The sequence below is a fragment of the Parambassis ranga genome, chromosome 19, assembly GCF_900634625.1.
Source record: "Parambassis ranga chromosome 19, fParRan2.1, whole genome shotgun sequence".
Lineage (NCBI taxonomy): Eukaryota > Metazoa > Chordata > Actinopteri > Ambassidae > Parambassis > Parambassis ranga.
The window spans coordinates 22,678,506-22,816,005 of NC_041039.1; the positions used below are offsets into that span (position 1 = coordinate 22,678,506).

Consider the following 137,500-nt stretch of genomic DNA (forward strand, 5'->3'; position numbering starts at 1 on the left):
TACCACTGGTCTCTGTGCCCTCATGTTTCAATAAGTGTATAAAGTTATGGCTGTGACCACTTTGAGTGACAGGTGGAGGTCTGAGCTTCCACTCAAGCTCCACCCCTTTGACCATATTTGGATGAACTGGGAGTCAGGCACAGTCAGGTGCTACCAACACGGTGATGGCTAGAGATGGAGGCTGGGCGGGTTCTACCGACATCCTGTAGAGTCAGCGGCTTTGAACAGCAGGCCGTCAAATACAAAATGCTAGTTAGCCGGCTGTGGCTACAAATGGGTTAAAAAAAAATGTCCTTAAACAGCCAGACAGTGCTGTTTTCTGCCACCATTAGCACCAGTCTCTGTGAAACTTCTGCTCACACTGCAGAGCAGACTCCACACTGGAGTCAGAAACTGAAGGATTTCAGACCCAAAGCTTTGAGCGTTAATCTCACAGAGTCGATGCTCAGAGTCCAAAGCTCTCAGTGCTGCGTCTGTTTATCCCAGAGAAGCAGGAGGAGGATCGGGACCCTCCCAGATGTGCCATTTAGGATTAACTGACGCTGATCCAGCCTGGTCATCCAGAATGAGGTTATTAAGGCTCTATTTGGGTCAAATGATGCACGATCCACATTCACTGGTTCACACTGAGGGAGTAAGTGTTCCGTTTTATGTGAGGGGACACACAGAATAACCAGCTGGTCAGTGTTTCATGACACGTTTATGATGATGAAATCAAATCACGGCTAGAATATTAAAAAAACATTCTTTCACCCCACAGAGTGCTGCTTTGATCACACACACACACACCTGTCATTCAGTTTCCTGTGATCCACGGGTCAGGTGTGAACGCCTACCTGTGTGTTACTTCACTCCGTCTCGTCATGTGTCAAATCCCAAACTCATGTCTAAATCTGAGGCAGATCAGTGCGGTGGTCGTGTGGAGATAATCCCTCCCCCTTTAAAGGGGAAGCTCGTCATTAGCCAGCAATTATTGGGGGGAGGGGGGGTTGCCCCACTTCCTCACTTCCTCCTCCTCCTCCTCCTCCTCCTCCTCCTCACTTGAATCTGTCGGACTTTTTTATTCTAGTTCATTGTGGCACAGACCCAGCTGAGGAAGAAGTCACTGAACGTCTTCTTCTCCTTCTCCTGCTGCAGTACATGTTTTGTAATTGCGCGGCTGTTGTTGATGTTTGTGCAACATAATAGGTTTCTTGGCAGCCGAGCATGAAACATAAATGAGCCGTTGGACCAGAAACACAAGCAGGTGCACCAGGTGTCGAGTCATGCTGCCGCACAACCTGAGACGAACTGGTGTGAAGGTCCAAGCTAGTAAGACATTTCAGACCCTGTTTCTTTGTGTTTCCATGGCAACACCTAGAAGAAGGACAACATGGCTCCTGATAGGGAAACATTTGAGAAATGAGACAGCAGTTTTAGACTAACAGGGCTCTCTGTCAGCCCTGACACACACCATCAGGACATCCATACCCACTGTCTCTGTTTCGAAGCAATCAATCAATTTGATTTGACATCTATACTGAGCACAGGGCAAGGTCCAAGCTGCAGTTGCTCCAGTCACCACTAGAGGCTGCTTCAAAGGTGGGGAGCTGTCAAGTCATCCATCTTTGTTTACAGTCTATGAAATCAATCTGAGAGTAATGTGGAATAAAGGTTCTTCTAAAAGTGAGCTCTTTGATGCAGGTGCTTGAAATAACTTAAAATAAAGTCTGGGCCTTCAGGTCAGAGTTTATGGTGTCTGCAGTCATTCAGGTGTCGTCACCATCGTGCAGAGACATGATCCTGTTTCAGCTGCACACACTTTTCTCTGTACAGTAAATGAACTGCAGTAACCCTGAGCTGATCCGCTCTCCACAGAAGGCTCTGACGACGCTGTGATTGACACTTTTGGTTTTCCCTACCTGCCTGATCCTGTTCTCAAAGCCTGCGGGCTGGAACCAGCTGTGACAGTCAGGACTCGCAGCTCAGACTGCAGCTGATAGTTGATATTAGCATTTAAAGGTCTACTGTTTGGCCAGCGGGATTTATTGGGCCACCAAGTATCCACCTAATTCATCCTCTGTTACCGGGGAAACAAAGGAGCCTTTAAAATGGGACACCCTTATTTTATTGTGTGTAGAAAATCACATTTGTCACATTTGCTTCACGCTTTAACCCTTTGTGTCACAGAGCAGTGGAGGTTCTTCTCGGCTGACCCCAGCAGCTCACCATGATGAGCCTTCTACAAGCATCACTCTGACCTGAACGCTGGCTCTGATGTGACTAATTAGGTTTGCAGTAATTGACTCTGACTGGACTGTACAGCGTGGGTGGGGGTGGGGGTGGGGGGTAATGCTCCGTCACAGGGGAAGCTATTGATAGGAGTTTATGGATAACCCGCCTCGGCTGTAACGACGTTAGGAGCCGAGGAACATCTGCGGCGTATGACAGCATGTGAAGGCTGATTCTCGTGGTCTCATGATGAAGCAGCACAGTGTGAGTTATCCTGTTATTTCAGGAGCCTACAGATGGTTCATGGAGTGGAAAGAACTTCACACAAACAGACATGAAGGCTGTGGGACAAAATAATATGATAATAATATGATAGAATGACCAGCAGAGGAGAAAACCAGCAACCAGGCACTGATGGATGGAGCTGGCGGAGTCGGGGGAGCCCCACCGCCTCACTGCTGTGGGAACACTTGGCTCATATTAACTCGCTCATTGTCGGGGCATGCAGCAGGCACAATGACCCCCTTTTTGTGTAGCCGGGCTGCCATCACTGGGGCCCTGTGTGCAGCGGCTCTGCAGAGCCAAAGATCCAGCAGGCAGACAGGAAGGAGCACAAAGAGGGCGAGACAGCGAGCCCCGGATCCCATATCCTGGACACGGCTTCAAATAGGAGGACATGATAGTGACTCTACTGACAGAGAGGAAGTGGAGGGAAGGAGGCGGAGGAGGAGGAGGAGGAGGAGCAGAGCCCGGATCTGGGCCACATCTCCGTCCCTGAGGGGCAGCTGAACCAGACCTCTGTTCAGACTTCTTCTCTCTGTTTCACCACTAACTCAGGACTGAGCAGGTGCTTGTGCTAAATAGTGAAAGGCTGCTTCTTTCAATGAAACCAACCAGAGAGGAAAAGTACAAACACCGAGGGTTAATGCAGCAAAACCTAAAGGGCAATTCTACTCAAAAAATCTGGAGGATTTCAGGAATGAGCAGCACAAAGACAGCACGATGACTCACTGTGTACACACAGGAACACACACTGAGGTAACTGAGCACTGGACAGAAGGAAGCAGCAGCAAGCAGGGATGACAGGAGACACAAAGATTAGAAGATGTCTGTCATGAGGCCGGGTCACAGCCCTCATACTCACACAATGACACTCCTGTTCAGACCATGAGCCGTGTGAGTCACTGAGAAAACCTCCCCTCAGGTAGGAACGTCTACACGTCCTGATCACAGAGCACGCTGTAAGGATTAGGTCATCAAAAAGAAAATACATGACATAAGGAAGAGTTAATGTGAAAACACAACAATGAAATGCACTTCATAGCTGTTATTATTAGTAGTAGCAGAAGAATAGAGTACATTTAAATGAAGGCCGAGCACTTCTGTACTTTAATTTCCCTACTGTTTTACCTCATGTTATTTGTAAGATGTTTTTCATTTTGCAGTGAAAAAGTAAACAGCAACAACAACAAAAAGAAACTATCGTAGGTGCCGGAAAAAAGTAAACAACAGAAAAACTACAGAAAAAAACGATACAGTAAAATATGACAACATTCTCTCGCTAAGATTTAAGTACATTAATTAAGTACAGTTTCTCTTCTCTTTGGAAATATTCGAATCCATACGCCACATGTTTCTGTAAGTGATCACCTCTCATTTCTTATTTACATCAGACTGGACAAACAGCAGCTGATGGACGACCTGCTGGTGCTGTGAGCGTGTGCCGCCTCCTAGTGGATAATAATAAGAAGTCACTGTTCAAGTTTTAAACAAGTTTGAAACAAAGATCATCTGTAGAAACAGAGCCGATCAATAAACAAAAAAAAGAAGCTTCAAAAACAGAAACTACTGCAACGTGATAAGATAAAAGTCGACCGGCTCACCACTTGTTTATTCCCACACTTAGGTTAACCATGAGCAGAAAATAATCCATGACCAAAATAACGTACATTTAATTCACTGAAACTTTGATATTTTTTTTGTTTTTGTAACTTAAAGAACAGTTTTGTCAGCGACTCCATCTTTAACTGAGGACAATAACAGACACCAGAAAGCCAGTGAGAGCAAGGGTTAAATTAAAGTGACACTCTGAAGAGATGGACGTCTGACAAAAAGCTGAACTTGGTGCTTTAATACACAAAAACAGAGAAAAATATTTAAAAGAAGAGAACATTTATTTTCCAGTATATATTTAATATTTAGACACTCAGATGTAAAACATAACAAACTCAGAGTTTATGTTTAATTTATTGAAGAAGATGACAGCAATCATTATTCACTATTGATTCAACAACTGTGATGATCACTGCTCACCTGTTAAAGACAAAATAAACACTTTTTAGACTCTTATGCTATTATGCTAAGAAGGTCTATATATAGATATAAATCAACATATGTTTCAGGACATGGATCCAGACCCTGCTCAGCACTTGTAGAGCCTGTTGAGTCGGAGGATGTCCTTCTGGCTCATCTCAGTGGCCTTGCCGAACTCAACACTGGAGTCGGGGATGGCCACCATGGTGGGCTGGTTGTTCTTGGAGAAGGCGTACCTGGAACCACAGAGTGACGTCATTACCATGCCTGCTTCATAGCATGTTAGCTTAGCATCAAGGAGGGTGCCTAAACTCCACCTGCCAGGACCTTTAAAGCACAATGTGCACAGAAATATTATACCATAATACTGTTTGACCTACTTGCTGTAGTGCATAACAGAGCCGTAGTCGTAGGTGGTTCCCTGGTTCAGCGTGTTGACTTTGTCAAAGTTGTGCTCCTTTCCTGGAGGAAAAAAGAAAGCACAAATCATCGGGGAAATGTCAGACTGCTCCTTTAAGATGCACTTTTATCTTGGTGCTTCCTCTCTGTGCGAACCGGAGATGACGTTCTGCAGCTGCACGCGGATGAACTGGTCACGGTCGGAACGCTTCTGCTCGTGGTGGAAGCCCAGAGCGTGGAGCACCTCATGTTGCACGGTGTCGTGATAAACGCAGCCGGAGCGCTGCAGGGACAGATCCTGGCCATTGCTACGGCGTCCAATGTAGGAGTAGCATCTGTGAAGGGAGTGAGTGAATCATTATGCAAAAAAAGGGAAATACTGTCCCCTACAGGCCAGCCTGTATCTGAAATCTATAAGTTGTAAAATAAGTCTCAGCATCTTAGGATTGCTTTTTAACACAATCTACACTTCTCACGCTTACCCTTTGAGGGACTGGATTTTCAGGTAGTCTCTCTGGTTGGTACGTTTGACAAAACGGATACAGGAGAAACCATGGAAGGACTGCAGACCACGCTCGATGACGGACACCTCCCGAGAGGCTGGACAAAAACAGGATGCTCATAACACAATATCATTACGATGCAGAGATTTCTGCACAGGTTAGCATGCTAACCAGATTGCAGCTGCACTTCCATGTTGAACCACTGGATGGAGCAGTGTGTCAGTCCAACCAGAGAGGAAGGAGTTTTGGTGTTTCGTTTCTAGCACAGAAATCCTTTTATTCCTCCTTCCTGATGTTGGAGGAAGGTGGAGGCTGGACAGGCCATCCTGGTGAATCACTAAAGCCAACCCTAACAGCTGCCATCTTTGTTTTCACAGAGACCTGAGAAAGACTGAGTTCTGGAGGTTTCCCTTAAGGTAGACCGGCTGACCCCATTTTATGCTACGCTAAAACTGCAGCTCTACAGCTCATGGCGATGGCTGCTTTGTCACATAATAATGAGTTTTTATCACAGACACAACAGCGCCCCCTTCAGGAGAAAGCAAGTTAACATCAAATGGAACTCACAGTACACGCTGGAGATGGTGTAAGGCACGTAGACCTTCCCATCGGTGGATTTGGGCCACATGCAGGCCTTGGACGTGCAGGGGTCAGCGTTCCTCTCTGCCTCGGAGGCATAGGCTACATCATCTTCCACGTAGGGCTCACCAGGAGAACGCACTGCACAGACAGGGACCAGAAGAAGACTTTCAGGTTCCTCCTCCAGTGAGGTCTGATGGAAGCGTCATGGCTACCACCTGCTACAGGATGTTTTTCTCACCGATGTCTCTGTTGACTTTGTCAATACGCTCTGTCGTTGATAAAGCCTGAGCGACCTGGAAGGAACAGGAATGTTAAGACTTATTGATCCATCACACAGGCAAACATGACTTTATCTACAGAGACTGAACATGTTTATTTCTGCTGTAAACATGGAGGTCTGTGAGGGAAGACTTGCTTCTGGAGATGCCCCTAGAGGCGACTAGAGGAACTGCAGTTTTGGGCATCAGCTGCTGCTTTATTAGGAGACATTTAACACTCCAAATGTAAATATTTTTTGGTGCACTTCAGGATTAAGGCTCAAAATGAGCTTTTATTTTGAGATTAGCTCAGTGCATATGGTGAATTTTACCAGTTAGTATAAAATTAGTAAACTTACCAAAAGCAGAAATCATTTGTGAAGACAAAAGAAAGACAAAAACAAGTTTAGAGAGAATCAGAACAGGCTTTTATACGCGTATGTATTCATAATCTGGATGTGATGTCACACATAAATTATATATCCCTCACCTCCTCCTCAGCCCAAGCTGAGACAGCCAGCAGGACCACAAGGCCCAGAATGCACCTCAGCGACACCATGTCAACAAATAACCTGCCGCAAACACACAACTTGTGAATAAAATGCGTCCTCAGAGGCTGACCCCACCTTGTACTAACTCATTAGACCTTCCACTGACAGTGTCGGTGTATTAATGGTACTTACTGCTTTCTGTAGGAGACTGAAGCACAGTGAGCGGCTGGAGCAGTGGCGACTTATAAAGCAGCATCTAGCTCCAGGAAAGCGACCTGTTAAGATCTGGGGGGGGGGGCGGGTCTGGAGAAAAAAACTGAATTTAGCTGCTGATAAGAGGCGCTCACCTTGATGCCATATTGCAGATTCCCATAATGAGAGCAGCTGTAATCTTGTTTGAGTTAGACCAGATGTTTCCAGTCAGCACCGAGCTTTCACAGGGGGGGGGCTGAAATCTGACTTATCAGCTATATTAAAGAATTACCATGATGTGAACATGATGAAACCAACAACTGAGATTTAAGTTCTGTTTTACACAGACACAAATATAATATGTTTTATTTATGTCCGATTCAAACGCTGCACATTATGGAGACATGGGCTACATGTCGTTTAGATTCCATGTGTTCTGTGTCAGAGCTCTGCTATAAGATTATATGCAGATTGTCTTTTTTGTGCATCCATGGCATCAAAGGCTAACAGAGCAGATGTGATTGGCCGATCACGATGCAGCCCCCAAATGAGATAAAACTGGGCCTGTAGTCACAGTAATGCTCTTCACAGTAGTGATGGGAGTTTCAGCTCTTCCGGCTCTCTTTAGTGAGCTGATCATCATATTGTAACATTATTTGTGAAATTAACTGTGTATAAATCATAGATGATATCAAATGTGTATTATTTGTATGGGTGTATTTGTGTGTGTGTTGTTTCCATACCCCCACGTGTCCCCCTCCTGCTCGGTGTGGACACCCAGACGTGACCACACACACACACACACACATTTACCACACACAAAAAAAAATAGAAAAAAAGCAGGAAACAACCAGCTCCAGCTCCCAGGTAGGAGCCGGTTCTTAGAGCCACTTCGTTCACAGCCGACACATCACTACTTCACAGCACAAAGAAGACGATTCCCACGTCCAGATTATTTAACCATGAAGTCTGTCCTGTTAGTTTTGTTTCTTTAGTTTACTTTTTACCAAATCTAGAGAAAATACATCTTCATTTATTGTTTACAGTGTTAAAATCATGACTACATAAAGTGTCCAGATTGACATCATAATAAATAATAATGTATAATAACAAGCTGCTGAAGGCTCAAAGCACATTTTATCATCATGCATCACATGCTCGCCATTTTTAGGATGATTCCCCGCCCCCATGAACATGTAGAGATACAGCTGGAAACATACACACACACTCAGGACAAGGACCGAAGTATGGACCCCATGCTATGATGTGTTGTAGGGTGTAATACTCAGATCCAGTGGTGGAAGTACTGAAGCTTGGTACTTAAGTAAAAGTACAGTTACTTAGCAAAATATATACTTAAGTAAAAGTAGAAGTGCTACATCAACAATCCTACTTAAGTAAAAGTCTTAAGTACTTTTAAATGTACTTAAAGTATTAAAAGTAAAAGTACTCACACACCGAATATATATGATTGATTTCCACTGCAAAGGATCTGAACAGGTTAAAATAATCACAGAAATCATCTTAAATTAAAATGGAGCATGTGTAGTTAATGTACATGTTCAGTCCAGAAGCAGCTGTGGACAGGTCTGTGTGTCATGAGGCAGGCTGTGGGCATCAAGTGAACAGAGAGGCTGCTGATAACAAACAGGCATTCAGCATGTTTACTGTGTCAGTGTTCCTGCTGTAGATTCATGTTATGATTCATGTTCATCAGACATTAATGGATGGACCTGTGTTAGCAGACAGCAGCTAACTAGTTAGCTAACTGAGCCAGAGCACCGGCATCATGACTGAGGCTCATTATAGAAACACAGCTGGCAGCGTGACACCAGCTCCATGCAGAGTCTGACCTCACATCAGTCCACACTGTGTTCATCACATGTAACAAGGAACTACAGACACTGTAGAAATCAGTGTTAATTTTGTTGACGAATCATTTTCGTCAGTTTTCGTTAACGACCTTTTTTTGCTGATAAAAGTGAGACGATAAATAAATAAAAACTAACGCACGGTGCCAAAAACGAAGACGAAATGTACTGACACTTTCGTCAACGAATAAAAACGAGACGAAATTATTGATGGAGACGAGATCCAAATTTTGTTTGTGGAAGGGAGGGACGAATAAGGAGACGGCGGAACTATCAGCGGTAAAAACACAACAAACCTGAAGCGACATTTGCAGACGAGTCATCTTAACTTCGGTTCAAAGATACACGTGACAAAATCTATAAATGAAGACACCGCTGCTGATGGTTTTGCAGCATGCGCACTGTTTCTAAGTTGTCACTGAATTATTTTGCTGTAGTTATGGAGGATTCATGAAGAAGGTCATGACTGAACAGTGTGTTCAGGGAGAGCAGCTCACTGTTCACTGGTTCTTAGGTAATAGCAATTAAATAAAGAGGTGTTTGTTTCAAATTACACAAGTTAAAGCTGTGCCTGTTTTTATTGCACTTCAAACCTTAATTATTTCATGAAAACATATATATCATAGAATTTTAGTCGACTAAATCTGCCGTGGATTTAGTCGACTAAAATTCTATGATATATATGTATATACTAAAATTCTTTGATATTTAGTCGACTAAAACTAGACTAAAAGTTAAAAAATGTTGATGACTAAAACGTGACTAAAATCAAATGACATTTTAGTCACAAGACTAAAATAAAAACTAAATCAGAAATTGCTGCCAAAAATAACACTGGTAGAAATGTAGTGGAATAGTAAGTACAGATAACAGCTGCAAAATGTAATGGAGTAAAAGTATAAAGTATGCACTGTTAGTTTTACTTAAGTGAAATATAAATACATAAAAAATTATTTAAGTACTTTCCACCTCTGCTCAGATCTTATGCAGGCTAAACTTGTAGCAAATCCAACCACATTCAGAGTGGATTTGAATTAACCTGTTTACCATAAAAATGGGTTGAAAAGTGTCAAACATACACATAATTTACATAAAAAACTGTATCTTTGATAGATAAAACATTACAAAGGAAAGTATATGATCTGTCACCATCTGCCACACTATAGGAGCTTTGGATACCAGTTTAAAAAACGATGATGTGTGTGAAAATTCTGCTTTTTTGGCAGTAGATAAATGGGATTTTTGACCAAAAGTATGTCACTTATTTCACTATAAGACATAGTGACAGACATCTCTTTGATTAGAGGGCCAGACATAGGGCCAGACATACTTGTCTACATTAAATAGCTAGAAAGCTAAAGTGTTGTATTTAAGTGGGAAGCTGCAGATTTAAAATGTGCACATTTGTTTAGGTACAAAAAACCAGACTCCAGTGAAGACAAAGTAAAGTTTATTATCAGTGTATTGAACAGGTAAACAGACACACTGCTTTCATGTCAGAAGCTGCAACTTGTTGCCGGGCTGCATCCTCCAATCCAAACAAGGTCCGTCAGCGCCCCCTGCTGGCTGCCAGCAAAGACAAAAGAGAACACCTGTGGTGAAAACAGCATGCAGGAGGTGGAGGAGGCCGGAGGAGAGGACTGAACATGAGACTTCAGTAGACAGAAGGTGTGTGTGTGTGTGTGTCTCTTACTGTTCAACATTTGTACAGTGTGTTCAGTCTGGTGATGTCGGTCTTGCTCATCTGAGTAGCTGTGCCAAATGAAACGTTGGGGTTGGGGATGGGCTCCATGGTGGGCTTGTTGTTCCCGGAGAAGGCATACCTGGTTAGAAGAAAGAAAAGGACGTGGCTGACAAATAAATATGCTGCTCTGCACTAAGAGGTGCCGGCTGAGAAGAAGAACCCTGAACACCAACTCAGCCAGAGTCAACCCAAGACCTGCTGAAGGCAGCTGAACCCAGTCAGTAGTGGCAGGGGCCAAAGTGCTCAGAGACTGACGTCCGAGCTAGCAGCTAACTGCTAGCCACTAAAAAAACCACAACTAAACAAACACAGCGCCCCGAAATGGCAGACTGTGGTACAGAAGGTGAGGCATCCCATCCAAACCTGTGGTACTGCATGACAGAGTTGTAGTCGTAGGGGGTGTTCAGGTTCAGAGTGTTGAGCTTGTCGAAGGCGTACTCCCAACCTGAGAGGAAAAAAACAACACAGAGGCTCAGAAGACATGAAGAAGAGGTCTGATTTATCAATGGGTTCGCTTCAGTTCAGGGTGAGGCCGTGAGGTTCTGACCGGACTGGATGTTCTGCCACAGGATGCGGATGTGCTGGTCCCTGTCGGAGCGGCACTGCTCGTGGTTGAAGCCGAGAGCGTGGAGCAGCTCGTGCTGGACGGTTTGGTGGTACAGGCAGCCCTGACGGTCCAGAGACACCGTCTGGGCGTTACCACGGCGACCAACGAATGAGTAACAGCTGCATACGTACAGAGAAATACGTAATTTGTTTAATGGTAAAAAAAAAATCATTTATAATTCTCCAGGTAGAAGGTAGGGTTCTTGTCGGTACCCGCTGTTGGACTGGATGTTGATGTAATCCCTCTGGTTGGTTCTTGGGACGAAGCGAATGCAGGAGACATCGGTGAAAGACACAAGGCCACGCTCAATGATGGAGCGCTCACGAGAGGCTGAGAGACACACACAGAGGACACAGGACACACACACGTGTCATCAAAAACACAACATGTGATAAAATAAGGATTTTAGGACTCATGTTCCATGTTATTTTGTTCCAAACTGTTCAAATATCTGGTGTGAGAAGCCTGGGCTCCTTACAGTAGTGTGAGGCGATGGTGTAGGGGACGTAGACCTTTCGGAGGATTTGCCCCACATGCAGCCACGAGACGTGCACTGGTCAGCGTTCCTCTCATTTTCATTGTCATAAGCGATGTCATCCATGACGAAGGGCTCGTCCGCTGTGCGCACTGTGACAGCACAACAACAACAACAACATCAAATATCAGAATCCTCCACAGGAACAGTGGGACCTCAGCGGGCGGATCGTCTTACCAACATCCTTGTTGGCTCTCCACAGGAGCTCAGAGACAGACAGGTCCTACAGCAGGGACAGAAGGTCACTCAGGTAACTTACTGTGCAGCAGTATATAATGTTACATATAAAGTATCTACAGCAGACGTCCTCACCTCTTCAGCCCAGCAACTGTTGGACGCCACGAGGAGGACCAGCACACCCAGAGAGAACTTCAGGAGAGCCATGTTAGAGCCTGCAGGTCTTCAGTGTCAGCACCTGCCTGCTGCTGCAGCTCCTCTTTATAACACACCTCTGTCCTCGATACGACAACAGGCTGCTCCTTTCCCACAGTCACCTGAGGAGAAACCGCTGACACAGCCACAGTGTGAGAGAGGTCAGCCTGCAGACAGCTGCAACCCTGGCGGTCTTTAAAACATCCACAGTCATCAGATAATAAACCATCAAACAATCAGCAACAAGTGACATTAATAAACACTGAAACACTACAGGCCATTTTTCAAGATTGAAAACAACAAAGAAAAAAAATGTAACTCAGAACAGTTGTTTTTGAGAAATTGATTCGATATTTATGAGACTTTGTAAAGATTTTTTAAAAACCTTGATGTTAAATTGTCAATAATTTTGTTTACTTCACAAAAAAATCACACATTTATGACAATATCCAAGTTTTAACATACATTTATGATTACTGAACAAGACAAACAACAAAAATGAACAGTTGATATCCTTAGACAATATTTAAAAAAGTGTAAAATATGGATCTGCTCCTACACATTTAAAGTTTATTACTGAGAGGGCAACACCACAGAAGGTCTTACGGGTTTTTGCTGTATGTTATCATTCCTGTCCTGAGTTAAACATTACATATGCACTGCCTGCATACGACCACAGCTTGGCGCTACATACCTGGTTTTTAACTAGTGTGGAACACTGACCTGCTCAAAAATGAGCAGTCCTGCTACAAGAAAATGTTCCACAAACCAAACTCTGACAAACAATATAATAAGACAAGACCAATAAGACATTCAGACTGTGTATAGTGAAAGTGAAAGTGAAGGGCCGTTTTTTTCTGGGTCTCAGTTCATGGAGTTCAGGGTGGAGATGAAGCTCAGCCATCTGCTGGGATCATGTTACACAGACGTGTTATTACACAGCCTGCAGCCTGTCAGAGTGAAGAGGGCGGCTCCACTGCTGCAGTGTGGGGTAAATCTCAGCATGGCTGTTTTAAAGAAACTGCCAATAAATAACTTTCAGGTGACACAACAAGGTCAATGAAACATCAAATCAAATTCCATTTTTAAATATTTTATTTTGATGTGATCATAAATTAAAACATATTTTGGGTCAGGGTTAGAGGATGACATTTGTCGGGATTTCCCGCGGCTCTCGTGATTCCCATGGGATTCCTGTGGGATGGGATTCAAAATTTTATTAATCTTGTGATTGGGACGGGACGGGAATAAAAATCAACGGGAGCGGGCAGGAGCGGGAACGCCATTAATAGATTATGATTTTCTGTCAAAACAATTTCTCAATGGTGCAATCTGAGGTCGCACCGGCGACCAGCTGTTAGAGGGACAGACATTCTCCGTGGATGCGTACCTTCATGATAACAACAGGTCTGACAGTACTGTTTGACCTGTGTGATTTGAAGGCTGGTAGATTTAAGAGTTAAAATACATGGTTACTGACGAACCCTCATTTAAAACCTATTGTTATCATCCGCTATAGTGGAGCATGGTCTGCCAGTATGATATCTGCATACAGTATATCTACAAGTGTCTTTCCTCCTGTCTTTCCTGTACGATTTTTTTAATACACAGGGCAGATGAGCCAAGTGAGGAGCGACAGCCAGAAAATACAGAGAGAGAAAGGAAGTAGGGAAATAAAGAATGCAGTATTCACTGGAATCTTCAGTATGGATTTATGAACTGCAGACTGAGCCGGGCCACTAACAGAAGTTAAATGCAGCGCTAATACAGATAATTAGCAGCTGGCAGGAGTGGGATGGGAGTGGGAGTAATTTTGAGTGGGAGCGGGATGGGATCAGAAGTCAGTTCTACAGGAGTGGGACAGGACAGGATTTATTTTTTCACTCCGGCCCAGGAGTGGGATGGGATGGGTCATGCTCAGGGTTAGATATCAAAAGAAAAAATGAGTGTGACCACTGATCTGTGAAGGAAAGACAGACTCACAAACATCCAGCTGGTAAAACTTTTCAATAAGTTGCAATACAAAAAGATGTGGTATGACTGCTGGTGCTCCTGTCTGTCAGACCTCTTTCAGCAGGAGGCCGTAGGGACGGATGGCCTGCTGCACCTTCTGCTGCACCTTCTGCTCTGCTCGTCAGGTGTTGTTCCAATCTCAATGGGCACCAGCCAGTAAATGTGGTCGTAGTGGCGTTTCTCTCTGTGCGCCGGGTTGATGCGATTCTGCAGCACCACTTTGTACATCTTTTCTTTGTCTTCGAGGTGAAGCGTTTGGCGTATCTTTCAGCCTCAGAGAGGATGGGGGTGGAATAGATACCTCTGCCGTACACTTGACGTTGGCCTGCCTGTTAGACACAGAGGAGGATTAAGTCTTTATTACATTTATTCATTAGCTGCTGTGATACTGAATATAAAAAATGTAGGCTGTGTAGACTGTGGCTGAAGTCCCATGGTAGGACACAGGCCACTCTCCTGGCACTGACTCAGTGGTACGGTGCTGGTTTCCCAGCCATGTGTTGTCCTCATACTTGTCCAAGACCTGAAATAAGACAAATGTTTTTATTATTATTTACAAACACAACCACTAAAAAGTTTGAGAAGTTTTATAGACAGTAAAAGCAGACAAAAGTACAGTCAGAAGACAAAGAGTGTTTGTGGTAACGCAGCTCCTAAAGTAAGAAACAGTGGTGTCAAAAATGCACACATTTATTAACAAAGTGGAAGTTTAGATACAGGGGTTTAAAAATACTTTAGTAAAATTTGATGCACTGACACATTTCTACTTGTTGAATTACAGAAATATGGGGTTCAAAAAAAACTTTAAAGTACACTTCTCAATCTCAATAAGTGAAAATATTCCAGTTGAAAATCTTAATTCATTACATAGAGGAATGTGCTGAAAAGATGAGGGGAAAGATGATAGACAAACATGAAAACATTTTTTGAATGGCACGTGATCGACCCGAGACAGTCACAGAAAGTACGGGTATTTTATGACAATGTAACAAAGCAAAAAAGTAGCCAGAAATATAATAGTGGAGTAAAGTAATAATAACCAAAAATTCTATTTAAGTAAGGTAATAATTTGTTACTTGACACACTTGTTGAGACATGAAGCCACAGCTGTGGCTATATTCACCTTGATGGCAAAGCGGTACCAACCAGTTGGGCGGGTGTACTCCTCTCCACCTCTGTAATAGGTCACTACGTCTGTCTGATCTCTGTAGTCATGGCCGGGATCAAAGAATTCGTCCTCATCAATGACAAATTTCCTTGATGGTGGTGCACAACTGAACATCAACTTTGAGGGGTCTGCCGAATCTGTACCTACCTAATGTTGATAATCCTAAAGATGGAAGTGCTAAAGAACTCTTTAACATCCTGGATAACTTTGGGCTTTCACAGATGGTAACTGTGACTCAACTCAACACATAACAAGGGACATATACTGGATATAGTCATTTCCAAAGGTCTGAATATCTCTGAGTTGGTGGTGACAGATGTTGCTCTTTTTGATCATTACTGATCACTGCACTGGCTTCCTACAAACACGCACACAAGCACGTGTGCATGTATGTGTGCGTGTCTGTAGGAAGCCAGTGCATATACCATCCTTTGCTTCAACAAATTTTCAGTTTTTTTTTATTACTGTTGGTTATTTTATTTCACAAGAGGAACTGTACTGATGCTAACTTAGATACAGAGTGCTGAGAAATGTAAAGTACAGGTGGTGGTATGTGATTGACACATGAATATCAACCTAGCTGTAAAAAGCATCTTTATTTTTCCAAACTCCTTGTGTTCCACACACAGATGTGAATAAAAGTCAGATCAGTTATTAACTTACCAGGATTGTTCTCCATCCAAGACAGTGGAGATGAAGTTGTTGATGGTCAGATGCGGGATCGCTTTGATCGCAGCACCAAGACTGAGCAGACCGAACAGCCGGGCTAGGCCTGCAGCCGCTGCTTGAATCTCAGAAGTTATGCTGGCATTACAGGTCACGCTCAAAGCTTCAAGTGCCACTGACCATCTTGCTGCTTCAGAGTCTGAGCACTTTTCTTCTTCTTCCTGTAAAAGGAAGTGAAAGTGAAACTAACCCATGTGTCAGAAGTATCAGAGAAACTCTGCAGAACCTTCAACAACCATGACATCCTGGTCCATTTCAAACCGATTACAACACTGAGACACACACTGGTCCACCTGAAAAACAAAACTCCCAGGGACAAACACCGCAATGTGATATATGCAGTCCAGAGCAGTGAGAAATGCTCTGATCTGTGGTGGAGAAACGACCATAGCTGGGCAGCAGATACCTGGCTTTTTTTTAATTACTTAATTTTTATTATGAATGCTTTCATACAGAAAAAAGAACAAACAAGAGGATCATGACCAGGCACTTGAAACCATCAGACATTGGATAAGGGATTTTTACATATGGTGTATAATAATAGAATACATATCACATGGAAATATAATGGAAATCAAAATGGCCAAAAGAAAAGAAGGGGAGACAAAAATCAAATACAAACTAAATCTGGGATATTGAAGGGCCGTGGAGGGGTTCAGCAAAAGACTCATTCAGCACAGAAGTATCCACTTTACCCATGTTGCACAACACAAGTCTTTTATCAGTAAAAAGGTCAGCCTTTCCATCTGATGAATCTCTTTTATGATTTCAAGACAATCTTTAACTACTAGAGGGTCAGACTGTAACCATTTACGGGTTATTGCTTTTTTTTGCTGCCACTATCAGTATTTTTAGAAGGTATCTAGCACCAGTTTGATCAAATTCAAGACCTGACATTCACAACGTATGTAGCGTGTTTCAGTCCCTCCGTGTTTCTCTCTTACTTTTTCCTACTTTGTTTCTCCTAAGTTATTTTTGATTTACCTTTTGTACAGCTAGCATTTATTTTCATTTTTTTATTCTTGCTATTTTAACTATTTTAATTTCTAACCTGTTTCTGAGTATGCATGGAGCGAAGATGATTAACTTCACCACACAGAAATTCCTATAAAAAAGTGAAAGGCAGAAATACTGCGCTTGTGCAGCAATCTGGAATTATCGACCTATCGACCAATCAGAAAATAGAATTTATTGTTGCCAGCATGCGCAGCGTACGTAAACTATGCTGGATGAGCTGGAGGTGGAGGAGAACCACCGTCAGGAGAGGGACAGACCAGGCGTGATGGGACACTTTAAGAGGCTTGTTTATGCTGATGGCACAATGGGAGGGGCCACACACAACCGAATAGATGTTCCGCTCATTCGGACCTCTTATACAAAAATACAAAACACCGATTAGAAAATCGACACATTGTTTAAATATTTCCAAAGAAAATAAAAAAATGTTTATTTGATCTGTGCTAGCCTGTTTTTAAGACCTCTGAACTCAATTTAAGGATTACCTGTTGTTTTTAAAGAGATTTAAGGCCTGAACATTGAAACATCTAAGTTAAGGTGTGGTACTCAGTTTCACATTCAAATCAGTGTGGCATGACCAGTGGTGGAAAGTAACTAAGTATTTGTACTTCGTTACTGTACTTAAGTAATTTTTTTATGTATTTATACTTTACTTAAGTAAAAATAAGTTACATACTTTATACTTTGACTCATTACATGTTGCAGCTGTTACCTGTACTTTCTACTCCACTACATTTCTACAGTGTTTGTAGTCACTTGTTCCATGTGATGAACACAGTGCTGGACTGATGTGAGGTCAGACTCTGCATGGAGGTGGTGTCACGCTGCCAGCTGTGTTTCTATAATGAGCCTCAGTCATGATGCCGGTGCTCTGGCTCAGTGAGCTAACTAGTTAGCTGCTGTCTGCTAACACAGGTCCATCCATGAATGTCTGATGAACATGAATCATAACATGAATCTACAGCAGGAACACTGACACAGTAAACATGCTGAATGCCTGTTTTTTTATCAGCAGCCTCTCTGTTCACGTGATGCCCACAGCCTGCCTCATGACACACAGACCTGTCCATAGCTGCTTCTGGACTGAACATGGACATTAACTACACATGGTCCATTTTAATTTGAAGATGATTTCTTTGAATATTTTAACCTGTTCAGATCCTTTGCAATGGAAATCAATCATATATATTCAGTGAGTGAGTACTTTTACTTTGAATACTTTAAGTACATTTAAAAGTACTTAAGACTTTTACTTAAGTAGGATTGTTGATGTAGCACTTCTATTTTTACTTGAGAATATATTTTGGTATTTGTACTTTTACTTGAGTTCCAAGCTTCAGTACTTCCTCCAGCACTGGGAATGACCTCTGGTGCTCCTGTCTGTCAGACTTCTTTCAGCAGGAGGCCGTAGGGACGGATGGTCTGCTGCACCTTCTGCTTCTCGTCTTCAGGTGTCATTCCGTCCTCAATGGGCACCAGCCAGTAAATGTCGTTGTTGTGTTTCTCTCTGTGCGCCGGGTTGATGCGATTCTGCAGCACCACTTTGTAGGTCTTTCCGTTTGTCTTCGAGGTGAACTGTTTGGCGTATCCTTCAGCCTCAGAGAGGACGGGGGTGGAATAGACACCTCTGCCAAATTTTTCACGTGGGCCTGCCTGTTGGACACAGAGGAGGATTAAGAGTTTATTACATTTATTCATTGGCTGCTGTGATACTGAATATACAAATGTACCTGGTAGTTGGTTTTGATGATTCCTTTAGCATTCTTGGCTGAAGTCCCATGGTAGGACACAGGCCACTCTCCTGGCACTGACTCAGTGGTACGGCCCTGGTTTCCCAGCCATGTGTTGTCCTCATACTTGTTCAAGACCTCAAATAAGACAAATGTTTTTATTATTATTTACAAATAGTTAACACAACCACTGAAAGGTTTGAGGTTTCAACCCTCCGTGATCTTCTAAAGTGAGAAATGAATCGTTATATTCACCTTGAGGGCAAAGCGGAACCAACCACATGGGCGGGTGTACTTCTCTCCACCTCTGTAATAGATCTCTGTGTCTGTCTCACCTCTGAAGTCGTAGTCAAAGTCGGGATCAAAGAATTTGCTCTCATTAATGACAAAATTCCTGAATGTTGACGCACCACTGAACATCAACCTGGAGGGGTTTGCTGCAGAAGCTACACCTCGGAGGACATCTTGGATCCTGGTTGAGTTGTACTGTGACACCGAACTGCAAATTAGAAGAGGATATATCAAGCGTGTTAGACATCTTTCTATCTTGTGATGCAAACTAGCTAGCTGCAGTCCCTCGTGTAATACCACTTTGAACCATTAGATGGTGTAGTGAGTCAGTGTACCATCTAGTTAATCCAAGCACAGATATGTTCATCCAGGATATTTTCATTAAAGAGTAGGAGGTCTTAGTGACACTCACACGATTAACCCTGTTAGCATAAGTTTATTATTTCAAATCAAACATAAAATGTATGTATTTATATAAGAGGAACTGTACTGATGATAACTTATAAGAGAAATGCATTATATGTGGCAGAGAGTTCAATACATTTAAAATAAAATAAGAGATTTTTACTTTTGCAAACTCCTTGTGTTCCACACACAACTGTGAATAAAAGTCAGATCAGTTATTAACTTACCAGGTTTGTTCTCCATCCAAGACTGTGGAGATGAAGTTGTTGATGCTCAGAAGTGGGATCCCTCCGAGCGCAGAACCAAAACCGAGCAGACCGCCCCCACAAACCAGACCGACAGTGGCTCCCAACACGGCGTCTGCGGCCACTCCATAACTCTCCGAAGTTATGGTGGCATTACAGGTCGCACCCAAAGCTTCAAGTGCCACTGCTCGATCGACCATCTTGCCATTTCAGGGTCAGAGCACTTCTTCTTCTTCCTCCTCCTGTAAAAGGGTGGAGGCTCAGACACTTATACCACGTCCTGTTTACTCTGTGTGCTATTCATAGCTGTGGTATTTCCCCTGTGAAAGTGAAACTAACCCATGAAGATGAACTGGTACCAGAATTCAAAGACAGATGCACAAGAATTTCTCAAAGCAAAGAACCAGAAGCTTCTTCACTGGACAGTCAGCTGATCTCAGCCCATCAGAGCTGCTGTTCACTGACTGAAGACACAAACAAGCAGTGGCTGCAAGCTGTAAAGGCCTGAACAGCATCTGCAAGGGAGGAAGCTCAGCACTTGGTTCCAGGATTTTTATCTAAGTATTAAAGGCAGGCCTTATGTTTGTAATCATGAAAGTTTGTTCATGAATGGTTAATACCAACACCTCTGTCAAAACAACCCAGTTACACCAAACATGAAGCACAATCCAAGTCTGAACAGGAACAAAATGGCAGCAGGGTGTACCTTCAGGCCAAAGGCCTAGGTGGGTTTAATGTACACCAGTGAATATTTAAAGAATCTTGAGGATGTTCAGGCATGGAGGCGAGGCACGGATGACTGGCTGGAGGAACACAGAGCCCTCTACAGGAGGAAAGATCAAAGCACCACAACCACAACACCCCAAACCATCCCAAATACGCAACATAGGTGACACAAAAAGGTCAATGAAATATCAAACCAAATTCCATTTTAGAAGAGCTCGCAGTCCTTCATGAAAATCAAAGTGATGGCTTACAGCCCTGAAATGGATACGATACGCTGTGCAGTAAAGTTTAAAAGCTAAAACTCACATGAACCCGGTGAAAGAAATAATTAAACTAGAAAAGCATTTCCTGAAGAAAATGCAAGTTTGATTGCTGCAGCTGAAGCATTGCTTTGAATGCTCATATGAAGGATTGCTCTGAATTGCTGTTATTCTGAAAAGACATGTTTTTATATCGGACCCCGAACTAACCCTGTGTTTCATACTCAGGTTGACTACTGTAGCCTACGACATGGAAGAAAATTAATGAAGGCACACTGAAATCAAAATAACATATAAACTGGCATTTTCTGTTCAAGTAAACTATATGTTTAATGTTTTCTTCAATTTAGTGTACTAAATTATCAGTGGTGGAGGAAGCACTGAAGCTTGGTACTCGAGTAAAAATACAAATAACCAGCAAAATATATACTCAAGTAAAAGTAGAAGTGCTACATCAACAATCCTACTTAAGTAAAAGTCTTAAGTACTTTTAAATGTACTTAAAGTATTAAAAGTAAAAGTACTCACACACCGAATATATATTATTGATTTCCATTGCAAAGGATCTGAACAGGTTAAAATAATCACAGAAATCATCTTCAAATTAATATGGACCATGTGTAGTTAATGTCCATGTTCAGTCCAGAAGCAGCTGTGGACAGGTCTGTGTGTCATGAGGCAGGCTGTGGGCATCAAGTGAACAGAGAGGCTGCTGATAAACAATTCAGTAGGAAATGGGCCCAAATGGCTTTTCATGCTGAAGGTTGCAGATCCTGGTATAGTCACTGCACAATGATGACTATCTGCACCGTTTACTTCCATCTTGCACTACCTGCACACCAGTACCAACTCACCGATCCATGTGGTACCTGTTACGCTCTTTCATATCAGGGTCTATGTTTGCAATTACAACCACCACTCATGTTCTGTCCTGTTCATTGTATGTAATGTCATGTCAATCTAAAGCCTCACTTTTAGATCACATTATTTACCTTGTTTTACTTGACCTTATTTTATCTTATTTTTTAACCCATGCATGCCTCTTATTTCATATTAATTGTTATGCATATATGGACTAATTATGTATGTATGTATGTAATTAAGTATGGACTAATTAGTGAGGCAAATTTCTAGTAACGTGAAACCTCTTCACTTACATGGCAATAAACACGATTCTGATTTCACTTTATGCAACAGGTGGCTACTCAACTAGACCCTGTCTATCGTGACAACCGCATCATTGTATGGCAGGAAGTAGGTGGATTAAAAGTGTGTGTGATGACAACAGAAGAGTAAGAGGAGCATCTTCATACATCAGAAGAACAAGGTGCGGCAAGAGGCCGAGGAGCAGCCTGTGCAGCAGTGAATTAACAGTGGCAGGTGGACGACACAATACAGCTAGTAACTCGCTTTTCTGACTGTCAGTTTTGGTGAGAAGAGCTGAGAGCAGTGTGTCGTCCACCTGCTGCTGCTTATTCAGAGTTCCTGCTCCATTCAGCATTTGGTCATGTTCATGGGTTCCAGTTACACCAAACATAAAGCATAATCTAAGCCTGAACAGGAACATGCCAACATGAGGCTGATTTAAAGCCAACTTCAATTTCTTCTGTTGCCTTGCTGAGTACGAAATTGATGTTGAGTGTTTATATTTCTGGCTGCATCAATGGTCAGGTCTTGTGTGCTGTGACGATGGGTGAGGGCATGAAAAATTTCTCTTTAAGATTGACTCACAGGGAGATCAACACCACGCAAATAAGAACACAAAGCAGCATGAAGGCTTATAGTAATGACAATAACAACATTTATTAATAAGATGATGGAACACACTAACACACAACAATCAATCGGTGGTTTTAACATACTTTAAAAAACAGACCAGCAGTCCGTCTCCCCGTCAAGGAAGAGCAGGGACCCTGAAGGCAAACAGGACACCTGGACACCTGTCCAGGAAAGTCGCAACCAAACTACAGTGTCCCGTGGGGCCAGGTAAGCCTCTATCAATTGTGATAAGGCTGCCACCTAGTGCCCAAAATATATACCTGGCTTACATTTATTAAAAGACATTCAGACTGATGTGATTCATAATGAAAGTGAAAGTGAAGGGCCGGTTATTTTTCTGGGTCTCAGTTCATGGGGTTCAGGGTGGAAAAAGCTCAGTGTTCTATTACCTGAAACAAAAGAACTCAGAACTCACACCAACAGACTGAGACACAGCTTCTTTCCCAGAGCTTTGAAATCCATCACCCCACTTTCCCAAAGACATCCCAACCACCCAAAGACTGAGCAATAAACCTCTGCACACAGACACAGTGCACTTTAAACCACCACTACACTGCAATTTGTACAATATATCATATATATTATAATAATAATACAATTTATTTGTAATGCACTTTACATTTGACAACAAATCTCAAAGTGCTACATAAAATCAACAAGGCAGTAGTATAAAACGAATCAATAAAATCAGCAAGGCAATATTATAACACTAATCATTAAATAGGAGATAAAAGAATAAAAGACAGAAAACAGAAAGAAAACCAGCATAAAATGTCCTAGCCAGAATAGGCTTCATGAAAAAGGGAGGTCTTTGGGCCTTTTTTAAAAGCATCCATTGATTCTTGAAGAGTTTCAGGATTCATAAGGAAAGTTAAGCAACATTGTAAATAAGACATTCAGACTGTGATTCATACTGAAAGTGAAAGTGAAGGCTGCCTCCTAGTGCCCAAAATATATACCTGGCTTACATTTATTAAAAGACATTCAGACTGTGATTCATAGTGAAAGTGAAAGTGAAGGGTCGGTTATTTTTTGGGCTATTTGGGAAACTTTTCAGGTGACACAAAAAGGTCACTGAAATATAAAACTAAATTCTATTTTAAAATACTTTATTTTGGTGTCATCATGAAATCAAACATATTTTAACATCAGATTAACAAACAAGTAATGAAGTGACATCACTTTGATTTTGGGGCAGGGTGAGTTATCAAAGGAACAAATGATACACACTCTGGAACCTGCACTGTGACCACTGGAAAAACCTTTGTGTGGCGTCACAGCTAGTCTTCCTGTGGGACCTCTCTTATCAGGAGGCTGTAGGGAAAGCCCATCAGAGCTGCTGTCCACTGACTGAAGACACAAACAAGCAGTGGCTGCAGGCAGTAAAGGCCTGAACAGCATCTGCAAGGGAGGAAGCTCAGCACTTGGATCCAGGATTTTTATCTAAGTATTAAAGGCAGGCCTTCTGTTTGTAATCATGATAGTCTGTTCATGAATGGTTAATGCCACACCTCTTTTAACCCAGTTACACCAAACATGAAGCACAATCCAAGTCTGAACAGGAACAACGTGGCAGCAGGATGTACCTTCAGGCCAAAGGCTTTCATGCACCTCTGCTCCTCTGTAGAAAGTCTCTGTGTCCGTCAGGGGGGTGAAAGAACTCCTCTTCGTCGATGATGTGACACTTTCCTGAAGCTTTTTCTGACGTCTGCAGGTTCCAGCTGTCATTTCCCTGCAGAGTCACTCTCAGGTGGAGGCTGGACCTCCACAGCTGGCTGTAACACAGGAGAAAGCTGTAACATCAAAGGAGGCCTGGACCGCTCCTACAAATGTCTTAGAGTATCAGAAACAATCACCTGGCTTCATCTGCAGCCAGGACTGTTGGGACGAAGCCCTTGATGGACAGCTGCAGCCATGTTGCTGCTCTGAAGGAACGAGCCAGTGATCTTTGTTTCTGAACAGAAGTGTGCACAACGGCTCGAGTGCAGCGTCTGTGTCCATGATTCTAACGTCAAGTATTTCAAAAAATGCAGGAAAATCTTTTCTCCGAGTGACCCGAGCGCTCCTGGGTCGTCACTGGGAGAGAAGTTTCACGTATTTCTGGCTGCATCAGGTCAGTTGTGTGTTTTTGATGCTTAAACACGAAACTAGTAGATCGCTGAATGTTGGTAGCAAATTCAAAAATATAAATTGGAAAAAAAGTGTATTAATTAACTATTATACATGATACGGCAACAAAGCGACTCCTTCTACAGTTTCCAGGCAACCTCAGACATACTAGCATGGCAGCTAACACAGGGTATCTAATCACTACAAGTTACACTCAAGCATCATCAATAACAATATATATAGAAAAAAAAATCCAAAAACACAATACAACCGATAAAACATCAAATCATGCCTGCCTGCATCACTTTCATGGACAGCCTGCTAGCAGACCCGCCAAGGCTTTGTTAGCAACATGCTAACAGTGGCAACGATAAAATAAACATAACAGACCCGCACGATAACACTGCCAATCCGATTAGTGAACAGTGATGGAACACACAACAGTCAATCAGTGGTTTTAACATACTTAATCTACAACAGACCAGCAGTCCGTCTCACCGTCAAGGAAGAGCAGGGACCCTGAAGGCAAACAGGCACCTGTCCGTGCAGCCAATTAAGCCTCCATTAATTATGATAAGGCTGCCACCTAGTGGCCAAAATATATACCTGGCTTAAATTTATTAAAAGACATTCAGACTGATGTGATTCATAGTGAAAGTGAAAGTGAAGGGCCTGTTATTTTTCTGGCTCTCAGTTCATGGGGTTCAGGGTGGAGATGAAGCTCAGCCTCTGCTGGGATCATGTTACACAGACGTGTTATTACACAGCCTGCAGCCTGTCAGAGTGAAGAGGGCGGCTTCACTGCTGCAGCGTGGGGTAAATGTCAGCATGGCTGTTTTAAAGAAATACATATGTGATGATAAACTCCAGAAAACAACACAAAGTCAATACATAAGTGACACGAAAAAGGTCAATGACAAATCAAACCAAATTCTATTTTAAAATATTTTATTTTGGTGTCATCATGAAATCAAACATATTTTAACATCAGATTAACAAACAAGTAATGAAGTGACATCACTTTGATTTTGGGTCAGGGTGAGTTATCAAAGGAACAAATGATAGACACTCTGAAACCTGCACTGTGACCACTGGTAAAACCTTTGTGTGGCGTCACTGCTAGTCTTCCTGTGGGACCTCTCTTATCAGAAGGCCGTAGGGACGGATGGCCTGCTGCACCTTCTGCTGCTCGTCTTCAGGTGTCGTTCCGCCCTCAATGGGCACCAGCCAGTACATGTCGTCATTGTGTTTCTCTCTGTGCGCCGGGTTGATGCGATTCTGCAGCACCACTTCGTAGGTCTTTTTATCCACCTTTGAGACAAACTGTTTAGCGTATCCTTCAGCCTCAGAGAGGTCGGGGGTGGAATAAACACCTCTGCCGTACACTTGACCTGGGCCTGCCTGTTAGACACAGAGGAGGAATAAGTCATTATTACATTTATTAGCTGCTGTGATACTGAATATAAAAATGTACCTTGTAGTTGGTTTTGATGATTCCTCTAGCACCTGTGTCTGAAGTCCCATGGTAGGACACAGGCCACTCTCCTGGCACTGACTCAGTGGTACGGTGCTGGTTTCCCAGCCATGTGTTGTCCTCATACTTGTCCAAGACCTGAAATAAGACAAATGTTTTTAATATTATTTACAAACACAACCACTAAAAAGTTTGAGAAGTTTTATAGACAGTAAAAGCAGACAAAAGTACAGTCAGAAGACAAAGAGTGTTTGTGGTAACGCAGCTCCTAAAGTAAGAAACAGTGGTGTCAAAAATGCACACATTTATTAACAAAGTGGAAGTTTAGATACAGGGGTTTAAAAATACTTTAGTAAAATTTGATGCACTGACACATTTCTACTTGTTGAATTACAGAACTTTACTTTAAAGTACACTTAAAATCTCAATAAGTGAAAATATTCCAGTTGAAAATCTTAATTCATTACATGGAGGAATGTGCTGAAAAGATGAGGGGAAAGATGATAGACAAACATGAAAACATTTTTTGAATGGCACGTGATCGACCCGAGACAGTTACAGAAAGTACGGGTATTTTATGACAATGTAACAAAGTAAAAAAGTAGCCAGAAATATAATAGTGGAGTAAAGTATAACCAAAAATTCTATTTAAGTAAGGTAATAATTTGTTACTTGACACACTTGTTGAGACATGAAGCCACAGCTGTGGCTATATTCACCTTGATGGCAAAGCGGTACCAACCAGTTGGGCGGGTGTACTCCTCTCCACCTCTGTAATAGGTCACTACGTCTGTCTTATGTCTGAAGTCGTAGTCATAGCAGGGGTCAAAGAATTCGTCCTCATCAATGACAAATTTCCTTGATGGTGGTGCACAACTGAACATCCTCTTTGAGGGGTCTGCTGCCGAATCTGTACCTTGGAGGACATCTTGGATCCTGGTTGAGTTGTACTGTGACACCGAGCTGCAGAATAGAAGAGGATATATCAAGCATATTAGACATCTCTCATGATGCTAACCTGCTAGCTGCAGTCCCTCATGTAATACCACTTTGAACCATTAGATGGTGTAATGAGTCAGTGTACCATATACTTCAGAGGTCATTAACAGGTGGACTGCGGTCCGGACCCAGAAGCCTCTGCCTCCTCACACACTCACCACTTTGTTATACTCTGTCATACCTGTGCATGCAAATAAAGAACGGTACATCAGTGCATACAACATTTAGAACCGGGCTCAATAAACATCACTGGATGGAGGAGGATGAGGGAAGAGAGGACCCAAACAGGATTACAGATTATTTTTTAAGCATACAGAATGGAAGCAGGAGTTTGGTTCGCATTGCCGGCAGTAAGTCAGACCTTTTCCCAGTGCATGTTGGACTCCGGCAGGGCTGCCCTTTGTCACTGGTTCTGTTCATAATCTTTATGGACAGAATTTCTAGGTGCAGGGAGGGGCCGGAGGGGGTCTGGTTCAGGAACCACAGGATTTCATCTCTGCTTTTTGCAGATGATGTTGTCCTGTTGGCTTCATCGAGTCAGGACCTCCAGTGTGCACTGGGGCGGTTTGCACCCTAGTGTGAAGCGGCTGGGATGCGAATAAGCACCTCCAAGTCTGAGGCCATGGTTCTCCACCGGAAAAAGGTGGCTTGTCCTCTCTGGGTGGGAGGAAAGCTCCTGCCCCAAGTGGAGGAGTTTAACTACAGGCATTGGCCTGTAGTTAATTATTGCTGAAACCGTGTGGAGCGACTATCAGCGGTAAAAACACAACAAACCTGAAGCGACGTTTGCAGACGAGTCATCTTAACTTCTGCTCATACACGTGACAAAATCTATAAATGAAGACATGGCTGCTGATGGTTTTACAGCATGCGACCTGTTTCTAAGTTGTCACTGAAGTGTTTTGCTGTAGTTATGGAGGATTCATGAAGAAGGTCATGACTGAACAGTGTATTCAGGGAGAGCAGCTCACTGTTCACTGCTGCTTTTGTGAAAAGGTCATAGCAATTAAATAAATGGTTTGTTTCAAATAACACAAGTTAAAGCTGTGCCTGTTTTTATTGCACAATCAAACCTTAAATATTTCATAAAAAAATATATATCATAGAATTTTAGTCGACTAAATCCACGGCAGATTTAGTCGACTAAAATTCTTTGATATTTAGTCGACTAAAACTAGACTAAAACTTTAAAAATGTTGATGACTAAAACGTGACTAAAATCAAATGACATTATAGTCACAAGACTAAAATAAAAACTAAATCAGAAATTGCTGCCAAAATTAACACTGGTACCATCCTTTGGTATGTGATTGACACATGAATATCAACCTAGCTGTAAAAAGCATCTTTACTTTTCCAAACTCCTTGTGTTCCACACACAGATGTGAATAAAAGTCAGATCAGTTATTAACTTACCAGGATTGTTCTCCATCCAAGACAGTGGAGATGAAGTTGTTGATGGTCAGATGTGGGATCGCTTTGATCGCAGCACCAAGACTGAGCAGCCCGAACAGCTGGGCTAGGCCTGCAGCCGCTGCTTGAATCTCAGAAGTTATGGTGGCATTACAGGTCACGCTCAAAGCTTCAAGTGCCACTGCTCGATCGACCATCTTGCTGCTTCAGAGTCTGAGCACTTTTCTTCTTCTTTTTCCTGTAAAAGGGTGGAGGCTCAGACAATTATACCACATCCTGTTTACTCTGTGTGTTATTCATAGCTGTGGCATTTCCCCTATAAAAGTGAAACTAAACCACCATGTGTCAGGAGTATCAGAGAAACTCTGCAGGATCTTCAACAACCTGGACATCCTGGTCCATCTCAAACCGATGACAACACTGAGACACACACTGGTCCACCTGAAGGATAAAACTCCCAGGGAGAAACACAGCAATGTGATATATGCAGTCCAGTGCAGTGAGGAATGCTCTGATCTGTACATTGGAAAAACTAAACAACCACTCCACAGAAGAATGGCTCAGCACAGGAGAGCCACCTCCTCAGGACAAGACTCAGCTGTTCACCTCCACCTCAAAGACAAAGGACACTCCTTTGAGGACAACAATGTTCACATCCTAGACAGAGAGGACAGATGGCTTGAAAGGAAGGAAGCCCTCTACAGTGGCTTGCAATAGTATTCATACCCCTTGAACTTTTCCACATTTTCTCACATTATGACCACAAACATAAATATATTTTATTAGAATGTTATGTGAAAGACCAACACAAAGTGGCACACAATTATGAAGCAGAAAGAAAATTAAACATGAGTTCATTTTTTTTTTTACAATTAAAAAACTGAATTCAGCCCCCCTGAGGCAATACATTGTGGAACCCCCTTTTGCTGCAATTATAGCTGCAAGTCTTTTGGGGTATGTCTCTACCAGCTCTAGCACCTTCTTCCACATGATTGCTAGGTCACTCACATGGCTTCTTATGGTTTACTTTAACAATGGCTTTCTTAATGCCACTCTTCAATTAAGTCCAGATTTGTGCAGTGCATGACTGATAGTTGTCCCATGGACAGATTCCCCCACCTTGGCTGTAGATCTCTGCAGTTCATCCACAGTCACTATGGGCCTCTTGGCTGTGTCTCTGATCAGTGCTCTCCTTGTTTGGCCTGTTAGTTTAGGTGGATGACCATGTCTCAGTAGGTTTGCAGTTGTGCCATTCGCTGATGATGGACTGAACAGTGGTCTGTGAGATGTTCAAAGCTTGGGAAATCTTTGTATAGCCTAACCCTGCTTTAAATATCACCACAACTTTATTCCTGACCTGTCTGCTGTGTTCCTTGCACTTCATGATGCTGTTTGCGCCCCAATATTCTCTCAACAAACCACAGAGGCCGTCACATAACAGCTGTATTTGGACTGAGATTAAATTACACATAGGTTGACTGTATCTAGTCATTAGGTCAACATTCGATCAGTCAGAAATCATCAGGCAACTTCTGAAGGCAATTGGATGCACTCAGAGAAAAGGGGGCTGAATACTTTTGCACACTGCACCTTTCAGTTTTTTATTTGTAAAAAAAAAAATTAACTCATGTTTAACTTTCTTTCTACGTCACAACTGTATGCCACTTTGTGTTGGTCTTTCACGTAACATTCCAATAAAATATATTTATTTTTGTGGGAATAATGTGAGAAAATGTGGAAAAGTTCAAGGGGTATGAATACTGTTGCAAGCCACTGTATGTGAAGCTGGAAGAACCTTCCCTTAGCAGAGGTGGTGGCCTCAGACATCATCTTTCTACCACATACAATGCAGCTTCCATCCATCCCAGGAAGCTTCAAAGTCACATGTTCACAGCAAGGACAATGGACTGTCCACCTGCCCCCCCCACCACAGCCCCCTGTAGTCTCATTGTGGTTTCAGTTCATTTATTTAGATCTCCATTAACTGTTAAAAACAGCTAGTCTTCCACGAGTCTATACAACATGCTGCCACAATACATTCACATTTTTTTCCAGTGATCACATAATAGAAAAAAATACACATCTGTGAAAAGGGGGCAAATCAAGATTTAAGATTTAAGTTATCCAAGTTGGTCTTTTCTTTTATTAAACAATTGAAATAACGTCCCTAGTTTGTTTTTTGTGGTAACGTTGACTGTAAAATGAGGGTCGAGTGTTACAAAGATACTGGAACAATGATCCATTTGCTGGTCTCTGTACAGCACCACAGTGAGTAAAGTCCAGACCTTCTGCTTCAAATCAAGTTTTCAGGAACTACAGACAATTTTATACACACATATTTTGGTGGTTCATATATAATGAAACAAGTCTGTCTGCAGCTGCATGTCCAGGTGTGTCCTGTTCCTCTGATACTCCATGACTAATTAATCAGATAAAAACCCATCAGAGAGACACAAAGCACTGAGAGTGGACAATACAGCAGTCTGGAACATTCCTAAAAAGAAGGAATGAACTGACAGCTCAGCAACAGCAGAGACCCGGAAGACCACAGAAGACAGCTGAAGACACACAGGACTCTGTCCATGATGATGAAGAAGAAGAAGAAGAAGAAGCCTTTCACCACATCCAGACCAGTCAGGAGCACTCTGGAGGAGGCAGGCCTGTCAGAGTCTACAGTCATACAGAGGCTTCACAGCAAGGAGCAAACCACTGAACACACTCAAGAACAGAGAGGACAGGTCAGACAGGAAACAGCTGAACAGCTCTGGAGTCAGATTCTCTGGACTGATGAAGATGAACTGGTACCAGAATTCAAAGACAGATGCACAAGAATTTCTCACAGCAAAGAACCAGAAGCTTCTTTACTAAACAGTCAGCTGATCTCAGCCCATCAGAGCTGCTGTTCACTGACTGAAGACACAAACAAGCAGCGGCTGCAGGCAGTAAAGGCCTGAACAGCATCTGCAAGGGAGGAAGCTCAGCACTTGATTCAAGGATTTTTATCTAAGTATTAAAGGCAGGCCTTATGTTTGTAATCATTTTATTTTATTTTTTTTTATTTTAGATACTTTATTAATCCCAGAGGGAAATTCTTTACGGCTGCTGCCAAGCAGTGTCATACAATGCAAGGCACGCCACAGGCTAGGGTGAAGTGTCTTGCCTAAGAACACACAACAGTGACTAGGGAGGAGTTGGGATCAAACCACCAACCTTCCGGTTACTGGACAACCCTGCTATACCACTGCGCCACTGCTGCCCCCCTAATCATGAAAGTCTGTTCATGAATGGTTAATGCCACACCTCTGTCAAAACAACCCAGTTACACCAAACATGAAGCACAATCCAAGTCTGAACAGGAACAACATGGCAGCAGGATGTACCTTCAGGCCAAAGGCTTTCATGCAACTCTACTCCTCTGTAGAAAGTCTCTGTGTCCGTCAGGGGGGTGAAGGAACTCCTCTTCGTCGATGATGTGACACTTTCCTGTAGCTTTTTCTGACGACTGCAGGTTCCAGCTGTCATTTCCCTGCAGAGTCACTCTCAGGTGGAGGCTGGACCTCCACAGCTGGCTGTAACACAGGAGAAAGCTGTAACATCAAAGGAGGCCTGGACCGCTCCTACAAATGTCTTAGAGTATCAAAAATAATCACCTGGCTTCATCTGCAGCCAGGACTGTTGGGACGAAGCCCTTGATGGACAGCTGCGGCATGTTGCTGCTCTGAAGGGACGAGCCAGTGATCTTTGTTTCTGAACAGAAGTGTGCACAACGGCTCGAGTGCAGCGTCTGTGATTCTAACGGCAAGTATTTCAAAAAAAAGGAGGAAAATCTTTTCTGAGTGACCCGAGCGCTCCTGGGCCGTCGCTGGGAGAGAAATTTCACATATATTTCTGGCTGCATCAGGTCAGTTGTGTGTTTTTGATGTTTAATGATGAATGAAGGGAGTGCACTCATAATAAGAACACAAAGCAGCATGAAGGCTTATTGTAACGACAATAACAACATTTATTTAAACAATAAGAGCAGCAACATTCAGACAGTTAAAATTACATTCAGGTGCTGAAAAACTGCAGCAGCCCTTAAAATATTTTCATTATTTAAAACATATTACTTCACCAAAGACTCAGCGACGTGTGAAATGAGATGGATGACTGAGTCCAGCGTACTGCAGACATGTAGGGTCTTCAGGAAGACGGCGATCAGAAGGACAGGTTGATGAGGGGAGCGTTCTCCCTCTTATCCTCCGGACTCCACTTGATGAGTGGAGAGCTCAAGTCGATCAGCTGCTGAACACAGAAACACAAAGATGAAACGAGCTACACCTCATGCTTAGTGCTTGTGAGACTTGTGCGACACCACATGTATAAGTGAACCATTTCTTCTGATGCGGTCAAACGCTGGAACTGTATGAGGTTCAGCCTGCGAGAGATCTAGAGATCTGAGCAAGTGGCAGCCTTCAGGGCTCAGATTTACAGCCCATGTGGAAGTGTCAAAACTTGTAATTTACGCCGCAACCACTGGGGACTGGCTCAGCGGCGAGTAATTTCCCATAGACTCCCATGTTAAAATGGCCGATTTCACAGCAGAAAAGAACATGTTTACGGCCTGGTACAAAAAACCACTCTGGTCTCAGATGATAGGTTCTCTTCTAGTGTCGATTGTACAGGGGGTGAATTTTTTTCAACTCACTCATTTTAATTATATTCTGACTTAAAATTATGCATAATTATGGGCGTTGCTGCTTGAGTGACAGACAGTTGAAGTATCACAGTGTGAGTTTCCTGCTTTCACCATCGCCCACCCCCCTAAACCCCCTCTTTGTCCATGTTTGGAGTTTTGGCGAACGTGACGCTACCAACATGGCGGCCTTCAGCACGTCTCGGAGCCTCCCACCGAGCCTCAAAGCGGCTCTTCAGAAACAAACGGGTGACGTCACGGAAGCTCTGTCCATAGTTTTTACTGTCAATGGACTGGACATAATCTACCCACCTCACCCACACAGACCACACACTGTGTGTTTCCTCTGGAGAACGTGACTTTAATGCAGATATCGTGACATCTTACTGTTCTAAGATGGTAAAATGTTTGGAGAAAGCTGCTGTGTGTAGACATCACATCGCCTCTACCTGAATAATCAGGTTTTTATTACTGGTAAAACGCTCTGATATCACTCCACCAGTGCAGGGGAATGTGTCGACCTTGACTGTTAAACACAAAACTAAAGCTATAAAAACTGCTAGCTTACCTTCCTAGCTAACTAAAAATACAAATGCACAACTGAAAACATGATAACTGCTAAACAATAATAAACATGCTATATGTGGAGAATCATTACCTGAGTGGCGGTGCAGGTATTTGTACAGGTCCGGATCAGGTCGGGGGTGTTGGTCAGGTCGATGAGCAGCTTCTCTTGAGGCTGCAGAATCGGAGGTGGAAGATCCAGCAAAAGAACCTGGAGAGGCAGCAGAAAGGGTGAGGAGGATCAGCAGGACCTCCTGAAGGATGCCACAACCTTTGGACTTTAGTCTGCCGCCTCAGCATGAATATAAAAATGGCAGGTTTGCTTGGAGAGCCCAACACAAATCCAAGACCAACCCTTGGCCTAAGTCTAAACTCTAGTCATGTCCCCACATGTCTGCAGTTTTTGTGTATATGTGTGACCTCTGACCTCCTGCATCTTGACACTGGTCTCCTCTGTGGTCTCCAGTTCCATCAGGTCCTCCTTTGGAGTCACCTCACTTTGACCCAGTGCTTCAGGATCCATGTTCTCTGACTCGGTGGGCTGCTGAGTGTTTAGAACCGGGGCAGTGACTGGCTTCTCCTCGTCCTCCACCTCCAGGCAGAAGGGCTCAATCTGGGGGGCCTCAGAAGGTTCCTCCTCCTCCTCCTGTGCATCTTTGGAGGCGGGGCTACACAAAAATCCCAAAACATTCATACCTCTGCGTGCGACATATGAGACCCAGACTCAGAGTGCTGCTTCTCACCTGCAGCTGAGCTGCTTCTTGGCTGAAGTGGGAGTGTAGCTGTGGTCAGAGATGGATGAAGTCTTGACTGTCCTGAGGGTTTGGCTGGTGGGTGTGGGGGCAGGGATCGCAGACAACCTGTGTTTCACTGGTGTTGGGAGCGCTGAGGGGCGCCTCGCCTTCAGCTGTAATGACTTGCAGCTGCCAGCAGAGGGTGTCAGAGGACCAGCAGACAGCTTGGAAGGAAGACTGTGTGACGGCAACACAGAAGAACAGATTCATCAGTAACCCTGCCACACCGGGCTGTGAGATGCTGGTGTCCAGGTGGAGAGTGACACCACCTACCTGTCTGTGCTGCCTGCTGACATCAGCCTCTTTGGCTTCAGTATCTTTGAGACATCTGAGGGACAGAAAAGGTGACAGACGGATGTGTAAGAACCATTTTCTGAATAAAGTCCAGAAACACCGTTTCACAGCTCTGACATCATCGCTCACCTTCTGCATGGCGGACTGCTTTGCTTCCTTTGCTGGGTGTCGGTAGGACCGAGACCTCGACTTTGGGTTTGCCCTTCAGTCCGCTCTGCAGGCGGCCTGAGGCAGCAGAGGGGACAGAGATGGACCTCTCCAAAACAGTCTTGGTGGGTGTTTGCAGGACGGGCGCGGCGTCGGCTCTCTTCAGGGGTGTCGCCCTGGCGGCCTTGGCATGCTCTGCCTCAGAAAGCTTCCTGGCTTGGCTGGACAGAGAGCGGCGGCTGCTGGCAGAGGGCGCCGGCTCTGCAGCAGTGTAGACAGTGGAGCGGCGCAGTTTGCCGTGACTGGCCGGTCTGCTGGCACTGCTGGGGGCAGGGATGCTGGAGCCGCTCAGACTCCGATTCAGAGAAGAGTTCAGCTTACCTGAAGAAAAGACATCGGCACTTTAACCGAATTTAACTGACAGCTGTCATAGCACATTTCACACTCTTACCGTACCTTTAGCGGGGGACACAGACATACTGGAGTTAAAGCTGGACACAGAGGACGAAGATGAGGATGTGTTCCTCCTGTCCGTCACCCTCCTGCTCTGAAGGGTCGGAGCTTTCACACCTAATGGGTTCCTCATCCCAGTGCTCTGCGAGAATGTCAAATGAATCCTTTTAATTTGCGGCTGCAGTTTGCCTCCAGTGTCACATGTTTGGACAGAGGAGTTACCTTGTTGGGTGGAGCTAGCATGCGTTTTCCCACTAGGCTAGAGTTGAAGGAGGAGTCGCTAATGTCAGAAGCCACACTCGCTGAATCTGATCCCAGATCTTCGTACGACTCTGCCCTGCTGGAGGAACGTGAGGAGGGACTCCGTCGGCAGCCTACCACTGACTGACACACATAAAAAGGTGGTGAGGTGACATCATGATGACATTGACCCAAACAGGTGTAATGTGTAATACGGTGAAATGTTTTGACCCCACAGTTCTGAGATTAGATTAGATGTGTGATGCCAGCAGAAGGCGCCAAATATAATTTAAAGGGTTAAAAATAAAGCTCTGCCTACTTTGCTCGGCGGTTGCAGGCGAGTTTTATCCACTTTGCTCTTGTTGGCTGAAATGGAAGTTGTCGGGGCGGTGGGCTTGTTTGGTAACACGACAGCGACGCCCAGTGTGGCCTTCCCCCGCAGCGCCGTCCTGGGCTGAGCTTTAATCCTCGCCACAGGACTTGAAGTGCTGAGTCTGGTTTTGGCTGCAGGGCGAGTGGATGAAGCTGTAGTGGCAGTGGAACGGGTGGATGAAGCTGCAGCAGTAGCAAGGCGGGTGGATGGCGCTGTAGTGGCGGTGGAGCGGGTGGATGAAGCTGTGCTGGAGCTGCTCCCTCTCAGCAGTTGGCGCTGGATGGTGGGCGGCAGCTGCTTCATGGGACTGTCCTGTACACAGAAGGTCTGCCGTTTGATGGGGCTGAGCGTGCCGACAGTCTTACCCAGCATGCCCAGTTTGGCATCTGGATCCTGGACAAACTCCTCCCTCTCAGTCGTGTCAGAGGTCACGCCGGCAGCGTCAGCGCCCTCGCCGTGCGGCCTGCCACTCTTCAGCTCTTCAGCCACCCTGAGAGCTTCTTGGCACACGGCCTCCTGCTGATCTTCAGTCAGCACGCCCCAGCTCACCCGCGCACCACTGCAGCTGCCGTCCTGAAGCTGAGACGCCACACGGATGGAGACACACCTCTCCTTATGGCTGGTGGGACCCAGAAACACCTCATCCTCATCACCAGTGGAGCTGCAGGGCACAGAGTCAGCATCAGCGACACCACAGGTAAAGAAGAGGAAAATAAACAGCTCTTAACCTGTCCGTGTTTCTTCGAAAATGGAGAAGAGAAGGGAACCATGGCAATCCTGCTCAGGCTACAGCACCATCGGCTGTTTGTGGGGTGAACTTCGTCGACCACAACCCCTTCATTTTTCTATCATTCACCCTCCAAAAGGTGTAAACAAATAGCACCAACCGCTGCTCCTCCCTTGCTGTTATAAAGGCTCAAACATTCCAACTTACAGAAGGAATGGCTTTCCCTAAAAACTGCTCTACTGCCTAGAGTCAGTTATTTGGGATTTAGGGCTTATTTAGGTTTGGTAGTTCATCACTGAACCTTTGCCTTGGACTTGTGGAAATGACAGCAGCTTGTTGACAGTGCCTCCATCTGATGATTCAATGCCAGCTCACAGGTAGATTGTGACAGTGATAGGAGAGAGAGGAGGTGGTGTGAGTTTTTTTAAAGCGTGTCCTACCTGGCAGGTGACATCGAAACGTCGAAGTCAAACTTCTCCTCGTGGATAAAGAACAAATCTGCACAGAAACAGAAGCGGTTAGGGGACACATGGAGACGGTATCCGAGCTGACTTACTGAGTGCTAACTTACCGTTGTTAGCTCGACTGTCCATCGTTCTTCTCTCTGGGGAACAGATGGATTCACGTCAGATCTGCAGCTTTTACAATGACATCACACTGCGACGACAACATTTTCACACAAACACTCACAAAGAGCGAGGAGACGAACATTAAACATCATTTCTGGAGGTCTTGCTAGCTCTCACGTTACCTTAAATCGCCACGCTAGCGCTAACTTGCTAGCTGGATACAAACGTGTATATTTCCGTATCAGAACGTAACATAGTGCTCTTTCAGTGGCTCGTAGGAATTTCAATAAGTTGGTGTTTAAATATATTCGACATACAAACCTCTATTTCCCACCGAAACTCCGCAAAACTTTTCTTCTGTGCATTCAAACCGCAACTCGAAAACACTTCAACTAACAAACAATTCAAATCTACTGCGCCGCTGATCACGTGACTGAAACGCACTCAGCTGTTGGCCGAGAATGTGTGACGAAACATTGTGGGTTAGGTTGTGGGAGTTGTAGTCCACGAATAACAACCTGATTTTTTTCTATTTTAAAAACGTTAAAAATAACCAGAGATAAAAAAAACAACAAAGTTTATTTGCATAGGTACAATAAAGAAAGAAACAAACAAACAGACAAATGTTGAAAAGAATTAAAAATAACATAACCAAGTATAAATATAAATAGTTTCTGTAGTTCCAAATTGATCTGTATTTGTGTGTCTCATATGGATATGGATTGTGAATGAATTGTTGAAAAGACAAAAATAGGTTGTGTCTGTCACCAGAGGTTATTTATCATTCTGGGACTCCCATTACTCACCACAGGGTGGCGCTCTCTCTGTTGGTCTCCATGGTCAGGGAGGTCAAAGCAGCAGCACAGCTGCAGGTGTGTTCATGGTCGCTTCTGCTTTCTCTCTGGTTTTTATGACTATGTGCCTTCTAACAAACAGTGAAAATGGTTTTGTTATCAAAATATGTATTGATATATTTATTTTAAATAAAGTTTTACATCACCAAAAAATATTTAAGTTTTAACTGTTCATTCAAACCTTTAACATTTTCCTAAAATATAACAATATATTGAAAAAAATTGAAATAAATAAACAATTCCAAACAGAATTCTGATTTTTCATGTTTTTTATGTATGTGAGATACATTTAGCTTTTGTCACATTTGTCATATTTTGAAATAGTTTTCTCACATTTCATGTAAAAAAAATACTTTTAAAACTCATATCCATAAAAATTAAATAATAATTTATGAATCAAGTATACATATCTTAAATGTAACATGTTAATGATAATGTTTATAAAATAAAGCTTTTACTTGTCATATTTTATTATATTACGAGGAACTTCACATATCCTCTGATTGTACTCTGTCAGAGTGATCGGCTTCAGAGAGCCTGTCTGCGGCCTGAAGGGGTTAATGTGAGATGGAGGCTCATTAAATATGTATCCTGCTCTGGAAGTCGGTTTTTAACTTTTAATAACATTTTGGTTTTACAAACAACAACAGCCTAATCATGTGCTTAAAAAAATACTAGAATAAAATCCAACATTAGACATTAACTTTGAACCTTTCTGCCTACAAACACACATCTCTGTAAGACGACTGCTGCTAAACACTGCTGTCACAGATCCTCGACACAAATCTACCCTGACCTCGTCACCGCCAGCCCAGCTGCTGACGAACAGAAACAAAACGAGCTCTGACTACATGGACAGGAATATTTACACATCAGAAACGGATTATTGGTCGATCACCTCACAAACACTCTTCTCCTAAACAACAACTGTAGAGTTCAGGTCTATTAAAGAAGGAAACAGCAGTCTGTGCGAGCCGCCGTGTCTCTGAATATGTCCAGCAGGTGGACTCCCGCCGAGGACCAATCAGAAAAGTTTGTTTTTGCCTTCTTTAATTCCACGGTTCCTACAAGAACCAGAACAGTTTCAACAGCAGGCCTGGGGGCGGAGCCTCAGAGGGAGGTCTCCAGACTGTGAAGCGGGCTCCCCGGACAGGGGGGCAACCCTGCTGAGTTGGGCGGGATCAGACCGGACCTGGAGCCGTCCTTATGCAGCGGGACAATGCGGTCCATGGCGTTGTTGTTCTGGTTGGATGAGGGAGGGACAGGCGGCAGGTGAGACAATCCGGTGAGCGGCGGCGGGATGATGGAGTTCCGCTTGGTCGGCGGGTCGTCCTCGCCCTCGTTGTCATCAATCAATGGGATATGAAGTGCCGAGTCCTCGATGCGGAACTCAGGGTGGCTCATGAAGTTGTGGATTGAGCTGCGGGACTCGGGCGTCTCCAGACCTTGGAGGGGAGACACGCTGTCTCGGAAGGCATTCACCACACGGATCTGAGAGATGAGAGGAAGGAAGCGTGAGAGGCAAAGCTTTTGTTTGTCAGTCACTAAAGTAGCACTGAGGTAACAAGACAGGCTGCACACCTGTGTCTGGATGCGGTTGAGGCCGCGGCACCAGAGCACCTGGCCTCTCCTCAGCTCCATCTCAGCGTGGTCGATCTCGTCCAGGTCCTTCATCTCCTCCAGCTCCTCCTCAGGTATCTCCTCCCGCTGCGTGCCATGGCCTGCTGTCTTCAGGAACTTTAGCCAGCTCGTGGGGATGCTGGACACCAGCTGAGAGAGGGAGAGGACACACAGGATACCTCAATCAGACACACTGGCTCCTTCCTTCCTTCCAATAATAATGACTGAGAAGAGCAGCAGGTCGTTAACAGAGGAACTGGGCATCAGTTATTTGACTTTAAGAGTATAACAATAGACCTGGACTTTACTGGAGTTGTACAAAAATATCAAAATGTTTCTCACCTGTCCCCACAGGAGGCTGCCGACACCCAGGAATATACACCACAGCCACTGCTCCACGGTCAGGCTCACACAGCTGAACGGTTTACCTCCGAACTGCACGATTACGAACTACAGGACAACACAGAGACAGCGTCAGTCAAAGATTCCTCCGTCCCTCAGCCACGCCTGTCTGAACAGGTGTTACCTGGACGATTAGCGTTCCCAGCACGATGGAGCAGAAGATGGGGTTGCTGAAGACTCCTTCAAACACGTTCCTCTCTCCGTGGATCTTGCGGGCGTTGAGCTCATTGAAGATCTGCATCAGGACGAACGTGTTGAAGACGATGGTGTAGTGCTCAGAGGGTGGGGCGTGCAGGGGGGCGTCTCTGCCGCTGTCAATGTCAAACATCTTCTCACCTGAAAGAAGGCATTGCAAAGAAAACTGAGGAGGTCATCTGGGTTTTATTTAAAACTCTCAGGATATATGTCCGTATTTATAGCGAAAAATTACATCTTTGAATTCAAACACACACACACAAGTTCCAAAGCGATGTTGTGGTGCGTTCACTGACCGACAAAGAGCAGGACAAAGATGACGGTCAGCTGATAGACGGCGTGTCCCAGAATGTTCTTCATCATGGTGCGGGAGATGAGCGGCTTCTTGCGGCCGTATGGGTTCCTGAGCAGCAGTGACTCGGTGGGCGGCTCGGTGGCGAGAGCCAGCGAGGCGAAGGTGTCCATGATGAGGTTGACCCATAACATCTGCACCGCTTTCAGAGGAGAGTCCTGGAAAACACACACAAACAGACATTTAGTTTTTTTTTTACAGTTTATAATCTCATTTTAACACAGATAGTTCTGACCTGGGTAATACAGGCTCCGGTAAAGGCCACGGTGACAGCTACCACGTTGACGGTGAGCTGGAACTGCAGGAACTTAGAGATGCTGTCGTAGACGTTCCTGCCCCACATGACGGCCTTAACGATGCTGGTGAAGTTATCGTCTGTCAGGATGATGTCAGACGCCTCCTTGGCGACATCAGTCCCTGCGATGCCCTGCAGATCACAGATTATTCTCACCGTCAAACGTCTTAAGCTCTACAAAAGCTGCAACTGATGACATCCACCATGGTCGTTACCATTGCAAAGCCAACATCTGCTTTCTTGAGGGCGGGGCCATCGTTTGTTCCGTCCCCTGTGACGGCGACAACCTGGCTCCGCTCCAGCACCGTGCTGTCGATGATTCCTAAGAAGACAATGGACACACATGTCAGAGACCACGTGAGACTGAGCACCTGACCACCTGAGGGACTCTGAGGACTGAGGCGAGTCTTACCTTTGACTAAAGTGTGTTTGTCTGTCGGAGACGATCTGGCGAGAACTCTCAGCTTAGGCCAAATCTTATCAATACGCTCCTGTTCAATCTGCAGAGAGAAGACAGGAGTCAGTTGTTTGAGCTGCATGAGTCCGTCTCAAAGGCTTCTTCAAAAGCCACATTTTAGAGCTAAAGTGCATCATAATGACCCATATCTAATAAGAAAACCCTCTGATTTAAGGCCCAGCTAGAGTAAGTCGGACCTCGCCCAGCTCGTTGCGGATCCGTCGGTTGAACTCTTTTCCCTCCATACACAGGAAGTCGTCTCCAGGATGCAGGATGCCACATTTAGTGGCGATGGCGCGGGCAGTGTTTATGTTGTCTCCGGTCACCATGCGGACAGTGATCCCAGCCCGCTGGCACTTTCTGATGGCGTCTGGTACCTGATGACATAAAAGCAGTTACACAGGCTCCCTCATCCAACCAGCATAAAAACCTTATCCCATCTGTAAAGCATGGTGGTGGCAGTATCATGGTTGTTGTATATTCTCAGTCATGACTGTGCCTCTATGCATCTTTGTGTTAGAAAATGACACACCTCAAGTCGTACTGGATCCTCAATGCCAACTACAGCAATGCACGTGAGACCAGTGAGGATGTCCGCCTCATTGTCCCAGTCCGGCTCCCCGTCAGCAGCAGGAAAGTCTCTGTAGGCGAGGCAGATGGTCCTCAGTCCCTCCGATGCCATCTGCTCAACCACCTTTGTCACCAGGTCATCTCTGTCCCGAGTTTTGAAGACTTTGGCCTCGCCGCTGGCCACCAGGATCTTACAGCACCTGAAACCACACCACAAAGTCATGTGATCGCCCTCTGACTGTCCTGCAGCATATAAAAACAGGAGGAGTGAACCTACTTTTTGAGCAGGATCTCAGAGGCCCCCTTGCTGAACATTCGATAGCTGCCGTCGTAGTTCTTCAGCACGGTGCTCATAGACTTCCTGACAGAGTTGAAGGTGTAGACCTTGAAGAGTTTCTCCTCCGGTATTTCATTGCGGATTTTCTGGTAGTCTCGGCTCAGGTCCAGGGTGAATCCCAGTAAGGCACATTCAGTCTTGTTTCCCACTTGGCGAGGAAGTCCGCCTTCTCTCTCTGGAGGCTGCAGAAGGCAACAGCAGAGTTTTAGTTGGTCGTGACACAAAAAAAAACAGGTGCAGACAAAAACGATTCACATTTTTTATCTTCTACAATCCAGAAATGATTCAGAAAAGCCAAACATGGGTTCTTGTTTCTGTTATGAAACAGTAAATATACATTGCTTTATATCTGCACAAAGTAAGAAACATTCTAGAAATAGAAATAGATTGCACTCCAAAACGTCATGGTCTCTTATTTGCCGAACTCTCCAGAGTTCCCTGCAGATGGACTTTAGTGATTTTCTGCTGTCAGGCCTTTTCTCTCTTCTTCTGTGTCAGTGTGCAGAGCAGCAAACAATAAAGACAACCTTCACTGTGCATGATGCAACTGTTCCCAGACCCAGCACCAGCACCTCATCTACACAAACACTCCAAGACCACATTAAAGCATCAGACAGGTATCATGGTCCTGCGATCTTGGGATGCCCCCTGGGCGCCTCACTGGTGAGGAGGTGTGAACATGTCCACCCAGGAGGAGGCCCCAGGCCCGAACAAGACTGGCCTGGGATTGCCTTCATATCCTCCTGGATGAGCTGGAGGAGGTGACCACAGAGAACCAGGCGGCCTGAACATTCAAACCTGCCTGGTACTGTGAAACCATGAAATACTACTACAGAGCTGAATGTGTGTTTCTGCTTCCACTGTTGCAAATTCTGCGAATGCAAAGGCAGAGTTTTTATTTTTACCAAGCAAGGATTTAATAACTGGAAAACTGCCACTGTCATTTAATGCAACAAATGGAGGCAGGCGAGGAAACTACAGTAAACCTTTCCAGAGATGGGTCTAATAATAGAAAAGAGCAGCACAGGTGGTCAGTCCTTAATAGACCACTTTCCATGTGCTACATAATAAATAGATTACCACAATTAGGTCAACAATCACACCATTATTCCTTCCAGCAAAAGTTGGAACTACAACAATCCAGTGTTTCCTTAATTCATTTTTGGCAATTTTCAATTGGCCTTAAAATGAAGTAATCATCATCAGGCCATTAGGAGGGAGTAAATGCCAATTTATGTTTTATAATCCAGTGAGGCTGTATAGTGGAAGAATGCTTTCCAGAAAAAGACAAGGCTGAGAATTCAGTGCATCAGTGGTTGTATTTACAGTTGGTCATGCTCTGGTTAAACCTGTTTGTCTTCTCTGCACAGTGGATCCAGGAGGCAGTGATCGGATGAGTCCTGAGCTGATGTGGCAGCTCTCCAAACCAGCCTGCCCTCTCGGCCAAATACTTAGCTCGCAGAGCTTCCTGAATGAAGGGCTATTTTTACAGCTCACCATAATCTTGGTGGTGTAGGCGCAGTTAACCCCGATGCCCAGGACGAGCAGGTCCAGGATCGTGGCAGGGATAAGGTCCGGCTCCGGCACCTTTTTGTAGTAGCGTCCTCCGATGTAAGTCTGTACCACTGTCATGCGGTTCATTGTCAGTGTGCCGGTCTTATCAGAGCAGATGGCCGTGGCATTGCCCATTGTCTCACAGGCGTCCAGGTGGCGGACCAGGTTGTTGTCCTTCATCATTTTCTGACAAAAAAAATGGCAGCAGTGTTACCTGGCTGAGTACTACATTCAGAACTTCTTTAAAATGTAACATCTGGTCCAGGATTGTCTGGGTCTGTTACACTGAACACACACAGCGCTCACTCTGAGTATTCTACAATAATACACAGACAGACCTTGACTGAATAAGCCAGGGAGATGGTGACGGCCAGTGGGAGACCTTCGGGCACCGCCACCACCAGCACCGTCACACCAATGATGAAGAACTTGACCATGAACTGTATGTAGATGGGAACACACTCGGCGGTGAAGGGAACCCCCTGAATGCAGAATGTATCGATCAGGAACCGAACGATGAGGATGATGACGGTGAGAGTCGACATGAAGAGACCTGAGGACACAGAGGCATCAAGTTTACATCAACAGACCCCGACCAGACCCTGGCATCTACTAATCTGTAGTGACTGGACACAAAAGCCAACTTGAGAAAGGACAGGAAGTACAGGCTAAAGAACGCTATTGTAAGAAGCTCTGTTTGACTGACAGCTGAAGTGGTGGGGATGCTCATCCTAAACGTCTCGTCATCTCTGGATGGGATTTTTACTTCAAATGTTTTATACATGCAATAAATATTTATTCTATTTTGAAGGATTTGAGCTCCAGCAGGAATCAGGATGTGAACAGGGTGCAAAATTGTTCCAAATTTAAAGGATCTAATAAAATAATAAAAAAAAAAAAAAAAAAAAAATTTCCCACCACATTTGTGCAAAAAAGAGCAGAAATGCTTAGAATACTTCAAAATATCAGGAAGTTTTGGTATTTTTATGAGAAATTTCATAGTAAACTGTCCTTCAGAAGTTCAGATACCATGACATTGTGTGTTTGCACCTGCTTTGCCGATCTGCACAGCCAGCTTGGTCAGCTTTCCTTGGAGGACAGATTTCTCTTTCTTCGGTAGGTTTTTTTTCTTCTTGTCTACATCTCCATCCTCATTGAGTGGCTGCATCTCCACACTGGCGCCATCTTTGTTTTTTCCTGCAGAGGACAAAGTCAGTAGAATTCATGCTTGGATCAACAAAGCAGTTTCCTGTATTTGTCATCAATAAAAGATGACAATCAATGGAACTCTGCAGCCCTTTAGACGTCTTTATTAGCGTTACATTAATTCAAAACTACCAGAGGGTGAGGTTGCACAAGATCAAGTGCTAATCAAAGAGGAGGAGTTAGAAGGAAAGAGCATGTTAGACAGGAGGCACTCCTGGAAGGTATTTGATAGGAAAGGATGCGATGGCAGCACTTATTAGCTTATTAGCCACCATTGGGTAACAGCAAATAAAAACAGTTTGGATTGCTGTGTGTGTAGCAGCACCAACGACAGCACAACACTCCACAGATTACATTTTGTTGTGGTTTGTTTGGCCCGCAGTTTGGTCTTTAGAGGATTAGTTGTAGGTTCCTCAAACCATGTGGAGTCAATCCAAAGCCACACTGAGACTAGGTGGTCATCGGGGGGGGGGGGGGGGGCGGAATGACAGATAGAGTTAAGTGTCATCTGCATAGAGGTGATACAAGAAACCACCAATCCTTGGGGCACTCCTGTGCAGAGGTAGTGAAATGCAATGTTTGTCCAAACCATATCACATTGAAGACTGTGGAGGTTGGACTTACTTCTATCATACCTATGTCTGAGAGTGTGGATAGCGTGATACAGTGGTGTCAAAAGCTGCTGAAAGGTTGTACAAAATGGCCACTTTTAAAGACCGCTACTGAAAAGTGAACATCCCACTCTCACAGAAATATATCTCCGTCCTAGAAGAAGGATGTGATCAGGTTGTGTTTTTGAACAATGTCATCCATTAGAGTGGTGTAACAAGTCGGTGGACAGGTATACAAGTCAGCAAAAACCTCCAAACTTACTCCTACCACAACTACAGAGTCAACTGACACTGCTCTGTGAGAGAGAGTGGAGGTATCTGCAAGTGTGTGTGTGTGTTTGTGCTGATCCCATCTCAGTAATGAGGTTATTAGTGGACAGGCAGGCAGCAGCAGCAGGCAGGAGAAGAAAGCAGCTGCCGAGCTTAAGGCCGATAATCTGCTTGGTCCTAATCACCATCACCAGAGTCAGGAGCACCTGCTGCTGCTGCTCAGACCACAGGGACACAATACGCACTATATGGGACCACACCGGGGCCAACAAGGAACCAGAAGACCCGCCAGGGACCAGACCAGGATACTTTGTGACCTGTGTCCAGCCCATATAGGCAACCAAGACACTAGACTGCCATGTCAAAGATTATCCACCACCAACAGCAGACCACCAAGACTAATCAGGATCCTTTATATTTTTTGTCTTTAGATTTTGGTCCACATATTAAAAAACAACTAAGAAACTGTCCTGTAACTCCGTCATGATGGTTTAATGTCATGACTAAAACTTGCTCAGTTATGTGGGTCAGTTTGAGTGTTGATGAATCACTACTCATATCCTCTTCTGGATGATGTGGCAGACATGCTGGGACAGTTTTTCAGAAGTCAACACACAAGTCAGCGCACACTAGATTTTACACTGGAACAATGGCGACTGCAGACATTTCATGTTTAACACTTATGAACCACACCCACAACACCACCATCAATAAACAGGAGAAGGCTGCTAATTCTCACAGTCTAACGCAGCATGATGAGGAATCCAGGAGTCTGCACTCAGCAACTTCACCTCCACAACTACTCAGTCATACACAAAAACTCACAGTGACGACATGTGACACTGATGAGCCACCTACCTTTCTTTCCTTTGTCTTCTTTTTTACCTGAAAGAAAAAACGAGCAACAACTGTTACCCCTGCAAATAGAAAGTTTCTGTTAAATAACATAGACTAACAAAAATGTTGTTGACAGGCTGTCTCTCACAATCATATTGATTATGGAACATCTGCTACTTCTACAACAACAGAAGTATCTGCTTGTAAATGCTGACTGCTCGTCCTAGTGGGAAACATTAATGAAATTTAAATATTGTAATATTTATTATTTATTTATTATTTTCAAGGACAAAAAAAGCAAAAGAGTCATCAACAAAAAAAATATATATACAAGCAATATGTGTGTTTATTTTGGACATTGTAAAAACAAAAAAAATTCAAAAAATATAAATGATTCTGAGAAAATATATTTCTAAAAAGAATTATGAGAAAAAAAAGTGTAGAGAGAAAATGGTAATAAATGTAAATTCTGTTTTTAACAGCTCATACAGATGTTTGTGTGTAACCAATGGACAAAAACTTAAAAAGACAGCTGTGTGTATATGCATGCTCTCTAAGTGTCTGACAGTTCTGCAGTGACTCACTTTTCTTGTCCTTCTTCTCTTTGTATTTCTCTTTCTTCTTTTCTTTTTCTTTCTTTTCCTCACCCTCACCGTCACCTTCATCACCAGCACCGAGTAGAGTGAAGATGATTCCAGTCTGAGAGTTCACACCTACAGCAGTGACCAGCATCTTGCCTGAGCCCTCCATCACATGGGTGCCTGAGGAAAAGACATCAAGTCACAGAGGCTGACTGAAACTGTCACTGTGATGACGTCATGTGCTTTTTGCAGGGTTGCTATGGCAATCTGCATCTTTGGCTGTTATTCTGTACATAACAGTCTGTATGTTTGCAAGTGTGAAGGTCAATAACTGCAGACTGCTCATAAGCCAAATACGTGACCATCCTGAAGAGTAGAAAATCTTCAGTGGAAACAGTGTGATATGAGCTGACAGCCACAGCTCAGGTCACGCCGAACTTGGCTGTAATTTGATGTGAATGGAGCAGAGTGATGCACCTGACAACAACATGGGGTCTTTGTCAAGAGTCTTCTTGACATGATCCGACTCCCCGGTCAGGGAGCTCTCGTCAATTTTCAGATCGTTGCCCTGGATCAGGACGCCATCAGCGGGGAGGAGGTCACCTGGAACAACGGCACACAGAGGTAATAACTTACATCATCTTTATATCAGCGGCTGAAGGAGAGAGAGAAATCAGAAAGGGGTACGCTCTCTTCATCATTAGAAAAACTAAACTGTGAACGGTTTATCGCCATGGAAACAACATTAATAATGCTCCTTAGCCTCCTCACCATATTTGACTTGCGCGATGTCTCCGACCACGATCTCAGACACTTTGATCTGGACCACCTGCCCCCCTCGGACCACGGTGAACTTCTGCTCCTGCTCGATGCGACTCTGGAGGCCCCGGAACTGTTTCTCTTTGCTCCAGTCATTGAAGGCCGTAACCAGCACCACACACACCACAGACAGGAGGATGGCAGCGCCTTCAATCCATCCGGCCTCCGCCTCGCTCTCATCCTCCACGCCGCCAGCTGCTCGGCCGCAATCTGAGCGGAGACAAACGCAGACCGAAGTTTAAGGTTTGCGCCCTTTACCATTTACACTCAGTATAATCAGTGCGGCCAGACAGGAGGGACATGTCTCTCTGCTGCGTCAGCTGTCTGCTGTCTCAGAATACTTTTTTATATTTTGTAGAACACGCCAGATTTCCTTTCCTTAGAAAATGTTAGAATTCTGAGAATACAGTCAGACACATTTTTTAAAATTTCCTTTTCTCCTGGAAAAGTTGAGGATTCTGAGAATAAAGGCCGACTTCACTAAGGTCTGGCCTCGGCTGATTATTCAAGATGGTCTCATAAAATTAGACTGTTTTACAATTACAAGTGTAGCAGCATGAAGAGCATCAAACTCATCAGTATATCACAGCTATGTAACAGCTGGAAGCCTAGAGTGAACAGAAACACTGAAGAACAATCATATTCAGTTTCAGCAAGCAGAGATTCTGCCATTAACCCTTCAACAAGGGTTAATGGCAATTTATGTAATGACAAAACCACTTTAAGTTTATGTGGCAGTTCAGAGGAGCTAAATGAACAACAATCTACAAACAGTAGTAACACAAAGAGGAACTCACTCTTCCGCTCTGCCTCTGGTGGGCTGTAGAAAGAGAGTGCTAGAGAAATGATGGCTGCCACCTCCAGGATGATGAGTGTGACATCCTGCAGGGCTTCCCACACTAACTGCAAAAAGGTTTTTGGCTTTTTAGGAGGGATGACATTCTGTCCAAACTCCTGTTTTCTTCTGTTGATGTCGTCCGAGTTCCCGTCTAAACCTATGGGAGGAGACACAAAGACGGCATCACTCAGTGTGTCCTGTGGGCCTGGATTATATGTAATTATGAACATCTGCTAGTGATTTAACATTATCACAAACAGAAGGGGGAAATCGTCATGTGTTGCCTTGTGATAGGAAAACAATCTGGTTATTGAACCAGATTTTATCTATTGATGTCCAGTTTGCTGAAGATGTCTCCACACAGCTCTCATCCAGTTTCCACTGTGGATGTGGATTACAATTTAGAGGTTTTTTTTCTTAATTTAACGCCTTTGGACGAAGCCTGAGTACCTGGAGGAAACCCACACAGACATGGGAAGAACATATGAACCTCTTGGAGGACTACAGGAGGGCCTCAGCCAACCAGCAGGTTCAAAGCAGGAACTTTCTCACTGTAAAACAAATGATTAACTCTTATAAATATGTCTGTTTGATTTTCTTAAGGTTTTGTGAAAATAGTTTAAGCCCATCCTATAGATATTTTGGTATAATCTAATCTAATGAAAGGTTGCATGGTGGTTAACCCTGCCGTCTCACAGCCAGAAGGCTCCCGCTTTGAATCTGGCTGGAACCTTTCTGTGCGGTGTTTGCATGTTCTCCTCGTGCCTGCGTGGGGTTTCTGCAGATACTCCGGCTTCCTCCTGTATGTAGGACTCTAAACTGGCTGTAGGTGAGTGTGACTGTTTTTTGTCTCCCTGTGTTAGCCCTGCAATAGAGTCCAAGGTGTACGCTGCTTTAGTCTTGCTAACTGACAGCTGAAATAGACTCTAGCCCCCCTGTGACCCTGTAGTACAGGACAAAGCAGGTTAAGAAGATGGATGGATAATGGAATTAGGCCTCGGGAAGTCAATTCAGGAAAAAAATGAAGGTATTACCTTGTTTAAATCATGTATGATTTTATGTAAACTTTCCTTTTTCTTGAAATGACAATTGAAAAATATTGAAAAGAGGACTCATGAGGACTGCAGTGCAGTTAAGGATTCAACTGAATCATGTAGGATTAAGTTAGAATGCAGTGTAGGATTAGGCCACATGAAGAACTGACATTATTTCCATTCATTTTCGCTTGCTTGTTCAAAACGTGTGACATGGTTTGTGTCGCCTGCTCTTATGCTGTATAGTGCGGTACAGCGTGTGGGAGCAGACTGATTTCCCCCGAGGAGCAGAACAACAAGTCAGGACGTGCTCAGATCCCGTCGGAGACGCTGCAGCTGCCGCACGACTGCGGTCTGATAGAGGTTTTAACCCGGCGCTTCACTTTGTGTTGTCTGAAAATGAAACTCAGTGAGCTGTGCGTCGCCTGTGCTTCCAGGTGAAAGGGATTACACTGAAAGTTGATGTATCTGTCCCCAGCTGTCACCGCACAGAGAGGCAGAGCAGTGCCATGGATTTTCCACTCATTTCAGGCTGGCGCTGACATTTCACTTCTCTCTGTCAGCAGGAGTTATAACTGAAGGTGTTTACTTAGCGCGTGCAAGACGGACAGACTGAATGAATAAGTGATGAGGAGGAAAATGTCAAAGGGCAGATGCACTGTGTGAGCTTCAGCGTGTCTAAGACACACTGAAGCCACTGCGCGTGTGGGTCAATCTTAGCACTTTGGAACTAAAATGGGTGGATAGTACTGATACTGATCAGCGTCTGGTCACAAAGGGCAGCTGAGAGATCATAATCTATCATTAAATTGACACTGAAGACACACCCAGCACTCATCTCCCTGCTGGAAACAAGAGTTAGTCTCTGAACGTCGTTATCGCCATGCAGTGTCATTAAAAAGCATTTTTTATTCCCGACAAAGGAAACAAAAGGGACTGTGCACCTTACAATATGAATAATCTACAGATTAATCAAGTATCAATATGACTGTTAGCACACAAAAAGTAATTTGTAATATTGACTGATTGTGATTAATCAATGAATTTATTCTGACATATGATGGACAAACAACTAAACATGTCCTGAAAATGCTGCTTCTATTGTTGCAGCTTTAGAGCATATCGCGAGGATTTAGATGATAACTTTGTGTGTGTGTGTCCACACAAAAAAAGATCAACAGTGTTGATGCTGTGGGGAACTTGTCTGGCCTGACGTCAAGGCAACCCAACACCTGACCTCATCACCCTTCATCAGACTTTTCAAATGCTTAATGGGCTGGTTAGGGAATTAAAAACATGGGGCCAGCGGACACATGTGGTGGCTGACTGTCCACATACTTTTGTCCATATTTGTATATATTCCTGACGCCTAGACAAGAAAAGATATTCTCTCCTCGCTGCTGTGAATCCTCCTCTTGAATGTTTTTAATTAACATGCAGTGTGTTGGTCTGAAGCTGACACAGAGGCTGCAGGTCACAGTTAACTTTGACGTTCACCCGGTCCCTGCAGTCCAGGATGAACCTATGATGACCTCTGTTGGTTTAGTGATGCCAAGGGGAGAGGTCAGTGTGAGTCAGTGGTCATGAGTAATTACATCCACTTGTATGCAAACTTTTGGCAAAACATGCACATACAACACTTGATACGTTAAAATTAGCCTTCCAAGCAACTGCATAACTTTGCTCTGCTGCTGCTTGTTGCATGTGTCAAGTTAAAAGGGTGGAGCCTGTGAAGTGACCTGTAGTGCATGATGTCACTAAGAATCATATAACGGTATTTACCTTCGACAGGTGACGTCCTCAGCCTGGCACAAAGTCCGCTAACATCTCCATAAGTCTCCTGGATCCTGGTTATCGCCTCGGCTCCTCGTAGCTCCATGAGTGAGCGCAGCTCCAGCAGAGAGCAGCTGAACTCCGTCTCATGGTTGGCCTCGGCACGTCGGCCATGTTTAGACCCACGAAAAGAGTTGTTGGCCATGTCTCTTTCCTCGGGCGCTTGTCAGAGGCCTTCCCGAAAAACACAGACTCAGTGGTAGGCCTGAGGTGCAGATCTAGCCTGACGGGGACTCTGCAACTGTAGAGGGACAGAAAGAGAGAGAGAGAGAGAGACAGAGAGAGATCAGGTCTTCCAGTGACCCTGAGGGAAATGAGTAGAAACATCACCACATAAAAGGAAGGACAGAAAGGTCAGGTCTATTTCTGGGGAGGTGGTCATTTATAATTACATTTCACATAATGGGCTTTAAAAGTTCAGCTTTCGAATGTAACTTTTTAACACCTATACGTGAGAGAAAATCTGTTCTCTCACTTATAGGTAGATAGGAATGTTCTTTTTTCATATTACAGAATAGATGTAAATTTGATCAATAATCAGCTCGGAGGTAGATTTTAAATGCACCTAGAGGGCTGAAAAAAACAGGGCACATAGACAGGTAGTTAAAAAAAAGGAATCATTACTCGTGTCAACAATTTTTGTGTGTAGATATGATTCACAAATTTGATATTTTCTCCAAAACCTATGAGAGTGTAAAAAGAAAACAGTGGAAAAGCTTGAAATCCTACTTGAAGCAGAGGATATTTTTTTTCTGTTTTGTCAGAGGACAATCATGTATACAGACTGTAATCCTTCATAATGCTGTATTTGTTCCCAACCTTTTTCCACTTGTGTTATATAATGTCAGTGATTTTAGTTTAAGAACAGCTCTGTTTGCTGTTTCTTGTTCTGACAATTTATTCTCTCCCGTAAAAATAAACAAAATAAAACTGATGAAACTCAAATCATCATCTTCACGCATGTCATTAGAAGCCAGAAGCCGTTTATTTAGCTACAGAAAGCTCCGTTCTTCACATAAACTGTTGACTGTTTGTGAACAGGCTGTGAGGTGTAGAGTTCTCGTGTGTGAACAGAAATCCTTTATATTTGTTCCTCACAGGTTGCGACCTCTGTGCCTTGAGCTGTAATCTGTGTCAATCAGTCAGCCCAGGCTTAATCTGAGCGAGAGAGAGAGAGAGAGAGAGAGAAGCAGCCTGTTTAGGGCTGATGGAGGGAAAGAAAAGAGCTACTCAGAGCAGGATGAACAGAAGTCATGGCCGTCAGGTCACTGTACAGAACCAGAGCTGCACTGTGATCGACGGTGGAAGCAAACACGGAAATTCAGTTTCTATGGTCATGAAAGCCAGCTGGAATTTTATTTTAAGATATTCTCATTTGATATGTGACTAATTAACTAATTATTGCTGCACTGCATAACTGAGCTAAAGAGGCAAATTATCTCCGCAGGCAGATCCTCACACTTCAGAAACACATCCATAATAAAAACAACAACACCTTGTGCCTTCATTACTGCAGCACTTAGAAGAAGAAAGGCTGTACTTACAGAAACTTCCCCCATCGCCTCCTGTTAGCAGCAGCAGCAGGTATTAGTGGCAGTCCGATTACTTTGAGCAGCGTCACACTCACAGCTCCAGAAACAGCCCATAACCCAGCCACAGCTCCTCAACCGGTGGTCTGCAGACCTGCTCCAAGACCGCAAATTTACTCCCAAACTAGCGCCGTTGTTCAGAAATTTAATTTGACCTTCAGCGAGCTCACAGCCACAAGCAGCACTCCATCGGAGGAAAAAACAGGAGCTGGCTAAATGATTATCTGAGGAAAGCCTTGCTTAATCTAATTAGACAATCTGTGGCTTCAGTGAGCGCCAGAGAGACGGCTGCTGCTGCTGCTGCTGCTGCTGCTGCACCAGCTCCTCCTGGTGAGAGGGACACACCAGGTCTACAAACAACAACAACATCCACACCGGCTGCTGCTGCAGCTCCTCCTGTGTGTGGATGCACACAGGTTTACACAAAATCAGTGACCAGGAGACAGCTTCAGAAAACCCCTGCAAACATCCTGACAACTAGGGAGCACTAGTCTGGAAGAAAAGCTCCAACCTCACTCTGTGTCTAAGAAAACTCCCCAGAAATCAGCTAAAAGCACCTTCACTGTGTCAGTGTTTAAGTTGTTTTCCTTTGTCACACAACACTCACACTGCCTTCCCTCCCCCTCCTAGTCCACACTGAGTACCGGTGATGTAAACTGACGTTACACACACGTGACACACACACACACACACACACACACACAGGTGGATTACAGCACACAGAGACAAAGCAGGATTAACTGAACACACATCACACACACACACACTCAGACAATGATATCACTCTTTCACATTTGCATTATAGTAATTTTACATTGGGGCTAGCATGACCTTTGACCCAACACTCTAAAGAGGTCGACCCCAGCAGGACAGGAGTGTAAGGACCTGTTGAACAAGCAGGACCTGGTTTCATATTCATATTCAACAGGACAGTCATGATACAAAATAATTACTTCCTACAGTGATTAGGACATTTATACTTTGTTCATCTTCTCTTACTGAATTTCTAACATTCATTTTGACAGTGTGGTCATATCAGCAGGTTGTGTAGCTACAGTGTGTCTGTGTTGCCACCCAGTGGTCACACATAAACGATATATTAGACCTTGTCTGTCACATTTTCTGCAATCTACTTTTGTCTCTGATGGAAGAAAACTCCCATGTTACTGTTAATAATGTGCAGAAGGGACGAAGTATTCACAAGTTAAAGTTAGCATCACTTGTCAAACGATAGTAATGAGATTTTTCCATTGTGTTTCCAATTATAGCTCAGTATAAACAAACAAAACTCCTTTCTAACAAAGTTAGAAAGTTAGAAGCGATTAATAAAACAATGTACAAGGCTTGAATTTGAACCTAAGAGAAATAGTTCTAAATTAAATACAATTAAAAAAACGTATTAAACAGTATTGACGAACTACATATAAAACATATTATAATATTTGTATTTTATAAAAGTTTGCGTTAGCAATACATGGTAGAAGCGTCTAGTCAGCCATAAACCAAAGAAGAAGAAAGCTTGCGTCTACTGATCACGTGTTGTGTCAAACAGCTGATCGTGACGTCAAACACCAACATGGCGGACTGGAATAGAGGTATTGCATTTTGTTGACACGTATTCACTTCCAAATCCTCCGCCGTGGGTCATCTCCAGACGGACACAGTTAGTGTTACGGTCGTGTGAACTCCTTTAACTGAAATACCAGATCACACTAGCGGCGTGTTTGCCGTGTGGAGATGTTTGTACTTAGAACGAAGCTGAAGCTTAGCTAACAGGCTAACTAACTAGCTGTGGAAGCTACAGGTTACACGTCCTAACCTTAAACACGTCTGGACAGCTATAAACGTTAGAGCTGTAAAGAAAATATTACTTTTCAACTTAAATCTATTTCATACTGTGTGTCTGTAAAGCACTTGACCAATGCATAAATTGTGCAAACCATATCAGGCTGCTTTGCTTAACCGATCCTGTTATATCAAATGATTTTCAGGTCATGGCTCTGTGGACGACGTGCTGGATGCTGAAAACAAACGGATAGCCGAGAACCTGGCCTCCAAAGTCTCCAGGCTGAAATCTGTGCGTTACTCCATTTTTACAAGGATTATTGATTAAAATAAACTAAAGTGACAAACAAAAGTTTTAATTCATCAAGATATTTCTCATAAGTAAACTAAGTAATAACTTGATGTGTCTTGTTTCTGTATGTGACAGCTGGCATATGACATTGACAGAGAGGTTGACGATCAGAATGAGTACCTTGACGGCATGGTGAGCTCTTCCTGTCTGTAAAAAATATGATTAACCTTTTAATTTAAAAAAAAAAATCTGGTTTCATTTTATCTTTGTGAAAAAATGTTGATCTTTCCTAAAAGTCTGCAATCTGCCATCCTCTCTCTTTCAGGACTCAAACTTCCTGAGTGCAACTGGCCTGTTGAGCGGCAGCGTGAAGCGCTTCTCCACCATGGTCCGATCTGGGAGAGACAACCGCCGCATCCTCTGCTACGTCTCTGTGGGCCTGGTCTTTGTCTTCTTTGTGCTCTACTACCTCGTCTCCAGGATCCATCGATGATGCTGGTGAAAGCCAGCTAAGCCAGAAACTGGTCCTGATGTGGAGCTGAGACTGTTGTATCTTATCTTATTATGCACCAAAGTGAGAAAACAGACAGGACATGGACAGAAAACATTTTGCTGAATTTTTGGTCTGATCAGCTAGATGTGGCAGCATGCTCACCAGGGGAGACTTTAGCAGGCAACAATATGCCCTGACTGTGGGGTCTTCTTCAGGGTGGTGGCGGCGGCCTTGTCCTATCCTGCAGCATCCAGGAAGTCCTCATCTGGGCTAAGATGGAGCGGGGCATGTGGTACAGCTGTAAGAGATTTTGGAGCAAGGGTTCTGGTATCAGACCACAAACTCATTTTTAGTTGTATCTGTTTACACTGCAGAGCTGAGGATTTTTGTGTGTCGGCTCTTACTGTTTTTGTTTATTATTATTTCATGAAGCAAGAAGGAACATCTGTCAGGACAGCAATAGAACATCTCATCAGCTTATACCAGGCCACCTATTGCATTATTATTTATTTCCTGGACAGTCAAACAAATTATATGATCTGCAAAATGTTTATTTACTTTCCAAGACCCAGGATCTTTTGCATAACATTACATTGGTTATTCAGCTCTATAATTTTAATGTCTCATTTTTATCTTTACTAAACATTAAAATGAAACTATTGATCCATAACAGTCTTAAGTAAGACAACACCCTATAACATCAGTCCTATGATCATACATTATTAAGCTGCATGAATTCACTATGCATTTTTTCATTTGCACCTGTCCCTCCCCTGTTAATACTTGGATGGTTTTAACATTCAGTTTGTGACTGAGACTGTTGGAGAGACGTTCATCCTCTCTTTGTTGACATTCCAGCTTTTTGGGCTCCTGAGCAATGACCGCATGTATATGTGCAATAAATCATTTTACTTGTATTGAGGATAATTGCTATTTTTTACATGGTTATATCTTTGTATTATACAGAGCATATCATAGCTGGTGCTGTTAGTAGTTTTCAATAATAAATCTTTAACAAACAGCTTAAAATTATTATTTGATTTTTAGTCTTCAATGCAGAAAATAACAAAAAGAAGAAGTTAAACGTTCTGATTAATTAAAATTTAATATTTTTATAGTATGAATAAATCGAGAAATTGCATCATGTATTCCAAGCACTTCACTAAAAACAACCCTGTGTATTTGGAGTTGGTGCAGTTCCTTTATTGGCCACCGCGTGTCGCTTCGGGTCGACTCGTGTTCATTCGCCACTTTTCGGCGTCTCAGACTTCATGGAAAAAACAAAACAACGGGCGGCCGCCCCCTCGCCGGATTAGCTCGCTTGATCCCTTTGCGTTAATTTTGCAAAGATTATTATTGATTTTGTACGATTATCGCGTTTCGTCTTCCGGGTTCTTCTCCGGTTCGTTCACAGGCTCCTATGCGCTGCTCGGACCCTGCTCTCCCCCGCGGCTGCTCGGTCACATTCGGCTCTTGTCGTTCGACGGAAGAATGGACGAAGCGGACTCGGCCACGAAGGCGCTCGTGCTGGATGAACCGCCCGTGGAAGAAGAAGTGGGCTCGGATACCGAGTCGGAGGCCGAAGTCCCCACGATGGCTGTGATGGCGGAACCGGAAAACATCGACATGGGATCCGAGTCCCTGCCGAACCCAGACGAGGCCGAGGATGCATTCGCAGGTAAGGCGGGCTCCAGTTAGCAGCAGCAGGCCGCTGCTGCCCGGCTGTGGCGCTAAAACACACTGTTAGCATGAAAACTATATAGTAAAAGATTATGTGCGCGGCCAAACTCCATTTAATTATTGTGTTAATTAAACAAAATCGAGCATATTAATATCTATTATTACATAAAGTAGCACTAACACTGCTCTGTTCTCAACATCCAGGGTACATAACTAGTTCAGTGTAGTGATCACTGGTATTATTGACTGGATGATGCAAAGCAGACAAACTGAAGAGTGTGTTGTAACAAATAAAACCAATACTAAGATATTAATTAGTAATTTATTTCTCAATTGATACAGATAAACTCAGCAGGGGAAGCATCAGGCTCATTCACTGGATATAAAGCAAACATTTTAGTGGTTAGAAATGAGAAATTCCGTAGTCTACTGATCCTGATGATATGTATTATATGATTTTCATCCCTCCTGTTGGATCTTTAGTAATCAGAGAATGTTATATTGGATTATTTGCTGCTGATCAGAGGTGAGAGCGGTGACGGTGAGTGATGTTCAAGCTGCAGAGGACAACGTTTTCACCACAACGGTCGCCACGTCAGGGAGCCTCCCTGAACACGTGCTGGTAGATCAACACACACACACACACACACACACACGTGCACATACATGTGGTTCTGTAGGTAGAATCTTTGCTTTCAAATCAAAGTAAACGAAGACAAAAAACCCCAAAATGATCAATACACATCTGAGGAGCTGAGGAGTCAGGAATCAGTGCACCTGTCTGCCCTCTTACGCTGCACCTCCTCTGTGTGTACACAGAGCGGGAGGACCACCCTCCAGCTGGGTGAGGGTCTCAGTGCTCAGAAGGCGACTCTGATTGTGGTCCACACTGATGGCAGCATTGTGGAAGCTGCTGGCCTCAAGTCTGCGACCACCATCGCATCGGGTACGTAGACGTGTGTAAAAGCACTGATGGCGTCCATTTTTAATAAACTGAATTTAACTGCGTCCCTCAGGTCCACAGACTCCACCCACCCCTCTGTCTCCATCCCAGGACAAGGACTCCTGCTCCAAGTACAACTGGGACCCCTCAGTCTACAACAACGAGCTGCCGGTGCGCTGCAGGAACACCAGCGGGGTCTTATACAAGAACCGACTGGGATCAGGTGATGTTTACATCGCCAGTTAAAAAAAATGACTGATGTGTGTTTCTGTAATTTGTACCGTTGCTGATGGTGTTGTCGTTTTGTTCTTCAGGGGGTAAAGGTCGCTGCGTCAAACACAACCAGCAGTGGTACACTCCCACCGAGTTTGAGGGTCTGGCAGGAAGAGCGAGCAGCAAAGACTGGAAGAGGAGCATCCGATACGCTGGAAGGCCTCTGCTCTGCCTCATACAGGTACCACCTACCTAAAGGACGTAAATATTTATATATTCACTGCCTCTACTCTACTTCATCAGCTGTAGAAAGCCTGCAGAACTGAAGTCATGTCATGTTACTGCTGGTCACATGTGAGTCAATCATTGCCTCCTAGTTGCAGGATGAAGTGCAGAATCTTTTTACAGAACTTTTTTAGTGCAGCCCCTTTATTTTTGGTTATTTATTTCAACAATACATGCGAATAAAGTGGTTTCCACCATCTTTAATTGTATGAAAGGCTCATTTTAGGTGTAAACTTATCTGAGTCGGCCCTCCAGCAGCATTTTATGCAGAGACTCCCAGCCGTGGTGCATTCAGGTGTCTGACGTGAGTCCGGAAAAAGTCTTCACTTCGTCTTCCTCCCTGAGATAGACACAGATTTAAAGAAACACCATGTCATAAAGGAGGATGAGAATTTAGGGACCATCATGGCTGATATGTGGATGAAGTTCCTTATAATGACTTCTGAGGGTGTGTTTTTAGGAGCGCATCCTGAACCCCCACGCTGCCTCCTGCACCTGTGCAGCCTGCTGTGATGACCTGACAGTGGTGAGTGATGTTTCAAAGTATGATTTTGAAAGCAGAGCCTTAGTGTGACTGACTTAATTTCTGTGTTTTTCTCTTTAGTGCTCAAAGGAGGGAGAGTCTCTGGCAGCGGAAAGTGTCACTGTGGTAAATTCAGCTTTTTCTCTCCCACTGATTTTTACCTGTGATCTGTATGATCTTCTCCATGTGACTGTAGTATAAGTCAGACTTCATCTGTCCCCTCTGTGACTGGTTCAGACGGGTCCAGTCCGCCTTTTCGTGCCGTACAAGAGACGGAAGAAGGACGCCGAGCCTCTGGTCATACCGGCAAAAAAGGAGCTTCCTGCCACCAAAAACATCACACTGACTCCAGGGACCACATGTACGTCACGTGACCTCAGGCCGATCTGTTAACAGAAACAGAATTTAGCACGTGCAATGAGATTGAAAATGTTGCAGTTTATAGCTGACAGGTCCGTCTGCTTCCAACAGTCACAGTGTCCCCGACGGGACAGTTCACCACTGCTGGCACCTTGACCTTTGACCGGACTCCAGCAGGCGACGCCACCGCCATCATCTCAGAGGGCTCGGCACAGAGCGAGGTGTTCGCCAGCACCGCAGGTACAGTGTCTGGGATCTTTTTTTCAGCCCTGAAGGTTGCTGCTTGTGTTACTCTGAGGGTGAATTGTGTGTCCTGCTTCCTGCTTGTGTTGCTGCAGCAGATCAGTGGTCATACACTGACTTTGGTTTCTTTTCCCTCTTTAACTTTTTTGTCCATCTGGGACGTTTAATGATCCGTAGAGGGGATTTCCCACAGTCCTCTGCATCCTCCCTGACCGGCTGCCTTATTCATCATCCTATCAGGCATCAGGGAACCCCACAGCTGCACTCTGATTGGCTGATGTGTAGCAATAACGAGCTCGCAGGAGCCGGCAGCTCCGTGGGTGTGTCCAGCACACCGTGACGGATGAGGCGGCATCACCGCCTGCATCCCAAACAATTTTCTCTCCTCCACACCTCACCACCCTCGACTCCGACCACGAGGGCTGTTGATACCTGGAGCAGCAGAGTTATAAACATCTGTAGTCTAAATGCAAGGTGATTTAACCAACACACACAGTGTGTGTGTGGCCCACGGCTGATTTCAGCTGACTGCTGGGCCGCACACACACACACGCACACTCACAGCCAGCACAGTCATCCAGCTGTCAGGACTGTCTCAGTGTCCTTCACCCCGAGGTTAATGAAGCACCCTGGGCCTCTGTGGCTGTGTGCTTCAGATGAGAGGTTACTGTATGTCAATTTAAATCCACAGGCTCAAAATAAATCTGTCAAACTGACCTTAGCATTCAAACAGAGCCCCAGTTCTTCTCATGTTGTTTTGACAGGAAGATAAATGCTGATGGTGTTTATTTTAGTTCTGCAGCAGAACAGTAGGGGGCAGTGAAGTCTATAAACTACTGAATAGTTTACAAGACAGCAGCACAAAGATGTATGAATAATATGTATTGATAGACATCAAAAAGACTAGTATCCATGAGGAAGATACCTGTACATGATTAAGATCTAGTCAGAATCTGGTGGACTCTAGAGCTGCTGCTCATATGCTACATATCCTAGGTCTACATTTTCCACATTGGACGGCTTAATGTGGGGTTTTTGGTGCTTTTTTATAAGAGCAGCAGATGGGTCAGAGGAGTCAGACATCAGTAGGAGGAAGAGGAGGCTCTGTGCAGAGCTGCTGGGGTCTCTGTCTGCAGCGTCCACAAACATCTGACCGGACAGCATTGGTCCAGCTGTAGAGCGGTACTGGGTCGAACAAAAAATGATCAGAACATCCCTCTAAATCATATATTTAAGCCTTACTATTATTAATGTAGCAACCTTACTTAATCTGCTGCACGGGGGCCTAATGCTGTCAGGTAGCTATTGGGTGCATCCTGTGCCCTCACATCCTGGTTATATTACAGGTTCCTGATTTAAACGTCTCATCCAGGTTGTAAAGAAATATGGAGGCTGAGGCTGGGAAATGAAAGTGGCGCCATGAGGCTGCCTATAAAAGTGAGCAATCCCCATAAACCTGAATATGAAAGAGTCAAGAGAAACAAATATGTTTGGACTCTGTAGGTATGTTCTCAGGGCAGCTGTGCAGGGGAGGACTGGCCTGATTGTGTATTTTACCTGAAAGAAGACAGAGCAGTGACGTAAAACAGGGTTAAGTTTTCCTGTGGGAACACCCACGCACCTTTTTCTCAGGACTTGTTAAATCACAGTCAGAGATGGATGTCGGATTATTTTCGGACCGGTCTGGTCTCACCGGAGCTCCGAGCCTTCAGCAGGTTTTAAAACAGTGTCTGGTATCTAGGTCAGCAGGGAATGTATGGAGCACACACAGACACACTGACCTGGATATGCACTGCTTGGTTTGCTGTGCTTCTCCGTAACGTTAAATATGTTTCGCTTCGGGTGGTGAAACAGGAGGTTTGATCTTCATTCATAGCCTGTGGTCCGATTCACTCACTCTCCTGCTCTTTTCTTTGCCTCATGAAATGTGCCTTCTTCTTCTTCTCTCTCAGTGTTGACCGCTTTGCCGGCATTGGCCATGACCCCTCAGCCGGTTCAGGCCAAAGTTGCGATGGCTGCCGCGGCGCCGTCTCCACCTGCGGGGCTGGTGACCGGCCTGGAGGTGGGGCCTGTTAGCGGGGCGAGCCCCACAATGAGCGAGGGACAGAAGAACACCTGGCTGTACCTGGAGGAAATGGCCAACACGCTGCTGAGCAACGTGCAACAGCTGAAAGCTCTGATCGAACAGGCCAAGAACTCTGCAGGGGAAGCAGGAGGGGTCAAAGGTCAGGGAGGCAGGAAGGAGGTGAGAGCACACACGGATCACACAGATTTATCATCATTGGAAATAAAAGGGGGGAAAAAAAGCACTGTTACTGTTGCTTGTGTGCGTTCAGTGTGGACTCAGTCAGACGTTTCAGAACCAGATCACGTTTCAACAGCCGGATGACTCGGACTCAAAGAGGAGCTCAGACATCACAGAGATCATCATCAACGTATGTCACACACAGCTTATACACACCACAGGCTGTGAGTGAAATATGTAACAATCATAGTGCAAAAAAAGATCAGAAGATGTGAGGCGCTGATAGACAAACAGTTTTTTATCCCTAGCTGTGCTAGCTGTTCCCTCCAGGCTGTGTGCTAAGCTACGTTTAGAGCTCTGTCCTCTTTAAAAACTGACTTCCTGTTAACTGTTCCTTTGGTTCTGCAGCAGATGTGTGTGAACTGTGGTCGGGTTGCGATGAGCGAGTGTACAGGCTGTCACAAAGTCAACTACTGCTCCACCTTCTGTCAGAGGAAGGTAAGACGACTTTTCTACTGGATAATCTCAAATTATATTGTTAATTTTAATAATATGAACTATTACAGCTAAATTTCTGTAATATACTTGTATCGTAACTTAACAAATATGATATATTTTTAACAATATAACGGCGGATTTTGTTTTTCTGACCTTGTTGAAGACTCTTTTTTTGCCTTTACAGGACTGGAAGGATCATCAGCACACATGTTGTCAGTCAGCAGGAGGCATGACTGCTGCAGACGACGAGTCGATCACAGCCATGGACATGGACAAAGTGAAGTGAAGGAGAAGCAGGCCCCGCCCACAGCGAGAGCATCAGTTCAGAAGATCTGCTGAGCTGTAAAAAAAAAACTGCACATGTGAGGTGAAGTGATGGAGCTTCAATACAGACTTTTATCTCAGCAGCCTCTAGTGGACTGTAGAGGAACTGCAGCTCAACAGACCTCAGGCTGGTTCAGGAGACATGGAGTTATTATAGGTAATTATCTCTACATGATAACTAAGACAGTCAAATAAGTTAATTTATGACATCGTTCTACCAGCTATCAGTGTGTGTCGGAGAGTCCACATGTATTTATTTTTTGACCAGTGTTTAATGATAAAGTATTTACTGTCTGGTGTTCAGTAAATATTATTTTATTTTTAATAAATAGTGCTACTTCATTTATGAGTCGAGTGTGCTTATCAAAGACTACACTCAGAAGAAGGAGGCGTCCACGTGCAGCCCCCAAGTCATCAACAGTTTTTTCAACAATCGACAATTATTACAACCGCTGTGATGGAGCAAACAACAGCAAGCTAGTAAATAGCATTAGTACTGACGCTAAAACCTGCTTTATTAGGCCGTCACCAGCAAAAACTCGCCCCGTTTGTCTGATTGTTCCATGATCTCATGGATTTAAGCTCCTCTCAGCTTCTCTGCTTCTGTTTAATTCATATTAAAATACAGATTTTAGGATTTTTATTTTTATCCAACCTGAGTCTCAGAGGGAAAAAGGCTTTCTTTCTCCTCCTGCTGCCATCACGCACATCACATTTAGCTTTTATCTCCAGCTTCCTGTGTTCAGGATTCCTGCAGCAGTCAGGTGATCAGTTAGAGTGACTCCTGATGAATCATTTCAGACATTATGACATTTGATTGGTGCTTTGCCTCAGGCCCAGTGGCGCTCAGGTGTCTGCTGCTGCTGCACGCTGACAATGAGAAGCCCTCCACCCCCACTTCCCGAAGGACCAGACATTTCCACCAAGGTCACCTGAAGTGTGGAAGTTTTTACATACAAAGCAGTGTTTCTTCATGGTTTTACAGCTCCTCGGTCAGCTGGTCTGTCTGACTGTGTGTGCGTGGGAGTGTCCAGGAGTTTTAAAAATGATCCTCGCTGTCAGCCTGTCGTCTTTTGACTGATGACATCTGCTGAGGAGCTTTTAAAGCTTCACATCTGTTTATCGTCTCAGACTCTACGAGATTAAACTTTAATGTCCCTCAGATGTCTTTGTGGAGGTCCAGGTCCTGCAGGGGCCCTCATCAGTGTGGACTGACTTCATTTGAAGAGCAACTTAACTTCAGCTCAACAGTTTTCTGTCAGACATCCATCGTCGTCAAATCAAATCATACAAAGCAAAACACAAGCTGTGACGTCAACCCACCGCTCCACCAGTGAGAAGTAACTACAACTAGTGGCATCACTGACTGTGAAGCACTGACAGTAAAAACTATGGACAGAGCTTCCGTGACGTCACCCTTTTGTTTCTGAAGAGCCGTTGTAAGGCTCGGTGGGAGGCTCCGGGATGCTCCAACCGCCGCCATGTTGACAAAGTGGGCGAGCACAAGCGGAGTTTTAGGCGGGCGATTGCAGAAGCAGGAAACCCGTGCTGTGATACAGCAACCGCCTGTCACTCAAAGCAGCAACACCCATAATAATACGTAAAGTTAAGTTAGGAGCAGATTCCCCTTTCAACCTCTACTGTACAAACTCTGGCTACACATGGCGTCTTTTTCCCACATGGCAACACTCATAACGTGGATATTTTGGCCTCACTGTTCTACACTAGGTGGAGGTGGAGGCATGAAAGTGCAGTTCCGCATGTAGCCTCTAGGGGCTGTCTCCAAAAGTGAGTCAGTCCCCATAGACCTCCATGTTAAAATGTCCAAGTTTACAGCAGAAATCAACACATGTACAGCCTGTTTTTGAACCAGGCTGTAAATGTCTCTAGCAATATAATTCCCATGATGATTGGGGAATGATCATCATGGGGATGATTGCACTCATGCTCCACTTCTTTGCCTGTATTTGGAGTAACTGTGAGTCAGACGCTGCCAATATGGCGACAGCCAGAGCCTCCGCCTCAGGCTGCTCTGCAGGAAACCCACAGACAACACCACAGAAGGTTCGTCTTGACCTTCAGCTTGTCTTAAAAAGCAGATAAAAAAAACTAAACCTCACAAACTCACACATTAAAAAATGCATTTTTAATGAAAACTTTTATTCTGAAAAGATGAGTTTCAACATATAAAATCCGTTGTGTGGTCCTCTGAACTGTTTGTTCCTCAGACTGAAGCTTCTTCACAGGAAACACGAAGCCCAGACAAACTTTGCTGTCGTCAAATGTAGAAAAATAAAAACCTCACAGAGGAAGGAAGCCGCGTTGAGAATACACACACTAAAGACACTAAAACACACAGTCCGCAGCGTCTCTCTCGCTGCTGTGGTGTCGTCCATGTGGTGTCTTAGAGCCGTCTAGGAGCAGCAGCGGTGTAGGACTTTTTTAAAGAAGTTCCTGAACTCCGTGTTGAAGATGGTGTAGATGACGGGGTTGAGAGCGCTGTTGACGTAGCCGAGCCACGTCACCACGCTCATGAGGGCCGGCGGGATGTGGCAACCGTCGCAGCGAGCTCGCGTCGTGTGGAGGACGAAGAATGGCGTCCAGCAGAACAGGAAGGCACCTTCAGGAGGAGGAGGAGGAGGGGCAGAGAAACACAAAGGACCACCGTCAGGTGGATGCAAAGCTTAGACACAGTTGACCTGGTTTTCCTTGTCCTGAAGTCAAAGTTTTTTCAACAGGTGTTTGGTAAGATGCCTAGAGCAAGGTCACATGACCCGAGGATGTCGGATTGTCCGTCCTTAAGAATTGTTCAACAAAATTTAATCAAATTTAACACAAACGTCTGCTTGGTGGTCACATGAGTTTTACGATTATGAAGACACACCTTGACTATTCATTCTCACAAATGCCTGGGACAAAGGATTGTGCTCAAAATTGTTCCCTTAGAATTAAAGAATTGAGTCATCTTAAGTATGACAGAAGGTTTAAATGAATAAAATGCTTGGGTGATGACATTTTACATCTGGTAGTTTGTCATTAAAATCCTCGCTCCATAAATTAAATGACCTATTTTGCTAATCAAATGTTCAGAAAGGCCATCCTGGGTGACCTGATAACGTTGAACTATCTCTTATCAAGTTACCAATTTGCCGACCTGCCTTTGTATTGATCCGCCTGGCAGCAGAGTGGTGACCCCGCAGTGACCCGTCTCACGCTTTATGAGGTCACAGCAGGTGATCGGAGCTGATTTTATGATTAAGTTCATGATTTTTTTGTGTGTGTTTTTAAACTTAATTCATAATCCGCCTCAGTCATGCCGTTGTCTGCTAGCTAAACTCCCCACTGAGCTAATGAAACAGATTCATGACAACTACCTGCAGACTTAAATGTGGGTCTGACCGGGACTTGCGTAATAATTGGATTTCAGATTAGGAGCTGCAAGGATTAGCTGCTCCGTGCTAAAGGGAAGCACTTGCATGGCTATTATTAGGCTGACCCTCTCTAACTGATGTGTCAGTGCCTCTGAACAGGCATCAGAGGTGGCGGTGAGGCGTTCAGGTACCTGCTATCACACATTATGTGACCGGTTGTGTAAATATCGGACAGGAAGCTTTCATGCTTGGTGGGTCAGCAGATTATAGAGATCTGTATGAGTGTCAGATCACGCTTCATCGTGAGACGCACATTAGCAGCCTTCAGTGACGGTCACATCTTGACACAGATTACTGGCGGTCATGTGACAGTTGAACTATCAGACAGTGAGTCAGTATGTGTTTGTAATAACCATTAACTGGGTAGATAGTGACCAGAACTACAACTACAGATGACATCATAGACGGTTCAGCCATCTTTTCGTGGATATAACCAGTAAACAGGAAGTGGACTCACCCACGACGACAGGAAGCACCTTCATAGCTTTCCTCTCCCGGCTGTTGATCTTGGCCCTCTTCCTTCTTCGAGGGTCTGGGTTGAACTTAATCTCTGCGAAGCTCACAGTCGGCACAGGGCCGTCCTTTGAGTGAAAGGGCCGGTCCGGGGCCGCAAAGGTGGACGGCTCGTCTGGCATATCGGTCACCTCCCGCTCTATGATGGGCGGGAGTGGCGGCGGCAGCGAAGCCAGAGGAGGCAGCGAGGCTGCCGCCTCCTGCAGCTTGCGGCAGGCCTGGATGCTGCTCTTCAGCTTGGCCTTACGCGCCTCCTCCCAGCGCCGCAGGCCGCGGAACATCCCGCAGTACAGCAGCAGCATGATGGGACAGGGGATGAAGAAGGAGCACACGGACGAGTACAGGACGTAGTCATCGTTCTCCAGTTTGCACTCGGTGGGGTCGCGGCCTGGCACATTGTTTAGGCCGAAAATGATGGGTGAGGCCACAGCCAGGGCCAGGATCCAGGTAGCTGACAGCAGCACCGCCTGCCGCAGGTCCACGTGTTTCCTGTTGTAGTTGAGAGGGATCGACACGGCGATGAACCTACAAGAGGTGAGACAAAGCTCGATAAACTACTGACAGGCCAACATCACATACAGCAGGATCTTTAGGTATTAAAGAGGGAATGTCTGTATTGTTTAGAGTCAGGGTCAATATTATTAACCCTCCTAAGAACTGTCTTTGTAACTAGAGTCCTGCACAGAGTGGGACTGCCAGCCTGCAGAAAAGACACCTCCAAACCAGACTGAAGTCTGCTAGAGACCACCTGGACACAGAGCACACAGACTGGAAGTCCTTTGGTCAGATGAAGCTGAACAGTAATATGCTGTGAGGAGGATTCAGTCAGTCTGGAACTGTGGATCCTGTCAGGGTGGAAGAATCATGAAACAAGAAGACTGTCTGAATATCTGAAAGAAACCCTGAAGCAGTCTGCAGTCAGACCGGGTCTGGGTCCTGGTTTTCTCTCCAACATGACAACAGAAGTCTCTTCTAGTGAAGAACTACCTCCAGGAGAACGAAGGGTTACTGCTACCTGCACAGAGACCTGACTGAAATCTGACTGAAGAGTTGTGGAGTGGACTAAAGACCAGGGTCCATGCAGGAGACCATCAGATCTGGAAGAGATTCACCGAAGAAGAACAGACCAGGATTCATCAGGAGACTCAGACTACACCAAGAGACGCCAGACTGTCCTCAAACAAAGAGGATGCACAGCTGATGTGGTGTAGGTGTAATATTTGGCCAGCTGGACAGATGACTTCACCCTCTAATAAAACAGCCAGCTCGCAGCACTGATTATTGATTGTTAATTTGCAAACAAACTAGAAAATGTAGTGAGCAGATAAGACTCTGGAGTTTGGATGAAATGTAAAAACTTCAGAAGCTTAGCTAACATGTAAACAAAATGTGCTTCAAAATGTTCGGTCTAAATCACGTTCATTATATAAAAACATGGCATAAAACCTACAGGACCACAGCAAAAATACTCGGTAAATATTTTTTTAATCTTTTTAATACGTCCCCTTAAAGGACCAGTTGAAAAGGTGGAACTTCTCTTTTAAAATAGATGCTCATTCTGACTGCAGTTCACTTAATGTCCAGAGGTGTCACTGTAAGCAAAGACTGGATCCTTTACAGTCTCTTCCTTCAGAGCCCTGGATCCAGGACCACTGACCCCTTTAGCTCTTCTTGTTATCAGTGTTTTGCATGTCAGTGACAGCAGGTCAACAGTCCATTAAAAATAAAGACACCAGACGGCGTCCCTCCTCACCAGCATGTGGACTCTCTACAGACCTTCAGGTTCCTTTTCCTGCCCTGCCTGTTGAATTATTTAGACCCTGTCATCCAGTTAAACCTCTAAATGCTGCCGGCCGCTTCAGAAACCTTCAGATCATCACCATCAGTCCACGTTAGCCTCAGAGCTCGCCATCAGTCTCTGATCTAATCGTGTTTCCCCGGGAGTCGGGACATGGCGTTTGAGGAGCATCAGCTCCGAGTTTCATCCTTCAACATCAGCCGAGACTTCAGATAATCTCATTGTGTCAGAGTAAGGAGCGCCGAGCGGTGCTGGCAGTTCGTCACAGTGGACACGTCTTTCATTTGGGCCTTTCAGTTCTGTCTGCTCTGATTTTTATAGGAAACAGACAAAAGGTCACGGTCATACTTCAACATCAGGCTGAACCTGGTGACCTTCAGGTGGAGGTCTGACGGTGTTCTTTGTGTTCCTGACTGCTCAGGGTTTTGGTTTGATTAATCAGCGGGGGGCTCCTGAATGACCCTGACATGAAAACTGTGATGACACAGAATTATGGCTCATCTTTGACCTCTTGCTTTTAATTAACCGCACGCCGTTTCGTCTGGTGCTCCTGCAGGAGGAGGTGGAGGCAGAGCTGCATCTCAATCACCTACAGCTGGAGAACATTCACCCTCACCACAATATCTGCATTAGAAAATAATTCAGCCGGCTGTTGAAAAGGACGCTGTGACCCTGTGACAAATTTGAAATCCATTCTGTTTAATAAAACCGCCTGATGACACTGCTCCATCATCATAGCCAGAAACTATAAAAAAAACAGGAAGCCCCACTTCCAACGGCCCTTGAATGCATCATAGTTTAAATCCTACATTAAAATGTTTTATTCAACGTCTCAAATTAAACTCTATAAAAAGTATTTTGCAAAAATAAGATTCTGTCAAAAACAAAAAATTCTGCATTCATTTGTGCATCCAGGAAGTCATGTGTGACTCACATGTGACCAGCAGTCACATGACAAAAAAAAGGCGAGTTTTACGCAGATCTGCTGTAGTTAAGAGTTAATTATGTAGCATATCAGAGCTCCTGGTTGTTTTTTCAGTCCAGTCAATCATCAAGGAAATGCAACTTTTTTTAGTTATCCTGCACAAAGTCATGTCAGGATGTATCCTCTTGTAAAGAGTAAAATGTGACACAGAACATGTCTGACTCTTATTTTAATATTATTTATGAGCATTGTCATGTATCAGTGCAGCTCTGCAGCAGCATCTCCCTGTTGTTCCACCACAGTGCTTCAGGCTGAAATCAAAATATTCCTGCATGACTGGCAGTCCAGAATTCATCCATTTATTCATGTTCCCCCGAGGATGAACCCTACGGACCTCCCTCTACACTCTGTTTCAGAACCTCTGTACAGGAAAAAGGGGGACGGGCTCTGAGGGGATTCTTACGCATTTATTTACAGTCTGCGGGCGAGATCTGACCTGTCGATGCTGATGGCGCAGAGGTTGAAGATGGAGGCGGTGCACAGCATCACGTCCATCGTCATCAGACCATCACAGATGGTGGTGCTGAGCGTCCACACACCGTCCTGGAACTGAAACACACACAAAACACACTCAGTACAAAATAGCAGTATTTTAATGAAGTTAAATGGTGGGTTCAGGGCCACCATTTAGTTAAATGGTGGGTTCAGGGCCCTCCGAAGAGTCTCTGTAAGAACTGGGGGGGGGGGGGGGGGGTCGTGAGATGGTTAATGACAGAATAAGAAAAAAAGTCCATTGCTCTAGTAGTGACCTTGAACTTTGACCTCTAAAATGGGAACAGAAGACATTTCACCAAGAGGTCATAAACTGTGCTCCTAAATATGCATGTATTTATACTGCACACAGGTTGCGCTGCTCTGATTGGTTATTTCCCTGTTGTTGTCAAACATTTGTCCGACCAATTAAAACCAAATCTAAATGCACTCAGAGGAGCTGTGAGGAGGGAACGGAGCGAACACACAAGCAGACACAAAGCAGCCGGACAGTCGGAACACAGACGGCCGCTCAGCTCCACATGGACTCATGGACATTGTTTTCTCTTCCATCTATTGTGATGGTGTGAGGCCCCACAGACGACCTCCGGCCCCTGGATGAGAGCCGACCTTTCCAGGAATGTACAGACTGTGTTTTGCTGCTGTTGTTTTCTGGTAGCAGCACAGAGGCCAGAAAAACAAACAAAAACAAACATGTCAACAACAGTCAGAAGAAGAAAACTTGATGTATCCACTCAGTTCAAGATCAGTGTGTGTGTGTGTGTGTGTGTGTTCAGACTGCTGCTCTAACACCAGGCCCTGATCAGTGGTGTCACACTGAGGGGGCGGGGCTTCAATAGAAGGTCAGCCGGAGTTCAGAGCTGAAGTTTTAAAGGGACACTCTGCAGCAGACTATGTTAGCATGGTGTAAAAGTAAACAGACACACAAATAAATAAATAAACAAATAATACACGCATATGACTACCCATAGAAATTAATTTGGTAAATACAGATATAATTTAATAATCATATGCTTACATATATTCAATCCCTGCAAAGACTTACATAGATACAAGTAAACAATAAAGAAAGAAATATTTATAAAAATATATATAAATTAAAATTTAACTTGTATATAAACATACATAACTTAACAATATAATAAAAAATAGTTCATTAGATAAATAAATTAAATGTTTTCAGATAAATTAAATGTTTTTTGAAGACTAATGTGATGATGATGATGTTTCATCCAAATATCTCTTCTGATGGTCCTTGAATGCATCATGTGCAGACCCATAGGGAAACATGACCGACTGCAATCAGGAAGCCATCAGTGACTCCCATGTGACCAAAAGTCACATGACAGAAATGTACAGCTCTTCCCTGATTGGCAGGCTCTAATCAAAGAGAGTTTCAATGAAACATCCTGACATAAAAAAATAAATAAAATCAGGATTCTGTCAAAAACAAAAAATGATATGACATCATCACATGACAGACATTCTGTTTGTTGTCACTCTTTGAGGTCTCCAGGATGCTATTTTTAGGTCTACACAAAAGACTGCGACCTCCGCGTTTCCCTGCATAACATGCCACTGAATGACCTTTGACCTCTTCACATTGCCACAGTATTCTGTCTGCCTAACCTGCAGCACAGTGCACCACAGTTCAACAGAAAACAAAGAGGAAAGTCTGCAGACACAAAGCAGCCGAGCAGAAGGAATCAGTCGTTATTGATTCTGGAGGCCCGATCACTCTTTAATGAAAGGTTTTTGTGTATGTTTTTTCCAAACGTCTTTGTTTTATTGTGGAGATGTGTGTCTAATGTAATCAGACAGCCTCCTCCTGGTTCATTCACAGCTCACATTTCCCACTGTTACTGACTGAGCTCTTATTGTTGGTGCACATATAAAGAGTCGAGGTGAATTGTGCAGACATAACACCAGAAATGTGGACGTGTGTGTCTTTTTCCCTTCATAGTATTTTAATGGGATTTTCTGGTTTATCACAGGGTTTAAAATAAAACTCTGCTGACCCTTCAAGCTTCACAGATGAACCATTAACCTCTTGTTAATGTAGTCTGATCCATTAATTGATCCATTGATTATGAGTGTTACTGATAGCAGCAGCTCATTAAGCAGAAATACATAGAGCAGAAGTCAATGAGTCACCTTAAGAACACCAACAATAAACCTGCGTGAAAAGTTAAAGGGGCAGTTCACCCCAAAATCAAGCATTCATGTTTCCTCTGGTACCATCGATCTCCATTATGATGGAGAGAAAGGAGAAATCTCGAGAACTGCAGGCTGAAACAATCAAACTGCTCTAAATATGACAAAAAAAAATCACCTCCAAGATTCTTGGAGGAAAACTTGGAGACTTTTGTGAATCCCTGAGACCTGAATCCGTGCAGCACTTCAATCAACCTGCCATATTAACATAATGAGTTTGCTGTAGGTGTTTGGTGCATCTGCAGCCTGTCCTGCTGACCTATAACATCTCCAGAGTGTGCTGGAGGGAGCTTACCTCGGAGTAGACGAAGAGGGGCAGAACGAGCACCGCCAGCATCAGGTCCGCCACCGCCAGGCTGACGATGAAGTAGTTGGTGGTGGTCTTCAGCGCCTTCTCCGTGAACACGCTCAGACACACCAGCAGATTCCCGCAGATGATCACCACGATCAGCAGAACCCCGAAGACCAGGGCCGGCAGGTTGTGTCCCTCCGCGGCTGTCGCCTCTGCTGCTGCCGCGCTGAGGTTGGCCGCCATCTCCACCGTGGCACCACCGTTGGTCCGTCCCGGTCCGAGCCACAGCGGCCAGCGGGCTCTCATGAAGTCCCGGTCGGACTTTGGTCTCCGTACTGTGGTGTCCTCATGTTGTCACAGAGACTTGATTCACACTGTGGACACACAGACTTCACCCGGGAGCTCCAGCGCGCTCCGGTGCGCACTTTACGCAACAAAATCCTCCGCGTAAAACGGGACAGCACGCAGGCAGAGTTTGGTCTTATTTACCACCTGGAAAAAAAATATTCGAATATAAAAGAGACGCAGATAAAGTCCCGCTTGTCTTCTTCACAGACATCGTCCTACATTGAAGAGAAACGCTCAGAGAAACGCGCCGCAGAGTTTGACCAAAGACGCGTGAAAATCCTCAAATCGTTCCAAAGTTGCGGAGTAAAAAAAAGGGGGTGGGGGTGGGGGTTGTCTGGATGAAGCGTGCGGTCAGACAGCGGGTCGTGTGTCAGTTTGTGGGTGTTTCAGCTCCGGTGTGTTTACCTGCAGCCTGCTAAAGGCCACCGGGGCCAAATTAACTGATTAAAGCCGCTTATCAGCTGCGCTTTACGGTGTCCTTCAGCTCCTGAGCTCCAGCAGGAGACACAGTTTCTTCATCTGTGTGTGTTCGTGTCTCTTTGCTTATTCATCTGCGCGCGCCTGTGTGTGTGTGTGTGAGTGAGTGAGTGAGTGTGTGTGTGTGAGAGAGAGAGAGAGAGAGAGAGAGCGCAGAAGAGTGGCCAATTAAAGACATATCCACAATCAGCTAATTTTGCGCATGAAATACGAAGGTAACGGATTTTATATGCACATTATAAATTAAAACACACGAGATGGACCCTAATAAATGTATAAATTAATGATCTTTGCACTGTATTTTAACTTTGGTCTAATCAAACCCCCCCCTGAAATGTCTCCACGGGCCTCACCTGTGTTGACTCGGGATGGAGAGAGAGCATCTGTCCAGCAGTCAGAGGTCAGAGGAGACTGACCTCACCACATCCATCCATCCATCCTTCAGGCAGATCCACGAACAGCACAGAGCCCTGCTCAGACTCCCCTCCTGTCAGACACAGAACAGAGGTCTGTCATCGATAGCTGACAGGTGAAGACTGGAATCAAATGGTGTGATGAAACTGCTGAGGCTGCAGACCTTGGCCTCAGAGTCTGACACTAAGAGCATGAATCCCAAAAATAAGACCTTTCCCTCTCAGGTATGAGTCAGGGTGGAGCTGTCCCACATGCCTGAAATTACTTATGTATTAAAATTAGGGATGCTCAACACTGTAATGATGTACATGTTATTATTCATAGTCACCTCTTTACACAGATTATTGTCCGCCTGTGAGGTACATGTGTGTGCTGAAAGTCGAAGCTAACAGCTAGCTGCTACGCAACATCGGCCATCGGTCTGTGGGGATTGACTCACTCTTAGAGCCACCCTCAAGTGGCCACTTGAAGAACTGCAGCTGTGTGCGCGGATGGTTCTGACGTGTTGTTAGCTGCTCCGTTTCTGTTTGTAGCTTCAGCCTGAAAGAAGGTAGACACGCTGAAGTGTTTCTTCCTGTCGCCTTCCTAAAAATAGATTTCAGGGAGATGGAGGTCACACGCTGAGAGGGAAACTCCGCTCTGAGGTTTTCAGATTCAGAGAGTTCATCAGGACGTCAGAGCTCAGCTGCTGTTTCCTCTCCGTCAGTCAGAAATCACCGCCGCCGGTCAGACTGAACATCGCTATGTTACATCATTACTCACAAAATCTCCACGTTCAGCTCCTCAAATGCTACGAATGAGCTGGTAAAACCAGGATTGTGACAGAGGTTGATGGATAAAAAACTTTTTCAAGGTTTTTTGATTCCTGGGTTTGGTGGGGGCCATGCAGCACGCCGCTCAGTCAGGCAGCTTTCACATGTTTCATCACTGTCATTTTCCTGCTGCCTCTGCCCTTCAGGTCGCTTCAGGATCCAACAGATGCTTCATCCTCCTCTTCCTCCTCCTCCTCCTCCTCACATCACATCCCTCCACCCTGACCTTCCTGCCTGTGGCTCAGAGCAGAGGCAGCAGAGCAGGGAGGATTTTTGCTGTGTGATATTCTTCCTCAAAATTAATGCAAATTTTCAGGACCCCTGTGGTTTTTTGTACGAGGATCCTCTTTTATGTTGCACTTTGGGGTGGTTTCAGACATTTAGCTTCAACATGGTGACAGATTTGGGTTCCAGCTCTGTTGTTTCTGCCAGTACAGCTTTAAATTTATGATTATTTTTGACCCATTTAGCTTGTTGTCTGCGTGGTCTCATGGTCTGAAGGTGATGAGGTGATTTTTAATGTGCGCTCTCTGTTGATGGATCAGCTTGGAGTGGGAGGATGATGACACAGCTCCTGCCTGTCAGAAGAAGAACAGTATGATCAGTAGGGAAACTTCAGACAATCTCCTTACATTAAAGTCAGCTGGACTCCACAGTGATCCTCCGAATTCACCAAAGAAGCAGCGGTCCACACAGTCTGACATGTAGAATCAGGGTTCCTGACATTTATATGGCCTGATATCAATCCAGGAAGTAAAGCCTGAAGGCTCCAAAAGCCTGAAACTAAATAAAGATGTCAGGTAGCCGGGGTGTCGGGGATCACTGCTCTCTCTTCCTGAAACAAACACATTGTTACTGGTAATAATTATGGCACACCGTCCTCAGAGGATGAAGTGGTGCAGACCCCCATGTTGGCTATAGAGCTCCATCTTTACCAACAGTCCATCTATAAAGTGTGATTAGCGACATTTATGAAAAATGTTGTTTAAAATAGACTCTGGCCTCTCTTTAAGAACCAAAGATACATCTCTAGGACCCTTTGAACCTCCCTCATGACCAGTAATAACCTCAATGACCTCTCTGTGGACCAATGGAACCACCAGACTGACCCCCCCCCCCAAAACCCTGTGGATCTACTGAAAGATGGCTGGGACCATGTCATGGTTAACTGGAATCATACAACCTCCTCAAGAACTGTCAGAACCAGCACAAAGACCACTGTGGTAGGACAACCCACGGATCCCTGGTGATCCACTGGAGTCTTTTCAAAGGCCTCTGGGATCAACTCAAGGATCACAGAAGCCTTCTAGGGGACCATGTAAAACTCTTTAACTGCTGAGTTTCATAGGAAAATCCTAACATCTAAACGTCTGGAGCAGCAGAGCCGAGCAGGCAGCCGAGTGCCGCCGTCCTACCAGCAGCAGGATCACAACCTCATATTTTAAATTAAGTATGTGTTTGCGTTGGAAAGGGGGACATGAAGTGTCATCAGAAAACACACTGAGATTAATGAAGACAAAGTGTTTTCTGTTCCGTATCACTCAGACCGTCAGAGACCCGGCGGGCCGCCGGCTTTCACCGAGCATGTTTCAATTTGTGGCAGCAGAGACGACCTCAGCCTCTGATGACTTACACTGATCACATGCTGCCCTGATTATTCACAGAGAATACAAACCTGATCTAATCAGGGAGTCTCACTGAGAACATCAAACATTCATCACTGACACAACACAATAATAATAAGCCCCGACAACCACGAGAAATAACACCAGACACAGATGCAGGGGCAAGGAAGACTGAACTGGTCCTTGAATGCATCACATATTAAGTATTACAAAAGCTAAGCTTAAAATCTAACTTTTCTACGTCCTCAAATGGGAAGTGGAGAGAAGAGCCCTGAGTTCCTTTCCTGGAACCACCCCCACCCACTGGTTCAGATATGTGGATGACGCCTGGGTCAAAATCAAGACCCATGAAGTGGAACGGTTCACAGAACACATCAGCGCAATGGACAACAACATCCAGCTCACTCGGGAGGACACCGAAGAGCCTCAGTGTGGAGGTGTACAGGAAACCCACACACGCACACACACAGACCAGTACCTGGTGTTTGATTCACACCACCCACTGAAACATAAGCTGGGAGTCATCAGGAGCCTGCAGCACTGAGCACAAACTGTACCCACCAGCACAGAGGGGAGGAAGGAGGAGCAACCACACATCAGGAAGCCCTGCAAACCTGTGGCTACCCCAGCTGGGAACAAAAAGAAGACCCCCCCAACAACAGGGAACTGGCTGAGAAAGAACATCATCCCACCATGTGTCAGGAGTATCAGAGTGAGTTTTTCTTTAAGAAGTTCTTTTATGAGACACAGCAGGACAGTCGGTGGAGGCTGAGGTATAAAACGTTATGTGTTATTTTTGTGTGGTGGAACTCCATCAATGATGAGTTTTTCAACGCACCTGGGTGGAGGCCCAGAGGCTGACACTGGACCTTCTGGAGGGATTCCATCTCTTAGCTGGCCTGAGAGCATCTGAAGGAAGTTGCTGGAGAAAAGGAGGTCTGGGCATCTCTTCTTCCTCCACTGGAGTAATCTGTTTGATGGACGGATAGATGGTGCGTTCAATGACCCTAAAAGCCCTTCTCCTTTGTGTGTATGAATGTTAAAGGAACCCTAACTTCTCAGTCTGAACTGCTCGTGTGTGTACTTGATGAGGATCTCTGCTGCCATCTGCTGGTCAACATTAAACACCAGCTCAGAGTGCCCAGGCTTTTAATGTGAGAATATGAGCTAAAGCCAATGAGGAAATGAAAGCATATATATTATATAGTAAAAAAATGTCTTTTCTACAATTTATTAGGAAAAAAAGCCACACATGTCAGAAAGGTGACACAAACAGTGAATGAACCACTTTCCCTGCATCAACACACACATATATACATTCTACTCTTGTCATCCTGTCTGAGCCTCACAACACAAAGCAGAAACAAACCCAAAGGAAGTCTGAGGCGTCACTTCAAGGCTCAGTCTGGGGAGTTACCGGCTTGTTTCAGGGTTTTATTGCATGGATGTTGTTCAGTCCTCCGTGCTTTTGAAGCCGTCACTGAGCAGGAAGTGACATCGGAGTACGGACAGAATGGGGCCACGTGGGGCCCCGGCAAGGCAGCACGCCTCCTCCACGCTGACGCCAAGGGACCGGAGAGTCCGCAGGGCGGCGCCGCAGCTCTCCCTGCCGCCGTGCAGCGTCACCAGTGAAATGCTGAGCGGGCTGTCGAGCAAGCCGAACCTCCGCCGCATCTCGCCCAGCTGAGCTGAGAAGCTCTGTGAGGGAGGGGTCTGAATTATCCTTTGGAGGGGCAAAAAAACAAAGTCATGATGACGGAGATGTCGGTACCTGTCTACTGGCTGGTGTAAGTCCCACATCAGGCTGGATGATGGCGTCCCCGCAGAGCAAGACTCTGAGCTGCTCTGATGGACAGGAGGCGGTGTGCTCATCCAACAGAGCCGAGAGAACACCTGGACCAGTGAGAAGGAAGGTGACTGCACTAAGATCCTACTCATTATTATTTGTATTATCACACAAAAGACATGAATTCTGAGCACCACAAAACCAGAAAATTAAAGCAAGAAATGACAAAAACAGGAAGAACTGTCCACTTTTCAGTGGACACTGACCACACACACTTAAGACTTACAGAGAACATTCATCTGATATTTCATCCAGCACAACTATCGTAAATAAATCAAGATTCTGGAAACTCCCTTCCACAAGTTAGAATTAATGACAGAGAAGAAGAAGACACCTCCTGACCTGAACGTGACGCCTGCACCACCTCGCTCCTGTCCGCCGTCAGGAAGAGATGCACCTTGTTTTTCAGAAGACTCTCAACAAAATCCTCATCACTGGAAAAACAGAACCTGGACACTTCAAGACCTGCAACAGAGCGGCCATGACATCAACAAACAAACACTGACTGATCAGCCTGTCATCTATAGGTGCTGCTGAGGTTAGATTACCGTAATGTCTGGTGCTGCTCATGATGCCCGAGCTCTGCTGCTGCTGCTGCTGGCTGTCAGTGGTGATCAGGACGACATCGAACAGCAACGATTCATCTGGATTTTCCTCCAGCAGGCGTTCATTCACTTTCTGCAGCGCCTGCAAACAACAAACATTGGCTCTACCTGAAGACATACGGTGTATATATACAATAAAAAGGCTGCTGTTGGTTTGGCAGGAATTAAAACTGCATTTGTAGAAGTCTATTTTCAGGTGCAGTCTAATCCACATTTGATGCTCTGGTGATTATTTGGGACAGCGAGGCAGTGAAAGTAGAAACCTACAGTGTGTGTGTTCTTCTAAACAAAGACAAAATGTGACAGTAAGTCTAATAGTGGATTCTGCAGGGTGTCCACCTGCAGCAGTGGAAAAGCCACACCGGCTCTGTACACGCCATTGTCGTCCTCGACCCCTGTGTCAAACGCAGCACCAGCTGTCACGGCTACGACCACGGCTCGGTCAGCATCCTTCTGCAGGGGACGGGCAGAACAAACACATCTCTAATGCAACTTTGACTACAATTCAAAGCACACAGTAGAACATGGAAATCCTCAATGTAGTTTAAAATAATACAAAAACACCTAACACACTTATATCTGCAATATAACTATTTAAACTCAAACCTTAACAATGCAAAGCTTTTATTTACATAATTCTGCATTCACCTTTAATAAATAAAACATTTTAATAAACGTTCTCAGGCTAATTTATGTAACATTTCAACGAGAGATTTGTGCTGTTACACTGACAAGAAGGAGGAGGGTTTTAAAATATGTTGTTTATTTGAATGTAGTCTAGTGAGGAAACTTCGAGAAGCAGCGCAGGAGTATTTATGAGTGTTTCTAATGTTTGTAGATATTTAAGATGTGGCTAGCTGTCTCAGGGAGGACGGAACAGCTGTTAAAACCTGTCAAAACCTCGCCCGTGATAAACTACCTTTCCTCAGGTGAGTCCTACCTGCTTCACGTCGGTGTTCTGAACCGTGGAGACCATGCTGGAGAAAAGTGTTCTTAAATAAATGAGGCACAAACAAGTCAAACTATTTCAAAGTTCCTCCAGAAACAGAGGTCTGTCTGTTTTGGTTCCGCCTTGACGTAACCTGACGTTCGCTTTAAGAGCGTAGCGTGATGGCGTCACTTCCTTCTTGGGGCTGCCGCTGGCTACCCCGCCCACAGCGGTGATTATTATTGTGTCAGGTCGGGAACAAACAAGCCCCCATTTTGCCCGAAAACTGTTGTTTTTTCTGGATTAACAGTCAGGACGGAGAGCAGAGGCGGCCGTGGAGAGGAGGGCGGAGCGGCCTTGGAGCGGGACTGATCCGGTTTACAGCCTGTTTGGACCCCCGAGACAGACAACAGGAGGGGAAAGTTTGATCCATCGTCTGTTTCACGGTGAGGAACTTCTCCTGTGCCCCCTTTTACCTTCAGTCCTCACCGCTAAAACCAGCTTTCCGTCGCCTTATAAAGTGTCCCGCTGTGTCCAACGAAGACCCTCCTCCTGATCCTGCAGGTAGGCTGCAGCTGATTGGCTGTCACCAGTCAACGTGAGCGGGTATCTGGAGGTCTTGAAAAGTCTCATATATTTGAGTAATCTCTTAATAAACCGGCAGAAAATTAACAGGAAACTGTTTTCTTAAATAAACAACATCATCAATAATTAATATCAGCTTGCTTATAGCTGAATTAAAGAAGGTATTTAACACGTTGACGCCACTTCTACTAACACCATGTCTGTTGTGTGTCACATGAAATACTTGGTTCTGATTGGTGTGATCAGTGGTCTGTTATTTTTAAAGAACAAGCTGTTGCTAGGGATAACCGACCGTTGCTATGGACGTGATTCCGATCACCATCCAGCTCATACACTGGACGGTAATCAATAAGAGTCTATAAGCTTTAACTAATATGTTATAGATCAATAACAGCCCATTAAATAAGATGTGGTACAGGAAATACAGTAGATAAACCTTTAAATGGGTCAATCCATTGATTTTTTTGGGGGGATGCTTATTCAGGTCAGTTCACACTAATTAGACCGACTAAAAAATGTGATGTAATAATGAGCAGATCTGAGCCTCATCATTCTACTAGTTCTGTCTGTAGTGAAGCAGCAGTCAGTCCTTTCAGTTATTAATAACCCTGGCTCTTTGCTAATCGCTTCGTCTGTCCATCAGTGAGTGCAGCAATGATTAGAAGCAGTTGGACCTGTCAGCACCTCTGTCTGTCTGACTGTCAGTCAGTCCCACCCGTTCAGAAGCAGTCGGACCAGTCTGACAGCTCCGTGATTCTCAGACCGAACACACCTTCAGCCAGTCAACCGTCTGCAGATCAAATTCACTTCATGTCACATGTGGGTGTGTTTACTGACCCAACGCATGTTAAAACAGTGCAGGTAGGAAAAATGACACATACAGCTAGTAAGTTTATGGACAGCAGAAACATGACATGTGGAAGTGGATCCACTGCTCCACCAGCAAGAAGGAGGAGGAACTAAATACAGAGTTGCCAGATACTATGGAAGAAACTGCATGGGGACCAGGCCAGGGATCGAACCACCAACCTTACAGTTAATGGACAATTGCTCTTCCACCTTTGGCACAGCCACACCATTGGTTGTGTCCCTCCACGTCTGGAGTCTTTATGCTAAGCTAAGCACCTGGTGGTCATACCAGGAAAAATTGTAAATCTTTCTAGACTGAGATGTTGGTGAGAGTCCAGAAATCTAAGGTTTTATGGTCTCTGTTGCATCAAGAGAGCAGCTGATCAAGTATTTTTGAGCTAAATGTAGCTACAAACACAGCGGGGGTATTTTGGTGATGCTACCTGTAGCTGCTAGCTGTTGCAAGATGCATTATTCAAGTTTACCCTAGCTGACACTAGCAATGCACACAGTTTCATTCCATCACTGTATTTCCCTACATATATATTTCTATGTAGCGCAGGCGCCGGCCATGTTCAGGTAGAGACCCGTCTTTCGTGGCAGCCACCATGCTAAGGCGTCTGGACAAGATCCGGTTCCGGGGCCAAAGACGGGATGAGTTCCTGGATCTGGCAGAGTCACCCAACACGTCCGACACTGAGTGCAGCGAGGAGGTGATGATGAAATCCCGCGCCTCTGCCAGAGAGACGGAGGAGCTGAGGGAGGTGGAGGCGGAGCAGCAGAGCGACGCTCAGGTTCAGAGACGCACAATTTTTATTTAGCCTGATTTAATTTAGCTCTTTTTGCTAATTTATTCGTTATCTCAAAGGCTGGTCCAGGATCATTTTCTGCTGCGCTTCAAGATGACCCACGGACAGATTTAAATGAGGTCAAAGGTCATTTAGAAATCGCCTTGCTGGAGAAGCACTTCCTACGTGAGTTGAAGTCATGTTATGTGAAGTTATGTGAATCAGTGAGGATTTTTACTGACACTCTGATTCTGGTCCTTGTGTCTCAGAGGAGGAGCTGAGGAAGCTGAGAGACGAGTCCAACGTAGATTCACTGAAGCAGGAGCTGGAGAAGGAGCGCTGCAGGCGCATGGAGCTGGAGCAGAAGATCAACGAGGCCTTGAGATCCAGGTGGGTTATCTGAGACAGTCCGGAGGTGGATGGAGACCGCTGTCTGCATTGACGTCCTCTCTATCTGCCCACAGACTTGAAGACTCACCTTCACAGACACATAGAGCCCCACCCCCACCTCCACCTGCAGGTGGCGGTACAGGTACAGGTACAGGTACAGGTACGTGGCCCTGTCAGGTGTTCTGCCTCACTCCTGCTCTGTCCTGTTTTTTCATTGGACTCTTTTCTCAGACAAACAGAAGGACACGGTGTCTGACAGCTTCCTGAAATGGCTGTACGAACGGTTCGGTGTTTATATCGAAGACTTCCGCTTCCAACCGGAGGAGACGACAGTGGAGGCGGAGGAGCCGCTCAGCGCCAAGAGGTGAGTGAGGTCCCAGAAACACCTAAAGAATATTCAATACCTAAAAAGGTTTTCGGTGACGGCTTTTTAGAGCCCGCCCTCAAGTGGCCGTCTGAGGAACTGCCGCTCTGATTGGCTGCATTTAATCTACCTCATTTCTGATCCACAGGTTGACTGAAAACATGAGACGACTCAGTGAGTGTTTCCTTCCTTCAGTTTCCAGCTCAAACTTAATCAGTCTGTGATTGATCAGCTGGTCTGCTGTGTTTCCAGAACGAGGATTCAGACCCATAACCAACTTCATGAGGAACCTTTCTGCCTTATCCAGCTGGTACTCTGCCTACACGTCGGCCATCGCGTTCATCGTAAGTCAACAGCAGGACGGATTTTTTTACACACCCACCAGAAGCTGTTCCCAATAAATGGACTCACAAAGACACGTTTCTTCACAGGTGTACATGTACGCAGCGTGGCACGGCTGGGTCATCCCCATGTTCCTGTTCTTCGCCATCCTCCGCCTCTCCTTGAATTACCTCATTGCCAAGTCAGTGCAAGCTCCACCCACTTTCTGTCAGCCAATCACAAAGCCAGAGTCACTTTTTTATGCTTCCATGCTAAGCAGCCAGGGCTGGATCAGGGTTTCTGCCCCATTATAATCAGGAACGATGTGTCATGTCTTATATTAAAATTGATTTATGGTCTTAAGCATCTCAGCTCTGAAACTGGTCCAAAATGGTAAAAGATGTTTTGTGAGAGTGAGATGACTCGATGTGTGCGTCCGTCTGTTCTCAGAGGCTGGAGGATCCAGTGGAGCATCGTACCTGATGTCTCAGAGCCGGTGGTGAGCACTCCTGTCTTTCCTCCTGGTCACAGTTCATCTTGAAGCCAGTGTTTGATCCAGATAAAGCTGCAGCCACCCTGACAGCCCAACAGCTCCACCTGCTGGACTAGTTCAAACATTGCAGTAAAGTGTGCGAGTGATAGTTCTTTTTATACTTAAAGGTCTGTCTGTTTTTCAGGAGCCTTCCAAAGAAGACCTGACAGTGTCGGAGAAGTTCCAGCTGGTTCTGGATGTCGCTCAGAAAGCTCAGGTCTGCGGCTCCGAGGAGCTTCCACTCTTCATTTGTTTGCAACAAGATGATGTCACCATGACTGGGGACGATGGCTACCAACTAAAGAAATCAATAATTCCTTTTTTTTGCAGAATCTGTTTGGGAGGATGGCCAACATCCTGGAGAAGATAAAGAAGTGGGTCTGCCATTATTGACTCATTATTATATATATATATATAAGTTATTTCACATTAACATACTGTGTGTGTGTGTGCAGCCTGTTCATGTGGGTTCAGCCAGAGCTGACTCAGAAGCTGTACATCGGCCTGTGGCTGGGCTTCATCTCCTCGTGCCTACTGCCGTACAAACTGCTGGGCTTCTTCATAGGTGGGTCACACATTCAGGTTTTGTTCCTGCCGGTTAGCGAGGATGTGCTCTGCGGTGATTTACTAGACATTGAATATGTTAATAAACCTCCCCTATGATCTGCACCAGGTCCATAGAAGTCTGTTCTGCATAGCAACAGGCTGCTTTACTTAAATAACAGACCACAGACTCACAAACGTTTTTTGTTTTTTACCCTCATGACACCGCTTTGCATGGTTGGGCTTAATCTTTTTTAACAAGTTAATGATCTTCACCTATGATATGACCATGTCCACAGCGACAGTCTGTTTGCATAGCAACGATCTGTTGCTATAATAACAGACCAAAGACTATACTAGTATTTACATTTTTTACCGCTCTGATTAGCATTGCTGGCTAAAGCAAATTTACTGGGCGTCTGATTGGACAGTGATAATCTGTTCTGCATAGCATTCATTGCATTTACAATGAGGACCAGACCAAAAACTAACAAACGAACAAAAAAAACATTTGTTTCCAGGCAAACACTGATTCTGCATCATAAACAGACAGACTCAGGAATCAAACTGTCTTACTGCTGTCTAATCAGTCTCCCTCCTCCTCCTCCTCCTTTTCCTCAGGTGTGTACGCAGGTATCAAGTTCTTCATCATCGACTTCATCTTCAAAAGTTGTCCCAAGCTGAGGCAGCGTTTCGACACCCCCTACATCATCTGGACCAACCTGCCCACCGACCTGCAGCTGAAGGAGCGAAGCAACACCACCACACTGAGCAGACGGGTCAGTCCAAACGCACCATGGTGGTCTGAAGTCAGAATGTACTGAGTCACATGACAGGAAGGAACAAAGCCCTCAGTGCAGGCTGCGTCAGTGCCGTACTGGCTCCTTTCAGGTTCAGGTCTCTGAGCTGTTGTGTTTTCTCTCTCTCAGCCGTCTGAGTGTGAACAGGTAGGGTCCTGTGTGTGTGTGTGTGTGCGTGCAGTTGCAGTGTAGAGGTCAGTAGTGTGTGCTGTAGTGAAGGGGTGTCATCAGAGCTTTGGAGTGACCTCACTGAGTGTAACTAATCAGCAGCTAGTTTCCTGTGTAGTGAGTGAGACGTCCCAGCCCTGCTCCTTTTTAGATCCGTGACCTTTCCTCTAGTGCCGTCCTTAGGACAAACGTGTCAATCGTTCAGAGGTCATCCACCGACATGCTCCTCAGTGGCTGCAGTTAGCTTGTGATTAGCAGTGATTGACAGATGGTTCAGTCAGTCACTAAACCTGCCAAGCCTTTAGAAAGTACCCGGTCCTTTCAGCCCTCATGACCTCATCTTAAACGCTGTGGTTGAGTCTGAGCTGCTTGCTTGCTGTGACGCCTACAGTGGATTTCGATGAGCTGACAGTATCCGGACTGCCACGCTCTAAACTGTTGCTGTGAGGTGATGAGGTTCATTCACCCATGCAAACTAAATTCTCTCCTCGTGCTGATGTACTGATCTAGTCACACTCTTCCTGCCCAGGTTCCTGCAGTGGCGAGTCGGGGCGGCGTTGCCGCGGCAGCCCCGCTGGGTGTCAGCCGGGACGAGGACGGAGGGCGATACTACAGCACCAAGAGAGGAGCGTTCCACGAGGTGTTCAACCTGCCGGAGAGTGAGCGCCCTCTGTCAGGTGGGGGAGGATTTACTTTGACACAATTATTGTGAAGTCTTTGTTGTGTAGCGGCTGAGCAGCTGTGTGTTTTCAGTGTGTGAGAACGGCTGGCGCTGCTGCCTCATCAACAGAGACAGGAAGACGCCGACAGACTACATTCGCAACGGAGTCCTCTACGTCACAGAGAAGTGAGAGAGACAGCGTCCTGATCACCGTGATGGTGCGTCTGCATGAACACGTTTAACCAGCACTCCTCTGTCCTCTGTCTTCTCAGCTATTTGTGTTTCGAGAGCTCCAGCTCACGGTCCAGCTCGTCCAAGAGGAACAAAGTCATCAAGCTGCTGGACATCACCGACATCCAGAAGGTACACGTCCACCACAGGGAGGCATGGCTGCCAAAAAGATAAACACATGTGGGCGACGCTAATACTTGATGACACTCTGATGGACTCTGTCCCCTCTGTCCCCTCACAGTACAAGGTTTTGTCGGTGCTGCCTGGTTCTGGAATGGGGATCTCCGTAGCAACGCCGTCCACACAAAAGGTAAGAGCTAGAGAAAGAGAAGGTCACGTCCATGACCAGGATTCATTAGTGCAGAAGTCCAAAAAGGGAACTTCCTGTGACCAAAGATGAATTATGCAAAAACAGGAAGTGAAGTCAGACATCAGGAAGTGAAGTCAGTTATCAGGAAGTGAAGTCAGACATCAGGAAGTGAAGTCAGACATCAGTAGGTCTGACGCTCCTCTGCTCTGTTGCAGCCGATGGTCTTCGGCGCCATGATGCACAGAGACGAGGCGTTCGAGGCCATCTACACTCAGCACACAAAGATCGTTGCCATGGTTACGGCCACCAGCCAAGAAACATAACCATCCCAAGATGGCTGCCTTAACGCAGATGTACACAGGAACTGCGATGGAAACAAATGTCACGAAATCAGCCGATCACCTGATCAGATCAATGCACATCGTGTCTGAGCGAGCGTGTTCTCAAACACAAGTCGAGGGAAAAAAATAGTCCCATCTACTGTTTTCAAGTTTTTTGTTAAACTCAGGACTTGCTGCACGTCATTCCTTTCAAATTAAAAGCCTGTCAGCGGGATGTGATCAGTCAGCATCTCCAGGACAGATTCACTGCACAGTGTGCGCTGAAGGTTTGTCAAATATTAAAAACAACAATCATGGCTTTACTGTTTTAAAGACGTCAGTTTGCACTCTGAGAAACCTGAATGAATATTTTGTAACTGTTTTATAGCTTAAATTCTTTAACCATTAGTTGGTCAAGTAGAAAAAAGGAGCTGTTTTTGTTTTTGAAATGATTTTGTTATTATTTAGATTATCCGGGCATCTCAAGTGTAAAATATGACTTTTAGTAATTTAACAAATGTTTACAATCATACCATGACTGTGTGTTAAATCAATGCCATCACTATTCTTTTTATTGATCTGATCATTCTGGCAATATTTTTTCATATCAGAGAAAAGTGATCACTACTTTAATCCCTCAAAACAGATCAGATCAGGAAGTGAGAGGCAGCGTGTTCTTTTTGTAAAATACGCACCAGGAAATTGTTGGAGTTCTGATCATGTCCTCTGGAAACTGTAAAATCATCTTTTTATGATGTTGTCAGCCTTACAGTAACTCACTGTTTAATTGCGATGGTATAAAGTGAACTTTCTACATTTAACCCACTGTAAACCACAAAGTTAACCTTGTCTTTTAAGCACTGTTGTTTTGGTATTAGCTAAAAGGCTAAAGCTAACGAAACAGATGACCTGTAAAAGTGACGTTTTGCTTTTTTATTTTCTATAATCATTAAAGCCACATTATGCATAAGTCCTAAGTTAGCTTAAAGCTAATCAGCTACAGAAACAGCACACATGCTGTGTTTTGAGCGCTCACTCTGAGCGATGCTGCAGCTACAGTGTTTTATCTGCACAGCTCCTGTTGTTTATTTTCTGTTAGCTTTGAGTCACTGATAAAATACCTGATCTGCACATGAACATGCACTTATTTAAATGTTTGCTTTAGGTTAATGTGTTTCCCTTTTTATCGCATAAATGGATTTATAATTATGATGTTTGCCAGCCTGCAGAACAGCTGTTTACATTTCAAGTTCATATCAAACCGCTTCAGTCACTTTTAGCTCGTTTGAATGTTTCCTGATCTGCTCCAAAATGTCACTTTCTAAATCATCTTCATTAAATCAAGTAGTACGTTTTTTTTCTTTTTCATTGCCAAATTTAACTGAAACTTTTAAATTTTAATGAAGTTTTTTGCTGCCGTTCTGCCTCGTCTCTTCTTTAAAGGTGTCTCCTGGCCTCCGTGTTCGGTTTCTCAGGTTTGATTTTCGTCTTGTTTACATGATCTGTGTGAACAGTTCTCTGAGGACCTGCTGTATTTTTTCAGGTTTAAGGGTTTTATAAAAAAAAAAAAAACAATAATCAATAAATATAAAACAGGGGCGATTATACAAACAGGTGTTTTTAAACTGTGTTTTTCTCTGTTGTTAAAATGTGAATTAAAATCAAGTATCCACACTGACGGCTGTTTCTGTGCGGCTCCTGACTCCACCTGTGACTCCACGTTAATGTCGACTGTTGTTTTTCAAAAATATTCACATAAAGAGAGACTGAACCACATATTACAAAAGTTGTCTCTTTAATTACAGTAAATACAGAATGGATAAAGAATGTTTTTACTCCATATTATTTAAATTTTCCATCATGATACACTGATCATTCCATCAGCTGATGCTGATAAGAGGTTTAAATTATTTAATGTAGGTTCAGAGTTCTGTTTGGGTCATAAAGTTTTATAGCAGGGAGGCTTTATCACCACAGACTTATGATTCAGATTTTAACCCCGGCTGTTTGTCTCTCTGCAGTTAACACTTTCAGGTGACATGTTTTCACCTACCAGCACTGAGGAACCCACGGATACCAGAACACGGGATCGTTTTAGACATTCCATTCACTCACTTACTTACAGACCTGTAATACCAGTTGGGACCACCAGGGGTCTACACAGACATCGCCTGGTGGTGGTTCCATTCCTTCATGTCTTGGCAGACTCGGGTTGTTTATGCTCCTGGGTGGAATAATCTAATTGGTTGTTAACGTCATAAATAGGGTGTGCTCAGGCCCGGTGCTGTGTCACTGCTTTTGGACTGCTGATAAATCATCATTAGAATTTATTATGGGCGGGTCCCGCTACGCTCTTCTTCTCATCACAGGTCAGCGGTCAGTACTTCGTCATTCTGTGAGTCCTCTCCAGGTTCCTCCATCCTCACTCCAAGTCCACTATCCAGATCCGAGTCAGCAAAGGCCACCTTTGAGCTTTCCATCGGCGGGCCGTCGTCTTCTCTGCCGCTGAACGACGGTTCCTCATCGTCCGCCTCGCTGTCGTCCTCCCTGCTGTCCGGTATGATGACCACTTCCTCCTTGGCATTGGGGTCGATGTCCGTCTTAAACCACACCGACTTGTACCCCTCCTCCATGCGCCTCTCTTTGGTCAGAATGGGTTTCACCTCCTTCTCGCTGTCAGCTTTGTCTGACCCCATGTCGCTGGTGTCGTCGGGCAGCAGGGCGCTCAGAGCTGCAGAGGTCGTCAGCACGGACTCTTTTTTCGGGGACTCTCCACCAGCCATCACACTCCGCCCACCTGGACCGCCTGAGCCTGTGCTGCTGCTGTCTTCATCATTCTGAAAGGCTTCATTGGTGAACTGGATGCCCTCCTTATGACCCCCTGAACTCTGACCCAGCTGAGGAAGGAGAATCAACACACAGGAAGTGAACAAGAGTCCTGCTAGAGGACAACATGGGGTGTTGTTAGAGAACTGTAGTTCCACAAGGGTCCACTGGAGGATTTCATGGAGCAATATTTTCAACTTACAGAGCTTCTGAACACGCTGGCTTCATAGATCTTCCTCCAGTCCGCTTTCCCCTTCCTCATTTGATGGACGAGCACCCCGATGATGACCAAACAAACAAACAGCAGAACACCCAAAGTTGCACCGAGCGCCGCCATGTCAGCTGTCCTATAGTCACCAGACGGAACGATCCCTGTAGGAACAAAGACCAGAGATTTTAACCAGGAAACAGATCTTACACGGCTTCAAGGGGACAGCTCTGGATTCATGATCGAGAACAAGAAGCTAGCCAAAGCCAAACCAGAGTAAAGATAGCCAAAGTAGAGAAAGAAACCAAAGCTAACTGGTATGTAGCTAACCTACGTTAGCTAAAGTCCTTGCTAACACAGTTTTGCAATGCTATATGTAGCTGCTAGCTCAATGTGAATATCATATTTTAGTGTCAACTGACCTTATACAGCAATACTACACAAAACAGTACCTTTAGCATCATAATTAGCCAGCTAGCTCACGGCTGGCTACCACAACAATGTTTTTTACTGTGGTCACTACACGGCACAGCAGAGCTCTGTGGTTGGTCGCTTTAAATGTCAACAGCAGGACTTCTAGCCCGGCTGCTTTGAACCACTGGGATCTCTGGGACTCTCCCGGCCTGGTCAAATCTTCGCTCTCAGCTCTTATTGCTCGTTTGTATTTAATTTGAGAATCTATCGACAGAGTACGGTACGTGTGACCACCTGGGTGAGACGTGCTGGTGGTGGAACTGGTTTCCTCGGTGGTCGGTGTGGGTTTAATGGTTGGGAAGCTGCCGTCGGTGGACACACTGGGGTCAGTGGTGCTTTCACTGTTCACTGTGCTGGTGGGATCGATAAGGATGGTGGTCTTGCTGCCGGAGGTGGATTCCTCTGTGGGTGATGTGGTTCTAATGATCGTGGTGTTTGGAGGCAAACTGGGGGTGGTGGTCTGACCTGGGAGGAGAGGAGTGGTTTTAGGTCCGAGAGTGAACGCAGAGAGCCGACACGTGTCGGTCGCACAAAAACTGAGCCAGAGTTAAATCGTCTTTAACCACACGGTTTGACATCAGAGCAGACCAACCACAGGACAATGTGAGTGACACATGTGCCTTCCTCCAAAGACCGGGGAGTCTGTCTACAGTCTGTCTGTTTGGAGAACGAGAGGCTCTGCGTTCAAAGAAGAAAGAAGCAGATGATTTGTTCCTTCTTACCTAACTTCACCTCCAGTGAGAGGAGAGTTCGAGCTGTTTCGTCGTTTGACGAGTCCGTCCCCACCATCTGAAAGTGCAAAGACGAAGTGAGTTCCTGATCAGAAAATGAACAGAAGTCTTTATTGTGTTTTGTGAACTCACCTCCAGGACATACGTGCCCTCTGGAAGCTCCTTAGTCATGAAGATGTAGCCTTGAATGGTGGAGAAATCGCTGCTGTTAACAGAGTACTTCATGTAAGGATTCAGACCCTGTTCGAACACAGAAGACAGCGTCAGTCAGTCAGTCAGTCAGTCAGTCAGTCACTCACTCACTCATCAATAGATGATTGATTCCAACAAGGCAGCTGTTAAACTGAATCCTGGAGTCTTACCCCGGTTCCGACATAGTCCTCGTCTTTGGCAGTGATCTGCAGCGGCTCGTTCTTCTTCGAGTTCACGGCCATTTGGCCCATTGAAGTGATGAGGCCCTCGTACTGAGTCTTCTCAAACTGTGGGGGGTGGAGGCTCTTCTGCTGGACGCTGATGGTGACGGTGGTTGTGGCAAATTGGAAGTTGTTCAACTTCTGCGCGGCCTGGAAGAGAACATATCCGTTAGAATACTGAACCCAGAGAGCGTTCTGCTTTTTAACCACCAGGTCAGGATGTGGTGAGGTCGAGGGCGTGATGATTTAAATGTACCATCACGGTCAGGGTGATCATCTCCAACCTGTCGGCTGCCTTTAGCATGCTGATGTTGCCTGTGTTTGGGTTGATCTCAAACAGATTTTGGTCGTTTCCTGAAACACAAGACAGAATGAGCTGCTGACATTTACCAGCACCTTTCAGGCTGCAAAAACAGGCCGGCACTGGAGTCCAGGCTGCTTACCACTCAGGAACGAATACATGATCTCCTCATTAATCCCAGAGTCTCCGTCAATGGCGTACAGCGGCCCTGGTTTCAGTGGAAGCACTCCGGTCTGCGGAAGAAAAAGGTTTTTGAGTTTCAGTATCCAGACTGGTCCAGGCCTTCCAGTGAGCTGACCCACCTGGAGCTCCTTCTGGACGACCCTGCCGGTGTAGCCTGCGCTCTGGCAGATTACAGCCCCGCTCACTTCCTTCCTGTCGCAGGGCTGGAACCACGGTGGTCTGTTATCGCTGTCTGAGACGGTGACCATGATGGTTGTGGTGGCGGTGAATGAGTTCCCACCCTCCACTGGGGTCAGGGGAGTGTCCTAAAGAAGAATGAAGGACATGTTAGAGAACACACCAAGACAGAATAAAGACATCACTGAGCAGCATCACCTGAGCCTCCAGGACCAGCTGCACATTTCTGGACTTATCATAGTCGAGACGAGCGTTGACGAGGAGCTCCGGGATGGTAGCAGACTTCAGAACAAAATCAGTCTGCAGAACAGAACAAATCAGATTTGACCTGGATGTAAACACATGTGGGAGCAGCTGAATCTGGATTCAAAGTCTCACAGAATCAGATGTCAGTGTGTAGTAGAGCACAGGGTGCTGATCCCTGTCTGTGGCAGGGAATCGACCCACGGTCGTCCCGATGGCAGCCATCTGTAAGACAAAAAGGTTCAAGGTGGGACCGCTGCGGTTCTGGCTGAGGTTCACAGACAGAATGAAAGAAGCAGTTCTCACCTCAGACACATCGATCCGGTATGGATTCTCAGCAAAGGTGGGCGGGTTATCGTTGACGTTTTCCACAAGAACAACGATGGTTAGAGTCACCTGGGGACACAAGACACAGCATGACGTCATCTTCAACAACAGATTATACAGAATAGATACACACACTGCCTTCTGGGCCTGTGAAACACGTCAGGAGCTGTGGTTGTTCAACGTCCTCATGAACCTTGAGATGGTTCCTACAGGAACCTTGTGATGCCAAAACCATGGCAACCAAATATACACTTAAATGACTTCATTCAACAGGTCTGAGTCTAAAATCAAAGATTCCGTAAACAAACTAAAGTCTGATGGACGTCAGTGTCTCTGTGTGGTGTCGTAGCTGCTGGACGTCCGGACAGACAGTCTCACCTTCAGCGATGTGGCGGTCTCAGTGCATATGATGGAGGCCACGTAGCTCTGGGTGGCCTGCAAATGTTACAAAGAGAAACAGAGAACTCATGCTGAACAGGTTTCGACTCGTCACTGAGATGTGGCTTCAGGTGTGACTGGTGCGTTCAGGTACCTCGTAGTCCAGCACCTGGTCAGCTATCAGCTGGTTCCCCTCCAGCCTGAATGGGTTGTTCTGGTTCGCAGGAGGAGGACTGAACTCAACCGTCACACCTGGATTTACAGTGATCATCGTCACAACTCTGCCCACGTCATTGTTTTCTTCAACGTACACCGGAGAGGCTGCAGAGCAAACTGCAGGGAGGAAAAACAAGATGGAGTCTTGTTAGTGTCTACTCTGTCATTACGTCAAATCACTGTCCGTCTGACAGATCCTAACACAGAATACAACACAGAAACATGTTTCTATAAACCTGTCAGGTGGGAGGGGCTAAGACGAAAAGATCTGAGGTCAGTGTTGTGTCATGACTTCCTGTTTTAGATCTTCTGGTGTCTTTCTTTGTTTTAATATTTTATGTAAATAAAGTGTAATTAAACATGCAGAATTTCAGACCTGGTCTGTGTTAGCGGTTAGCTCTCTGATGCTACGTCTGTAGCTTCAGGCGCCAAAGATGAAAGAAAACAGACAGAAGTCAGAACTCACTGTCGGCCGCATGGCTGGACGCCTGAAGCAGAACCAGCAGCAGGAAACTGAAGAAGGGTGAACGAGGATGAATCCTGTCCATGTCCATGTCTGTCCAGCTGATCCACGTCTGTCCACTCGGAGCTGATCCACGTCTGTCCGTCCACTCTGATCCCTGTCTGTCTCTGCTCTCTGCTTATCTGTCTGACTTTACGGCTGCAGTGGACTTTTACCCGTCATAAAAACAGAACATGGACGTCTGTTTGTGGGGAAGTCATAAAGATGATGTGTTTCTGTGACTGTTAGGTTGGTTTGACTTCATCACGATAACATGTTTGAACAGATAAAACTATTGATCCCACAGAGATCCTCCTGATGACGACAAGAAGAGGCTTCACAGAAGTCTTTGGTTTATCGTTAAGTTTCAGACGAGTTGGAGTGAACCAAACATGCAGCATTAAAGAAATATTATAAACCTGGAGCACAGAGAGGAGAAAGGTGCGAGTGAACTGTGGCTTTCAATTTTAAAGTGCCAATTGTAGTCACATCGTTTTGCTGAAGGGGGCGCTGTTAGAATTAATAAATTGGCACAGAAAGAGATATTGAAAATGAAAAACGTCGTTATTTTCTATCAACATACAAAACAAAAAACCTGAGCGGTCTCCATGGAAACAAAGATGGCAGGATGCTCTAAACTACATTAGAGCGCCTGCTGCTCCCTCTGCTGGCTGCAGCAAGCCAAGACAGCACAGAGCTGATCCATCAGAGCATCAGTCCTATACTACACACCAGCAGCTCGGACCCTTCCTCTGCTGTTAGCCTGAGGGCAGACCAGATGCTGCACTGACTCACTGCACCACCCAGTGGTTGAAAGCAGCTCTACCTGTTAGCATGCTAACTTCCTGTAGCTTAGATCACAGGTTGGTTGTTGAATGGTTTCTATGCTACACGACAGCATCGCTAACTTTGACTCTACTACTGAAAGAGTTCAGAACAGACACTATATATCACTACAACCCCACCTAGTGGCTCAAAACGGTATTACACAAAACTATAATTACTGTACATGTATGTGCTTTTTAAAATGTTATCTGAACTTTTATTCACCGTTAATTCTTGACTTATGACTATAAAGAACTGTGAGGTCAACATGCAGCATGTAATGATCAGACATGGTGAAAGATACTTGATAAAATGTATTTTAATAACAAAGAGTTTATATAAGGTGTACAGAGATTCATTCAGAGCATTAGTAACATCAGGTCTCTCTCAGCGCCCCCTACAGGTCGGTCGGCCAGTGGCTGTAGACAGATGGACACATGTACTGTTTCAGCAGCAGGTTAACTCTTTCCATGTCTCCCCCCGCACCGCTGAGGACGAGAAGGTCACATGTTATAAAACCACAGAGAGAGTGACGGCAGGCAGGTGATGTAAAAAATGAAACATTCAAATCTGAATCTGAACCTGACGTACATTAGCTGTCCCCTTTTTAAAGTGTATCCACTGTTTAAAATCACTGAACTGATGGAATAACAGCAGAACTGTAACACTTATCACTCCCTTTATTTAAATGGTTAATCTGACTCGCCGCACCTCTTCTTGACGCCCTGCACGCGCTGCAGGAAGGCGCAGATGGAGCTGTGTTTGGCTTTGGAGCGCAGAAACTCTGCGTATCTGTTGGAGAACTCGATGTCCCCCAGCTGCCTCCGGCGGTCCAGCCCTGCAGACAGAAGCTGCCTGAAACACAGCAGCAGCGGTCAGCCTGGTGTTAACACTCACATTTATTTAACCCTTCTTCCCCTCACAACCAGGGCAGAAAGCTGCAGATTCAGTTGTTCTCGTTCTGTTGTTGTTTTTCTGGAGCAGTGTTTGGATGTTCATCCTGTCTGTGTTCAGAACGCTCTCCACCTTCCTTAGAAGTCACATGTTTGGTGTAAACCTACCTGAGTCTGGCCTCCAGCAGGGCGTCTGCAGAGTCTCCTGACCACGGTGCGTTCAGGTGTCTGATCTGTGTCAGGAAACCTTCCACCTCATCTTCCTCCCTGAGACAGAGAGAGAGAAACATTTAAAGAAAACCACAAAGAAGAAGAAGAAGAATAGGAGGAGGAGGGCGTAGGAGGCGTACCTGACAGGAAGTGATGTGCTGAGGTGGAGCAGAGACAGCAGCAGGAACACCTGAGAGGCACGGATGGAGGGCATCGTGAGGTTGATGAAGATGATGAAGAAGATCTGAGGAGACAGAGAGTTTCTGGTCAGTGAACAGTTTGTGTCAGCTGAAGTGAGAACACGAGCAGCTCACCTGCACAGATCCTGCTCAGAATCCAGACTGGTCCTGCAGACCTGGGAGTCCTGCAGCTCCTTTTGTATTCCCCCTCAGGTATCGACCCTCAGCCGGACTCCAGACTTTATTGCTCTGCTTATTTACCGAGTCAACAGGCCCGTGTGGAGTCCGGTTTTCCAGCCGCAGCTGCCGGTTTGTTGACTTCCTGAAATCTTAATGAAATTATTGGTTCTGACTTCCTTAATGAGGAGAAATTAGCTGTGAGAGCCGAGTGCTGTTTGCTGCCATGAAGTCACTCACACAGAGTATTGATCCACACACAGATCAATGCTTTTTTACTGCTGCGATTTCTGCTTCTCAGAAAAATGTGGATTCTACTCTGAACGTCAGGATGCACGGGTGTGACGTGACGCGCTAACACAGAGCATCATCAGAGCTACGATAACAACCGACACACCTCCTGAAACAGGCTAGAACTGAGTGAATGTTTTGTCTTAAAGCATCATGATGAAAGTGACAGAAATAAGTTCAGACCTGATAAAAATGATTGTTAATGTCCACAAGCAGCAGAAGATCTACAAGTTCATCAAAGAGCTTCATGTCTGAAGAGCTGCTGTGAGAGGTTTCATCAAGAAGCTCAAAGAGAGTCAGAGAGAAGCAGACTGTCAGAGACAGGAAGAGAAACATGTGGAAGGTTCTGGAAAGAAAACTAGTGAGAGATGAGTCTGAAGAGCCGAGAACAGCTGCAGAGACACTAGTGAAGGACTGAACCAGGTCTGGACCTGAAGAGTCAGAGAAGACCGTTACTAGAGTCCTACACAGAATGGACTGCCAGACTGCAGAGAAGACACCTCCAAACCAGACTGAAGTCTGCTAGAGACCACCTGGAGACAGAGCACACAGACTGAAGTCTGCTAGAGACCACCTGGAGACAGAGCCCTCAGATTGAAGACTGCTAGAGACCACCTGGAGACAGAGCACACAGACTGAAGTCTGCTAGAGACCACCTGGAGACAGAGCACACAGACTGAAGTCTGCTAGAGACCACCTGGAGACAGAGCACACAGACTGAAGTCTGCTAGAGACCACCTGGAGACAGAGCACACAGACTGAAGTCTGCTAGAGACCACCTGGAGACAGAGCACACAGACTGAAGTCTGCTAGAGACCACCTGGAGACAGAGCCCTCAGACTGAAGACTGCTAGAGACCACCTGGAGACAGAGCACACAGACTGGAGTCTGCTAGAGACCACCTGGAGACAGAGCACACAGACTGAAGTCTGCTAGAGACCACCTGGAGACAGAGCCCTCAGACTGAAGACTGCTAGAGACCACCTGGAGACAGAGCACACAGACTGGAAGTCATTTGGTCAGAAGAAGCTGAACTAGAGCTCTGTGCTCACAGAGATGTTGTCTTCATGTGGAGACAGAAAGGAGAGGCTAGAACCCAAAGAACACGCTTCATACAGAATAATCCTGTGACCATAGAAGAAGAGATTAAACTGATTTTATTTCCTGAAGATGAGACGGCTACAGCAGATTACAGCTCAGATTACAGCAAGAGGTCGACTGATCAAACTAGTTTCAGTGTCAGATTAAACTTCAGTGTAACAGTAAAAATAAATGAAGGAGTGCTTCACAGAGATGAAGGAAGGATCACACTGGTCTCATACAAATCAAAGATGGACGTTTGTTTTTAACATAAAGTACAAGTTTAATCAGAAAATAAATAAAATCGTTTGATTGTTCTACATGTTCAACACAAACACTAGAGATCATGTGATTATATCTATTTATCTTCAGTCACAATCTGCAGCCTCTCTGAGGTCCAGCTAGCATTCACCTTAGCAACATTTTGACAGCACCAAATCATCTGTTGACCAACAAAAACGGGACCTGGGGTGATCAGCCGTCACCTTGTATGATACTCAAAACAAAAAAAGCTCCCTTTGTGCTTTTTTTCTCAAATGTGCAGCAACGCTAGCTTGCTAACTTGTTAGATATCGCGCAAGGAAGAACAAAAGCCGCGACTTGTTAGATATATCAGGCTGTGATTAACCAGGTCTGGTCTCAAAAATCATGTCTACCAACCGACAGAAAACTGTGCTAGCTTAGCTTAGCTTAGCTTAACTTACTAGTTGTGTGTTACAATCCAGTTAAAAATCTCCATTTTGTTTTTGTGGGTAGATACAAGGTGAAGTCACAGAGAATGCTAGGTATGCTACTAAAATCCGAAGCAAGCTAAACACATTGCTAATTAATTAGCTGTTAGCTTTCTGTCACCATCATGTTTTGGTCGGACAGCTAAGCTATACAACTTGTTAGCAACTGGGCTTACTGTGGAATAGCATTTTTTTTTGTCTTTTTGTTTTTGTGATTAGCTAACAGTCTATGGGACATTAATATTTTTGGATAAACTGTGAATTTACACCAAAAATACCAAAAGTTTAGCCTTCACTGCTGCTTAATCATGAAGAAGCTGTTACATATTTAGTATATTAACAATCGGCTACACTCGAACGAGGATGCTACCTATTAGCAAGCAGCTAGCGTGTTAGTCTGGACAATTTCAAAAGCTACCAATTAGGATTTCCTATTTAGCATATTAGCAATTAGCTCACTAGCTACATGACATCAGTGTAGCTACTTCGAGCAAACAAAAATAGCTTTTTCTGTTTTTACCAGGTGCTACATTTATGATGATGATGAAGCACTATTGATTATAGTCATGGTATCCCTGTAATTAATCAGGTGTTGTCAGTCGACCTCCGTTCGACACATTTGGTTTGTTGTTTGGGGTTTTTACAGCAGACATCACTTTAAAGGATGGATCACCAGGAGACAGACGGCTCGGCTGAAGGTCTTCACAGACAGACGCCGGACAATAACAGCAGAATCAGAGTTTCCATGAGTCTGCTGTGAAGACCTGAGCCCGAGCGACAGCACATGGCTACATCAGTTAACCCCCGCTGGTTTTTGGTCAGTTTAAGATCAGGATAAAGCTGATTGGTCGGTGCTTTGGAGCACCATGAGCTGCTACTGGTTCCCTCCTCCGTCAGTCAGAGTCCAGCTCCACGTCAGCAGGAGGGAAACAGGACTGCTGATCAACAAACAAACAAAAAACAGCACTCACAGCCCAGTGCTGATGATCCACCTCCTGCTTCCTGGGTGTCTGTGACAGACTCACCATCCTGATGCCAACAGTTTTGGTTCCACTGCTACATTGTGTTGTGTTGGATTGTGTCGTTTGCGTTACAGTAATGGACTCTGTGGATACAGACGGTCAGCATCAGGCTGAGCAGGTGTCTGAACATCAACACTGGACTTTACAGAGGCAGCTCATCAAAGACAATCATGGTTCACAACACTTCTCACAGTGAGACAAATCAAACCATCAGTGGACAAACGTTTATGGCCCAAAGTTCGCAGACATTCAATGGGAGGACTGCATCAACAAACCATGGCTGCATATTTCTGGTCTAGACTTCATAATGAACTGTTGGTCCCTCAGCAGACCCTGAACTTTGTTTTGGAGCCCTGGACCAGCCTGCAGAGGTCAACACAGCATGATATATATGATTCATCAGCTGTTCAGGAGAAGATGACGGACCTGGCTCAGACTGAGGGCTGTGACAGGAGCAGGGGTGGAGGTGTTCTCCACATACTTCAGGTCCTGTAGTGAAGTGTGTAGATGTTAACTGGACGTTTCTGAGACAAAATGAACCAGACAGAGGTCTGAGGGTTTGAGCTGCTGTTAGCCAACTGTTATTAGTTCATTTGCATATTGAGCAGGAATGGAAAATTAATTCTTCCTGATATTCTGGAACCATAACCATGATCATCATGTGACCCTGGTTGGGGTGGGGGGTGGGGGGACTGTAAGGTGTCCGGCATCCTCAGAAATGTAACAGAAAAAACTAATAAAGCTGTAAAAAAATAAGAAAAGTACATAGAAAGTGCAGCTGAGCTGTCGTTCATGTGTCAGTGCTGAATCACCACAGACAGCAGGTCAGACCTGATCAGAGATCAGTCCTAGCACAGATGGAGGGATGAGGGGGTTAAAATCAAACCAAAAGCGTTCAAATCTGATCAAACACTCATCAAATCCAGCTCCCAGGCTCCAGCTGTGGTCTGTTTCAGGTGCCACAACGGCAAATGTTCCATTTTTATGTCCATGTTTTAAATAAATATAAATATACATTCCTCTACAGACCGCTGCTGCTTTCAAAGATCCAGGACTGTCTGGGTCCCTCTGATCTGATCTAAGGTTAGATGGTTCATCCAAAACCTCTTTGGAGCTGCTCAAGGCCAAGTGGTCATCCACTCAACCTCGGGTCCACCAGGGGTGAGTCTGGACCACAAATGACCACTGAAAGGTGGAGACACCTGTAACAAGTCCAAACATTCAAAGAAGAGTAAACATAGAGGTCTGCGGGGATTGTCTTACGTTTTGAACCAGCCTCTAGTGGACACCTATGGAACTGCACGTTGTGGCACATGTTTTAGAAAACGCGTCTAAACTGGTCCAGGTGCAGGCGCTTGCCAGTCAAAGTCAGACAGCAAAGACAGAAAACAAGAAGAAGAAGTATGTCAGCATGTAACAAAGAGGACGCAGACACCTGACCCCATCCCCCTGTCAGAGGTCACCATTCATTGTAAGGTCAGAGGACACATCTACACCTGGTCCAGATGTTTAAGGACTCAGGATGTTCATGTTTGGTGACAGAGTCCTTTCCTGGAGGTGTGATCAGAAACAGAGCGGGGGCTCCAGTGGAGGGGGGGTGGGGTTTATATTGCACAGGGGTTGGTGAGGTCCTCGAACACTGGCGGCTCTTCGATCCCTCGTGCAAACAACTTGATCAACTGGCAGTGCGCCCTGAGAAGACACAGGAGGAAAGGGTTAAATGGTTAAATGCGGGTTACTCTCAGTAGGACACGCCCAGAGCAGGACTGTACCTGACGTCGATGGCTGCGTGGGTCAGGATCTCGCCGTCGCAGTTCCAGCTGCTGTAGGCCGGGGTGCATCCACAGGCCGGGTGGTCCCGGCAGATCTGGCTGAATATCTGGTGCTTGTTCTCCTGCAGGTCCAGCTCCAGGTCCGAGTCGCTCTGGCAGTAACGCGGCGTGAAGCGGAAGCGCCGCACCCGGTGGACTTCAACAAAGGTCAGGTCAAACTGAGAGGACGGAGAGCAGAGGATTCAGAGGGTTTGTGAACTGTGACTTTTCTTAAAGTGGATTTCCAGAGACCCACCTGGTCGTCTTTGCTGGTGTGTCGGAGGAGGTGTCTGAGGAAATCAAAGCGGGAACATTTTCGGACGAGGATGAGGTCGGTGGTGCCGTCGGCCAGGTGGGCGGCGGGCGAGAGACCTTTCGGGGAGCGAGGACAAGCACAGCTCATACTGGCAGCATTTATGGCAAGGAACTTCCCTCGGACCGTCCTCCACTCGCCCTCACTCTCTGAAACAACACACCAGAGGCAGGTTAGACCCGAGTCTGCTGCCAAACCTTCACCGGTTCACAACGTGATGCTTCAGGATCAAAATGCCAAAACAGCTGCTGAACTCTCATCTGTAACCTGAGAACCCCAAGGTCTTTTAAATAGCTCAATAATCTGCTGTGGCGTGCCTCAGGGCTCCAGTCACGGACCACTTTGACCCTCAAATACGCTGCAGTACATTCTAATACAAACACAGGAGGATGAAGGCAGCCATGTTGTGTTTCTATCATCTAACAGCGCTGGATGATAATGAGTTAAGACTCACCGCAGTCTGGCGCGTCACTCAGCTCGTACTTCTCTCCTTTCTCTGACAGTAGCTGCCCATTGTGCTGACACACCGCACAGCTGTCAACAAACACACACAGGTTCACTCACAATTCGCAAAATACATGTTAGTTTATAGTAGAGGTAGCTAAACAGACCCAAACTGTTTAAGGTGGTACAACTAAAAAATGGAACCAAAGCTAACTGAGCCCTGGCTAAACAGGATAGGTTTTTGTGCCTGAACTAGAGCTGGACGAGGGAACACATCTATCAGCTAGCCTTCATCTGATCAGACTTGCACTGGTGCATGAAGACCACCACTACATCCAGTGTCAGTACAAACGTGCCCTCCCTTGTGTCACTGTTAGCTTGGTGGTCATTGTCAAAGCTGTCACTGCTGGTTAGCTAATGCTAGCTGCTGTCAGCCTTCCACACTGACTGACTACACCACACCACATTTTCTGTCCCTCTTACCCAGAGCGACAGGTGGAGGCATCTCGTGGGGTTCCCATGGTGCCTCTGGCTGGGAGGTAGGACACCGTTCCTTCGTAGTAATGATGCGTCAGGAACATTTTCAGACCTGCAGAACGTCAACATGAAAGCAACTCACACATGAACACGTCCACTCTGACCGGGGTCTGAACATCACTGTGTGTGTGTGATGGTGTTCTACCTGAGAGGTCGTATCTGGCAGGTCCCATCCACCTCTTCCTCTCGCTGTCAGTCAAGACATCGCCATAGAAACCATATCCCAGCAGGGAGACAGAGAATCGCAGAAAAGCGTTGTTGTGGTGAACAGAGCACACGTCCATCGGCTGAGAATCTCCTGAACACACACACACAGGGTCACAGACACACACACAAGCAACACACAAACATCAGTTAGACTCAGAGGACTGAACTGCATCTGAAGTCCAACATGACCTTCTCCTCTTATGTCCTGTGTATACGCTGCCCAGTGCCATGATGGATGAAATGCTACAACTGATATTGAAGTAGTGCACATTACTGACCCACTATGATGTGCAGAGCTGAGGTGACGGGATCGTTAGTGCCCACAGTGGCGAAGCAGATACAGTCTGTGGAACCTGAAACGACCGAAGAGAGGAAACAATGAGCAGACGCTTTACCTGGATAGATATATAGATGTTTAATAAATCCCCTAACATCCAGCAGAGAGCAGAGAGTTTGAGTGTCATCATCCAGCTGTTCCCACAGGTATCTGTAGGTGTTCACTCCCATATGGAGACTGGTGGACAGGAGGACTCATTAGCTGTACCATCAGAGTACTCTTTCATGTCTGCTGTGTACACAGTGAAGAGTACCAGTGCTGGAACAGTCCCTTGAGGGGCCCTGGCCCTGCTCCTGACCATCCTACAGACACAGTTTCCCAGCCTGACCAGCAGAGGTCGTTCTGTATCCGCCACCAGCCCCTCCAACCCCGGCCCGATGACTGCGAGTGTGTTTATGCATCACTTAGGCAGAAAACAGTGAAGACACAAGAAGCTCCAAACACTGAATCCGAGTTCATCTTTGTGCGGTTAAACGACAACATGAGCAGCAACATTAACATCTGTCTATCACACGTGCAATTTAAGCATCAGATCAGGAAAGGATGAACAAAACATTCCCTCTATATTTAGATGGAAGCCTGGTTCTTGTGTGTCAGAGTTACCCTCACAAACACAGCTGGATATTACTCATACTGCTCCACGCTCCACAGGAGTCCTGTTGGGACTGGAACAGAACCCAGCAGACTGCAGAGAGATGAAGCACCGCTGAAGGACCACATGTCCCAGCAGCCTTCAACACTTCTACAGAAACCACGCTCTGTGTTTACATCTGTGTGTCTGACCTGCAGGGATGATCCCGATGCGCAGCGAGCAGGGAGACAGAGTCTCATCTGGACAGTTCAGATCCACGCCGCCGTCGACCTGCGTCCTCCAGATCAGCCCGTGGATGATCTCGCTGAACATGCCGTCCCCTCCGACGCACACCACACTGAGCAGGTGGAATCACACATTAGCACAGACACATTGCTAACATGCTAACATATGTTTGCTGTGCTGCTCACCCGTCGTATTTCTTCAGCTCCGCCCCCGTCCTGAGGTGATCCCTTGCATGATTGGCATACTCCGTCACTATGACAACACACACAGACCCATGATGAACTTCTTTGATGCAAGAAGTTTGCAGAACAGAGACAGAATGATGCGGGGCATACCGATGACGTGCGTGGAAACGCCAGCCTGAGCGAACAGCGGGGCGACCTTCTGCTCGTAGACACGCTTGCCCTGCCGCTTCCCGCCGAACGGGTTGATGTAGACCAGCAGGTGTTTGGGTCTGCTGCCTGTCGACACACACAACAACCGCGTCACACAAAGAAACCACACAGGAGCTATTCAGGCAGAGTGTGTCGGTGCAGAGTCGCACCGATGGAGGCGAGCTGCTCCCTGATGCTGCTGACCCAGCGCTGACACAGAGCCCCGTCTGAACACGTGAAGGTGACCTCCGCACACCGCCAGCGGTGCTGCCGACCACGCTCCACATACATAACTGAAACAGACAGCATGGTTTCATAAAGGAGGAGGCAAAAGTGAAGATACAACTACGAGAAAGTTTGTGCAACAATCATCCTGAAAAATATGTTTTTCTTTATTTACCTAGAAATATTCATGCACAACTATCACCAGAAGGGGGCGGTAACGCACCAAAAATCATTATAATGTTCAGGCGTTGCATTAATGACACCTGTACAGCATACATTGTGTTTCTCTTAATAATCTGGACACACAGAGAAGGTCGCTGTGGCTGCGAGCACCTGTGAAGGACTGCCTGCAGTCCCCTCCTTCCTGCTCCTTCATCTTCTTCCAGCTGCCATCCTCCTTCTGTCTGCTGCCATTCTCCTCCTCTTCCTCCCTCACAGAGATGATCTCTGACACTGGCACATTGTGAGACAGACCTGAACACACACAGACACACACACAGTCAGTGTCAGCCTCAAAGAGTCACTTCTCAGATTATCAGACATCTTACAGTGAATCCAAAAACAGCTGGAAATCATCACATATAGCTCATGTTGTGAAGGTTTGGCTCATGGCCCGGCTGAGAGCGGCGGCCCTGTGACTGTATGACCCCCCCCCCCCCAATAATATCTGTCATACAGTCACATGTTACATGATTAACCTTCAGCAGTAAATTCACGCTCCTGTTTCCATGAAGACGACAGGAGAAACAGGAGACGTAAGACGTCACCTTTATTATGTTTCTGCCGTTATACTTATTCAGCCTTATGGGTTAACCCTCCAAACACCAAACAGTTACTGGTGGGCTCAGTGTTCACAGCAGCATAAAGTCCTGCTGTGTGTAAACACAACAATCGTACAAAGTTATGAATAACCTGGAATCAGCATGTGCAGCATTTATTCACACAGGAGTTAAAATTCTCAGCTCCCTGTGTTATAGATACAGATTTATATTTTATATACATCTTACAGCCTCTTGAATCCAGTTTTGAACTCGCATGACTGCAGATCAGCTAAACACTGACCTCTTGTCATGTGACTGCTGCTCATATGATCCATCATGGCTTCCTCGCTGCGCCATAAAGTGCAGTTTTTTTTTAGCATTAACAATTTATTTTTGATTTAAGTGTAAGTTATTTGAGATGTGTTCAAGGACCACTAGAGGGTTTCATTCATCCAGCGATTCTTCAAACCATAAACTTCAAACCAGCCAGTAAACTCTGGCATTCAGAGGGTTAACACGGTGACTACATTCCTTGCCGATTATCTGGCTGAAACACAAAGGAAACACTTCTGGCTAAAAGAACTCCACAACTACCACACAGCAGGATATTAGCTAAAAGCATCACACACACAGGTCACTGAACAGGCTGGATGTTCATGGCAGGACACCACAGAGCCCCAAAGGTGAAGCAAAGGCCGACACAACATGCTGCTTAGCTGCTCCTGTTTAATAAGTGTGTGACATGAGCATGTTGTGTCTGTACTAACACACAGAGAGAGAGAGAGACAGACTGTTCCTTTAAGATTCAGCAGTTTTCCACTGACAGCAGCAGCAGGTTCATGTAGAAGCTGAACAAACTACAACTACTCACACTGAACCAGGAGCTACAGGGAGGGGGGGCAGCATGTTTCTGCTGGATCTGCTGCTGATGGACACACAATCTACACAATCAACACCAAACTATCAACTCCTCTGAAAACCGGTGGCTTTCTTCCAAAACCTGAGTTTAATGAGACGAACATCAGTTTTGTGTTTTTGGAAGCAAACCAGCGGTTTACAGCACACACACACACACACACACTTTGTAATTGTGCCATCAGAAACAGAAACATGTTCTAACAGCAGCACCACAGTCACTGCACCTCAGGTCAGCGGGTGGAGGTGCCCCACTGCATGGTGGGAACTGAGTCTCCTACCTGAGTGGTGTTGACGAGGGAATGAAGGAACACAAAACCCTGCAGGAGAACCACACAGTTACCAAACACACTGCACAGAGCACGGAGCAGCCCGACATTCATTCGGCCAGCAGAAGCTGCTGAGCACAGGAGGCTGTGTGTTCTCTGAGTCCATAGATTAAACTACGTGTTTACACCTTTGTGGGAGTTTTATTTCACAGTGTGAGCATAATTTGAGTCCAAGTCTAGTCATGCACACTGTGTTCCAAATATCTAGTACATATACAGGTCAGTAAACGCTGCAGGAGCATCAGCAGCAGTTCTGTACTTCTAATATGTCCTGACCTTCATAGATTATTTACAAGTTCGACCCAGGACAGCAAAGATTAATGACTAAAGGCTGCGTCAGCTTCACACACCCAGCAGGTGTTCTTTTGTCATCGTGGCAGTGGAAACACAAAGCCATGTGGATGAGGAGCCGCTAGACTGTGCGGAGCATGACCCATCATGTCAGGTTGGGTCCTGTGCCAACATTACTTCAACCTGCCTGCAGGAACACAGTCAGCCTGCAGTTCACCTGCAGGGCACGCTGAACCCTGAAGCTGGCTCCACCTGGTTGCTCTGCTAGTTTGAATATTCAAAGTTTCATGAATGCAGCTCACCTGGCTACATGAGGACATAGAGGGCTGGACTGGCCTCCAGTTGTCAGTTTAGAGAATAACTTGTTTGTTAATTAACCACAGTGTTAATCAACAACAGCAGCAACAACACACCTCACATGTTTCGCCACTTCCTCTAGTACAGTGTTCCATCACAACACAGACATGTCCCAGCTGATATTTTTGTGAGACCTTTAATGACCCCCTCAGTTGTCTATTGACACTCACAGGAAGTTTTTTTCTGCAAAAAGCTGCCAACACGTTTAAGATAAGATAATCCTTGGTTTGTCCCCCAAAGGAGAAATTCACAAATTTGCCATCTAATATAGCAAAACAGCACCTGAGCCATTCATAAACCCAGCTAGCTTGTCCTTTCCATTTTACATTCAAAGCTAATGCTATTGATAAGAAACAACAAATTAAAAGCTGTGTAGCTTCATCAAAGCTAGCTGGCTAAACATAGCTTGTGCACCAATTGCATTGACAGTGAGTGGACATGACTTGAGTATTAAAGTACACATTGTTTATGGCTAACATTAGCTTTCTAGTAGTCCCACAGAGCTAGCTAGCTGTAACATAACCACAACATACAAATAGTGTCACTATCACTGACAGTAAAAACTATGGACAGAGCTTCTGTGACATCACCTCCGGGAAGTGCTGACAGCCGCCATGTTGGCAGCGTCACGTCTGCCAAAACTCCAAATATGGACAAAGAGGGGGAGCACGAGCAGGGTTTAGGGGGGCGGGTGATCGTGGAAGCAGGAAACTCGCGCTGTGATACGTCAACCGTCTGTCGCTCAAGCATCAACGGCCATAATTATGCGTAATTTTAAGTCTGAATATAATTAAAACCAGTGAATTGTTAAAAAAAAAAAAAATCCCCCCCCTTGTACAATTGACACTAGACGAGAACCTATCATCTGAGACCAGAATGGTTTTTTGTACCAGGCTGTAAACATGTTCATTTCTGCTGTGTTAGCCATTTTAACATGGGAGTCTATGGGAAATGACTCGCTTCTGGAGCCAGCCTCCAGTGGTTGCGGCGTGAATTACAAGTTTTGAAACTTCCACATGGGCTTTAAGTCTGAGCCCCGCAGGCTGCCGCTTGGTCATTATGCATTGTTAGCTGATAAGCATGCATGCTAACGACAATGCTAGACAATTTACTTAGCATTTTTGTAGTGATAACATTAACAGGCAAGCTAGCTAGGTACAGCCAGCTAGCTGAAACTTAGCTGAGCAATTCTGAGTAAGTCCCACATAGAGGTAAATAAAATCTGTCAAGTTAAAGCTGTTAAATGGGTGAAAAAAAGTCACTTTTGGGAATCAAGTTTCTGTCATTTAATAAACCAAACAACTGTTTATTGATGTCAACAATAATAATCAATGGACGCCTAATGCCCAGCAGGTGGTGATAAAGTTCAGATGGTGGCGACCAAAAGAGAACCTTCATCAAAACAAAGACCAGGAACTAAACTTCAGCGCGTCATGTGACGGTCTGGTCCTCAAACACGTCTGCGTGTCTGGAACTGTGTGGAAGAGACTTGGTGTATTGTTCCTCTCCCTGCACACTGTGTGTGTGTGTGTGTGTGTGTGTGTGTGTGACCTCCACAGATTGCTGTGCGTCAGTCTGGATGTTGTGCGTTATGTAAGCGGATATCTATCCTGCCCAATGTGTTATTATGAGTCCAGGCCGCTCTGTGCGGGGACCGGTTCCGTGGGTACACAGACCCAAACACCGTGACTCTCTCCGTCCGTCTATTGTTTTTCACCCCGCAGGATGTCGCGTCGCGTTAAGGCCGAAACACAATGAAATAAAGATACACACACACGGACACACACACACACACACACACACACACACACACACGAAAGAAGCCTTACTGGGTCTGAACGGGTGGTACACCGGGCTGGAAACCCGTTTCTTCCAGGTGAGCAGGGACCGGTTCAGGCTCACATCGTATGCGGCGTTTCTGACGCGCAGCTCGGATAGCAGCAGCAGCCTCCCGGGCCTCTCCATCTGCGTCTGCCCGTCCTGCTCCGACCTTCAGCCCGCTGAGGAGGCAGCAGCAGTCCAGGTATGGTTACCTCTGTCCGGGCATGTTCTCTCTGAGACTCCGCAGAGGCTCCAAGCACCGAAAATAAACTCGTTTCAAACGGCGCTGGGCTCCGTGGATGTGGCTCCGTGTAACGGGTTCCAGCTCGGGATGTTTTTTCTGACAGATAGCGGTTTTTTCACCGGATGTAGGCGGAGCTTCGTGATACATTCAGATGCTGCCGGAAAACACAAGTTTCAGTTTTAAGCTTGAGAGAACAATAAATACAAACTAGTTTTTGTCAAACACACATTAAGCAGATATATATTAACATCTAATCAATCTTTGTATTTGACAAAAAATGTAACCTTAAATTTTATAGAAAATGTTGAGCTATTATTTTTTAAATCTGTTTCATGGTGAAATTAACAAACAGAATTTATCTCACGTATCACAATATCTTTTTTCAATATCCCTGTTTGGTATTTAAGCAACACCGTTTGAACTCCCACAGTATGTGAACGCATCAGAAGTTTGCTGCGTCAATCGTCATCACGTCCTGTGAGTCAGTGATGATGGAGGACGTCAGGGTTCCTGATTTTAGGATCTCTTTCTTCTTATTATTATTAGAGTGGTTTTTGAGGTCCCCTTTGCTGTTACCATGGTGACAGGCTGACACAAAGGCATACAAAGCAGCCATATTTGTAGTCTTTATCAGACTTAAGCATTATATCTGTCATATTGATACTACTTTTCTACATTCAAATCACACAGACTGTGCTTCTTATAAGCTTATGGTATTATTCCAGCCTCTGACCTTTCATATGATATATTCACAGGCTCTTCTTTAAGGTCATGACTTCATACTGTTCATGTTATTAGTTTGATTGCTGATCAAACTTTTGTTCTTCACCCTCTTTCTTCTATCTTTAGTTTGATTGCCGTTGCTAGGCATTAGTGTGATTGCCGTTGCTAGGCAATCAAATTCTTGTTCTTCACTCTCTTATTCTTCCGTATGTTTTTTGGCGCAGCGTATCTTCAGCATACATTGACCGATTTCAGCCATGTTGTTTCGCTCTTCTGTCAACATTTATGACATCTTTATAAAAACAAATGACCCCTTTTCCCAAATATAATAATATTTTCTGTAAAGTTTTAAAAGCAATAAAAAGAAGTTCTTTTTTGTTGCAATGTGCTTTATTAGCCAGCAGGTGGAGCTGCTGCTAAACGTACTACAGCAGGAGTTCAGCTCCTTTTAACATTTTCGTTGCTTGAGCTCAGATTCAATTAGTCAAATTTCAGTTCATCTGCTCAAGCAGTCAAACCTCAGAATATAAAATCTAATAGATAATATAATAGAATATAATAAAATAGATAATAATAGATAATCTGGATGAAAACCATTCTTGGAGGGTATGATAGTAAACACGTGGTTAGAAACCGTACACACACAATTATGAATAAATATAAGTTGTAAGTAATATTAAATCACAGTGACCTCTGTTGTCGAGCTTTGACCCTATGACCTCGGTCTGAGGTCGTCCACTCAGCAGTCGTCCTCTCCTCCCAGAGGGACGCGGAGCAGAGACGGATGAGTCCGACAGGAAGCTCCTCTCCGGCCCGTGATGGATGCTGATGTCTCAGTAAAGCTCAGTGAGGGTACAAGGCGGCTGGATGGTGCAGGTCAGGATTATATATAGAAAGCAGCCCACTCTATGATGCATGGTGACATGGCCTCTCCGGCTGTGCCCGCTCAGGTGATGTCATCTGAAATGGACGATGGCGCAGAGCAGAGCAGCTGGCCTTCCTCACAGCACTGAGCGCTCGCCTATTCATCTGAGATGGAGGCCACGGTACAAACTTTGACATGAAGTTGAAAATGGCCTCAGGTAGACAAGATGGCTGCAGCAGCTTCTTCTGAGACAGAATGCCTGGCAGAGCTCACAGGTATATGACCACTGCTCAAACTGCTTACACATGACACCAGGATGCACTGTGGGAAGGAGGCCTCTTTCAGCTGGATAATGCACTGTGCCATGACGCAAAAACGGTTCAGGAATGGTTTGAGGTGTTGATTTGGCTTTCAAGTCCCCTACATCTGAATCCAATTGAACATGTGTGGGATGTTCTGGATAAACACGGTCCATCCATGGAGGCCCCACCTCACTATCTGCTGCCAGATAGCACAGCACCTCATCTGTGCTCTCCCAGTAGCCCAGTCATGAGATGCATCCTCCGCTGTGCAGAGAATTGTGGGCAAATACTTTAAAAAAAAACCCAAAAAACTCTTCAGTTTTCCTGCTTCTTTACATGTTAACACACACTGGAGAGTGAAAAGAGCTTCACTATAAAAATATGTTCTTACTTTTTCTTCTTAGAGCTCTTTCTTTCACTGATTGGTCCAACACACGTTTCCTGTTCTCACTCAGCACCTACATGAAAGAGTGTGTATCGGTGCCCTCTTGTGGTCAAACACGTTGCATGTCAAATGTGGTGTTTGCCTCCACGCCTGTTTGCAGGTGAAAACACCATTACAGATGTGCTTGTGTGACTGGGAGATGACATCCTTTTCTTTTATGATGGCTCCATTTTTGATACAATCACTCTAAACACTGTCGGTATTTCCCGAGCCTTTTTCAGAAATTCAAATCATGGAATCACACAACGAGGCCTCGTTTTCCATTGGTCACGTGATATTCTGAAAAACGATACAGGCTTCGACACAGGCTTCATTTGGACAAGCCCCTTTTGCTCGATACATGTCTCGGGGCTTCAGTGTCAGATGTAACATCACTACTGACTCCTGACTCTTCTAAAACAGCTCTGGCCTACCTGTTCTGGTCCGGTCAGTCTTCCTTCCCCCCCCCCCCCACACTTGGTGTCACAGCAGCAGCAGGCACGATGGCAGCCACTGGCTCCAGCCCACCTGTCAATCAAAAATCCCTTTTTACTGAAACTCAGATTTAATTCAGATCATTTCTATAAATTTTGAGACCTTCAACAGACAGAGGATGCTGGGAGTTGTAATAAAAAATGTGCTCACACACACCTTACCGCTCCACTGCTGTCCTGCTGGAACTTGAACACCTGCACCTTAAACTGCAGGGCGTCATCTTTCGACGGAGACAGGAACCTGGATCTGGAGCCTGTCAGCTGACAGCACAGAGGCCTACAAGGTAAACACATACATAGAAACAATCATATTTATGTGAATAAAACAAAAACATATTCTGTGAGGTCACAGTGACCTTTGACCCCTGAGTTCCTGTAGTGTAGCGGCTGAAGTTAGGATGAAGGTTCGATCTGTGTACCTGTGTGTGTGTATATACTTAAAGAGAGAGGTATTTTAAAGACAATGGGCCAGTGATCACATCAGGAAAATAACCAGAAACACTTCGAATGAATGTTTTCTGTTGTTTTACCTGAATCTGACCACTCCATGCTGACGGAAACGTCTCTGGACGATGAGGCCGCCTCCCAGAGGACTCCGAGTGGAGAATTCGCACGCAAAGCATTCATCTGGCTTTCTTTGAAATGTTATTTCACAGATTTGACTTATAGGTGTTTTGGTTTTTAGCCCATTTTAGGTACATAGATAGTTTTGGTTTTCAGCCTTTGCGGCACATGTTTAATCAGACAGGCTGGAAGCATTTATAATCTGTATACTCTGTATACGACAGGGTATTAGGGCCATTGTAAAGCTCATCAAGTTGTACTTGTGTCGATGCTGTGAAGAAGATAACACCGGTGATAACCTTTCCTGCTTCAACCTCCCGACCGTATTCAGGGAGCACAGAGAACAAGCTACGCTGCTCGTGGTTAACCCCCACCGTCACACACAGCTGGAGTAAAGCAGACCAGAGCACCTTCCTGTCCTTGCAGGGCGGCAGCTTTATTCTCTTATTCTTTACGCTGTACATATACTTCTTGTTAATAAATCACCCCTCTCTCATGCTAACAACTCATCTTGTCTCCCACTCCTACACACACACACACACACACGCTCTTCTGTATCCTGCACACTCACTCACACACACTGCCACAGGTACGCGCACACACACACACGCACCGCCGTCCTCTTAAGAAGGCATATACCCCACCACACCATGATAAAAACTAAAGCCCTGTTTAAACAGTTGCAGTTTATCCAGTTTACATGTACACATAAACCGTATGCATGCAATGAAGATGACGTCTTGGAAATGCAACATGATTCCTTGATCAAGAAAAACTGATGCAAATTTACGAGTTTTTTTCTAGCAAATTTGCTACTTTAATCTCAGAATATTAGCCCCCCCCCTCCTCTTCCAGGTCAGTATTTTTTTCTTACAATGGCCCTAATACGCCACTGAGCTCTTAGAAATTTGAATCACACTCTTCCCTGAAATAACGTTTTAACACATTAAACTTTGCTTTGCATATGATGATGTATTTTGACAGAATGGGATAAATATTGAACTCACTACCAGCAAGGCCTCAGGGCATGATGGGAAATGCAACCAAAAAGCGTATTTCCTGAAAGTTTTATAGGTTTCGTTGCGTTTTGTGTGGTTATATTATTCATCTTTTGTGACGTCACTCGAAAAGGACTCTCACTGCTGGATCAGGTGTGCCTGCTGCTGATGCTGGTCAGTCCGGCTGGTTTAACTCCTGAACTGCTGCTGTTAAAGCGCCACAGATCAGGCAGAAAGAGATTCTGTTGAACAACACTGTGTCGATCACTTGGTTACTCTTTGTTTGAAAGGCACCCACCTGTGCAGCAGGTAGCTTTGTAGACCTGAGATCGGGCCCCGTCCAGTACAGCATTGACCCAAAGGATCTCCGCCTGAGTGGATTCTTGTCGTGAACGGTGCAAAGACAAATGAGTCAGGTGGAAACCTGAGGACAAGATTGTAAAATATAAACAACATAAAGGATCATTTTCACCTTTAACAACACAATCTGTGTTTTGTACTCTTCTGCAACCAGACTGTGCGGTAATGCCCTAACTGGCTGCAATAAAGGTGTATGTATGTGACGTCACAGGTTGCAGAAGTCACTCTGGTTCCAGTCGAGACCATTGACAGTAAAAACTATGGACAGAGCTTCTGTGACGTCACCCGTTTGTTTCTGAAGAGCCGTTCTGAGGCTCGGTGGGAGGTTCCGGGACGTGATGACAGCCGCCATGTTGGCAGCGTCACGTCCGCCAAAACTCCAAACATGGACAAAGAGGGGGAGCACGAGCGGGGTTTAGGGGGGCGGGTGATCGCAGAAGCAGGAAACTCACGCTGTGATACGTCAACTGTCTGTCACTCAAGCAGCAACGCCCATAATTAGGCGTAATTTTAAGTCAGAATACAATTGAAACGAGTGAGTTGTAAAAAAATTCACCCCCCCCGTACAAATGACACTAGAAGAGAACCTATCATCTGAGACTAAAGTGGTTTTTTTGTACCAGGCCGTAAACATGTTCTTTTCTGCTGTGAAATCGGACATTTTAACATGGGAGTCTATGGGAAATTACTTGCTGCTGGAGCCAGCCCCCAGTGGTTGCGGCATGAATTACAAGTTTTGACACTTCCGCATGGGCTTCAACTTTGAGCCCCGAAGGTTGCCGCTTGGTCGAGACAGACAGAAACGCCCGCTGCTTTCTGCCCCCTTGTGGCCCAACATGAAATCACGACTGTCCTGGATTGTCATCTCAAAAAGCCAAAATGTGTCAAATATTTTGGTTTATGCAAATATTCTTGTAACTTTAAGAACAGCATCCACCTTAGCCGTACTGTTAGCATGCTAAGTGTTGATCAATAGCTTTACACACTAACCGGTCTGATGCTTTCCTTCACCAGAAGGAGCAGCACACTCACAGAATGCTGCGGCTTAGAAGGAGATTTTTATGTGGTTCATTTTAACACATCAGCTCCTCGTCAGCGGCGCTCATCATCAGACAGGATGGAGGCAGATCAAAGCGGTGGCACCGAGGTTACCTCCAGACTTATCCTGGATCAGCTCAGCTCAGCTCAGCTCAGCTCCCTCTGTGTTATACCTGAGACTGCTCTGTGCCAAATCCAGGCCTCTATATATTCAGTGTTCGCTTGCTGCTTTATTATTGTAGGTGCAAAGCACATATTTTTCATTTTATACCTTTCAGTTTGTTGTTATTCTCTCAAAGTAAAAATACAAACATCAATGTAAATATAGAGCAAAAAGGTACATTACAAAGAGGTTCTGGTAAATCCTTTTTGGGGCTTACAGACAAAAAGGCTTCAGGATTTTGAGAAATAAACAATATTCTGTGTTTGAGTCAATCCCCACAGATTAAAATGCAGCAGAAACAAACCGCATGCCTGGCCTGAGGAAGAATTTTTAGAAAACTCATTCATTTTAATTACATTAGGACATAAGCATTTAGCATAATTATGGATGTGACAGAGGAGGTCCAGCTCGCACTGCACGCTTCCTGTGTTTGGATTATCAGTGTGGCCAAGATGGTGAAACCAGTCTCAGGACGGTCGTCCATCTTTATTTAAAGTTTGCAGTGGAAACACATAGTGTGAAAAAACAACTGAGCCTGGAGGGTGAACGAGACATTAACTGTAAATAAAGATGGAAAAAAGAGAGGCCACAGACTCCATCTTGGTACCAGAGTCTATGCAGCAGAGGTCGTCGCTGCCCAAACACTAAACCAAGTTAAGCACAGAGCACAACCCTCTCCTCAGCCTCTTGTGTAGCTTAGCTGCTGACAGTGTCCTTACTTGATCCTTTTTTTTGCCAACAATGACCAATTTATTTTGAACATATAGAACAAAATGATAATTTGAACAACGATAGTGCTTGCTCTATACTACAGCCAGCCACCAGGGGGCAATCCAGAAGTTCTGGACTCACCTCTCTCTAATTAGTCTGGACAAGGTTGCACTGACACTCAAGCTAATGCTAACTTGGCTAGCACCCACATACAGACCCTGGAGACAGGAAGTCAAAATAGTGTTTAGGATGGGGCTTGTCACCATAGCAACCACGAACCAGGCATAGACACGTGTCGCATTCATTTTCTTAAGCTTCTAAATTTACAAATAATATTTATTATTTAGCCTTTATTTTAGGGTATTCAGATCATGTTTACAGTTGTAACCTGAACTGTGAGCTGCCTCTTTAAATGAGGGATTATCTGAGGACAGTGCTTTGTCATTGTGTGCGTACGTTTTGTTTATGTAACGTTGCACACGTAACGTTCAGATTTGAGCCATCGGGAAAACTACAGTCTGTGCATTTAGCTCTGGTTGTTTCCCTTCAACCACTTCCTGTATAAACAGCAGCAGCCTCCTGGGGCTGTTAGCCGCTCACCTTCACTGATATTAATGAGCTCTCTCTCTGCTCATTTCCTTTATTTATTAACTGCTAACAGCCAGAGGAAAGTGTGTGTGTGAGTGTGTGTAAAGGGTTCAGTCGTTTCAGTTTAATGTTGTGTTATTTTTTCCGCAGACGTGGCTGTTTTTTTTGTTTTTTTTTACCTTTCTCAAAAACTAAGCAGTTTGTTAATGATGATGATGGCAGCGAGTTTTAAGGAATGACCTTGATGGAGGAGATTTTGGGACAAAAACACAGCAGCAGTTTGGACCCATTCCTTTATTAAACTATTAAAGTGTGTTTAGGCTCTTGTGGCGCTGTAGCCTCAACTTCTACAGCAGCACAATAATAAATATAAATATTCCAGTTCTCATTAAAGGGTACTTAAGTTTTCATTCCAGGCTGTACAAGCATATTTTTGCTGTTGGACACTTTAACATGGAGGACTGACTCACATTTTGGAGCTCTGGTGGACGATGGAGAAACTGCAGTTAGTTTTAGCATTTCAACATTTTTTGGAGGACAGCAAAGACGAATTGAGTCCGGATGTGTGTGTGTGCAGTAGCTGGATTTGAAAACAGGTCTGAACGTATCCAGCTTAAAAGCTACCCGGATTCTATCCCACTCCAGCTGGACGAACCTTTCTCAGTGTGAACGGGGTCTAAAAGACCTCAGGCCAGTGGCTCTTACCTCTCTAGTGGTAAAAGCTCCAAGCTTTTGCTTGATGACCTTCTCCATAGCTTTTACTACTAGAGAGGTCTTCACAATGGATACCAGACACAAACACATACCAGTGCTCGGCTGCTCTTTGCAGATTTCTCCTTCATTTTCTGCAGGCACATCCTCGCACAGAAACTACACCATCGCTTCCACCTGCCTGAGCATCTAATCCTTTGGATCATAACCTTCCTGACCAACACTCTCTCAGACCTCATCTCATCTCCCCTCAGGGCTGTGTCCTCTCTCTGCTCTTCATTCTATACAGCGATGACTGCAGGTCCACCCACCCAGACTGTCACCTAGATAAGTATGCTGATGACACTGTTCTCTGATCAGCTGAACGTGAAAAAGACAAAGCAGATGGTGGTGACCTAGGAAGCAGAGGAAGCTGGCTACAACATCTGTCAGCACAATCCCTGGGAAACCAGTAGAGATCAGGGAGCAGTGCAAATATCTGGGAACAATATTTGACATCTCCTTCACATTCACTGCTTACACTGAGGAGATCCTCAGGAGATGCCAGCAGCAGCATACTCAGGACATTCTACCACTCCTTCATAGAGAGCGTCAGGACGTTCTCCATAACCTGCTGGCTGCACTCCATCACTCTACAGAACAGGAACCCATTGCAGAGCAGAGTCAAGCTGTAGAAACACTGGACTTCCACTCAGGTTTCTGAACAGTGTGTGAGCAGCAGACACTGAATCCTGCAGGACCCCTCACACACTCACCCAGTGTTTAAATAGCTCCCCTCAGGTCGGATGCAGGATTCAGAGAAGGACAACCTTCATTTCCAGAGCTGTTCTGCTCCTCAACTCCCCACCATCCCTGCCCCCCTGCTCTCAAACTATTACTTGGACAGGTTTAGATGAGCCATTAGCTGCTCCTGATTAGCCTTCAGACATGCTCTCCTCTTTTTTGACACGCTGTGTTGAAGCACAGTCGAAGCAGAGCTGCATGATCTCATTCAGCTTCCTTTTTGGTGGATTTTTCTCCGTGCAAAGCGTCTGAACGTGTCAGGGCGACGAGACGTGGGGGGATGAACGCAGGATGTGAGCTTCCTCCTGTCTCATCATCTCACCTCGCTGTTCCTGAGCTGCGACTTATCTCTACCATACGGAGCGGGTTCAGTCATGCAGAGTGCACTCTGTGCTTCACATCTCCTCTAACAGCAAACACTGGATCTGCTGAACGCGCTGCAGCAGTGTCCATTCATAATACATCACAGGCTGTCTGTTTAAGAATTCACGCAGGCTGCTTTCTGCTTTAATAGCCGGCGTGATGTCACAGCAGTCGTTTAGCTGCGGGGGGGCGGGGGGCTAACTAAGGCTGTTAGCAGGGGTCAGTGCAAGTTTGACCAATCAGCCTCCATTATTCACACAGCTGTAAGGAGAAAAGCATGTTCGTCAGCTCGGCGGCATCATGTTGAATTTCACTTCGGCTTGTCAACATGTTGGTTTCTCCTGCAGTCGTCTGGTTTGTGCTGCGAGAAGAAACGGGTGCACCAACTCTCCCAGAGTCCCAGAGTGTTCCTACCCACATATCACATTAAACACCTTTAACCCCAAAACTGAGAACACAGAAGCAGCCATGCAAAAAAGCAGACAGTCACTAGCGACTGTTTCTGTGCTAATACAAATATGAATAGTTTATTGAATAAAGTTTCCACACTACAAAGCACGAGGAACTGAAAGTGGAATGTGTTATGGTCACACAGTGTTTCCACATCTGTCCGGGGTCAGTGTAGAACTGTCTGTGTGAAAATAGTCTCGTTAACTGATGCTAACTCATTTTTTTTCCCTCTGAAATGTTTTTGCAGATGTACCCATCGTATTTATATAAGAGCGTTCCGGCGTCTTCACACTGAGGCTGTTCCTCCAGCACACGTCCTCATTAGTGCCTTGTACAAGAGGCTCGGTGGCAAGGTCACAGTTGCCCCGGCAACCCTCTGCTAGCAGGACAATGGTGGTTATAATGAGGCCTATCAGAGCTACATCAGCAGCATTTGGGTAAAAAAAAAAATTCAATCAGACAAAAAAAAAAGTTTTAGAAGAGTAAAGTGGGAGCAGAGTAAGTCACAGAGACGGGAGCCATACCAGCAGCCATGGATGGGAGTGATGTGGTTAAAGGTTGCTGTGTTCACTGTCCACCCTGAGCCTGAGTTACTGTCTTTATTTCCTCTTTGAGTCTCTCATGTCTGCAGCTTCTTGCCTGTCAGAATCCATTGATTCATTACTGAGCAGTCAGATCCAGGTGGACTGGCTCTCTGAGACAAATACTTCTACAGTGAGAGGAACAGTTTGATGTGTGTCCCGATTATGACTCAGTGTGTCTTTGTAGTTTTGTGGCTATTTTATGTCTTTTGGGATTCAAGTCTTTAGATGTTTTTGTGTTGTTGATTTGTTGTGATGTCTCATTCGCCTGGCTCAGGTCTGCAGTCATACCTCTGGGTTCATGGGGACAGTGTCCGGGTCGCTTACAAAAGCCGCATGTAAACAACCGTCGAACTACGATGGCTTTGCCACAAGTTTATTTTCAACATGGCTACTAAGGAATAAACTGCGTTTTGAACTAAAAAAAACCCAAATAAACAAACGACAAGGGAAAAAAACACATGATGCATGCTTGCACACCTACAGCGTTTGAACCACCTAGTGGTTTGGAGGACAACAAGGAAGCCGGGTTAAGCTGGATTGAGCGCGGACACGCGTGTCTGATAGCCAGATTTGAAAATAGGTCTGAACGTATGCAGCTTAAAGGCGATCTGGATTCAATCCCACTCCAGCTGGACTGACTTTCTCCAGTGTGAACGGGGCCTATAGTGCTTGTTTTTTTGTCCTTTAGGTCATGTGATGTCTCCCTCTGTCACACACAGCAGAGTAAGCGTGAAGAAGTCTGATTACAGTTAATATTCTGCTCACTGTGGCTCGTAGGATCAGCCCCTTGCTCTGTGAGGTTTTCTGTATTTTAATAAACCACGACATCGTTCATCATTTATCACTCACTGACGATAGATCGGCTCCAGGTTGATGAATAAATTCAAGCTCATCCTCTGTAATTTGCCCATCTTCTTGAGTCAGCTCTGCTAACAGTCTGTAAAAACTTCGACAGAACTCTAAATTATTGATCAGGACCTGGTGTTTCCTCCTGTCAGCCGCAGTTTCCACTGATATCAGATCAGCATGATTCAGAAGACACGCTCGCTCTGCAGCTGCACTGTTCAAACAGCAGCTTTTGTTGCTTTTGTTTTATCTCTGAAAGACACAGTGGGTACTTCTTACATTTTAAATGTTGAGTCAGTGGATTGTAGCTGCAGCTCCTGTAGATTTTTCTTCTTACTTCTTGTAAGATTTAAAAATGTGTTTGTGGAAGGGCAGCGTGGGTTTCAACCCTAGAACGCTTCCAGGGTCGTTTTCAGGAGAGATAAAAGCACTCATTCATATTAAAGTCCTCACCCTGCCTGAGTCAATATTCCTGCTGTGCAGTCAGTGGGGATCATTATTTGTACATGGAGCTCCGACACCTTCTGAGAACAGATGATGCCTCTGATGCAGTTTGTGTTTACGCCTGTTAATGCCACAACAAATATCAATGAGGCACAAAGGATAACAAGAGGGAGAATCACAGGGGGGAATATAATCCTGGACACATATTTGCGTTTACTGATTTAAACCTAACAATTTTATATCATCGGGCGAAGCATAAACAATTATACCCCGTTCACACTGGGGAAATCAATCCGGCTAGAGCGGGATTCGGGTCATATCTGGATATATCCTGGCTATATATACTATACCAGGGGTCTCAAACTCAACTTACCCGGGGGGCCGCCGGGGGTATAGTCTGGGTGAGGCTGGGCCGCATTAAGGCCGCATTAAAAAAAGGGTTTCAAATATTCCAAAAAAGTACAACTGGTCCAATCGTCTCATCGTCTATTAATAACAGGTCAGAATAGGGGTGCAAATTATTGATTAATTCAATAATCGTTAGTTGAATGACCTTATCGATCGATTAATGATTAATTGATAAGTGGCGATTTTCCTGGGCCTGAATTTCCCTTAGTTTCACTAAGACTAAAAGCTAAACATTGTCATATTCCTCAATGAGTGGTGTGCTGTACCATTGGGGATACAGTACAGACAATGACATTTATGTAGGCTAGTACAACAAAATCAACTGTGAATAGAAATTAAATAAAACATGTCCAGCTGCTTTAACATGAAAAGAAGTTGTTCACTGGCTCCTCACACAGACACATGTCAGGAGTCAGGCGTGTGCGCAGCTTGTTTACAGTGAGGGCAGCTGCTGAGAACATGTGTTCTATTCATCAGCATCCTGATTAAAAAGAAAGAAAGAAACTCCAAGTACTTCATGTGAGCTGCGTATTTACACAAGCACAAATGGAACACCGTCAACATACCAGAATGGCTAGGCTGCTGAGAACTGTCCAACAGACAGCGCGTCGCTTGGCACAGTTTTCAATGCGCGCTCTCATTCCGCTGGTGCAGTACGCTCACATGTGTGTGCGCACGCCTGTGTGTGTGTGTCGGGGGGCAGAACTCCTCTGCAGCGAAGAAATGCGCGCATGCAGAGAAAGAAACGACACGCCGAGCAGAACGGAGGCTGCCACTCCTTAAAAAAAATTCAAACTAAATATCAGAGAAATACTGATGGGGCAATTAATAATAAAAATAAAATGCACAGGGCGAGCCTCAGCAAATAAGTGTGTGTGAGAAAAATGTGCGGGCCGCACTAACACTAAACTTTGATGTCAAGTGGGGGGCCACAAAATATTGAGACTTTGAGACCCCTGTACTATACTATATATACTTCCGGTTAGCGGGGACAGTGTCCGGGTCGCGTACAAAAGCCGTATGTAAACAACCGCCAAACTACAACAGCTTTGCTCCGAGTTTATTTTCCACAAGGCTAAAAAGGAATAAACTGCTTTTTGAACTGAAAAAAAAAAACCCGAAGGAACAAGCGACACGGGACAAAGAAAAAAAAGGACGACACATGTGCACACGCGGTCCTACCGCAGCCTGAACGGACTCTGTATATTACGAGGCGCCACCTAGCGGTTTGGAGGACCACGAACAAGCTGGATTAAGCCGGACTGAGTGCGGACACGCATGTGTGAAAACCAGAATTGAAAACGGGTCTGAATGTATCCAGCTTAAAGACTATCCAGATCCTACTCTTAGCTGGATTAACTTTGTCCAGTGTGAACGGGGCCTTAACTGTGGAGTGGATGCACTACTGCACCAGTGAGGAGGAAGAACCAGACACAGATCTGATGTAAACACAGACACCTCTGCAAACCTGACCTGTGCAGAGCGGCGTTTTTGTTTCTAGATCTCGCTGACTCGAAACAAACGTGCAAAAGTCTCAACATGTAGTCCAAATTCTCTAATTTATCTTACTTTAAGATATGAATGGACTGCAGACAAACCTTCCTTGCATGGCGAGGCTCTGTGGAGGAGCAGCAGTCTGGTCCCTGCAGCACAGATCACAGGTGCAGTAGACCATCTCGTGGTTCACAGTGGTGATTCTCAAAGGCACATCTGGCAGCTAGCTAGTTAGCATGCTGTCTTCAGGACACATCTGCAAAACAGTACAGCTTTTCAAAACTTTTTAAAACTTACAATAACGATTTGGCAGGCTAGTCCAGAATGAAGCCACTCAATAAACAGATACTGAGTGTTAGTTTAGTGTAGAACCTGACAGCAGTTCATTCTCTGTATTCTGTTGTGTGTGCAGCTGTTTCCTTCTCATTCTGTCAGTGGAGTCTGAGATAAAGAGCTCAGCACTGACAGCGGCAGCAGATATTTATGACGCTCATCATCCAGTCAGCAGCAGGAATCACATCACTTTTATGGATGGGGTATTAATATGACTGTTATTCGGGGATTTATAGGTCCATCCTGCAGCGGCTGTTTGTCCCAGCAGGTAGTAAAACACTGTAACAACCCCTATAAGATGTTCAACAGCAGACTGTACAAGCCTGTCTGATCCAGATATTTTTACAGACCATCATGTGGTGGAACAGATATGCTGCAGTAATTTAAACTCTGAGAAAAAAAAACAACACATTTTCACCCACAAAGCTCTTTTTGGTTGCAGAAGTTGGTGTCGGTGTGTCAGCAGGGTTCGTCAGTGGATCACAGTGTAAGGAGAGGTCCTGATGGAGGGGTCTGCATGCTGCTTTACAGGAGCCACTATTCTCATCTTTACTTTCCCCAAAACATCTGATTATTAACCTGAACGGATGAACCATGAAGCGTCCAAAAAAGATTATTTTTTTTTAAACTTTCAAGGTGGTTTGTGTCTCAGTGTTTCTGAAAATGTCCAAAGAAACTGAGTAGAAAGGGTAAGTGGATCAATATGTGTTATAAAAATCGGATTCTACTCAAGTTGGTTTTGTCAGCAGTGAGACGTCCAATCAGTGTCTGTCTGACTGACAGCAAACACAGCAAGGTGCAGATCAACAGGGTCATCAATACATCGACATTAAAGCTCGTCAATAAAACCCTTCTCCAGTACACCGTGCTTTGCTTCCTCTGTTTTCAGACTTTATCCACTGATCTTTTCAGCACAGTCAGTGTCATGTCCGATTCAGAAAAGAAGCCGCAGTGATTGGATGACTCAGCCGGAGGACGAGGCTGAAGAGTTTCTTTTACAGCGTTTTCTATGAGCGATGGCGTGCTGCAATCACAGCCGAGGCCTTGAAGAAACGTTTGGAGGGCGGAGGTGTTTTATTGCAGGTGGTGGAGGGTGCTGCGTCTCAGACGTCACAGACCTCTGATGGAAATGTCAGCGTTTGTCTCTGTTCCACCTTCAATCTGTGTCCTGACTCCACGCCTCTGTCACAGCCTCGCCTCGGTTGTCCATCACACCTGGCAGGGATATTATTGTTCTGACGGGGGTGTAGCAGAGTTGTTCTGATGACAGATGAGGCGCTCTGATCCGGGGAAAAAAACCCAGACCCAGACTGGAGATGAACAGCATGTCTGTCACACACTGCACAGGAAGTTTGGACCTGAAACTGATCAAATGGATGTGAACCTTTAGTGCAGGGGTCGGCAACCTGTGGCTCCTCTTTCACACCGCTGTTGTGGCTCTGTTATGGAGTCCTGTCGATTTTTGGATCCTCATACTTGTGTGATCAAAAGTCCTTCAGAACTCACTTTAACCAGGTGAAAGAAATAATTAAACAAGCTATTATTTTGAAAATACATATTTTTATATCGGATCCTGAACTAACCCTGTGTTTCATATTCAGGTTGACGGTTGATTACTGTAGCCTAGGAGGAAATTAATGACGGCACACTGAAATCAAAATAACATATACACTGGCATCTTCTGTTCAAGTAAACTATATGTTTAATGTTTTCTTCAAATTAGTGGTCAAATAGGTGTATAGGTTAGGAGTTTGTGGCTCTGAGTGTGCTTTGTTCAGTGGGAAACAGGCTCAAATGGCTCTTTTAATGCTGGAGGTTGCCGACCCCTGGGCTAGTGGCCCATGTGTAAAATAGCAGTGGCTCAAAATCCCACACTTTGTTAATGTGGGCCTGTTTTGGCTGAGATGTGTTTTTTTTACACTGTACATGGCCCTAAAGTGGCCCTCACGTCACATGTGGTTCATGGTTGTGGAGATGTGGCTATGGTCTGGCCCGCTGTGGATCACTCAAACGCCGCCATTCAACAACATGAGTGGGGCAGATAAGAGCGGATTTGGGCCAAACTAATTTGCTTTCTAGGTAGTGACGCAGCAGTTCCTCTGCAGATGCACAGACAGATGACAACTTTAACTCACTCCAAGTTAAAGTTGTGAAGGACGCACACAGCACACAGACTTAAAGTGAAGTCAATGTTCCAATGAGGCAGGACTATCTAGCAGCCTCGGCCTTGCTGCATTGATCTGTTTTTATTACATATTTTCAGCTGTTAGAATGTCCTTGAAATTAACTTTCTAATATAAGAAATGACATTTCTCTTCTGAGCACAGAGCTGGTTTTCTCTTCCACCCTCACTGTTCATCTTATTTGTTCCAGAAATTAATATTAAAGTCAAGCTGAAATGAGTCTGGACTCCCCGAGGATCCTGAAGAAGCTTCCAGCTCTCACAGTTGATGTTAGCGAGTTAAGATCCCGCTTCTTGTTCTCCTCCTGGGCTTCCTGTCTCCTTCCATCTGCACGCCGTGAGCCGCTCTCAACTGTTCATCCCACACAGTGTCAGACCTGTCTGTGTTCTGCTCCGCCCTCTGCGCCGCAGACAATCCGACGGCGAGGATCTAATGCTAGAAAGACTTCAGACACACGGATGTGCATCTCTGTGTTGGCAGGAAGTTTCCTGGAAAAAAAAAACAGCTCATGGGGTTTCTACTTTTGAAGAGACATCAACAGTGGGACAGATGCTAAGTGAGCAGCTCTCCAGGCAAGTGGAGTTCAGCAATCACTGACACATGAAGACTTCCCCTCCTACTATATATTGACTGCAGACTCACAGACTCATCTTTTTGTATCCAACAGTCTGACTTTACTGGTATTTTTTAAAAAAAGGAGGCAGCAGCTATACTTCTGATTCAGCAGGACGAGGCTGCAGCAAAGGCGATTTACAGAATGGATGCTCCAGGTCAGAGGTGAAAAAGGAAGTGCAGCACTCAGCAGATTCCACAGCGAGGCTCACTTGTCTTCTGGCGATCTCTGACCTCGTCTGTCTGAAGGAGCTATATGTCCACCTTGTCCCCAAAATGTTGCCCATGCCACAAATATTAAAGAACCACCTAGTCTCTTCCTGTTTTGTGAAATAGTTATGTAATTTTGATGTCTTTTTTCCCCCCTGGACGTTCCTGTTAAGCATTATGGAAGGTCTGAAATTTGAGTTTTAATACAAAGAGTGCAACAAGAGATTTTATTTGCAACTAAGAACACAGAAGTTTTATGAGTCCCAGCTGAGGTGCGGCATCCTCTGCAGCATGCAGACTATGCTTCATGGACTGCAGGTGTAGCTCGCAAATATTTACATCCTGGACGACTAGGGTGGGCGGCAACCATGGCCAAGGCCCAATGGGTAGTGCAGGAAGCCAGCACATTCAACCCGAAGCATCCACATAATGCATCTTTTATTACCTGGAAAAAAACAATCATGCTTTAGAATGAGATGGTCTCGTCAGTGGTGCAGTCCGTCTACAAATGTGTCGTTTTGAAGGATGCAGCCCTTCAACTGGGACACTAAAGTATCGTGATTTGTATTGAAGATATAGTGCAGAACCTTTATGTAAGTTAGTGTTACGTCAGGTGGATAATTGCACACTTATGGACACACAAAATCTAAATTTGGCCACATCATAAATTTGAAAAGTTCTGTCTGAGAGCTGCAGGAAGGGAGTGACCTCTATACTGAACATTGTATTGTAATGCAGCTGAATTCCTAATTAAGCTGTTCTCACTTAGACAGACAATGAATGAACAAAAGAAACTAAAGTCATTTAGAACAGAAACCATCCTTTAGGTAAATTCATTTACCATTTCAACCACTGCAAAACGCCCATAAATATTAGTTTTAAACTTAAAAAATGTGACGGGAACACCTGTGAAACCTGCGGGTTTCCTTATCGGACAGCAGATCTATAAAATTCTCTCGGCGTTTAAATGACCTTAAGTCTTAAAACTGCCGTCCGGCTCTGTGGATACGAGTCGTCCTGTAGGAGCGGAGCGTGTTTGGAACTGAGCGGGAAGTCATTACTGTGAATAATGACTCGCTGAAGGCGCTCGTGGCCTCCGCCTTATTAGAGTGCTGATGATGACACCTCCAGCAGAGAGAGGACAGAGAGGAGCAAGGGAGGAGGAGGAGGAGGAGGAGGGGTTGAGGAAGACCAGGATCTAATTACCAGCAGTGCTGAAGGCTCTCAGCGGGTGAATGGCGGCCTTTTCTCCAGGCAGCAGCAGCAGCAGCAGCAGCAGGATTGGTGGTGAAGGGTTTTTGTCGTCAAGGGCAGACAGGCAGCAGTTTTTCAGGTCAGAAAGATAAAAAAAAAAAAGACTATGTTGTAGGTCAGAAGTGAGCCTGCAACTGGATAGGTGCATGTAATCCATTTAAAAGTACTCCAGTAGTGGTGACCTTTCACACTGAGTGTCTGTGTGAGACTACAAAGAAAAATGTGTCTGTTCATGCGCCTGTTTTAGTCTTAGTAATCAATATGTTTGGTGCTCTGAATGAATCACTTGATTGCAGCACTGTGGTACCAGGCCTGTGGTGTCATTTATAAAACGTTGCATAGAATCCAGACTACGCCAGGAATGGAAACTTCTACATGCAGACAGGAGATGTAACAGGAGATGTAAATTGATTGCATTAACACTAGCGCAGGGCGGTATACCGGTTCGTACCGAAAACCAGTGTTTTTTGTGTTATGATATGAATGTTTCATATACCGGCAACACGTTTAAATGCCCTAAAATGTCCGGAACTCGGCGCGTTGGTAAATTGGGTTTTTCATTGCTGCACACGCATGGAGCAGAGCATAGGTATTAGTGGAGTTGTTGGTGATAATGGACAGGGAAAGTTCTGAACCAGGAATGTGTGTGTAGAACTCTTCACACGGCTCATCACTACAGCGCACATCGCGCTCACACACAGGTTTGGACGCGCTGAACAGCAGCAGAAGCAGCAGTTTAGGTGAACAAACATGTTGGACACGGAGGAGGAGTCTGATGTTGCTGCTGTTTTCACGGCTTTGCCTGTTTTTCCAAATATCTCCACTTCATATATGTTCACCTGAACTGCTGCTTCTGCCGATAATTAGCAGCGAAACAGTGGCAAAACCTGTGTGTGTGTGTGTGTGTGTGTGTGTGTGTGTGAGCGCTACGTGCGCTGCAGTGGAACCATATGAGGAGTTCTACACACTCGCTTCTCATGAAGTATGAAAAGTATTTACCAAGCTTAAGTCACAAATATGAGAGGCAGACTAATATTAAAGTCACGAAAGCTTGCTTCTGGATATTTAGAGAAGGTGCTTATAATGTGTTGAGTTATGTATTATTTTTAAATATTACATTACTACAACTTGTCCTCACTCTACAGAAATAATGCCACAGCCATTCCTGTTGCATGGCAACCACATGACAACAAAGAAGCCGATGTCATGTGAGCATATGACATCATATGTGACATCATTTTCACTCAGTTTTGTAAGCTTAGACCAGTAAACACACTTTTTGGCACATTCGCAGATTACCTTTTGTAAACTCAAGGTAGAAAGGATTTTTCGTGACGATGACATCATTGGTTGAAAACACTGTCTTCAAGCAAGACTCCAAGGAAAACTATGAGCTCATTAAGAAGATTGGATATGGAAGCTTTGGAAAAGTGTTCAGTGGTTATGAATTAGACACCAAGAAGCCCGTAGCACTGAAGATGATAGGTAAAGATGACTGCATATACGCGGAACGTGAGATAAACAATTTAGCCCAGCTCCGTAGCCTCGATCCAGACAAGTGCAATATAATACACTTCTACAGCAGTTTCATTCATACAGACCACATATATATAGTAATGGAAATGCTAGATGAAAGTTTGTATGACTTTGTAGCTAAAGGTGAAAAACGTCTATGTGTGTCTGAGATCCGAGTAATGCTGCAACAAATCCTAGTGGCTTTGAACACCCTAAAGAGCATTGGTTTGGTGCATACAGATATCACACCAGACAACATAATGCTCTGTAATCAAACAGAGCAGCCCTTGAGGGTAAAACTGATTGATTTTGGGTTAGCTTTGCCGGAATCAAAACTCAAGCAAGGTATACATATCCAGAATGTTGCTTACAGAGCACCAGAGGTAACCCTGGGTCTCCCTGTGACTGTAGCTGTGGACATGTGGTCTGTTGGGTGCGTGGGAGCTGCGCTATATACATTCTATCAGCTGTATCCTTCCGCAGATAATTTTGAAGTACTTAGAAGCATTATACAAATGCAGGGTAAGCCAGAAAATCATATGCTGGACAATGGATTGCATACTGACAAATACTTCTGGAAGGTACGTTGCAGAACAGGCCACCGGTGGGAACTGAAAAAGCCGTGGGAATATTCTAAAGCCAAAACCAGAGCAATAACAAGCAGAAGGTACACTTGTTTGGACGATATAACAATCGACCATCCAACTCCAGAGACAGACCAGGAGTTGCAAGACACTGGGGTGTTTATAGACCTCCTCAAAAAGATGTTATGTGTGGATCCTGCAAACAGAATCAAACCCCTTGAGGCTTTGGGACATGACTTTATTACCATGAGACACTTTCCTGAGGCTGCTGCAGAGCATCCTTATGTAAAATCATCCTATATGCTCATGACAGTATGCTCACCTATGGAGCCAAGTGATGTCTCAGATGATGCAAATCCAACAGCTTCTGCTTCTGGTAGAGCTGCAACAGCCAAAGCCCAGAAAAAGTCCCGCCCTGATGATAAGCCTAACCCGTCCACTAGTGATGAGTCCAACACCAGTGTCACAGTAAAAACCAAAGCGGCACTTCAAAAGCGGATTAGGAAATTCTTTTCCAGGTGGTTGAGCTCCAGGCCTGGAAACAAAACTAAAAAGTCCAGCCCTGATGATAAGCCTAACCCGTCCAACCCCGGAGAAGAATTCAGACAATCCAACCCAGGAGAAGAATCCAACACTAGTGATGAGCCAAAAGAGTCCAACACCAGTGTAAATGGATTCACCTCTGGCAGTGATGCTAAAGACGTAGTTTTTGTCACAGTGAAAACCAAAGCGGCACTTCTAAAAAGGGTTAGGAATGTCTTTTCCAGGCGGTTGAGCTCCAGGCCTGGAAACAAAACGAAAAAGTCCAGCCCTGATGATAAGCCTAACCCGTCCAACCCCGGAGAAGAACTCAGACAATCCAACCCAGGAGAAGAATCCAACACTAGTGATGAGCCAAAAGAGTCCAACACCAGTGTAAATGGATTCACCTCTGGCAGTGATGCAGAAGACGTGTTTTTTGTCACAGTTAAAACCAAAGCGGCACTTCTAAAGAGGATTAGGAACTTCTTTTCCAGGAGGTTGAGCTCCAAGCCTGGAAACAAAACTAAAAAGTCCAGCCTTCATGATAAGCCTAACCTGTCCAACCCCGGAAATGAACTCAGGCAACCCAGGAGAAGGAATCCAACACAAGTGTAGGCTTGTGCAAAATCGTATCGTGCGCAATTAAACTCCGACTGGAGAAGCTGCCTCTTGCTCTTTATTTATGGACTCCACAGCAAGATAGGAAAACATTACAACAGCGAAGTCTCCTCCAGCAGATGTTGGAAAGAATTCCACTCAGCCGAGAATCCGCGATACGTTTAGTCATTGTGCTCCTTGCGACCAAGAACGTAATGCAGGTTGATTTGCAGAGACATACATTTAAATGTGGAATTGTCAGTTTTTTTTGTTTGTTCTTTCTTCTGCAGTTCTACAGTATGAGTGAAATCATGCACTAGTGTGCGACATATTCCAGTCACAGGTTCATTTGCACATGTTATGCACACTTATTTGTCCTATTTAATTTTAATGTTGATATGCACTGCTCTGTGACCTTAAGATAAGAACATTTGAAGGACAAAGTTATCAATAAATATTTCAAACATGGCTGGTTTGTGCCTAATCACTACTTACCAGCTCAACCTGTTAGAATGAAGGAGTTAACTTGACTGAGGATTTGTCAGTATCATTTTAGAACAATGTGGCGATTTAGAGTCAAAAACATGTAAGTGCAATTGTCATCAATTAATCGTCAAATTAATCGTGATTCATTTTTTTGCCAATATCGCCCAACCCTAGTGATGAGCCAAAAGAGTCCAACGCCAGTGTGAATGGATTCATCTCTGGCAGTGATGCAGAAGACGTGGTTTTTGTCACAGTTAAAACCCAAAACGATAGCTGAAGTGGACTGGTTGACGTCCAGGACCAGAAACAAAACCAACAACTCCAAACCTGGTGATAAGCCTAACCAGTGCAACCCAAGTTACTGTATTTTTTTTGCAATACCATCCACATACTTAATCTGGTGTGGGCAAAATCTGATAGGCATCAGAGTCTGAACAGATTGATAAGCTAAGTTTATCATGATCTGAATCAGAAATACTTTATTAATCAAAGGGGGAAGTTTCTTACATTCCATGTGCTCCATGCATACTCATACGAGTGCCTGGGCTCACCTCCTGCAGGAAGAACCATACGGAACCACAGCTCAGCTGCCATGTGTTTGAGTTTTCCCTAGTAGATGAGAGGGGTGCCTTCAGGTTTGGGAGAGGTCTCACTGTGGTTTCGGCTTACAGGCCAAACCGCAGTGTAGAGTTCTGACCATCTTAGCATTTCTGGTAGGGGTATTGGAGGCCGCTCCAACTGGGGACTTTGTTATTCTGCTGGGGGATTGCACTGCTTATCGAACACCACGTTCAAGCACATGGTTGTCCACCGGTGTAGCTGCCACCAGGACACCTTAGGCCAGAGGTCAATGATCAACTTTGTAGTCGTCCTGACATTAGACCATGTGTCTTGGACACTCGGGTGAAGAGACGGCTGAACCGTCTACCAAAGAGGTCTTCAACTCTTAACCAGATTCCAAGAGAGTTTGGGGACATAACAGACTTTGTTATATTTTTCTTCATCAGGGGTTTTTGAACCGCTCTTAGTCTGGCCCGTCACCTGGGACCTGTTTGCCTTTTTTTAACAAAAATAACCAAGAAATAAAACAGAAATAACAAAAAAAAAGAAAAAAAATATTAAAGCCGCAAGCAGCTTTGTGGGCTCTTGCACACCTTGCGATCCTCAGGGCCATCGCTGTCTCCTCTCCTATGCTCTCCTCTCATTTCCAGAGACATACAACAAAAAAATGTTTACAAGAGAAATTTCCTGCTGCCAGTAGGTGGCACTATGACCGTATCATCATATTAGCATATATATCTGTTCAGTCTTGGGTCCATAGCACTACTGTAATATTTTGTCTATACTGCATGTGGGTATGTGGGTGGTACTGCAGAAAATGCAGAGTGTTCCTTTGTAATGGCGAATGGTCAACTTTGAGGCCACGCCCCGGCCACACCGTAACACTTTTGAAAGAGTTTTGGAATGCGTGTGTCCTGAGTGGACACATTCACCTTAAACCTGAAAACAGCGAGTGCTCTTGAGGTGGACATACTGTACCTGTGGTTTACTTCTGCCAATATATCGTGAAGGAAAGAAGCAGAAGTCAGCTGATGTGTGCAGGTGTGTAACACCACGTGGTTTGCGGCTGCAGCCCTCAGCTGCTCCCTTCTTCTTCTGTAGTTTTTAAACGCTAGCTGTATCAGAAATCTGTGAGAAACACTGTGTGTGAATATTTTAATCTTCTAACTGAACTTTTTTGTTCACTCCTAACGGTTAGGTCCATCAGTTTGTGGTGTTAATGTCAGTGAAAGTTTTTGGAGGAGAAGTCAGGCCGGAGTCCTGAATAAGTTGACTTCATCCTCTAGGGACCATGAATATCTGTGTAGTCGCTAAGAGAAATCCCCTACCTTTCTTCCTTCCTCCCACACATCCTTCCGTATCATCTAATCGCCACTTTATTCAGCTGGCGTCTCTAAAGGTTCCTCTGCTGCTGGATTTATGGGCCGGCTTTAAAGTCAGAGGTAGAGCAGCACATTAGGCAGATCAGAGCGGTCTGTGTGGAATTATTATGCTCACTTTACTGCACAGGCGAAGGATTAATTAAAAGAAACACAGAGGCGATACATCACCGCCCCGTCAATTCATTTTCCCCAGTAGACACACACACACACACACACACTGTGTTTATACAAAACACAGGCTGCAGCACAGATAAAACCAGCGGTACATTACAGCGTGATGACAAGAAGGAGTGTATTACTAACCTCAAGTATCAGTCTGTTATTTTTTTAAATGTGTTTCTGCATTTTCTAATAGATTCTAAATAAACATGGACAAACCCTCTGGGATGTCACACATTTAGTGGAGTTCTGAGAAGCATGTGGGAGGCTCTGACCTCCATTAATAAGACGAAGGTCAGAGCCTCCCACATGCTCTAAGCAACCTGTTAATAAACATAAACGCAAAGAAGGAAGTGGTGAGTGGATCTAAGGTAAGGCGGGCAACTGCAAGAAGCAAGAAGCTTGTGAAGTGTGGTGCATTTATTACGTCCTATGGATTATGTAGCAGAATAGTTGATGTATTGAAGATACTGAAACCGAAGATTACACTGACTTCAGGCCAGAAATGCTAAAATGCTAATGCTATTAAGGGGTTTAGGACTGATTCCAGGTCAAGCAAACAAATTAAATATTATTAAGTTAATGTTTTCAGGTACTTGACCAAAAATGTAACAGTTATAAAATAACAAATGATGGGTTGAATGGCAAAATAAATAATACTAATGCTGCAATTGCAAGTGAACCAACACAATGTTAACCAGCCGGAGCTCTATGACTCCATCACAGCCGTGTCGCCTCCTGGAGCTCTAAACAGCAGCTTCCAGCAGTTAGATAACAACCTCCATCGTCGCAGCAGCAGCAGCAGGAGCATGAGCAGCAAAAATAGCGAAGCTATTATCCTGCTGTGTGTTATCAGGGACGGATGAGGAGGCAGAATATCAGCTCCTAATCTCCCCTCGCTGCCGTCTGTCGCTCACACCGCCGCCACCGCAGCAGGGAAATAGATTCTTTCTGCTCACTGCCAAAACAGTCCGCCTCTCCAGCCCAGGGCTGAAACCGGGGCTGGAGAGAACAAAACTTTAACACTCTTTGTGTCTTTCTGGGTGGTGTGAGCTGACACTAAGAAGTGTATCTGCTGCTTTCTGTCCAGAAAAGAGATGGACACCCACAGAAATCCAGAAGGATATCTGAGGAGTCTGTGGGAGAATCAAAAGTCACAACTTCTTATCGGTAACAGTACTGCTGCTCACACCGTCTTGTTTGGTAGAGGAGGCCGTGTGGCTTACAGTAATGATTGCATCCTCTTCTTAATATGGAAAGCTCCCCTCTCCTCCTCCTCCTCCTCCTCTGCCTACTGACTCTCCTTTCCTGTCAAACGGACAGTTTTCATTTCCTTCGCCAGTCACAGACACCAGATGAATCCTGACAGCGCTCGTGTTGATCTCTCTCTCCAGACCCCCGTCCTATGACACCTCCATCCGCTGACAGACGGATCTCAGAAAGCTAATCGATGGCAGGAAAACATCAGCAATAATCACTGCCAGCAGAGGCCCAGTGAGCATGACCTGATGGAGACGGATCCCCGTCAGAGCAGGAGGGCAGCTCTGATAGAGTCTGTCTGACAGAGCTGCCAAGAGCTTTGATAAGAGCCTGTGAATGTAACCCGGAGCCTCTGAAGCTGAATCAATCAATTAGCCGGATGGATTAATTCAGATCTGCTGCTGTTGCTGTCTTCCTCAAATGTCTCCATCACCTGCCGGCAGTTTTATCTGCCGTCACTCATCTCCAAACACAGAACATGGAGGACAGACACTGCTGCCTGAAAAATGTTCATGCTGTTCATTCACTGTGATGGAGAGACAAACCTTTGGGTAACAAACAGACCCTGAACGCCTCCACACAGAGCAGGCAACGGCAGCTGGTTGTGACTGTTTTTCCTCTTACTTCAACTAAAAAACACCAGGGTCAATATTATTAGCCCCATTAGGAACTGTCCTCCTTACTTATCCACAGTACAAATCACTGTTATACACGTAATCACATCCGATGAAGCTGAACTAGAGCTCTGTGCTCACAGAGATGTTGTGGAGACAGAAAGGAGAGGCTAGAACCTAAAGAACAGGCTTCATACAGTCAGACATGGTGGTGGCAGCATGATGCTGTGAGGAGGACTCAGACTCAGTAGATCTTGTCAGAGTTAGGGTTGGGCGGTATTAAGGTATACCGGTGGGGCACACAGGTAGCGGCGGTATCATTTTTAATACCAATTTAAAAAAATGCAATGTACTTATAGAAGAGACGTTTGATAACGTTTATGAACATGACGTGAGAGAGAGAGAGAGCTGTAGTCGCACCTGTGACCTGGTCCCTTAGAAGAACACTGCTGCGCTTTAGAGGACGAGCCAGAGCTGAGATGGTGTTTAGTTTCTGAGCAGTGTTGGCACAAGCCAACAGTTTGGTGCCGTCTGAGCCTACATTTATCATTTAAATTGTTTCCATTAGAAAAACTTGGCAGCGGAAAACGTGACCGGCAGGTTTTCAGTTTACCATGCGTTTACCATGCAGTTTACCATGCGTAACTTCTAACATAAACACTGCACAAGGCTCTTAACATGATAACATTACAAAAACAAACAGAAACACATCGGAACTGGATCATACCAGTTTAATACCGCGGTGTGCTGCCAGGTTGAAGTCTGTTTGCTATATGCGTTTTTAAATAGCCTCAATAAAAACTATATTAAATGGGGGGGGGACTACCTCTGGGAAAGCAAACTGAAGATTACTGGCTGACCTGCGCAAAGCTGATTCAAAGAGTGTACCAAAGACCAGGGTCCATGTCAGGAGACCATCAAATCCACAGAAACCAAGAAGGACACACAACTATCAAGGGGCCTCACTGTAGTATTTTTAGGTTTAGGGAAATAATATTGTTTCTGTGTACAAGGTCACATAATGTCAGCTTCCTGTGTCCAGGCTGAACAGACACAGACAACAGGGGAGCACAGGCCTTTCAAAATAAAACAGGAACCTAAAGGAACAGAGAAAAATAACACCTAGGCAAAGAAACCAGGACGAAGCCAAAGAAACTGATAAAGAAAAACAAAGAAAGCCAGGACCACGGCAATCTATAATCATTCAAAGCTAAACCTCCCTGTTCTCCCTGTACATACTATCCATATGGTAGCAACAGTGCAAACATAATGTGTCCTAATTGAAAATCTGCCACTGGAAGTGTGTCAAATGTTGGTTAACACATGAAAAGTACATTTCTGGGCCATTACAGGCTGCAGCTTTGGTTTCTATAGAAACTCTGAATAATTTATTCCTTTATAGAAAACAGCACAGTAATTAGGAGCAGCTCCTATAAGAGCAGCAGAACTCACAGTTGGACCACATTAACGTCCAAGTTCAAGAAAAACATAAAAATAGTTTCTGGCTGACAGATTACTGCAATAATTCATGTTGTCGGGGATGCTCCCCAACAACTGGCTGCTTACAAAAACATCTGTATATAAACCTGATAAAAGATCCAGTCCGAAAGCCGACACACCGCTGTCCTGATGGATCAGTCGATCTTCTGGAAAAGATATTAACCCCCAACACACATTATAAAATGTCACATTTAACTGTGAAGCTACAAATTTAAATGTTTCCAGCCTCTGAACAGAAGAATGTTGCTTCAATAATAAATTATTTAAACATCACTATGTACAACAGTAAGAGTATAGTTATGGGCAAATTTGTAATGTAATGAAAAACATAAAAATAAATAAAAACATAAAAGAAAACAATATTTCCGAAAAAAGATTAATGACTGCAACTTTATTATAACGCACTTTAAAAACAACCAGGTTGACCAAAGTGCTACAACATGAGAACAACAGAAGCGTCCAGCTGTGTTTTACACAAGCTGCCATCGAGGACTGGAGGACTGACTGACCCCGATATAAAGCGCACTGCAGTAATCCAGCCGGGTGGTTTCAAAGGTGTGGATTACTGTTTCAAAGAGCTTAATCTTAGCTAGCTGCCTCAAGTGAAAGAAGCTCGATCTTACAAATGAAGCTCTTAGCAAGTTCAATCAGGAAGACTCTGTTCTCATCATTGATTAAAGCAGGCCATTATTTTCTTTATCTGCCTTTCTGTCACCCTTCCTCTCTCACTCTTCCTCTCTCTATCCTCCTACTCTGGCCAGGTGTCTAGTAGTGAGCCGATCATGGCTTAGCGGCAAGTTTAAAACATTTCGTCTCTCCACCAGCTGTCTTCCAGATCCTCTAATTATTATTATCTTGTTTTTTTTTTTTTTGTTTTTTTTTTAAATCTCGATTTGATGAATTTAAATTATGAAATTTGATATTCTGAAAAATATAAACAAACTGAGAGGGTTCAGGCTCTTACACAGAGAGTTCACAGACAGCCCATCCTATGATCTGGCAGTCATCTGCAGAACAATGAAAGGAGATGCCATGGCTTCAGAGAATTAAGCCCAGGGGGCACAAATACAAAGCGAACAGAATAGGGCCAGAGATGGATCCCTGTGGGACTCCATATAGGACCGTGGAGCACGGAGGACTCGCAGTCCCCCACATGAACACTTAAAGTTCATCTACAACACCACATAGCTGTTCCAT

The 137,500-nt window shown here is 45.0% G+C and overlaps 12 protein-coding genes and 1 pseudogene across 20 annotated transcripts; 3 read left to right on the forward strand and 10 right to left on the reverse strand.

Annotated features, from left to right (window-relative positions):
• Positions 1–4,387: 4,387 nt before the first annotated feature.
• LOC114451954 (high choriolytic enzyme 1-like) lies at positions 4,388–7,020 on the reverse strand. The gene is made up of 9 exons (XM_028430962.1): positions 6,949–7,020; positions 6,756–6,837; positions 6,247–6,292; positions 5,994–6,146; positions 5,406–5,523; positions 5,080–5,258; positions 4,905–4,986; positions 4,629–4,760; positions 4,388–4,524 (listed from the first exon to the last, which is right to left on the reverse strand). The coding sequence occupies exons 2-8, from the start codon at positions 6,822–6,824 to the stop codon at positions 4,634–4,636; spliced, it is 774 nt and encodes a 257-aa protein (XP_028286763.1). The 5' UTR covers positions 6,825–6,837; positions 6,949–7,020; the 3' UTR covers positions 4,388–4,524; positions 4,629–4,633.
• Positions 7,021–10,252: 3,232 nt separating this feature from the next.
• On the reverse strand, positions 10,253–12,152 carry LOC114451959 (high choriolytic enzyme 1-like; annotated as a pseudogene).
• Positions 12,153–18,161: 6,009 nt separating this feature from the next.
• On the reverse strand, positions 18,162–19,935 carry LOC114452313 (uncharacterized). The gene is made up of 4 exons (XM_028431565.1): positions 19,655–19,935; positions 18,987–19,230; positions 18,732–18,869; positions 18,162–18,654 (listed from the first exon to the last, which is right to left on the reverse strand). Exons 1-4 carry the CDS (start codon positions 19,870–19,872, stop codon positions 18,385–18,387), a joined length of 870 nt encoding a protein of 289 aa, XP_028287366.1. The 5' UTR covers positions 19,873–19,935; the 3' UTR covers positions 18,162–18,384.
• Positions 19,936–25,477: 5,542 nt separating this feature from the next.
• LOC114452352 (uncharacterized) lies at positions 25,478–28,673 on the reverse strand. Its single transcript, XM_028431625.1, has 4 exons — positions 28,436–28,673; positions 26,740–26,983; positions 26,021–26,158; positions 25,478–25,947 (listed from the first exon to the last, which is right to left on the reverse strand). Exons 1-4 carry the CDS (start codon positions 28,627–28,629, stop codon positions 25,666–25,668), a joined length of 858 nt encoding a protein of 285 aa, XP_028287426.1. The 5' UTR covers positions 28,630–28,673; the 3' UTR covers positions 25,478–25,665.
• Positions 28,674–32,629: 3,956 nt separating this feature from the next.
• Positions 32,630–37,681, reverse strand: gtse1 (G-2 and S-phase expressed 1). The gene is made up of 12 exons (XM_028431405.1): positions 37,590–37,681; positions 37,271–37,356; positions 37,140–37,197; positions 35,919–36,633; positions 35,582–35,743; positions 35,363–35,501; positions 34,889–35,287; positions 34,739–34,793; positions 34,415–34,642; positions 34,099–34,339; positions 33,766–33,882; positions 32,630–32,716 (listed from the first exon to the last, which is right to left on the reverse strand). Exons 2-12 carry the CDS (start codon positions 37,290–37,292, stop codon positions 32,630–32,632), a joined length of 2,223 nt encoding a protein of 740 aa, XP_028287206.1. The 5' UTR covers positions 37,293–37,356; positions 37,590–37,681.
• Positions 37,682–39,177: 1,496 nt separating this feature from the next.
• On the reverse strand, positions 39,178–52,078 carry LOC114451725 (plasma membrane calcium-transporting ATPase 1-like). Of its 2 annotated transcripts, XM_028430535.1 has the most exons (20): positions 51,883–52,078; positions 49,026–49,223; positions 48,181–48,438; positions 47,887–48,012; positions 47,413–47,589; positions 46,850–46,876; positions 44,955–45,101; positions 44,243–44,457; positions 43,848–44,090; positions 42,291–42,532; positions 41,976–42,213; positions 41,641–41,820; positions 41,399–41,486; positions 41,202–41,308; positions 40,927–41,118; positions 40,636–40,849; positions 40,269–40,480; positions 40,085–40,192; positions 39,704–39,892; positions 39,178–39,613 (listed from the first exon to the last, which is right to left on the reverse strand). In XM_028430535.1, exons 1-20 carry the CDS (start codon positions 52,076–52,078, stop codon positions 39,233–39,235), a joined length of 3,738 nt encoding a protein of 1,245 aa, XP_028286336.1. In that variant the 3' UTR covers positions 39,178–39,232. The 2 variants fall into 2 exon arrangements, with proteins under 2 accessions (XP_028286336.1, XP_028286337.1); XM_028430536.1 differs by lacking the exon at positions 46,850–46,876.
• Positions 52,079–55,066: 2,988 nt separating this feature from the next.
• bet1l (Bet1 golgi vesicular membrane trafficking protein-like) lies at positions 55,067–56,997 on the forward strand. The gene is made up of 4 exons (XM_028431296.1): positions 55,067–55,117; positions 55,514–55,599; positions 55,735–55,791; positions 55,925–56,997. Exons 1-4 carry the CDS (start codon positions 55,099–55,101, stop codon positions 56,090–56,092), a joined length of 330 nt encoding a protein of 109 aa, XP_028287097.1. The 5' UTR covers positions 55,067–55,098; the 3' UTR covers positions 56,093–56,997.
• A 284-nt stretch (positions 56,998–57,281) lies between these two features.
• On the forward strand, positions 57,282–63,748 carry deaf1 (DEAF1 transcription factor). Its single transcript, XM_028432161.1, has 13 exons — positions 57,282–57,770; positions 58,297–58,394; positions 58,592–58,718; positions 58,789–58,938; positions 59,030–59,169; positions 59,674–59,739; positions 59,818–59,862; positions 59,974–60,097; positions 60,208–60,336; positions 62,292–62,584; positions 62,676–62,774; positions 62,993–63,082; positions 63,267–63,748. Exons 1-13 carry the CDS (start codon positions 57,584–57,586, stop codon positions 63,366–63,368), a joined length of 1,650 nt encoding a protein of 549 aa, XP_028287962.1. The 5' UTR covers positions 57,282–57,583; the 3' UTR covers positions 63,369–63,748.
• Positions 63,749–65,684: 1,936 nt separating this feature from the next.
• On the reverse strand, positions 65,685–74,443 carry drd4a (dopamine receptor D4a). The gene is made up of 5 exons (XM_028431047.1): positions 74,310–74,443; positions 73,135–73,623; positions 70,570–70,682; positions 67,295–67,875; positions 65,685–66,026 (listed from the first exon to the last, which is right to left on the reverse strand). Exons 2-5 carry the CDS (start codon positions 73,435–73,437, stop codon positions 65,821–65,823), a joined length of 1,203 nt encoding a protein of 400 aa, XP_028286848.1. The 5' UTR covers positions 73,438–73,623; positions 74,310–74,443; the 3' UTR covers positions 65,685–65,820.
• A 774-nt stretch (positions 74,444–75,217) lies between these two features.
• On the reverse strand, positions 75,218–80,415 carry LOC114451996 (cytosolic 5'-nucleotidase 1A). 3 transcript variants are annotated; one of them, XM_028431049.1, is made up of 7 exons: positions 80,199–80,415; positions 79,598–79,711; positions 79,202–79,340; positions 78,996–79,118; positions 78,579–78,700; positions 77,646–77,777; positions 75,218–75,760 (listed from the first exon to the last, which is right to left on the reverse strand). In XM_028431049.1, the coding sequence occupies exons 1-7, from the start codon at positions 80,232–80,234 to the stop codon at positions 75,671–75,673; spliced, it is 756 nt and encodes a 251-aa protein (XP_028286850.1). In that variant the 5' UTR covers positions 80,235–80,415; the 3' UTR covers positions 75,218–75,670. The 3 variants fall into 3 exon arrangements, 2 of the variants coding, with proteins under 2 accessions (XP_028286850.1, XP_028286849.1); XR_003672226.1 differs by lacking the exon at positions 75,218–75,760 and adding an exon at positions 78,177–78,505 and having other exon boundaries at positions 77,669–77,777; XM_028431048.1 differs by lacking the exons at positions 75,218–75,760; positions 77,646–77,777 and adding an exon at positions 78,059–78,505.
• Positions 80,416–80,493: 78 nt separating this feature from the next.
• On the forward strand, positions 80,494–88,644 carry LOC114451994 (GRAM domain-containing protein 4-like). Of its 5 annotated transcripts, XM_028431045.1 has the most exons (20): positions 80,496–80,632; positions 80,708–80,750; positions 82,183–82,414; positions 82,489–82,594; positions 82,678–82,798; positions 82,873–82,958; positions 83,030–83,162; positions 83,311–83,336; positions 83,415–83,506; positions 83,594–83,685; positions 83,934–83,982; positions 84,161–84,232; positions 84,346–84,389; positions 84,471–84,580; positions 85,180–85,337; positions 86,056–86,203; positions 86,280–86,373; positions 86,460–86,550; positions 86,660–86,728; positions 86,944–88,644. In XM_028431045.1, the coding sequence occupies exons 3-20, from the start codon at positions 82,229–82,231 to the stop codon at positions 87,049–87,051; spliced, it is 1,785 nt and encodes a 594-aa protein (XP_028286846.1). In that variant the 5' UTR covers positions 80,496–80,632; positions 80,708–80,750; positions 82,183–82,228; the 3' UTR covers positions 87,052–88,644. The 5 variants fall into 5 exon arrangements, with proteins under 5 accessions (XP_028286842.1, XP_028286847.1, XP_028286846.1 ...); XM_028431041.1 differs by lacking the exon at positions 80,708–80,750 and having other exon boundaries at positions 80,494–80,632; XM_028431046.1 differs by lacking the exon at positions 80,708–80,750 and having other exon boundaries at positions 80,494–80,632; positions 82,873–82,946.
• A 199-nt stretch (positions 88,645–88,843) lies between these two features.
• cdhr5b (cadherin-related family member 5b) lies at positions 88,844–94,152 on the reverse strand. Of its 2 annotated transcripts, XM_028431521.1 has the most exons (15): positions 93,992–94,152; positions 93,464–93,642; positions 93,310–93,366; positions 92,911–93,000; positions 92,740–92,829; positions 92,560–92,661; positions 92,304–92,489; positions 92,144–92,234; positions 91,957–92,054; positions 91,650–91,850; positions 91,420–91,527; positions 91,279–91,345; positions 90,791–91,021; positions 90,077–90,246; positions 88,844–89,945 (listed from the first exon to the last, which is right to left on the reverse strand). In XM_028431521.1, exons 1-15 carry the CDS (start codon positions 94,077–94,079, stop codon positions 89,412–89,414), a joined length of 2,292 nt encoding a protein of 763 aa, XP_028287322.1. In that variant the 5' UTR covers positions 94,080–94,152; the 3' UTR covers positions 88,844–89,411. The 2 variants fall into 2 exon arrangements, with proteins under 2 accessions (XP_028287322.1, XP_028287323.1); XM_028431522.1 differs by lacking the exon at positions 90,791–91,021.
• A 3,591-nt stretch (positions 94,153–97,743) lies between these two features.
• LOC114452466 (ceramide kinase-like) lies at positions 97,744–109,326 on the reverse strand. The gene is made up of 13 exons (XM_028431790.1): positions 108,983–109,326; positions 104,834–104,974; positions 104,446–104,568; positions 104,237–104,362; positions 104,087–104,153; positions 103,868–104,013; positions 103,026–103,100; positions 102,686–102,838; positions 102,487–102,592; positions 102,014–102,093; positions 101,503–101,708; positions 101,208–101,425; positions 97,744–101,127 (listed from the first exon to the last, which is right to left on the reverse strand). The coding sequence occupies exons 1-13, from the start codon at positions 109,116–109,118 to the stop codon at positions 101,040–101,042; spliced, it is 1,665 nt and encodes a 554-aa protein (XP_028287591.1). The 5' UTR covers positions 109,119–109,326; the 3' UTR covers positions 97,744–101,039.
• Between the last annotated feature and the right edge of the window lie 28,174 nt (positions 109,327–137,500).

Coding starts and splice junctions, on each gene's coding strand:
- LOC114452313 (XM_028431565.1), bottom strand. CDS start 19,872: ATGGTCGATCGAGCAGTGGCACTTGAAGCTTTGGGTGCGACCTGTAAT. Junction 19,231..19,654: donor TTGGATGGAGAACAAACCTG/GTAAGTTAATAA, acceptor TCTAATTTGCAG/TTCGGTGTCACAGTACAACT. Junction 18,870..18,986: donor GGTTCCGCTTTGCCCTCAAG/GTGAATATAACG, acceptor GTCTTATTTGAG/GTCTTGAACAAGTATGAGGA.
- LOC114452466 (XM_028431790.1), bottom strand. CDS start 109,118: ATGGAGAGGCCCGGGAGGCTGCTGCTGCTATCCGAGCTGCGCGTCAGA. Junction 102,839..103,025: donor AGCTCTGCACATCATAGTGG/GTCAGTAATGTG, acceptor GTGTGTGTTCAG/GAGATTCTCAGCCGATGGAC. Junction 101,426..101,502: donor ACACCAGCAAAGACGACCAG/GTGGGTCTCTGG, acceptor CCGTCCTCTCAG/TTTGACCTGACCTTTGTTGA.
- bet1l (XM_028431296.1), top strand. Junction 55,600..55,734: donor AAGTCTCCAGGCTGAAATCT/GTGCGTTACTCC, acceptor TGTATGTGACAG/CTGGCATATGACATTGACAG. Junction 55,792..55,924: donor ATGAGTACCTTGACGGCATG/GTGAGCTCTTCC, acceptor TCTCTCTTTCAG/GACTCAAACTTCCTGAGTGC.
- LOC114452352 (XM_028431625.1), bottom strand. CDS start 28,629: ATGGTCGATCGAGCAGTGGCACTTGAAGCTTTGAGCGTGACCTGTAAT. Junction 26,159..26,739: donor GGTACCGCTTTGCCATCAAG/GTGAATATAGCC, acceptor GTCTTATTTCAG/GTCTTGGACAAGTATGAGGA. Junction 25,948..26,020: donor TCATCAAAACCAACTACAAG/GTACATTTTTAT, acceptor TGTGTCTAACAG/GCAGGCCCAGGTCAAGTGTA.
- drd4a (XM_028431047.1), bottom strand. CDS start 73,437: ATGAGAGCCCGCTGGCCGCTGTGGCTCGGACCGGGACGGACCAACGGT. Junction 70,683..73,134: donor CCCTCTTCGTCTACTCCGAG/GTAAGCTCCCTC, acceptor TGTGTGTTTCAG/TTCCAGGACGGTGTGTGGAC. Junction 66,027..67,294: donor GGTGCTTCCTGTCGTCGTGG/GTGAGTCCACTT, acceptor CTCCTCCTGAAG/GTGCCTTCCTGTTCTGCTGG.
- deaf1 (XM_028432161.1), top strand. CDS start 57,584: ATGGACGAAGCGGACTCGGCCACGAAGGCGCTCGTGCTGGATGAACCG. Junction 59,170..59,673: donor CTCTGCTCTGCCTCATACAG/GTACCACCTACC, acceptor GTGTGTTTTTAG/GAGCGCATCCTGAACCCCCA. Junction 62,585..62,675: donor GTCAGGGAGGCAGGAAGGAG/GTGAGAGCACAC, acceptor GTGTGCGTTCAG/TGTGGACTCAGTCAGACGTT.
- LOC114451725 (XM_028430535.1), bottom strand. CDS start 52,078: ATGGCCAACAACTCTTTTCGTGGGTCTAAACATGGCCGACGTGCCGAG. Junction 48,439..49,025: donor ACCAGAGGCAGAGCGGAAGA/GTGAGTTCCTCT, acceptor GTCTCCGCTCAG/ATTGCGGCCGAGCAGCTGGC. Junction 48,013..48,180: donor CATCGCGCAAGTCAAATATG/GTGAGGAGGCTA, acceptor CCGTTGTTCCAG/GTGACCTCCTCCCCGCTGAT.
- cdhr5b (XM_028431521.1), bottom strand. CDS start 94,079: ATGGACATGGACAGGATTCATCCTCGTTCACCCTTCTTCAGTTTCCTG. Junction 93,643..93,991: donor GTCCAGCCATGCGGCCGACA/GTGAGTTCTGAC, acceptor TCCTCCCTGCAG/TTTGCTCTGCAGCCTCTCCG. Junction 92,235..92,303: donor TCGTCCAGAAGGAGCTCCAG/GTGGGTCAGCTC, acceptor TTTCTTCCGCAG/ACCGGAGTGCTTCCACTGAA.
- LOC114451994 (XM_028431041.1), top strand. CDS start 82,229: ATGCTAAGGCGTCTGGACAAGATCCGGTTCCGGGGCCAAAGACGGGAT. Junction 82,595..82,677: donor GCTGGAGAAGCACTTCCTAC/GTGAGTTGAAGT, acceptor CTTGTGTCTCAG/AGGAGGAGCTGAGGAAGCTG. Junction 82,799..82,872: donor AACGAGGCCTTGAGATCCAG/GTGGGTTATCTG, acceptor ATCTGCCCACAG/ACTTGAAGACTCACCTTCAC.
- LOC114451996 (XM_028431048.1), bottom strand. CDS start 80,234: ATGGTCTCCACGGTTCAGAACACCGACGTGAAGCAG. Junction 79,712..80,198: donor AGAACACCGACGTGAAGCAG/GTAGGACTCACC, acceptor CGTCCCCTGCAG/AAGGATGCTGACCGAGCCGT. Junction 79,119..79,201: donor GAGCAGCACCAGACATTACG/GTAATCTAACCT, acceptor GCTCTGTTGCAG/GTCTTGAAGTGTCCAGGTTC.
- LOC114451954 (XM_028430962.1), bottom strand. CDS start 6,824: ATGGTGTCGCTGAGGTGCATTCTGGGCCTTGTGGTCCTGCTGGCTGTC. Junction 4,987..5,079: donor GCTGCAGAACGTCATCTCCG/GTTCGCACAGAG, acceptor TTTTTCCTCCAG/GAAAGGAGCACAACTTTGAC. Junction 4,761..4,904: donor TCTGTTATGCACTACAGCAA/GTAGGTCAAACA, acceptor CTGTGGTTCCAG/GTACGCCTTCTCCAAGAACA.
- gtse1 (XM_028431405.1), bottom strand. CDS start 37,292: ATGGACAGTCGAGCTAACAACG. Junction 34,340..34,414: donor AAGAAGCAGCTCAGCTGCAG/GTGAGAAGCAGC, acceptor ATTTTTGTGTAG/CCCCGCCTCCAAAGATGCAC. Junction 33,883..34,098: donor CCAGTGTCAAGATGCAGGAG/GTCAGAGGTCAC, acceptor CTGCCTCTCCAG/GTTCTTTTGCTGGATCTTCC.